The 144179-nt window shown below is 42.8% G+C and overlaps 1 protein-coding gene across 1 annotated transcript; it reads left to right on the top strand.

The window, feature by feature from the left end:
- The first annotated feature begins 36288 nt into the window (after positions 1-36288).
- otop2 (otopetrin 2) lies at positions 36289-132701 on the top strand. Its single transcript, XM_059949033.1, has 6 exons — positions 36289-36640; positions 72317-72453; positions 86456-86514; positions 113480-113610; positions 126786-127708; positions 132531-132701. The coding sequence occupies exons 1-6, from the start codon at positions 36289-36291 to the stop codon at positions 132699-132701; spliced, it is 1773 nt and encodes a 590-aa protein (XP_059805016.1).
- The last annotated feature ends 11478 nt before the right edge of the window (positions 132702-144179 follow it).

Raw genomic sequence — 144179 nt, 5'->3', positions numbered from 1 at the left:
TGCTTCTCATCATCTTACATCTTACACAAGAGGTCACCTCTCATCCTCCGTCGCTGCAGAGATACTTCCCAATCCAGGCAACACTCTTGTAAATTTCCTCTGCACCCTTTCTATAGTTTCCACATTCCTCCTGTAGTGAGGCCATCAGAACTGAACACAGTACTCCAAATGGGGCCTGACCAGGGCCCTATATAGCTGCAGCATTACCTCTCGGCTCCTAAATTCAATTCCACAATTGATGAAGGCCAATGAAGGACAATGCACCAAATGCCTTCTTAACCAGAGAGTCAACCTGTGTAGCTGCTTTGAGCATCCTATGGATGTGGACCCCAAGATCCCTCTGATCCTCTACACTGCCAAGAGTCTCATCATTAATACTATGTTCTGGAATCATATTTGACCTACCAAGATGAACCACCTCACACTTATCTGAGTTGTACTCCATCTGCCACTTCTCACCCCAGTTTTGCATCCTATCAATATCCCTCTGTAACCTCTGACAGCCTCCACACTATCCACAACACCTCCAACCTTTGTGTCATCAGCAAACTTACTAACCTGTCCCTCCACTTCCTTATCTAGGTCATTTATAAAAATCATGAAGAGTAAGGGTCCCAGATCAGATCCCTGAGGCACACCACTGGTCACTGGCCTCCATGCAGAATATGACCTGTCTACAACCTGATGCACCATCAATAACTCTCGGAGACGTGAGGCGAGAGATAGGCTTTTATTAGCTGGAAGAGAGCAGTCAGCAGCAAGAGACCACCATACAACATCCTGGAGACTGAGGGAGGAGCAGTGCCTCCAATCGCCTTTATACAGGGGTCTGTGGGAGGAGCCACAGGAGCAGTCAGCGGGAGGGGGGGTGCGTGTCCAGACAGGTATATGTAGTTCACCACACAACCACACTTTGCTTTCTGTGGGCAAGCCAGTTCGGGATCATCAAAGCAATGTCCCCTTGGATCCCATGCCTCCTTACTTTATCAATAAGCCTTGCATGGGGTACCTTATCAAATGCCTTGCTGAAATCCATATACACTACATCTACTGCTCTTTCTTCATCAATGTGTTTAGTCACATCCTCAAAAAATTCAATCAGGCTTCTAAGGCACGATTTGACCTTGACAAAGCCGTGCTGACTTTTCCTAATCATATTATACTTCTCCAAATGTTCATAAATCCTGCCTCTCAGGATATTCTCCATCAACTTACCAACCACTGAAGTAAGACTCACTGGTCTATAATTTCCTGGGCTATCTCTACTCCCTTTCTTGATTAAAGGAACAACATCTGAACCCAGCAATCCTCCAGAACCTCTGCCGTCCCCATTGTTGATGCAAAGATCATCACCAGAGGCTCAGCAATCTCCTCCCTCACCTCCCACAGTATCCTGGGGTACATCTCAACCAGTCCCAGTGACTTATCCAACTTTGCAAAAGCTCCAGCACATCCTCTTCCTTAATATCTCCATGCTCAAGCTTTTCAGCCTGTTGCAAGACATCACTACAATGATCAAGATCATTTTCCATAGTGTATACTGAAGTAAAGTATTCATTAAGTACCTATGCTATCTCCTCCAGTTCCATACATACTTTCCCACTGTTACACTTGATTGGTCCTATTCTCTCATGTCTTATCCTCTTGCTTTTCACATACTTGTAGAATGCCTTGGGGTTTTCCTTAATGCTGCCCGCCAAGGCCTTCTCATGGCCCCTTCTGGCTCTCCTAATTTCCTTCTTAAGCTCCTTCCTGTTAGCCTTATAATCTTCTAGATCTCTAACATTACCTAGCTCTCTGAACCTTTTGTAAGCTTTTCTTTTCTTCTTGACTAAATTTATTACAGCCTTTGTACACCAGGGTGTATAACTTCCCTGTCTCATTGGAATGTATCTATGCAGAACCCCACACAAAGATCCCCTGAACATTTGCCACACTTCTTCCATACTTTTCCCTGAGAACATCAGTTCCCAATTTAAGCTTCCAATTTCCTGCCTGATAACCTCATAATTCCCTTTACTCCAATTAAATGCTTTTCTAACATATCTGTTCCTATCCCTCTCCAATGCTATTGTAAAGGAGATAGAATTATGATCACTCTCTCCAAAATGCACTCCCACTGAGAGATCTGACACCTGACCAGGTTCATTTCCCAATAGCAAATCAAATACAGTCTCTCCTCTTGTAGGCTTATCTACATATTGTGTCAAGAAACCTTCCTGAACACACCTAACAAACTCCACCCCATCTAAACCCCTTGTCTAGGGAGATGCCAATCGATATTTGGGAAATTAAAATCTCACATCACGACAACTCTGTTATTATTACACCTTTCCAGGATCTGTTTCCCTATCTGCTCCTCAATATCCCTGTTGCTATTGGGCAGCCTATAAAAAACACCTATTTAAGTTATTGACCCTTTCCTGTTCCTAACCTCCACTTACAGAGACTTTGTAGACAACCCCTCCATGAAGTCCGTCTTTTCTGCACCCATGACATTATCTCCGATCTACAGTGCCATGCCCCCACCTCTTTTGCCCCCTTCCCTGTCCTTTCTGAAACATCTACAGCCTGGCACTAGAAGTAATCATTCCTGCCCCTGAGCCATCCAAATCTCTGTAATGGCCACAACATCATAGCTCCAAGTACTGATCCACACTCAGTTCATCCGCTTTGTTCCTGATACTCCTTGCATTAAAATAGATGCATCTCAAACCGTCAGTCTGAGCGCATACCTTGTCTATTACCTGCCTATCCTTCCTCACACACTGTCTCCAAGCTTTCTCTATTTGTGAGCCAACCGCCTCTTCCCCAGTCTCTTCAGTTTGGGTCCCACCCCCCAACAATCCTAGTTTAAACTCTCCCCAGTGGCCTTAGCAAACCTCCCCACCACATTATTGGTCTCGCTGGGATTCAAGTGCAACCCGTCCTTTCTGTACAGGTCACACCTGCCCCAAAAGAGGTCCCAATGATCCAGAATTCTGAATCCCTGCTCCAATCACTCAGCCATGAATTTATCCTCCACCTCATTCTATTCCTATACTCACTGTCATGTGGCAGAGGCAGTAATCCCGATATCAATACCTTTGTGGTCCTGCTTCTCAACTTCCTTCCTAACTCCCTGGAGTCTGTTTTCAGGACCTCTTCCCTTTTCCTACCTATGTCATTGGTATCAATATGTACCACGACCTCTGGCTGTTCACCCTTCCACTGCAGGATATTGTGGACATGATCTGAAACATCCCGGACCCTGGCACCTGGGAGCCAAACTACCATCCGTGTTTCTTTCCTGTGTCCAGAGAATTGCCTGTTTGACCCCCTAACTATAGAGTCCCCTATCACTACATCCTTCTTCTTCCTTACCCTACCCTTCTAAGTCACAGGGCCGGACTCGGTGCCGGAGGCACAGCCACTGTTATTTCCCCCAGGTAGGCTGTCCCCCCCAACAGGACTCAAACAGGAGTACTTATTGTCAAGGGGGACAGCCACAGGGGTACTCTCTGGTACCTAACTCTTCTCCTTCCCTCTCCTTTTTTTTTTGAAAACTTTTTTTATTGCATTTTTAAGTAATTACAAAATGAAGTATGAAAAAAAATGTATATAACCCTTCCCCCTCCCCTTAACCCCTCCCCCCTAACTGTCCTATAAAAAAAAGAGAAAGAGAAAAAAAAAGAAAGAAAGAAAGAATGTCTGGTTGTTGGAAGATCTCCACATGCTCCATGGAATTCGTAAAAACTTTAATATGTATATTTATTTCTTTCCCCAAATGACCAATTGTTTCATCTTCAGAGCATCTATAGATTTAATCCTGTCTTTTGTAAATAAGGGCTCCAAATTTTCAGAAATGTTTCATATTTGTCTCTTAAATTATAAGTAATTTTTTCTAATGGAATACAACCATAGATTTCTTTCTTCCAAGAGTCTATACTTAAATATGTATCCGATTTCCAAGTAACTGCAACAGCTTTTTTGGCTACTGCCAGTGCAATTTTTATAAATTCTTTCTGGTATTTATTTAGTTTGAGTTTTGGTTTTATCCCTTCAATATCACCTAATAAGAGTAATATTGGATTATGAGGAAATTGTGTTCCTGTAATTTGTTCCAGTAAAAGTCTTAAATTTGTCCAAAAAGGTTGAATTTTAGAACAAGACCATGTAGAATGTAAAAAAGTACCAGTTTCCTGGTTACATCGGAAACACTGATCCGATAAGTTTGGATTTAATTTATTTATTTTTTGTGGTGTAATATATAATTGATGTAGAAAATTATACTGCACTAATCTTAACCGAACATTTATTGTATTTGTCATACTATCAAGACATAGTCTTGACCAATTTGTTTCTTCAATTTTAATATTCAAATCACTTTCCCATTTTTGTCTTGACTTATGGATTCCTTGTTTAATTGCCTGTTTTTGAATCAAATTATACATACAAGATATAAATTTTTTAATATTTCCTTTTTGAATTAAAATTTCTATTTCATTAGGTTTCGGCAATAACATTGTTTGACCTAATTTTTCTCTTAAATAAGCCCTTAATTGAAAGTAACAAAATAAAGTGTTATTTGATACTTTATATTTATTCTTTAATTGATCAAATGACATTAATATACCTCCTTCAAAACAATTCCCTATATATCTAATCCCTTTTTGAATCCAATTATATAAAAGTTGATTGTCCATTGTGAAAAGAATAAGTCTATTTTGAATTAAAGATCTCTTTGCTAATAAAGATTTTTTTGTCTCATCATCAACATTTATCTTATTCCATAAGTCAATCAAATGTTTTAATATAGGAGATTCTTTCTTTCCCCGTATCCATTTAGATTCCCATTTATATATAAAATCTTCTGGTACGTTTTCTCCTATTTTATCTAGTTCTATTCTAACCCATGCCGGTTTATCTTTCTCGAAAAAAGATGCAATAAATCTAAGTTGATTTGCTTTATAATAATTCTTAAAATTTGGAAGTTGTAATCCTCCTAGATCAAATTTCCATGTCAATTTTTCCAACGATATTCTTGATATCTTACCTTTCCAGAGAAATTTCCTCACATACTTGTTTAACTCTTGAAAAAACTTCTGGGGTAATTGTATTGGTAATGATTGAAATAAATATTGTAGTCTAGGGAATATATTCATTTTTATAGTATTTACTCTACCTACTAATGTTATTGGTAATGCCATCCATTTATCAAGATCTTCCTGAATTTTTTTCAAAAGTGGTAAATAATTTAAGTAAGTTTTTTATGTCATTATCAACTCTTATACCTAAATATTTTATACCATTTGCTGGCCATCTAAATTGAGTTATTAATCAACATTGATTATAATCTCCTTTAGTAAGAGGTAAAATTTCACTTTTATCCCAATTTATTTTATAACCCAATATTTTCCCATATTCTTCCAATCTATAAGATAATTTGCGTAGTGAATGTAATGGATCTGTTAAATAAAGTAGAACATCATCAGCAAATAAGTTAATCTTGTATTCTTCCTGATTAACTCTGAAACCCTTAATATCTGGGTCCATTCTAATTAATTCAGCTAGTGGTTCTATTGCCAACACAAACAAAGCAGGTGATAATGGGCAACCTTGTCTAGTTGATCTTGTTAACTGAAATGATGTTGAAATTTGACCATTTGTCACTACTTTAGCTTTGGGATTAGTATTTAAGGTTTTAATCCATTTTATAAATGATGTTCCTAATCCATATTTTTCCAATACCTTAAATAAAAAATCCCATTCCAATCTATCAAATGCTTTTTCTGCATCTAAAGCAACTGCCACACTCATTTCCTCCTTCTTTTGCACAAAATGGATTATACTAAATAACCGGGTTACATTATCTGCTGATAGTCTATTTTTGATAAATCCTGTTTGATCCATATGCACTAATTTTGGTAAGCATTTAGATAATCTATTAGATAAGATTTTTGCTATTATTTTATAATCGGTGTTTAATAAAGAAATAGGTCTATATGATGCTGGTTTTAAAAGGTCTCTATCTTTTTTTGGCAATACTATTAAAATAGCTGTTGAAAAAGATTCTGGAAGTTTATGCGTTCTTTCCGCTTGATATATTAACTCCATAAAAGGAGGAATTAATAAATCTTTAAACTTTTTATAAAATTCAGGTGGAAAACCATCTTCTCCTGGAGATTTATTACTTTGAAGTGATCCCAAAGCCTCTTCAACTTCCTTCAATGTAAAAGGCGTATCTAATCCCTTCTGTTCTTCTGTATTTAATTTTGGAAGAGTTATTTGTGATAAAAATTCTTCTATCTTAACATCATCATTCTTTGATTCTGATTTATACAACTCAGAATAAAAATTCTTAAAAGCCTCATTAATTTCTAGAGGCTTATAAGTAATTTCATTCACTTTTGTTCGAATTGCATTTATTGTTTTGGAAATCTGATCTGTTTTTAACTGCCATGCAAGAACTTTATGTGATCTTTCACCTAGTTCATAATATCTCTGTTTAGTTCTCATAATTGCTTTTTCTGTTCGATATGTCTGGAGTGTATTATATTTTAACTTCTTATTAATAAGTTGTCTTTGTTTTTCTTCTGTCATATTTCTTTGAGATTATTTTTCTAATTTTATAATCTCTTTTTCCAATTGATCTATTTCTATCATATATTCCTTCTTAATTTTAGAAGTATAACTTATTATCTGGCCTCTCAAATATGCTTTCATTGCTTCCCACAATATAAATTTATCATCAATTGAATGTAAATTTGTATCTAAAAAGAACTGAATCTGCTTTTTCATAAAATCACAAAAATCTTGATGTTTTAGTAGAATTGAATTAAATCTCCATCTATAAATTGATTCCTCTTTATCTATCATTATCATTGTCATTATTAAAGGAGAGTGATCAGACAATATTCTTGCTTTATATTCCACATTTTTCACTCTATCTTATTTGTTGATAATAGGAAAAAATCTATCCTTGAATATGTTTTATGTCTATTTGAATAGAATGAATAATCCCTTTCTTTTGAATTGATTCTTCTCCATATATCAATCAAATTTAAATCTTTCATCAATGATAGAGTTAATTTTGCTACTTTTGATTTTGTAATAGCCTTTGTTGATCTATCTAAAACTGGATCTAAACAAAAATTAAAATCTCCACCTATTAATATTTTATCATGTGCGTTAGCCAAATTCAAAAAGACCTCCTGTATAAATTTTACATCATTTTCATTTGGTGCATAAATATTCATAAGAGTCCATAGTTCTGAAAAAATTTGACAATGTATAATTAAATATCTTCCTGCCGAATCAGTTAATACATTTTGTATTTTAATTGGTAAATTTTTATTAACCAAAATTGCAACTCCTCTCGCCTTTGAGTTAAATGAAGCTGCAATAACATTTCCAACCCAGTCTCTTTTTAATTTCTGATGTTCTGTATCCGTTAAATGAGTTTCTTGTAAGAAAGCTATATCTATTTTCATTCTTTAATATATGTTAAAATTCTTTATCTTTTTATTGGTCCATTAAGCCCATTAACATTAAAACTTAAAAAATTCAATAGATTAGTCATTATTTTTAATTATGTTACTCCAATCTATAATAATACCTAATCTTTCAACTTTCATTGTATCCTGGGAAATCTTTTTAGAAGTCTCCATGTTGCTATGTGTGTCCCCACCAATCATCCAGACAAAAGAATAGAAGAAAAATAGAAAATAAAGAAAAAAACAAAATATCCCCCTACTAATGTTGTGAAAGAAAAAAAACACAACATTACCCCTCTCTATTGTATGGGTCATGGCAGTCGCCGTGATTACACACGTGAATCCCGTAGTAACCGATTCAAAGCTCCCCAGCCTCCCCACAACATAAAAAGTATATATATAAAAAAACATACTATTCTCAGTTATTATTTCTAAAATTTTACTTTTCTCCCTTATATCATCCTTAAATGTCCATCAGTTCCATTCGCTATCTCTGTCTTCATCTTTAACCATTACATTTAGAAGTCTCTACGTTTAACTAGCGAAGAGATAGGAGTTTTTGTGCGAACACCTCCGCTTCTCGATAATCAGGAAAAAATCTTTTTCCCTCCTCCAAAAAAATTATCAGTGTTGCTGGGTGACGCATTAAAAACTTATAACCTTTTTTCCATAAAACATTTTTAGCTGGATTGAATTCTTTCTTTTTCTTCAAAAGGTTATAACTTATATCAGGATAAAAAAGAACTGGTTTCTCTGCTATCATCAATGGACCTTTTCTTCTTTTAGCACCTTGGGCAGCCGCCTTCAAAATCTTTTCTTTATCCTGGTATCTTAAACATCTTATCAAAATTGATCGCGGATTTTGATCATCTTGAGATCTAGGTCTTAAGGCTCTGTGCACCCTTTCAATCTCAATTGAAGTTTCTTCTCCCATTTCCAATTTTTCAGGAATCCATTTTTGAAAAAAATTTATTGGGTCTTCTCCTTCGGTACCTTCTTTAAGTCCAACAATTTTAATATTGTTGCGTCTACTAAAATTTTCGAGCTTATCAATTTTTCCCACGAGTTGTTTTCTTTCTGATGTCCAGGCATCATTATCATCTTCCATCTTCTTCATTCTTCCATCCATTTCTTCCACTTTGACTTCAAATCTGTAATTTTCTTTTCCATTTTTTCCTGTTTCTTTGTCATTTTATCAAACATAGCCTCCATTTTTGTTATTTTTTCTTTAATTACTTTTAATGCATTTAATTTTTCTAATTTATGCATTATTTGCCTCAAAGTCTTTTTTGTATTTTCAGAGGAACTTTCATCTCCATCTTCGTCTGATTTTTCCAGAGAGTCCGACTCTCTCTCAGACTCACTTTCACTGTCGGTTTCAGTCGTTGCTGGGTTTTGTAGTTCTGGTTGCACTCTTTTGCGCATGCTCGTTCCTTTGCGCATGCGCAGTTCTCGTTGATCCTTTCCTTTAGAAACGGCCGATGCTGCCGCGGTCTCCTGTTCTGTTTCACCAGTGGTGTGTTGTACCTGAGTCCGCGGTTCTTCGGTAGAAGTAGGCCTTGATTCTGTTCCAACTTGAGCGGTCTTTGCGGATATAGTTTTCTTCATCCTCTGTTTATGAGGCATAGCTTAAAACAATCCAGAGTAGTTTATGAGTAACCTTAAAAAAGTATTGATTGACTTTTCTTCACTTAAACATTAATTTATTAACTTTTTTACGGGAGGGCTGAGTTCCAGCGTCTCGATCCTACGTCATCACGTGACGTCCCCCCTCCTTCCCTCTCCTTACTGTTACCCACTTGTCTGTCTCCCGTGGCCCCGGTGTGACCACATGTCACAATCTCTGCTTAGAGTATTGTAGGTAGCCATGAGAGATGATAGCATAGATGTAGATGCACATTGGTCAATAGAGGGAGTGGTTCTGAAGAAAAGGTTTGGAAGAGAGAAAGGGAGGGAGAGAGAGAGAGAGGGGGGATAGAGGGGGAGTGAGAGAAAGAGAGGGGAAAGGAGAGAAAGGGACGGAGAGAGAGAGGGAGGGTGAGGGAGAGGGACAGGGAGTAGACCATAGGAGCACATAGGCCTAGCTGTTATCCACGATGAACCACACAGTGAAAGGCTCACAGGCTCTTTCCCAGCAGCGATCAAAAGGAAGGCAGTTGGCGCTGAACTCTCGCTCATCTTCTGCATTTGCCACGATGTCTCAATCTTTCATGATGTTTTAACTGGTGATTAATGGATGCGTTCATAGGTGAAATGGAGTTGAACATGCCTCGTGCTCCTTTTCGAAGTGCTTCCACCTCAAGGCCATCCGAGCTCGAACTTGCTTCCCAGAATCTTCATGAAGACAGCTAAGCGTTGGATCACTTAATTGATCTCCATTCTATAAATCGCAAGCTTTAACAGTTCCAGAAAACATTTAAGATGAAAAACAGACATAAAAGAAAGTAAAGTAGATATTTTTTCAGGCTGTCTGTAAGATGTCAACTAAGGAAGCATTGTTAGATGGTGCCATCTTGACCGGAATTCAGAGAAAGCATTGTAGATATATTGTAACAATAGAATTGTCTTGATGTTCCCTTTGATCTTCAGCATATAAAATGTCATGTCATATTGGGGCACACAGGCTTCTTCCTCCAAGTGCTTTATTTGTTGAATAAAACACTTCTGTGTCCACGAGCTTCAATATCCCTCCAGTGACTTTGTTCATATTACAATGCATAGCATCTATTAAAGCACTCATAATTGCAAGTGGTGTCAATCCTGTGACCGTTCGGGGTTTTCAGTTCTGCTCCACTCATCTCCAAGTTATTCCTATATGTATACGCTGAACCCCATTCACTGGAATTAAAGGGAATGGTCCATAGCGGGATTCCTCCTTCATTGTGGAATGGAATATGAGTACAAATCCAATATGATGAAACGTTCAATCGTTAGTTGTATTCATAACTAAGTGAAAGGAAAGAGTTATGAGCAGGGGTATCCATTCCAGCATCACCAGTATGAGCAGCATGATCAGTGTGGAGTTAAAGGATCTCATGTTTACATTGGCTTGGAAGTCTTTTTACAGTGCAAGGTGTGTATCCATGGTGGCTTTTCTCTTACCCTAGCTGTATTAGACACTAATAGTACCAGGAATGGTTCTTCAAACCTAGTTAGCAAACAATGTGTGGACAACGATGTTATCCTCAGGCTCAATGTTGTGACACTTAGTGTTACTCATCAATTATTGTGCTTCCTTCACTTGTTGATGATGCTTGGTGATGCTTTTGTCAAGAACCAAAGGTAATTCTTGTTTCTATCTCAATCCAATTTCCTCCGGCTGAGGATGGTATACTTCCTTCATTACCTTCCTAATAAATTAGGTATCATTATTGCAAGGAAGTTTCCAGGGGATCCTGAACATTGGGATGATTTCTTTCAATAAACATTTAGCTACTGTAAACTACATCATTTTTTTCTACAAGAAAATGCTTCAACACATTGTGAAAAAAAACCCAATAATGACCAATAGATACTTATATTCTTCACACAAAGGTAATTCTATAAAATCTATGTGCAAATGCATGAGTGCTCCATCAGAGTGTCCTTAAACTTGTGTATGAAGAAGTGACTATACTGTCTGTGCTCTTTTTTTCAAAGCTGTCACCGGTTTTTGTGTGGTGCTAGTCTTCCCTTGCTGTAAGTAAAATAAACACACTTATGATTGATCCACTTAACTATGATTGATTGTTGCTTGCTATGAGCCATAGTGAAAAGCTGCTCAACAGAACTTGGGACTTCCACCGAGATTGCATGCTTAGGTGTTGGAGTGGACCTTGGAGGGTTTTGGTGACCGTCTGCTACTGGGGAAACTCTGCTGCAGAAATTTCACTTTCACTAGTTTTATTGGATTTTGTAAAGTACATCACAAGTTTGATTTACAGCTTGTGATAAACCAGGAGCGTGGCATGTTTGAATCATACAATCTATCAATCCCTTCTTTAGTCTCCAGGGAAAGAGGGTACTGCACCCTGGATACTACTGTGACTATCTACTCAATGGTCAATCTGTGCGGTTCAGCACTGAGTAGCTTACCCATGACATTTGGCAGGAGGTTGTAAAGGTTTCACGTCAACCCTCCTACAGCTTCCTGTTCAAAAGTTTCCTCTGCTCCTAATGTGCTAAGGTTACCTCTTTCCAATTCCTACAGACTCTGTCCAGTCACTTCCAGGCCCTTCTGTTGTGGCAGTCCTTACAGCCCCTTGATCATTGGTCTAAAGTCTGTACTTGATCTGCTGTTGGGAAATGAACCTGGTCAGGTGTCAGGTCTCCTAGTGGGAGATTATTTTGGAGACAGTGATCACAATTCTATCTCCTTTGCCATAGAATTGGAGAAGGATGGCGTTACAAAGGATGAACAACTCTGATGGGCAGAAGGGTGCAGGGTTGCCCATGCCCCCCCCCTTTTTGGAGAATCGCCAATCGCTACTATTTCAATGCTGTTATCAAGGAAGTAAGAGAGACAAAGGAAATCTGCCAGGGCAGTTGTTATTGATAACAACTCATGAAAGTTAATGAGAGAGACACACAACTGACAAAAGAGGAGTGGATCCATTGATTACTGCTTTTGTCTTTTGGAGAAGGATTGTTTACTTGGTACTGTTCTATTCATTGAAACCCCTCAGGGGGCAACCAGAGTGGGCTGGTTGGATGGGTTACATCATCCCAACCTGATTGACACCTGACACCCTGTGAGTGGGGATAAAAGTGAGGTCTGGGGTAACACCCCCCAGACGCACCAAGAGAAATGCTAGTGAGCATCAGAACCCCCACGAGACAGGGTGGGAGACCAGAGACTGAACAAAGGTTCGGTAAATTTTAACTCACAGTGTTTTGTAGCGAGACCGGTGGGGGCTTGTGTGTGTGTCCACCCTTGCCTGGGTGACGAGTCCACCACAGAAGAATGGTCTAGCTAAAGGACGGAAGGGTCATACGTGAATGGCCACAACAACAACGCATTGACGGATCAAAATCGTAAAGGAAGGTTGGCAAGATAATAGCTGTTATTGTTCACACGTTTTCTCTCTTTCTCTTTCTCTCTCTCTCTCTCTCCAACAATTGCAACACATCGACAAACAACTACCATAGCCTGCATGAACTGAACTGAACTTTATATTTCCATCTGACAATTCATTATCCCCTAGACAACGATAGAGCTTGTTTCATTAGTGATTATTATTATACCCACACTTTTAGGTCTAGTATTGCTAACGTATATTCTCTGTATATTCGCATTGATATTATTTTGTATATTTTTGCTAATAAATATTGTTGAAAATAGCATCACCAGACTCCAAAGGACACTTCTATCTTTGCTGGTAAGACACTCAGTTATGGGGTACGTAACAATGGGAAAAGACAATTTAGGGAATAGTTAATTGGAATAAGGGGAAATATGAGGTTATCAGGCAGGAACTTGGAAGCATAGGGAAGTATATGGAAGAAATGTGGTAAATGTTCAGGGGATATTTGTGTAGGGCCTGCGTAGATGCATTCCAATAAGACAGGGAAAGGATGGTAGGGTACAGGAACCATGGTGTACAAGGCTGTTGTAAATCTAGTCTAGAAAAAAAGAAAACTTACGAAAGGTTCAAAAAACTAAGTAATGATAAAGATCTGGAAGATTATAAGGCTAGCAGGAAGGAGCTTAAGAATGAAAATAGGAGAGCCAGAAGGGTCCATGAGAAGGCCTTGGCAGGCAGGATTCAGGAAAACCCTAAGTCATTCTACAAGTATGTGAAGAGCAAGAGGATAAGATATGAGAGAATAGGAGCAATCAAGTATGACAGTGGAGAAGTGTATATCGAACTGTAGGAGATGGCAGATGTACTTAATGAATACTTTGCTTCTGTATTCACTGTGGAAAAGGATCTTGATGATTGTAGGGATGACTTGCAGTGGACTGAAAAGCTTGAGCATGTAGATATTAAGGAAGAGGATGTGCTGGAGCTTTTGCAAAGTTGGATAAGTCACTGGGACTGGATGAGATGTACCCCAGGCTACTGTGGGAGGTTAGGGAGGATATTATTGACAATGATCTTTGCATCATCAGTGGGGACGGAAGAGATTCTAGAGGATTGGAGGGTTGTGGATGTTGTTCCCTTATTCAAGAAAGGGAGTAAAGATAGCCCAGGAAATTATAGACCAGTGAGTCTTACTTCAGTGGTTGGTAAGTTGATGGAGAATATCCTGAAAGGCAGGATTTATGAACATTTGAAGAGGCATAATATGATTAGGTATAGCCAGCATGGCTTTGTCAAAGGCAGGTCATGTCTTACAAGCCTGATTGAATTTTTTGAGGATGTGACTAAACACACCAATGAAGGTGGAGCAGAAAATGTAGTGTATATGGATTTCAGCAAGGCATTTGATAAGGTACCCCATGCAGGGCTTATTGAGAAAGTAAGGAGGCATGGGATCCAAGGGCACATTGCTTTGCGGATCCAGAACTGGCTTGCCCACAGAAGGCAAAGAGTGGTTGTAGATGGGTCATAACCTCCATGGAGGCTGGTGATCAGTGGTGTGCCTCAGGGATCTGTTCTGGGACCCCCACTCATTGTGATTTTTATAAATGAGCTGGATGAGGAAGTGGAGAGATAGATTAGTAAATTTGCTGATGACACAAAGGTTAGAGGTGTTGTGGATAGTGTGGAGGGCTATCAGAAGTTACAGTGGGACGTTGATAGGATGCAAAACTGGGCTGAGAAGTGGCATATTGAATTCAACCAAATAAGTGTGAAGTGATTCATTTTGGTAGGTCAAATATGATGGCAGCATGTGATAGCATTAATGGCAAGACTGTTGGCAGTGTGGAGGAACAGAGGGATCTTGGGGTCTGAGTCCACAAGACACTCAAAGCTACTACGCAGTTAATTCTGTGGTTAAGAAGGCATACGGTGCATTGGCCTTCATCAATTGTGGGTTTGAGTTTAAGAGCTGAGAGGTAATATTGCAGCTATATTGGACCCTGGTCAGACCCCACTTGGAGTACTGTGCTCAGTTCTGGTTGCCTCACTACAGGAAGGATGTGGAAACCATAGGAAAGGTGCAGAGGAGATTTACAAAGATGTTGCCTGGATTGGGGAGCATGCCTTATGAGAATAGGTTGAGTGAACTCAGCCTTTTCTCCTTGGAGTGACAGAGGATGAGAGGTGACCTGATAGAGGTGTACAAGATAATGAGAAGCACTGATCATGTGGATAGTCAGAGGCTTTTCCCCAGGGCTGAAATGGCTAGCACAAGTGGGCATAGTTTTAAGGTGCTTGGAAGTAAGTACAGAGGAGATATCAGGGGTAAGTTTTTTACGCAGAGAGTGGTGAGTGCGTGGAATTGCCTGCCAGTGGCGGCAGTGGAGGTGGAAATGATAGGGTCTTTTAAGAGACTTCTGGATGGATATATGGAGCTTAGAAATATAGAGGGCTATGGGTAAGCCTAGGTAGTTCTAAGGTAAGGACATCTTTGTGGGCCGAAGAGCCTGTATTGTGCTGTAGATTTTTGATGTTTCTAAAGTCCTTTGCCAACTTACCTCTGGAAACTGTGACAGTTTAGTGGGGTTCCCTGCTTTCCTGATTTTGTATCATTCATTGAACCTTGACCTCGTGGGACAGTCATGCTGCTGCTGCAATACCGGAATCACCCACGTATATTTCAGAAGTGGTAGAACAAATTCCTTATCGATATAGAGGTCTAATTTCTGATAAAATAATCATTTCCTGCCTAGTCATAATAAGCTGTACAGTGAAGATAACAAAGCCACTTACTGAGTTCAACGTTTCAAAGTGCATTTATTATCAAAGAATATATAAATGTGGTTGGTAAGTTGATGAAAAAGATCCCGAGAGGCAGGATTTATGAAAATATAGTCAGCAAGGCTTTGTTAAAAGCAGGTTGTCCCTTACGATCCTGATTGAATTTTTTGAGGATGTGACTAAACACACCAATGAAGGTGGAGCAGAAAATGTAGTGTATATGGATTTTAGCAAGGCATTTGAGAAGTTGCCCCAGGCAAGGCTTATTGAGAAAGTAAGGAAGCACGGGATCCAAGGGGACATTGCTTTGTGGATCCAGAACCGGCTTGCCCACAGAAGGCAAATAGTGGTTGTAGATGGGTCATATTCTGCATGGAGATTGGTGACCAGTGGTGTGAAATATGGTAGGTTAAATATGGTGGCAGAATATAGTATTAATGGTAAGACTCTTTGCAGTGTGGAGGATCAGAGGGATCTTGGGGTCCGAGTCCAAAGGACACTCAAAACAGCTGCACAGGTTGACTCTGTGGTTAAGAAGGCATACGGTGTATTGGCCTTCATCGATTGTGGGATTGAGTTTAGGGTTAGGGAGATAATGTTGCAGCTATATAGGACCCTGGTCAGACTCCACTTGGAGTACTGTGCTCAGTTCTGTTCGCCTTACTATAGGAAGAATGTGGAAACCATAGAAAGGGTACAGAGGAGATTTACAAGGATGTTGCCTGGATTGGGGAGCATGCCTTATGAAAACAGGTTGAGTGAACTCAGCCTTTTCTCCTTGGAGAGACGGAAGATGAGAGGTGACCTGATAGAGGTGTATAAAATGATGAGAGGCATTGATTGTGTGGATAATCAGAGGCTTTTTCCCAGGGCTGAAATGGTTAGCCCAATAGAGCACAGTTTTAAGGTGCTTGGAAGTAGGTACAGAGGAGATGTCAGGGATAAGTTTTTTATGCAAGGAGTGGTGAGTGTGTGGAATGGGATGCCGGCAATGGTGGGAGTAGGGACTCTTGGATAGGTACATGGAGCTTCGAAAAATAGAGAGTTATATGTAACCCTAGGTAATTTCTAAGGTAAAGATGTGTTCAGCATAGCTTTGTGGGCCAAAGGGCCTGTATTGTGCTGTAGGTTTTCTCAGTTTCTATTTTTCTAAATTATACAACCTTGAGAATTGTTTGTTTACAGGCAGCCACAAGCAATGAACCCAAAGAACCCAATTTAAAAAGTCCCCAGTACCCACAGAGAAAAAAAACAAACAAATCATATAAGCAATGAAAGAGAGCAACAACAGCCCTCCTAACAAAATTGAGTCTTTAGAGCCAAATCACCGGAGCAGCCCGGAGTAGGTCCAAAATCTCAGTATTCAGTTCAGCATATAAATGGGGCAAATTGCCACAAAGTCCGAGGACATATAGTACAGCTGCCGGGGTAGTCTCACAGCCTTAGCGCCACGGAGACAGAAACCCCCAGATAGTCTGGGCTGGTGTTTAAATTGTCCGAACATCACACTAGGACCCAGGTCCTGTTGCCGGAAAATTGCTCTGGGCCTAGATTTTGCTTTCTCTCCAAGTCGGCTCGGCATTAAGAGCAATCCACCCTTGTGTCTGGGTTAGTTTGAGTTCATTGGAACTCCTCGGTCCAGTCTTCCCCCCTTCGAAATGTTCACTCCAACCACACAGCTCTAACTCGTAAGTGTGTCGACTTTGCAGTGCCCCAGCAGAGCGCATGCCGCAAATTTGCTTTGCTTTCACTTGCTCCTTCATTGCTTGCAGTGATAGCTTACCACAATTTGCTGCAAAAGAGGTTATTAATAATGGTTTTAACTGAATTCCTTTGCTTTTGAACTACTAATAAGTCTGATGCTGGTCTAAACAGAATCTAGAGGTATCTCTAGGGACTCTTGTAAAAATGTTCCAAACTACCTGATAAATAGGTAGAGAGTAACTGCCACTTAAACAAAATAGGTTGACTATTACTGAAATAGTATAGTCCACAATGGCTCTCTGGTATATTCACGATTCAAGATTCAAAAACTTTATTTTCATCCTAACCGTACATCAGCTCTGCAGGGCAGAATGAGGCAGCGTTTCCCAGGAGCAATGCAATCATAACATAACAAACGCAACACTAAATAATAAACATAACAATAAATAGTAAAACACAACAGCCACCTGTCAGTTAAAAACAAGTTATAAGTGTCCAGTGCAAGTTAAAAGTGTCCAAAGGAGAGTCAGTTAGAGCAGCTATTTAGCAATTGTGGTGAACTACATATACCTGTCTGGACACGCTCCCTGCTGACTGCTCCTGTGGCTCCTCCCACAGACCCCTGTATAAAAGCAATTGGAGGCACTGCTCCTCCCTCAGTCTCCAGGATGTTGTATGGTGGTCTCTTGCTGCTGACTGCTCTCTTCCAGCAAATAAAAGCCTATATCTCGCCTCACGTCTCCAAGAGTTATTGATGGTGCATCAACAGTCTGACTGCCTGTGGGAGGAAGCTGTTTAGTAGCCTTGTGGTTTTAGTTTTGATGCTCCTGTAACATTTACCTGATGGCAGAAGAACAAACAGTTCATGGAGAGGGTGTGAGGGGTCTTTAATGATGTACCGTGTCTTCTGGAGGCATTGACTCTGAAAGAGGTCTTGGACAGAAGGTAGGGAGACCCCAATAACCTTCTCTGCTCCCCTAACCACCCTCTGCAAGGCTTTTTTGTCGGCAGCACTGCAGCTGGAGTACCAGGTTGTGATGCAAAAGGTCAGCACACTCTCAACCACTCCTCTGTAGAATGTAGTTAAGATGTTAGTGGGGAGTGGTGCTTGTTTATGTACATTAAGTCCCTCAGGAATGCAGGTAGCTCGATTTTGCACAATAAATCTCTTCCACATACACTTACAGGCACATCTGGAGAAAGAAGAAAGATATGATATAAATTCTAGTCCTCAATGCCAACCTCCATCAGATCTGAATTTGAGACATTAACAGGTGGCCTCCCCTATTGTGGTTACACACATATTATCCGGTCCCTGGTCCTCTGTGTATGGAGTAAGTGAAGAGCTGATACACAGGAGTTACAGAGAGGTAGTCACCCCAAGGTCACAGGAGACAGAAGTTCTTAAATGGCAGGGGTAGGCAATTGTGGTTGGCAAGGTAGGTTAAGGCCTACATAAAAACCAAGGAAATGGCATATAAAGTAGCAAAAATGAGTGGCAAGGTGGATGGTTGGGGAGCTTTTAAAATCCAGTAAAAGGCACCTAAAAGGCTATAAGAAGGGAAAAAAATGAAATATGAGGGCAAACTAGCCAATAATATAAGGCTAGGATACTACAAGATTTTCTTTGTATAAAATGGGAGGTGGGAGTTGAAATTGGACCACTGGAAAATGATGCTGGTGAGGTAGTAATGGGGGACAAATAAATGGCAGATGAACTTAATGAGTACTTTGCATCTGTCATCACTGTGGAAGACACTAGCAGTGTGCAGGAGGTCCATGAGTGTCAGGGAGCAGGAAAGAGTGTCACTCCTATTACAAAGGAAAAAGTGTTAGGCAAACTCAAAGGTGTTCAGGTGGATAAGTCACCTGGGCCAGATGGACTATGTGGCAGAGTCCTGAGAGAGGGTGCTGAAGAAACTATGGATGCATCGGTCATTATCTTTCAAGAATCATTTGATTCTAGCATGGTCCTAGAGGACTTTAAGATTGCAAATGTCACACTTTGAGAAGGGAGGAAGGCAAAAGGAGGGTAACTATAGGCAGTTAGCCTCACCTCAGTGGCTGGCAAAGTGTTGGAGTCTATTATTAAGGGTGAGGTTTTGCTTGAAAATCTGTAAGAGCTCTTCGAGGGAGTAACAAGCAGGGTGGACAAAGGGGAGGCCATAAGTGTCATTTACTTGGCGTTTCAGAAAGTGTTTGATTAGATACCACACTTGAAGCCACTTAACAAGATAAAATTCTGTGGCATTATAGGAAAGATACTGGCAGGTGAGAGGCAGCGAGTGGGAATAAGAGGGGCCTTTTCTGGTTGGCTGCCAGTGACTAGGGGTATTCCTCAGGGGCCATTATTGGGACTGCTACTTTTCACATTGTTTGTCTATGATTTGTATAATGGAATTAATGGCTTTGTGGCAAAGTTTGTGGATGATACAAAGATAGGTGGAGGGGTAGGTAGCACTGTGGTGAACTGCATATACCTGTCTGGACCCCCCCCCCCCACCGCTGACTGCTCCTGTGGCTCCTCCCACGGACCCCGGTATAAAGGCGATTGGAGGCACAGCCCCGGGCTCAGTCTCCAGGATGTTGTGTGGTGGTCACTTGTTGCTTGTTCTTTCTTCCAGCCAATAAAAGCCTATATCTCGCCTCACGTCTCCGAGAGTTATTGATGGTGCACCAAGCACTGAGGAAGCAATGTGATTGGAGCAGGATGGAAAAGTGACAGACGGAATACAATGCTGGGAAATATATGATAATACATTTTGTAAAAGGAACAATAATGCAGACTTTTATCTAAATGGGGAGAAAACTCAAACATCAGAGGTGCAGAGGAGCTTTGGAATCCTCGTGCAAGACTCCCAGAAGGTCTACGGTAAAGAAGTCAAATGCAATGTTGGCACTTATTTCTAGAGAAATAGAATATAAAAACAAGGAAATAATCCTGAGACTTTATAAGACACTAGTTGGGCTACACTTAGAGTATTGTCAACAGTTTTGGGCCCCATTTCTCAGAAAGGATGTGTTGTCATTGGAGAGAGTCCAGAGGAGGTTCATGAAGATGATTCTGGGAATGAAGGGGTTAACATATGAGGAACATCTGGCAGCTTTGGGACTGTACTCACTGGAATTTAGAAGAATACTGAATTAGTAGACTGTTTCTAATCGAAACCTACTGAATGTTGAGAAAACTAGATAGGGTGGATGTGGAGAGGTTGTTTCCTATAGTGGGGGTATCCAGAAACAGAGGGCTCAGCCTCAAAACTGAGTGATGACCTTTAGAACAGAGGTAAGGAGGAATTCTTTTAGCCAGAGAGTAGTGAATCTGTGGAATCTCTGCCACAGACTGTGGTGGAGGCCAGCTTTGTGGGTGTATTTAAGGTGGAAGTTGATCATTTTCTGATTGGTCAGGGCATCAAAGCATATGGCGAGAAGGTATGTGTATGGAATTGAGTGGGATCCGGGATTACCCATGATGGAATGCTGGAGCAGACTTGAAAGACTGAATGGCCTTATTTTGCTCCTATATCTTATGATCTTGTATGTGACTAAAAAGGAGATGCTAGGTTCCAATGGAGAGAAGCTGCTGGCAAGAGAGCATCCTCTCAAAGTTCATCAAGAAATTGAGGCGAGAGCCTAAAAATCCCCTCAATGGATAACCTAAGTCCTCATGCACCTTTGGAGTTACCAGCAACCTAAGTGATAATTTCAACAGTGACTCAATATATAGTTAGTTGCAAGCAGAGCCAGAAGTGCGGAGGAAACATTTAAAGCATCTATCTTTCTACACTTAATTGGCAAAGATGCTTTGGACACATATTGATGAGACAGCCTTGACATTGGACACTTTGATGACAAAATTTGAGTAGTATTTTGTCCCAAGCAAAAACAGTACTTTTGAAAGATATAATTTTTCCCTGTGAACAGAAACAAAGTGTTAGCTTTGACTGATACTTACCTGAGCAGGTCTTGGGAATCTGGAGATTTGAGAGACTCACTAGTGGAAATCAGATAATGTTCTTGGAGAAAGATTGATCTGAGAAAAAGATTTGATAGTAGAAAAAGCTTTGAATATGTGTAGGACAGTGGAAACCGCACGAGCGGAAATAAAGGACTGCACAGACCAGAAGCAACAGTGAATTGTGTGAAAACAGAGAGGAAGAGCACTGTGGTGAACTACATATACCTGTCTGGACACGCCCCCCCCCCCCCCCCCACCGCTGACTGCTCCTGTGGCTCCTCCCACAGACCCCGGTATAAAGGCGATTGAGGTGAACTACATATACCTGTCTGGTCACGCCCCCCCCCCCCCCCCCCGCTGACTGCTCCTGTGGCTCCTCCCATAGACCCCTGTATAAAGGCGATTGAGGTGAACTACATATACCTGTCTGGTCACGCCCCCCTGCTGACTGCTCCTGTGGCTCCTCCCACAGACCCCGGTATAAAGGCGATTGGAGGCACAACCCCTTCCTCAGTCTCCAGGATGTGTGGTGGTCAATTGTTGCTTGTGCTTTCTTCCAGCCAATAAAAGCCTACCTTAACCCATGTCTCAGAGTTATTGATGGTGCATCAAGCACAAAGGTGTTTCGCAAAGCAACAGTGTAGCAAAGAGGAAGGCTCAAACAATAAATGCAGCAAATATGGAGGTAAGCACATTCCATGGAAAGGGAGTCCTTGATGATGAATCCTGATTTCATCTGGCAACACTACTTATAGATATACTCACTCATAGGGAGGGCTCTTGCTATGATGAATAGGGCTGTATCCACTAATTTTTGTGGGGTTTTCCATTCTTCCACACTAATCTTTTTTTATCAGATAATGAAACCAATCAGGATACTCTCCACTGTGTGTCTATAGAAGCTCGCCAAAGTTTTAGATGACATGCTGATTCTGTGCAGACGTCTCGGAAGGTAGAGGCACTACCGTGCATTCTTTGTTGGCATTTATGAGCTGGTCCCAGGACAGATACCCCAAACTGATAATGCCAAAGAATTTAAAGTTACCGACCTTCTCCACTTCTGATCCCCTAATTGGCTTATTGTATTCTGGTTTGTTTCTCCCATAAATAATTAGCTCTTTTGCTTTGCTGATGTTGAGAGTTTGTTGTTGTGGCAGCTTTCAACCAGATTTTAAATCTCCCTCCTATATGCCAATTTGACACCATCTTTGATTCAGCCAACAACGGTGGTAGCATCAGTAAACTTGAAAACTTAAATATGGCATAAGGGCTGTATTGAGCCTCACAATCATGAGTACAAAGTGAGCAGAGCAAGAGGTGTAAGCACACAACCTGGTGGTGTACCTACGCTGATGGTGATTGTGGAGGAGATGTTGTTGCCAGTCTGAACTGACAGGAAATTGATGAACCAGGAGGTATAGATACTGATTGTTTTGACAGGATGATGGTGGTGGAACTTAGGAGGAATGATGGCGTCTAATGGCGACTCCTTTGCTTGCATCTTCAGAACCAGCTCTATTTCTATCTTTAATATCTTTATTTTTTCCTTTCAGGGTTCTTTTGAAGACCCTGACCTGGAGTTACATGCAGGCTTCGGTTCTTTGTGGGAATGGGACCCGTTCTCGAGGTTCCATGACTGGCCGCTATTCAACATGCCAAGGGCTTGGCCTGAGAATCTCGATCGTGTTCAGAAGTCTAAGATCTCGGGGCTCTGGAGATGGGCAGAGTGAGGGTTGGTTTCACAGCCAGAGACTCGTGTGTCATCAGGGAGGCCGGAAAATCTTTCGCCGTGGGCCCGAAGACCCGAGGTCTTTGTGATCTTCGGACACAGAGTTACAAAAAAGCGATGAAACAGACTTTTAAGTTCATAAACCAGTGGGTTGTTGTTATGTCTCCTGCTTGTTGTGAAAATGGGAGATACCTCCCTCTCCCTTGCCAGGGAGAGAGAGAACCTGTGGGTTGTCGAATTCGGAAGAAATGCGAAGCTTTTGGGGTAGCTTTAGTCTGTGTCTTTGCAATTGCTTAGCACATGCTTGGGCTCGGTGATAATACCAATGTGCTGGTGGGGGGAGGGGGGATCGTTGCTCGCTGCCACTTATGTGTGGGGAGGGGGAGCTGGGGGGAACTTTGGGGTGCTCACGTTTAACTGTTGTTCATTTTTTGGGGCACCTCTGTTTTCGTGGATGTTTTGCAAAGAAAAAGCATTTCAGGATGTATATTGTATACATTTCTCTGACATTAAACTTGACCTTTGAACCTTTGATGAGCTGTAGTCAAGGGAGAGCATCGCAATGTTTGCATCTTCACTGTCCAGATGTTCCAGGGCTGAGTGAAGAGCCAATAAGTTGGCATGTGTTGTTGACTAGCTGTGATGGTAGGCAAATTAAAGCAGATCCAAGTTACTCATCTAGCAGGGGTTATTATGTTTTATGACCAACCTCTCAAAGGACTTCACTACAGACGCTGGCAGGGATGACAGCAGAGTAGCAATGGCGTGAGTTTCTGGGGAAACTGAGGAAGGTACAGGATAGTTGTATTCCAAAACCAAAAAAATACTCAAATGGCAAAATAGTACAACTGTGCTGACAAAGGTAGTCAAGGCTAATGTAAAAGCAAAAGAGAGGATATACAGCAAAGCAAAAATTAGCAGGAAGACAGGATTAGGAAGCTTTTAAAAACCTACAGAGAGCAACTAACAGAATCATTTGGAGGGAAATGATGAAATATGAAAGCAAGCTAGCGAACAATATCAAAGTGGATAGTAAAAGCTTTTTCAAGTACGTAAAAAATAAGAGAGATGAGGGTGGATATAGAACCACTAGAAACTGAAGCCAGAGGATTACTAACAGAGGATAAGGAGATAGCAGATGAATTAAAATGTATTTTGCATCAGTCTTCACTGTGGAAGAACTAGCAGTGTGCCAAATGTTGAAGGGTGTGAGGGAAGAGAAGTGAGTGCAGCTGCTATTACAAGGAAGAAGGTGCTCAAAAAGCTGAAAGACCCAAGGGTACATAAGTCATCCAGGCCAGATGAACTGCATCCTAGGGTTCTGAAAGAGATAGCAATAGGGATTGTGGAGGCATTAGTAATGAACCTCCAAAAATCATTGGAATCTGGCATGGTGCCCGGGGACTGGAAAATTGCAAATGTTACTCCATCTTTTAAGAAAGGAGGAAGGCAGCAGAAAGGAAATTATAGGCTAGTTAGCCTGACCTCAGTGGTTGGGAAGATGTTGGAGTCAATTGTTAAGGATGAGGCTATAGAGTACTTGGTGACACAGGACAAGATAGGACAAAGATAGGGAAAATTTTGCCTTATGAACCTGTTGGAATTCTTTGAGGAGATTGCAAGTAGTATGGATAAGGGGGAAGCAGCAAGCAGGAATAAAATAATCCTTTTCTGCTTGTCTGCCAGTGACTAGTGGTGTTCTGCAGAGGTTGCTGTTGGGGCCACTCTTTTTATGCTGTATATAAATGAGTTAGATGATGGAATAGATGGCTTTGTTGCCAAGTTTGCAGATGATACAAAGATTAGTGGAGGGGCAGGTGGTGTTGAGGAAACAGGTAGGCTGCAGAAGGACAAAGAGAATGGGCAAAAAAGTGGCAAATGAAATGTTGGAAAATGTATGGTCATGCACTTTGGTAGTAGAAATAAACGTGCAAGATATTTTCTAAATGTGGAATAAACCCAGAAATCTGAGATGCCAAGGGACTTAGAAGTCTGTGTGGGACACCCTAAAGGTTAACTTACAGGTAGAGTTGATGGTGAGGGAGCCAATGTTAGCATTAATTTCAAGAGGTCTAGAATATAAGACCAAGGATGTTGAAAAATGCCTTTACAAGGCACTGATAAGGCTTCACCTTGAATATTGTGAATGATTTCAGGCTCTCATCTAAGAAAAGGTGCGTTGGCTTTAGAGAGTTTCACAGTGATGATTCCAGAAATGAAAGGGTTATCATATAAAGAACATTTGATAGCTCTGGGTCTGTACTCACTGGAATTTAGAAGAATGAGGGGGGAATATCATTGAAACCTTCCAAATGTTAAAAAGGCCTAGACAGAATAGATGTAGAAAGGATGTTTCCCATGGTGAGTAAGTCTAGGACAAGAGGGAACAGCCTCAGGATAGAGGGACGTCCATTGAAACAGAGTTGAGAAGAAATTTCTTTAGCCAGAGGGTGGTGAATTTGTGAAATTTGTTACCACAGGTAGCTGTGGAGACCAGGTTGGTGGAAGTATATTTACGGGAGAGATTGGTAGGTTCTTGATTGGACACGGCATCAAAGTTATGTGGAGAAGGCTAGGGAGTGGGGCTGAGGATGGGAAAAAGGATCAACCATGATTGAATGGCAAAGTAGACTCATTGGACTAAATGGTCTAATTCTAATCCTATGTCTTGTGGTCTTATGTAGGTGTTACTGGATGATAGTCATTGAGTAAGGTTACCACATTCTCCATTATGTCCAACTCTACCATTTGTCCACTTGCCTTGTTATTTACCCAAAGTCTAAATCTATGGACAGGCTTTTTCATGAAAGAACTTCCCTCTCTGATGGGAGTTTCTCTCATTGATTGAAAGGCATTGTCCTAGATAAAATGGACATAAGGAAGGTATTACCTATAGTGTGAGAGTGGGAGGACATAGCTTCAGAATAGAAGGATGTCCCTTTAGAATAGAGATAAGATGGAATTTCTTTAGCCAGAGTGTGGCAAATCTGTGCAATTTTTTTACATAAGCACCTGTGAGACCAAGTCATTGGGCAGAGGTCAAGGTGCTTTATTAGTAAGCATGTCAAAGGCTTTAAGGCGACAACAAGAAAATAGGATTGAGAGGGAAAACAAGATCAGCCATGATCAAATGAATTGATGGACTGCATGGTCTAATTCTGCTCCCATGTCTTATGGTCTTATGATGGAAGAGTTACCCTCTCTGATGTTAAATAGTCCTTCATTGATGGAAAAATCCCCCCACTTTGATTTAATGGTTTATTTCACTGATGGAAGAACTTCCCTCTCTCTATTCCAACCCTATCACAATCTCATCCAACACATGTAGATCACAAAAACGAGAAAATTGCAGATGCTGGAAATCTGAAGCAGCACACACAAAATGCCAGAGGAACTCAGCAGGTCAGTCAGTATCTATGGAAGATTAAGATAATGACTGTTCCATTCAACAACCTTCACTGTTAGCCCATCAGCAAAATGACTAAACTCCAAGCAAGGTTCATCAACAGCTTATTAACCCTCCTGTTCACTATAATCAGAGCCTTTTGATGTAACTCATAAGTAAATTTGGGACTTAGCAAATCCAGACTGCCTATGGTTGATTTAATTTTGTTTTTATTTTGTCCAATAATAACTGTGAGAAGGATCAGTTAGAGGATTGCTTTAGTCTTGGTTCTTTTTTTTTGAATAAAAAGAAAGCCTGAGGGAGGTTTGATAGAACAATGCAACGTGATTATGGCTTTTAACATTCGGAATGTTTCCATGAGATCCCCCGTCATTCTCCTGAACTCCAGGGAATACAGCCCAAGAGCTGCCAGATTTTCCTCATACAGTAACCCTTTCATTCCTGGAATCATTCTCATGAATCTTCTCTGAACCCCCTCTAATGTCAGTAAATCCTTTCTAAAATAAGGCGCCCAAAACTGCACACAATGCTCCAAGTGTGGTCTCACGAGTGCCTTATAGGGCATCAACATTACAGTATTCTATACCTCTAGAAATGAATGCCAACATTGCATTTGCCTTCTTCATAACTGACCCAACCTGGAAGTTAGCCTTTATGGTATCTTGCACAAAACTCCCAAGCCCCTTTGCATTTCTGCATTTTGAATTCTCTCTCCATCCAAATAATAATCTGCCTATTCATTTCTTCCACCAAAGTGCACAGCCATACACTTTCCAACATTGTATTTCATTTGTCACTTCTTAGCCCATTCCCCTAAACTATCTAAGTCTCTCTGTTTCCTCAACACTACACGCTCCTCCACCTATCTTTGTATCGTTGGCAAATTTAGCCACAGATCCATTAATACCACTGTCCAAATCATTAATATGCATCGTAAAAAGCAGCGGTTCCAACACCATCCCCTGTGGAACTCCACTGGTAACCGGCAGCAGCCAGAATAGGATCCTTTTAGTCCCACTCTCTGTTTTCTGCTGACCAGCCAATGCTCCATCCATCCAAATAACTTCCCTGTAATTCCATTGGTTGTTATCTTGCTAAGCAGCCTCGTATGTGGCACCTTGTCAAAGGCCTTCTGAAAATCCAAGTACACCATGTCTACAGCATCTCCTTTGTCTACCCTGCTTGTAATTTCCTCAAAAAATTGCTGTTTGTTGGTCAGACAAGATTTTTCTTTCAGGAAACCATGCTGGCTTTGACCTATCTTGTCATGTGCCTCCAGGTACGTCGTAATCTCATCCCTAACAATCGATTCCAACAACTTCCCAACCACTGATGTCAGGCTAACAGGTCTGTAGTTTCCTTTCTGCTGCCTCCCACCCTTCTTTCCAGTCATCCGGTACAATGCCAGGATCTATCGATTCTTGAAAGATCACTGTTAATGCCTTCGCAATCTTTCCAGCTACTTCCTCCAGAGGGTGCATTCTATTAGGTCCAGGGGATTTATCCACTCTTAGACCATTAAGCTTCCTGAGCACCTTCTCAGACATAATTTTCACTGCACATACTTCACTTCCCTGACACTCTTGAATGTCCGGTATACTGCAGATGTCTTCCATTGTGAAGACTGATGCAAAATAAGCATTCAGTTCCTCTGCCATCTCTGCATCTCTCAATACAATATCTCCAGCAACATTTTGTATTGGTCCTATATCAACCCTCGACTCTCTTTTACCCTTAAAAAAGCTTTTAGTATCTTCTTTGATATTAGTCACCAGCGTCTTTTCATAATTCATCTTTTTCTTCCTAATGACCTTCTTAGATTCCTTCTGCAAGTTTTTAAAAGCTTCCCAATCCTCTATCTTCCCACTAGCTCTGGCTTCCTTGTATGCCCTCTCTTTTGCTTTTACTTTGGCTCTGACTTCACCTGTCAACCACGGTAGTGTCCTTCTTCCATCTGAAAATTTCTTCTTATTTGGAATATATCTATCTTGCACTTCCTCATTTTTCACAGAAACTCCAGCCACTGCTGCTCTGCTGTCCTTCCTGCAAATGTCCCTTTCCAGTCAACTTCGGCCAGTTCTCTTCTCATGCCATTGTAACTTCCTTTATTCCACTGAAATACTGACACATTGGATTTTATTTTCTCCCCCTCAAATTTCAATGTGAACTCGATCATATTGTGATCACTGTTCCCTAAGGGTTCCTTAACCTTAAGCTCTCTTATCACCTCCGGATCATTGTACAACCTTCAATCCAGCACAGCCAATCCCCGAGTGAGCTCAACAAGAAGCTGTTCTGAAAAGCCATCCCTTAGACATTCTACAAATTCTCTCTTTTGAGGTCCAGTACTGGCCTGGTTTTCCCAATCCACTTTCATGCTAAAATCCCCAATGATTATCATGACTTTGCCTTTCTGACAAGCCTTCTTTATCTCCTGCTGTAATTTGTAATCCATATCCCGGCTGCTGTTTGAAGGCCTGTACACAACTGCCATTAGGGTCCTATGGGATTAGTTCTCATTTCTGCTAAACAACAACACAAAGCAGAAAAACTGCACAGTCAATGGATCAAAGGTTGCAGATTATATTATGATGATAAGATTTGCTTTATTACTCATACACCTGTAATTAAAGGATTTATGAATTTAAGTGTCAAACTAGTTGATTAATTTGAGAAGAGATCAGAAGGGCAGTGCAGTGTTTGTAGCTTGCCAGCGTGCAAACTCACTTTGATGCATACTCAGTCTTTTCACACTATAATTATTAACTGGATTCTTCACCATTTGGTTCTCCTTTATCTGGTCAGAGTGGAGTGCAGTGCAATCCCCTACAAAACACCTCTGCACAGGCACCATTACCATCTGCTGAAAGCATCTCAGAAGCTGCTATTGGATTTGATCAGGTGTTCCAGTCCACTAAACAGTTAAACACCAGCCTCTTCATAATCACAGCCGCTCAGTCTTGTTAATGCTCCATGCTATAAATCTTTGTCGATATTAACCTGGGGTGTGTTAGCAGAGGAGTGGTATCAGTGGTGTTCACCTGCTTCTTCTGGAATCCAGTCCACACGCGTATTCTTCTGCTGCAGCACACAGAAGTGCTGAAGTGAAGCACTTGTTATAAGTTGAGTTGCCTCCTCTCCCAGTGAAGAGTCCCAAGGTAAGTGTAAGGTGTATGTGGAAGAGGGTGCGAGGGATACAGAAAGTGAGAGCAGAGTCCGGGTGTTGGGATTTACCTTTGTTTGACTGGCTGAAATAGCACAGGGTCAGCAATGACATAGACTTCACACCTGATTAGCCCCATCTGCAAATGATAACCATTATACACGGAACTATGATGTTGTGGACATTTACAGACGCTGGGTTGAGACAGGGGTAGGAATAGGTGATTAATGTGTCAGGGTTTTGATGTTTGAGAAAAGATAAGAGGGAGGTAAAAGGGGAGTAATTACACAACTAATAAGAGAGGATATCACAACTGCACTCAGAGGAGACATAATGGAGTGCTTGTCCATATGGGTAGAACTCATAACCAGGAAGAGTTCAATCACTCTGATGGCATTGTACCATAGACTCTTCAATAGCTGCCAAGACATTGAGGAACAAATATGCAGGCAAATTAAAGAAACAGCTAACAACAATTGGGTTGTTGTCATGGGGGATCGACCTCCCTAATATAAATTGAGACTACCTGAGTGTAAAAGGTTCAGATGGGTCAGAATTTGTTAAATGAATCTGAAAGGGTTTCTTAATTCAATATGAAGGCTGTACTGGATCAGATGTTGAGTAATGAGCCTGGCCAGGCGATGGACCTTTCAGTGGCAAAGCAGTTAATGAACAGTGATCATACCTTTTGAGCACAAGGTTTAAGATAGACATAAGTATGGATTTAGGAGATTATTAAATTGGAGCAGGGCAAATTACAAGAGTATTTTTTTAGTAGTCAGGATGGAATGCCCCTTCTGTCAGATGTAGGAATGCAGGGTACCTGAAGGTTTCCCTGGTGAGTACATCTCCGGAAAGTGCACCCAACTTCAGCTCCTGACTGGCCGAGTCAAGGAGTTGAGCTGAAGTTGGATATACTTAGGATCATCTGGGAGGCTGAAGTCATTATAGATGAGGCTTTTGAAGAGGTGGTCACACCCATAACACAGGCTTTGGACAATAGATGGGTGACCATCGGGGAGATAAGGGGATTAGGAAGTCAGTGCAGGGTTACCCTGTGGCCATCCCCTCTGCAACAAGTATATTCTTTTAGACAGTTCTGCGGGGGGAGAGTTGGGAATGACCCATCAGGGCACAATAGCAGCAGCTACACTGGTGGCTCTGAGGCTTGAGAGGGAAGGGTAAAGTCAGGTAGTGATAGGGGACTCGGTAGTTAGGGGGACATACAGGAGATTCTGTGGCCACAAAAGAGGATGATCTGCTGTCACCCGGGTGCTAGGGTCCAAGAACACCCCATGCAGGTTGGGGTGCAGAGGCTGAAGAGAACTAGCAATCCAAGGTAGTAATCTTTGGATTACCATGGGCTAGTGCAGGTAGGAATGGGATGATGTAGGGGACAGATGATGGCACAAATGATGCTTAGGGGATGGTGTTAGGGTACAGAGTTTTAAGCTCTTGGATCATTGGAATCTTTTCTAGGGAAGGAATGACCTGTACAAAAAGCATAGGTTGCACCCAAACCAAGAGGGGATGTATGCTAATTCTGCTCAGGAAGGTTTAAACTAGGTTTACAGATGTCTGGGAAACAGAGCACCCAGTCAGTAAGTGAAGGATCAGACAGGAAGTTGGATGTTATGGAAAGCATTGAAAGGCAAAATCGAAATAACAGGTACAATGGGTTGGATTATGTGAAGTGTGTGTATTTTAATGCTAGGAGTATTATGGGTAAAGGTGATGAATTTAGAACATGGATCAGTATGTGGAACTGTGGTGTTGTGGCCATTAGACTTGGCTGAGAGAAGGGCAGGAATGGATGATTAATGTACTAAGTTTTTGAAGACTTAGAAAAGATGGAGAAGAGGGTAAACAGGGGAATCACACTATTAATTGGACAACATCACAGCTGCACTCAGGGGAGACGTAATGGAAGGTTCAGATACCGAGTCCATCTGGGTAGAGCTCAGTTATAGGATGGGTCCTATCACACTGATGGATTTGTACTACAGGCTTTTTCCCAGGGTTGAAATGGCTATCACGAGAGGGCACAGTTTTAAGGTGCTTCGAAGTAGGTACAGAGGAAATATCAGGGGTAAGATTTTTTATGCAGATAGTGGTGAGTACATGGAATGGGCTGCCGGTGATGGTGGTGGAGGAGGATACGATAAGGTCTTTTAAGAGACTCCTGGACAGGTATATGGAGCTCAGAAAAATAGAGGGCTATGGGTTACCCTAGGTAACTTCTCAGGTAAGGACATGTTCGGCACAGCTTTGTGGGCCGAAGGGCCTGCATTGTTCTGTAGGTTTTCTATGTTTCTAGATCCCTAAATAGCCACTGGGACAGAGGAACAGATAAGTAAACACATTAAGTAAATATGTAATAATAATAATTAGGTTGTCATGGTGAATTTCAACTTCCCCATTATAAACTGGGACCACCTTGGTGCAAGAAGTTTAGATGGGGCAGTAAGTGTACCCAGGAGGGTTTATTAAATAAATATGTGGACGGTCCAATGAGAGGAGGAGCTATTGGGTTGAGTCATGAGCCTGGCCAGGTGACTGACATTTCAGTGGATGAGCATTTACTCATAATACCAACCACAACTCCTTAATTCTCTAGGTATGGTCCTTGATGGAGATTTTTAAATTGGAGTAGGGCAAATGATGAGAGCATTAGGCAGGAACCAAGAAAAGTTAAATTATGAACACCTTTTTTCCTGCAAGTTCACATCAATCATGTGGAGGATGTTCAGTGATCAATTGTACAGTGTACAGGAAAAGTGTGTTCCTGTTAGAAGGAAGGATGGGGATGGAAAGATAAGAGAACATTGGATGTTCAATTTAATCAAGAAAAAATGGGGAAGTATGTAAAACTTCAAAAGTTGGGATCAAATGGAGTACATGAGGATTAAAAAGAAGCCAAAAAAGAACTGAAGAATGCAATTAGGCAAACCAGGAGGGGCCATGGAAAGTCCTTGGTGAGTAGGATTAAGATGAATCCCAAGGCATTCTATACATACATCAAGAGCAAGAGGATAACTAGAGAGAGGGTGGGACCACTCAAGGATAAAGAGGGAAACACTTCCTTGGATGTGAAGAATTTGAGTGAGGTATTTAATGAGTATTTTGCTTCTATAATTACCAAGGAAAAGGACATGGAGGACCAAGCAATCATAGATGAGTGTATAAATGCATTAGGGCATTTCAAGATCAGGGAAGAGGAAGTGCCAGGCTTCCTAATGAATATTAAGGTAGATAATTTCCCAGGGCCTGATGCGATTTACCCCAGGTTATTGAAGGAGGCAAGAGATGAGATTACTGGGACCCTTCCAGTAGTTTTGTGTCTTTTCTAGGCACAGGCAAGGTCCAGGAGGACTAGTGAGTGGCTAACGTTGTACCTCTATTTAAGAAGGAAACAAGGGAAAATCCTGTGAATCTCAGGTCAGATGTAAGGAAATTGCTGGAGAAAATTCTTCGGGATAGGATATATGAACATTTGGAAACTCATGGCCTGATTAGGGAGAGCCAATTAGGCTTTATGTGGGAGAGGTCATGTCTTACCAACATGATTAAGGTTTTGACAAGGTGACAAGAGAGATTGACAGTAGGATTGACTGTAAGACAGTGGATGTTGCCTACATGGAATTTAGTAAAGTGTCTGACAAAGTCCCTCATGAGAGGCTAATCCAGAAGATTAAAATGCATGAGGTCTGCAGTAGATTAGCTGTTTGGAATCAGAACTGGCCTGTGCATACAAGACAGGGAGGTGGTTGAAGAGACTTAATCGAGCTGCCGGTCTGTAATTAGAGGTGTTCTGCTGAGATCTGTGCTGGGACCACTGTTGTTTGTAATGTATATAAAACACCTGGTTGAAATATAGATGGGGGTGAGGGGGCGGTTAGTATATTTTTGGATGATACCAAAATTGTGGAGCTGTGGATAGTGTAGAAGATTGGCAAAAGTACAATGCAATATAGATCAGTTGCTAATATAGGAAGCAAAATGGCAGATGGAGCTTAACCCAGATAAATGTGAGGTGTTGCACCTTGGTAGGGCAAATACAAGGAGACAGTACACTGTTAAGGGCAAGATCCTTACCAGTGTTGCAGCGCAGAGAGATTATAGGGTCCAAGTTCATAGCACCTACATAGGTCAATAATGTGGTTAAGAAGTTTTATGGAATATTTGCTTTTATTAGTCTGGGCCTTGAGTTCAAAAGTCAAAAGGTTATGTTGCAACTTCATGAAGCTCTAATTAGGCCATACCCAGAGTATTGTATACAGTTCTAGTTGCCCCACTATTGGAAGGATGTTGAGGCTTTGGAGAGAGTGCAGAATTGGTTGACCAGGATACTGCCTGGTTTACAGGGCATTTGCGATCATGAGAAGCTGGACAAACATCAGTTGTTTTCTTTGGAGCAGCAGAGGTTGAGTTGGAGATCTGATAGAGGTTTATAAGATTATGAGAGGCATGGATAGAGTAGACAGGGAGTATCTTTTTCCTAGGGTAGAAATGTCTAACACCAGAAGGCATGCATTGAAGATGAGAGGCGTTAGGTTCAAGGGAGATGTGAGGGGTAAGTTTTTTTACACAGAGTTATGGACGCCTGGAATGCACTGCCTGGTATGATGGTAGTGGCAAATACATTAGAGGCTTCTAAGAGACATTTAGATAGAGACATGGATGTGAGGGATATAGGCATTGTGTAGGTAAGAGGGATTAGTTTGGGGGGGGGTTGATTTACTCTTTAAGTGATTCAAAAACAACATTGTGGGCTGAAGGCCTGTTCCTGTGCTGTATTGTACTGTTCTATGTTCTATGCTCTATGAGGCAGGAACTGGGGAGAGTTAATTGGGAACAGCTATTTTTGGGTAAGTCCGCCCATGCAGACGGAGCTTGAGGCCAACTGCACAGAATACAGGACAAATAAAACATGTCTGAAGGAAGGACAAGAATGACAAAGTAAGAGAACGTTGGATGTTGAGAGAGGTGATGAATTAAGTCAAGAAGAGAAAGAAAAGGTATGTAAAGCTTAGGAAGCTAGCATCAAACAGAGCTCTTGAGACTGATAAATAAAGCCAGAAAAGAACTCATGAAGTGAAGTAAGAAAGCCAGGAGAGGCCAGGAGAGGCCACGTAAAGTCCTTTATAAATAGGATTAAAGAGAATCCTGAGGCATTCATAAATACATAAAGAGCAAGAGGATAACTAGTAAGCGGTTGGGACCACTTAAAAAAAAGGAGAACATTTGCTTGGATTCAGAGGATGTGGATGAAGCCCTTAGTGAGTACTTTACATCAATATTTACCAAGGAGAAAGATACTGGGATGGGGTGTTGGCAAGATGAGTGCCAAGTATATTAATATACTCTATTAATAGGGTATTTTAAAGTAAATGAGGAGGTAGTTAGGTGGATGTCCTCATGGCCTGATGGGAGATTTCCCAGGTTCTTGAAGGAGGCAAGAAACTGCTGGGACCTTGACCAAAGTCTTCGTGTTCTTGCTAAGGGAACCAGAGCCAAGGTTCCAGAGGACTGGCAAATAGCTAATGTTGTTCCATTGTTCATGAAGGGAACCAGGGATAATCCTGGAAGCCACAGACCAGTGAGTCTCGTGTCAATGGCAGGGAAGTTCCTGGAAAGAATTATTAGGGAGAGGATTCATGTACATTTGGAAAACTAATTAGGGAGAGCCAGCATGGCCTTGTGCAGGGCAAGTTGTGTTTCATAAACCTGATTGAGTTTTTTGAATGATTGATGTAGGTAGAGTTGTAGTTGATGTTTACAAGGATTTTAGTAAGGCATTTGACAGGGTCCCTCTTGGGAGGCTCATTCAGAAGATTAAGATGCAAAGTGTCCATGGTGAATAGGCCATTTGGATTCAGAACTGCCTTGCCCATAGAAGACAGTATTGTGATTGAAGGAATTTATTCTAGCTGGAGTTCTGTCGTTAGTGGTGTTTCGCAAGGATCTGTGCTGGGACCTCTGTTGTTTTTGATGAAAATGTAGATGGGTAGGTTAGTAAGTTTGAAGATGATATGGAGATTGGTGGTGTTATATATAGTGTGGAAGACTGGCAAAGAATATAGTGAATTATAGATCAGTTGCAAATATGGGAGGAGAAATGGCAAATAGTGTTTAACCCAGAGAAATGTGAAATGGTGTACCTTGCAAGGTCAAATGTAAAGAGACAGTACCAGTTAAGAACATGTGCTGTAATGAGAGGTTGAACAAACTTGGGTGATTTTCTCTGGAATGGTGGAGGCTGAGATCTCTTCATGGGTTATAATATTGCGAGAAGTATACATAGAGTAGACAGACAGTTAAAATGTCTAAGAAGAGAAGGCATGCATTTAAGGTAAGGGGGTAATTTCAAAGGAGATGTGAGGGGCAAGCTTTTTATACAGAAAGTAATGGATGCATGGAATGTGCTGCCTAGAGTGTTGGTAGAGGCAGATACATTAGAGAGTTTAAGAGACATTTAGACATTATATAGACAGAGGGGACCAGACAGGTTATTCATTTAATTACTGATTTAATTGGGTTGGGCCAACATTGTGGACCAAATAGCCTGTTCCTTTGCTGCACTGTTCTATGTATAATAATCAAACAGCAGGCTTCGAGTGGTGTTGAACAAAGGGGCCAGATGAGAAGGGCTCAGATTGAGGGTAAATGCCCTCCCTCCTGTAACATTCTCATATACATGGTGTGTCCACCACAGCTTACCTCACCCCACCTCCACTGTTCTCCTTTATTCCATTGGTCCTGTCTCCCTTCTACTCGACCTGTTCCAAGAAGGAGCCAGACAATGACTCTCCTACTGTCGAGTCAGTTACCTCTGAACTCATTGTGTTTCCCCAGCAGACCAGCTGCAGGGGCAGGGTAGTGTGCTGAGACAGTGTGGCCTCACTACAGGTGTTTACAAAAGGATGGGGGGGGGAGGTAGGCTGATCAGGAATGGGAGAACACAGAAGATAATGGGAAGCTGGTATTCTTTCCTTCAGAAGACTGTGGAGTCTGAGGTCAGGAAGAACTCTGGAGATTGAGCTGGTATCAGACATCGATCTGGGAGATGGTGAAAACAGATGGAGTGGAAGCTGATGTTATGGACACTAACACCAGCAAGCCCAAGGAGCAAGGAAGTACTTCAAAGGATGGGAGTGCCATAAGAAACAGCCAGAGTATGGAAGCAGCAGAGAAACGCAGCCAGCAGCTGTCGGGGCTGCTGGCGATGAATATCCTCTTCCTTGGAGCAGCTTTTGTCCTGAGCTCCATCTTCAACCGCTCATTGGTGCCAGGGGACACAGTACTGATCCTGCTGATGGTACTGGCGTCTCTGGCTGTGGGCTGGATGATGTATCACCAGTCCATCACACATGGTCTTATTCACCGGGATCTCCATGCTGGAGCCATCTGGCTCAGAGGTCAGTCAATGGATTTTATCCCAAACTTCTCATGGACTCAGAGTAATACAGCATGGAAATAGGCCTTTCAGCCCATCTATTCCATGCTGTTCTATCTTACCCATCTACAATAATCCTATTAGGATAGTATCCCTCTTTTTCACTGTTTCTCTAAATGTCTCTTAAATACAGTGACTGTATCTGAATCCACCATCTCCTGTGGCAGCACAACCCAGAGATCAGCCACCCTCTGTGTAAAATGCTTATCCCTCAGATCCATTTAAAACTGCTTCCTCTCACCTTAAATCTGTGTCAGTTTGTTTCTGATCTCATTACAATGGGAAAAACATGCTGACTGTCAATCCTTTAAGTGCCTCCCATAATCTTATACACTTATAATTGGCTGTCTCCAGGCTGAAATGTGATTGTAGCCACCCTGATAATTGTGGCTGGTGTAGCAGGCATGTTGTTCAGGAGCAGTGTGCTTCTTCCTCCTGTTGTCAGATTCAAATAATGGGCCCTATTCTGGAGCTGTGATTAGCTTGCAAGGTGTAATTGGTTGTTTATTGGTTGGCAATCTGCCTGGAGATTTCAACTCTCAGCCAGAGGTCACAGTTTCCAGTTCCACCTCAGAGGCACTGATATGTGCCCAGTGCTGATATCTCTGAGCTCACTAGGGTACAGGTACCAGCTCTTCAATAATCTGGAAAATGGTGTTGTTTATTAAACATGAAACTGGTGCTGTGCAGTGAATGTAAAGAAGGAGAATGGTGCTCTGGACAACACTAAAATGTACTGTTTGTTTGACAACACGAGTGAATCTGCAAATGCTGGAAATAAATAAAAAACACAAAATGCTGGCAGAACTCAGCAGGCCAGACAGCATCTATGGGAGGAGGTGATAACGTTTCGGGCCGAAACCCTTCATCAGGAGGGTTATTACCTCCTCCCATAGATGCTGTCTGGCCTGCTGAGTTCTGGCAGCATTTTGTGTTTGTTTGACGGTACTATGTGCTGTGCCTAACATTGCTTTTGCATTTCCTGCAGGACAACATTTCAAATATATTTTGTTGTGGTTATGATGGGTGGAAGATAAACAAATCCATCCTGTCCATCTCATGATTTATCCCAACACATACCAACTGGTCTACCCCACAGATCTATAAAATCACACGCCAAGCTGTCCAACCAACAGCCTATCCCCTTATATACCGACCTCACTAATCAGACACTGACCTCTCCAACCGAAGAACTAAACTATTACACACCAGACTCTCCACCCACCAATCACACCAACCTGTTCATCCCTCTAATCTATCCCCTCACACACTCAGCTGTTGATCCCACCAATCTCTTCAATCACACATCAACCTTCCCATTTCACAACCTATTGCTTCTCACACCAACCTGACCAACCCACTGGTCCTTTCAATCACATGCCGACTTATCTATCAAATGATCTCCCTAATCATCCAGCCATCTCTTCATTACATGATGACCTTTCAATCCAAATGATCTCTTCTATCACATACTGACATGTCCATCCCACGAATCTCGCCGATCACAAACCAATCTGTCTATCCCACCAATGTCTCTGATCACACACCACTCCATCAATCCCACTGAGCTCTTCAATCACACGATGACCATCATAGATCTATCAAACTGCAATTAGACTCTTCCATCTCACTATCAACCCTTCACATACCAAATTGTCCATCCATCCACTCGAATCACACGATGACCATCATAGATCTATCAAACTGCAATTAGACTCTTCCATCTCACTATCAACCCTTCACATACCAAATTGTCCATCCATCCACTCGAATCACACGATGACCAATGCGACTCATGACCTCTTCAATCACACAATTTCTCCATTCCACAATCTATCCACCAACCTGTCTATCCTGTGATTTATGCTGTTGCACACTGACCTGTCCATCCCATTGATCTCTGCAATCACACATTCCCACCACTCATACCATATGCTGATTTGTCCATCCCACAAACCTTAACAATCACAGTGACATATGTCCATTCATCAGTCTCCCCATTTACTCATCAACCTATCACAGACCTATCAAATGCCAACCTGTCCATCCTAAGGATTTTTCTAATCACCCACTGACATCTGAATTTCATGATCATTTCCATCATACACCAACCTGTCCATCCTATGATCTGTTGAATCATATACTGACCTCTCCATCCCAACATCTCTCCCATCCTACTGACATACTGAACGGTCCATCCTACCAATCTCTCCAATCACACACTGATTAGTCTATTTCAACAATCTCTCTAATTACACACAGACCTGTCCAGTCTACCCAACTTATCAATTGCACAGGGACCTGTCTGTCACTCCAATCTCTCCAATTACACAGACCACTCCAATCACATTCCAGCCTGACTCTCCTGCTGATCTCTCCAGACACACTAGCCTGTCCATACCACTGATCTCTGCAATAACGTACTAACATGTCCATTCCTTGATCTATCACTTCACACACTGACGTGACCATCACAATTATCTCTTCACACACTGACCTATCCTTTCCACAATCCACTGCTTCACACACCAAACTTACAATTGCACCAATCTCTCCAATCACCTGCTCATACAGCCAAAGTCCCAAATTACACACCAGTCTGTTCACTCTAATCACACTCATGTATCCATTACACTAATTTCTCCAGTCACACACTGACCTGTCCATTCCTCTAATATCTCCAATCACAATTTCCTGTCCATCCACAAATATCTCCAAACACACACCAACCTGTCCATCCCACAAATCAATCAACTTGCACGCCCGTCGCACCACTAACAACCCTTCACATACGGATCTGTCCATCCTATGATCTCTCCAGTCACATGCTGACCTCTTCATTTCATCATCTATCCTATCACATAATGACCTGACCAGCCTACTTGTTCCTCCAGTTAAACACTGACTAGTCCATCCCAGCAATCATTCCAATCACATAGATGTGTGCATCCCAAGATCTATCCCATCACATACCAGACTTGCCAATCACCAACTGACATGAGCATTCCTCTGAATTGCCAATCACATACTGACCTCGCTATTCCACTGATTAATCCTTCATATACTCTGCCACTGATCAATCAAGCCTTCCAATAATACAGGGACCTCTCCACCCCACTGATCTCTCCAATTAAACACTGACCTCTCCACCCCACTGATCTCTCCAATTAAACACTGACCTCTCCACCCCACTGATCTCTCCAATTAAACACTGACCTCTCCACCCCACTGATCTCTCCAATTAAACACTGACCTCTCCACCCCACTGATCTCTCCAATTAAACACTGACCTCTCCACCCCACTGATCTCTCCAATTAAACACTGACCTCTCCACCCCACTGATCTCTCCAATTAAACACTGACCTCTCCACCCCACTGATCTCTCCAATTAAACACTGACCTCTCCATACCACTGATCTCTCCAATAATACAGGGATCTCTCCATACCACTGATCTCTCCAATTAAACACTGACATCTCCATACCACTGATCTCTCCAATAATACAGGGACCTCTCCATACCACTGATCTCTCCAATTAAACACTGACATCTCCATACCACTGATCTCTCCAATCACACACCAATGTATCCATCCTAACAATCTCTTCAATAACACACTGACATATCTATCCCACCGATTACTCCAACAAAAATGAAATGTCCATCCCATTAATATCTCCAATCACACAGTAACCTATTCATTTTACCGATTTCTCTAACCACACACTGACCTGTCCATCCCTTCAATTCTCTAATCACATACCATCTACTTAGCCACCCATACCTCCAATCACAACAAGCTCCAATTCCATTTAACTATTCCTTCAGTGGAATGAACAAGGTCATGCTTAATTGAACAGCATGGTAGTTGAACCTACCATTCCATCCAATCATACATCATCCTATTCATTTTGCCGATTTCTCAAATCAAACACAGACCTAAAGCAACACACACAAAATGCTGGTGGAACACAGCAGGCCAGGTAGAATCTATAGGGAGAAGCATTGACAACGTTTCGGGCTGAGACCCTTTGTCAGGACTAACTGAAAGGAAAGATACTAAGAGATTTGTAAGTGGGGGGGGTGGGGGGGAAATGTGAAATGATAGGAGAAGACTGGAGGGGGTGGGATGAAGCTAAGAGCTGGAAAGGTGATTGGCGAAAGTGATACAGAGCAGGAGAAGGGTTAAAGATCATGGGATGGGAGGCCTCAGGAGAAAGGAATGGGGAGGGAAGCACCAGAGGGAGATGGAGAACAGGCAGAGTGATGGGCAGAGAGAGAGAAAAAAAACAACTAAATATGTCAGGGATGGAGTAAGAAGGGGAGGAGGGGCATTAACAGAAGTTAGAGAACTCAATGTTCATGCCATCAGGTTGGAGGCTACCCAGCCGGTATATAAGGTGTCGTTCCTCCAACCTGAGTTTGGATTCATTTTGACAATAGAGGAGGCCATGGATAGACATATCAGAATGGGAATGGGACATGGAATTAAAATGTGTGGCCACTGGGAGATCCTGCTTTCTCTGGCAGACCGAGCGTAGGTGTTCAGTGAAACGGTCTCCCAGTCTGCATCGGGTCTCACCAATATATAAAAGGCCACACCGGGAGCGCCGGACGCAGTATACCACACCAGCCGACTCACAGGTGAAGTGTCGCCTCACCTGGAAGGACTGTCTGGGGCCCTGAATGGTGGTGAAGGAGGAAGTGTAAGGGCAGGTGTAGCACTTGTTCCATTTACAAGGATAAGTGCCAGGAGGGAGATCAGTGGGAAGGGATGGGGGGGGGTAACGAGTGGATAAGGGAGTCACGTAGCGAGCGATCCCTGCGAAAAGCAGAAGGGGGGGAGGGAAAGATGTGTTTGGTGGTGGGATCCTGTTGGAGGTGGCGGAAGTTATGGAGAATTATACGTTGGACCTGGAGGCTGTTGGGGTGGTTGGTGAGGACAAGGGGAACCCTATCCTGAGTGGGGTGGTGGGCAGATGGGATGAGGGCAGATGTGCAGGAAATGGGAGAGATGCATTTGAAAGCAGAGTTGATGGTGGAAGCCCCTTTGTTTAAAAAAGAAAGACATCTCCTTCGTCCTGGAATGAAAAGCCTCATCCTGAGAGCAGGTGCGGCGGAGACGGAGGAATTGAGAGAAGGGGATAGCATTTTTGCAAGAGACAGAGTGGGAAGAGGAATAGTCCAGTAGCTGTGAGTGTCTGTAGGCTTATAGTAGATATCAGTAGATAAGCCGACTCCAGAGATGGAGTCAGAAAGATCTAGAAAGGGGAGGGAGGTGTTGGAAATGGACCAGGTAAATTTGAGGGCAGGGTGAAAGTTGGAGGCAAAGTTGATGAAATCAACAAGCTCAGCACGTGTGCAGGAGGCAGCGCCAATGAAGTCGCTGATGTAGCGAAGGAAAAGAGGGGGACGGATACCCGTATAGACTTGGAACATGGACTATTCCACAAAGCCAACAAAAAGGCAGGCATAGCTGGGAGCCATGCGGGTGCCCATGGCTACACTTTTTGTTTGGAGGAAGTGGGAGGAGCCAAAGGAGAAATTATTGAGTAAGAACTAATTCTGCTAGATGGAGGAAAGTGATGGTAGAGGGGAATTGGTTAGGTCTGGAATCCAAAAAGAAGCAAAGAGCTTTGAGACCATCCCAGTGGGGGATGGAGGTATATAGGGACTGGACGTACATGGTGAAAATAAGCCGGTGGGGGTCAGGGAACTTAAAATCATTTAAAAAATTCAAAGCATGAGAAGTGTCATGAACATAGGTGGGAAAAGATTGAACAAGGGGGGATAAAACAGTGTCAAGGTATGCAGAAATGAGTTTGGTGGGGCAGGAGCAAGCTGAGACAATGACCTCAGAGCGCGGAAGATTTAAAAAGGGAAACAAGCTTCAACGGTTCTTCTGAATCACAGCAAGCAGGCAGAGGAGTAAGTCGCAGGTTTATCGGGAAAAGGTTCAGATTTTTTTTCAAACTACTTGGGATAAAAGAGGCACGACTGCGCAGGTGCGTGACCTCAGAGCACGGAAGATTTAAAAAGAATACCGCCTTATCCAGCGGGCAGCGGAGTGAATGGGTACAGAGTGATAGGGCTTTGGCTCAACGGGCTTAGGCAGAAACGGGAAGAGGCTTCCTGCGACAGTTGAGTCTTACAGTTAAGTGGTAGGTTACAGGTTTATTTATTTACCTGTTGGATTAGAGGTATACATTTTGGATTAGTGTTGTGCTTGGAATGCCAGATGTGGGGACCTTGGGAGACTCCCAGCCTCCCCCAGGAATACATCTGCTCGGATACAATGAGATGAAGCTCCTTAGGGATTGTGTGAGGGATCTGGAGCAACAACTTGATGACCTTCAGCTAATTAGAGAAAGTGAGGAGGTGATCGATAGTAGCTATAGAGAAATAGTTGAAGGACATCAGTGACAGTCCCCCTCAGGAATCAATATATAGTTTTAGATACTGTTGGAGAGGTTGACCAGACAGAGGAAGACCACAACGAACGGGACTCTGGCACTCTTCCCAGTGCCGTGATCAAGAGAGCAAGGAGAAATGCAGTTGTTATAGGGGATTCCATCGTGAGGGGAGCAGACAAGAGATTCTGCGAGCCGCACAAGGATACCCGAATGGCGGGTTGCCTCCCTGGTGCCAGGGTATGAGATATCTCGGATCGGGTCCAGAGTATTCTCAGCAGAGAGGGCAAGCAACCAGAAGTATTGGTACATGTTGGTACCAATGACATAGACAGAAAAAGAGAGGAGGTCCTGAAGGAAGAAAATTGAAAATCCGGACCTCCAGAGTAATAATTTCAGAATTACTGTCTGAGCCACGCGCTAATGATGTAAGAATAGCAGAATTAAGTAGATGAATGTGTGGCTAAGTAACTGGTGCAGGGGGCAGGGCTTCAAATTCTTAAATCACTGGGATCCATTTTGGGGAAGGTATAACTTGTACAGAAACGATGGGTTACACTTGAACTCAAAGGGTACTAATATCCTGGTGGGATTGTTTAATATAGCTGTTAGGGAGGGTTTAAACTAATGTGGCGGGGGTTGGGAACAAGTGCAGAGAGACAGAGGGGTGTAAAATGAGGGTAGAAGCAAAAAGTAGTAAGGTGAAAAGTAAAAGTGGCAGGCAGGCAAATCCAGGGCAAAAATCAAAAAGGACCACATTTCAACATAATTGTATAAGGGCTAAGAGTGTTGTAAAAACAAGCCTGAAGGCTTTGTGTGTCAATGCGAGGAGCATTCATAACAAGGTGGATGAATTGAATGTGCAGATAGTTATTAATGAATATGATATAGTTGGGATCACAGAGACATGGCTCCAGGGTGACCAAGGATGGGAGCTCAACATCCAGGGATATTCAATATTCAGGAGGGATAGACAGGAAAGAAAAGGAGGTGGGGTAGCGTTGCTGGTTAGAGAGGAGATTAACGCATTAGAAAGGAAGGACATTAGCCTGGAGGATGTGGAATCGATATGAGTAGAGCTGCATAACACTAAGGGGCAGAAAATGCTGGTGGGGGTTGTGTACAGGCCACCTAACAGTAGTAGTGAGGTTGAGGATGGCATTAAACAGGAAATTAGAAATGCGTGCAATAAAGGAACAGCAGTTATAATGGGTGACTTTAATGTACACATAGATTGGATGAACCAAATTGGTAAGGGTGCCAAGGAAGAGGATTTCTTGAAATGAATGCAGGATGGTTTTCTGAACCAATGTCTCGAGGAACCAACTAGAGAGCAGGCCATTCTAGTCTGGGTATTGAGCAATGAGGAAGGGTTAGTTAGCAATCTTGTCGTGTGAGGCCCCTTGGGTAAGAGTGACCATAATGTGGTGGAAGTCTTCATTTAGATGGAGAGTGACATAGTTAATTCAGAAACAAAGGTTCTGAACTTAAAGAAGGGTAACTTTGAAGGTATGAGACGTGAATTAGCTAAGATAGATTGGCAAATGATACTTAAGGGTTGACGGTGGATATGCAATGGCAAGCATTTAAAGATTGCATGGATGAACTACAACAATTGTCCATCCCAGTTTAGCAAAAGAAACATACAAATTAGCCAGAAAAAGCAGCACACCTGAGGACTGGGAGAAATTCAGAGACCAGCAGAGGAGGACAAAGGGCTTAATTAGGAAAGGGAAAAAAGATTCTGAGAGAAAGCTGGCAGGGAACATAAAAACTGACTGTAAAAGCTTTTATAAATATGTGAAAAGAAAAAGATTGGTTAGGACAAATGAAGGTCCCTTACAGTCAGAAACAGGTGAATTGATCATAGGAAACAAAGACATGGCAGACCAATTGAATAACTACTTTGGTTCTGTCTTCACTAAGGAGGACATAAATAATCTTCCAGAAATAGTAAGGGACCAAGGGTCTAGTGAGATGGAGGAACTGAGGGAAATACATGTTAGTAGGGAAGTGGTGTTAGGTAAATTGAAGGGATTAAAGGCAGATAAATCCCCAGGGCCAGATGGTCTGCATCCCAGAGTGCTTAAGGAAGTAGCCCAAGAAATAGTGGATGCTTTAGTGATAGTTTTTCAAAACTCCTTAGATTCTGGATTAGTTCCTGAGGATTGGAGGGTGGCTAATGTAACCCCACTTTTTAAAAAAGGAGGGAGAGAGAAACCGGGGAATTATAGACCAGTTAGCCTGACATCGCTGGTGGGGAAAATGCTAGAGTCGGTTATCAAAGATGTGATAACAGCACATTTGGAAAGCAGTGAAATCATCGGACAAAGTCAGCATGGATTTGTGAAAGGAAAATCATGTCTGACTAATCTTATAGAATGTTTTGAGGATGTAACTAGTAGAGTGGATGGGGAGAACCATGAGAGCCAACTTCAGGTGACGGTGGAAATGCTCCACCAGGCCGTTTGACTGTGGGTGGTAGGCAGTGGTGTGGTGCAGCTGAGTCCCCAAAAGGCTGGCCATAGCTGACCACAGGCTGGAGGTGAACTGGGTGCCTCTGTCGGAGGTAATGTGGGCCGGTACACCAAAGCGAGATACCCAGGTGGTGATCAGTGCCCAGGCGCAAGATTCGGAGGTGGTGTCAGTGAGCGGGATCGCCTCTGGCTATCTTGTGAACCGGTCCACGATAGTGAGGAGGTGCCGTGCTCCTTGCGACACTGGCAGGGGGCCCATGATATCCACATGAATGTGGTTGAAACGCCGGTGGGTGGGATGGAACTGCTGCGGCAGAGCTTTGGTGTGCCGCTGAACCTTGGCTGTCTGGCAGTGCATGCACGTTCTGGCCCATTCACTGACCTGCTTGTGGAGACCGTGCCAAACGAACCTGCTGGAGACCATCCGGATGGTTGTCCTGATGGAGGGGTGTGCTAAGTTATGAATGGAGTCGAAAACACGTCGCTGCCAAGGTGCCGGGACGACGGGACAGGGCTGGCCGGTGGCAACGTCACAGAGTAGGGTCCTCTCACCTGGGCCTATGGGGAAGTCCTGGAGCTGTAAACCGGAGACTGCAGTTCTGTAACTCGGGATCTCCTCGTCTGCCTGCTGTGCCTCTGCCAGCGCCTCAAAGTCTACCCCTTGGGAAAGGGCATGAATGTTAGGGCGAAAGAGTGCGTCCGCCACGACATTGTCTTTACCCGAGACGTGCCGGACATCCGTTGTGTATTCAGAGATGTAGGACAGATGGCGCTGCTGGTGGGATGACCAAGGATCGGACATCTTCGTGAACGTAAAGGTAAGTGGCTTGTGGTCCGTGAACGCGGTGAAGGGCCGACCTTCTAAGAGGTACCTGAAATGCCGGATTGCCAGGTATAGCGCCAACAGTTCCCGGTTGAAAGCACTGTATGTGAACTCAGGTGGCCGCAGGTGTTTGCTGAAAAACACCAGGGGTTGCCAGCGACCCATGATGAGTTGCTCCAGTACCCCACCGACTGCCGTGTTTGATGCGTCCACTGTGAGGGCGGGAGGGACGTCCATTCTGGGATGCACTAGCATTGCGGCGTTTGCCAAGGCTTCCTTCGTTTTAATGAAAGCGGCGGCGGACTCCTCGTCCCAGGTAATGTCCTTGCCCGGACCCGACATCAGGGCGAACAGGGGGCGCATGATTCGGGCAGCTGAAGGGAGGAAGCGGTGGTAGAAATTGACCATACCTACGAATTCCTGAAGGCCTTTGATTGTGGTGGGTCAGGGGAAATGGCAGACCGCATCTACCTTAGCGGGCAGAGGGGTCTTTAGTAATCCTGTGGTCCAGGAAGTCAATTGTGTCGAACCTGAAATGACATTTGGCCGGGTTGATTGATAGACTGTACTCACTCAGTCGGGTGTAGAGTTGACGGAGGTGGGACAGATGCTCCTGACGACTGTTGCTGGCTATGAGGATGTCGTCCAAATAGATGAAAGTGAAGTCCAAGTCGCGTCCCACCACTTCCATTAACCGCTGGAACGTCTGTGCGGCATTCTTCAGGCCGAACGGCATGCGGAGGAACTCGAAAAGGCCGAACGGGGTGATGAGAGCCGTTTTGGGGACGTTGTCCAGATGCATCGGGATTTGATGGTATCCCCGGACAAGGTCTGCCTTGGAGAAGATCCGTGCGCCATGCTGGTTTGCTGCAAAGTCCTGAACATGCGGCACAGGGTAGCGGTCTGGTGTGGTAGCCTCATTCAGCCTGCGGTAGTCCCCGCATGGTCTCCAGCCCCCTGTCACTTTGGGCACCATGTGCAGGGGGGAGGCCCATGGGCTGTCGGACCGTCGGATGATCCCCAATTCCTCCATCCTCTGGAACTCCTCCTTCACCAGTCGGAGCTTGTCCGGGGGAAGCCGCCGTGCACGGGCATGGAGGGGTGGTCCCTGGGTCGGGATGTGGTGCTGTACGCCGTGTCGGGGCATGGCTACCGTGAACTGTGGTGCCAGAACCGATGGGAAATCCGCCAGGACTGGTGAAGTTGTTGTCGGACAGCGTGATGGAGCCGAGGTGAGGGGCTGGCAACTGGGCTTCTCCCAGGGAGAACGTCTGAAAGGTCTCGGTGTGGACCAGTCTCTGCTTCGGCAGGTCGACCAGCAGGCTGTGAGCCCGCAAAAAATCCACACCCAGAAGCAGTTGGGCTACGGCGGCCAGTGTGAAGTCCCACGTGAACTGGCTGGAGCCGAACTGTAGCTGCACCGTATGGGTGCCGTAGGTCCTTACCGTGCTGCCGTTCACGGCCCTCAGGGGGGGACCCGGTGCCCTGTTGCAGGTGTCAGAACTCGTTGGAGGTAAGACGCTGATCTCGGCACTGGTGTCGACCAATAAACGGCGTCCCGACCTCTTGTCCCACTCATACAGGAGGCTATCCCGATGGCCAGCCGCCGTAGCCATCAGCGGAGGCTGGCCCTGGTGTTTCCTGGGAACTTGCAGGGCGGGCTACAGCGGCGGGCTTCTGTATCCCACCGCTGGTGCTAGAAGCACCATTGTTCATTGGTCTCCTCACCCCTGCCTCTGGGGTTGCCGGGCCTAGTCTATTTTGCTGCTGGGAGCGTGGCCTGGTGATCTGTGCGACGGACACCCCACTCTCCTTCTTGGCATTCCACAGCAAGTCCGCCCGGGCTGCCACCTTCCGGGGGTTGCTGAAATCCGCGTCGGACAACAGCAGGCGTATGTCCTCGGGCAGCTGCTCCAGGAATGCCTGCTCAAACATGAGGCAGGGTGTGTGTCCGCCGGCCAGAGACACCATCTCATTCATTAAAGCCGATGGAGGTCTGTCGCCCAAGCCGTCCAGGTGCAGCAAAACGGGCAGCCCGCTCGCGCCGTGAGAGTCCGAAAGTCCTGAGGAGCAGGGCTTTGAATTCCATGTACTTGCCGTCTGCTGGGGGAGACTGTACAAACTCCTCAACCTGGGCCGCTGTGTCCTGGTCGAGGGAGCTCACCACGTAGTAGTAACGTGTGTCCTCTGAGGTTATCTGCCGAATCTGCTGGAACCACAGGTGAGGTTGCAGCGTCCAGAAGCTTGGCAGTTTCAACGAAACCGCATGAACAGATGCGGCGTCGTCCATCTCCAGTCCAAAAATCGTTTGGACCGTCGGGTTCACTAATTGTAGTGGTGTGCTACATGCAGCACTAAAATAACGACACGAAGTTGGTAAACTGCAGTTAAAGAAAGATTTTATTCGAACTTCACAGCCTTGCTTTAAAGCCTCCCTGATCCTGTCCTCCCTGGGCGCGGATGCTGTAGGGGCATGTACTCACAATCCCCCGCAGGCTTTTCCCTTTGATGGTGAAGCAGACCTGGCGCCCTTTTGGGACTGGCCTTTGTGCCGGCGCGCTGGCTATTTGTGAGCCGGTTCGAGTGCGCTAGGAAGTGGGTCACCACAATATATTAATTATTTAGACGAGGGAATTAAATGCAGCATCTCCAAGTTTGCGGATGACACGAAGCTGGGTGGCGGTGTTAGCTGTGAGGAGGATGCAGGGTGACTTGGATAGGTTAGGTGAGTGGGCAAATTCATGGCAGATGCAATTTAATGTGGATAAATGTGAAGTTATCCACTTTGGTGGCAAGAACAGGAAAACAGATTATTATCTGAACGGTGGCCGATTTGGAAAAGGGGAGATGCAACGAGACCTGGGTGTCATTGTACACCAGTCATTGAAGGTGGGCAGGCAGGTACAGCAGGTGGTGAAAAAGGCAACTGTTATGTTGGCATTCATAGCGAGAGGATTTGAGTACAGGAGCAGGGAGGTTCTACTGCAGTTGTACAAGGCCTTGGTGAGACCACACCTAGAGTATTGTGCGCAGTTTTGGTCCCCTAACCTGAGGAAAGACATTCTTGCCATAGAGGGAGTACAGAGAAGGTTCACTAGACTGATTCCTGGGATGGCAGGACTTTCATATGAAGAAAGACTGGATCGACTGGGCTTATACTTACTGGAATTTAGACTGAGGGAGGGATCTTATTGAAACGTAAAAAAATTCTAAAGGGATTGGACAGGCTAGATGCAGGAAGATTGTTCCCGATGTTGAGGAAGTCCAGAATGAGGGGTCACAGTTTAAGGATAAAGGGGAAGCCTTTTAGGACCGAGATGAGAAGAAACTCCTTCACACAGAGAGTGGTGAATCTCTGCCACAGGAAACAGTTCAGGGCAGTTCATTGGCTATATTTAAGAGGGAGCTAAATATGGCCCTTGTGGCTAAAGGGATCGGGGGTATGGAGAGAAAGCAGGTACAGGGCTCTGAGCTGGATGATCAGCCATGATCATACTGAATGGCGGTGCAGGTTCGAAGGGCCGAATGGCCTACTCCTGCATCTATTTTCTATGTTTCTATGTCTACCTGGACAGGCAGGTTTGTGGATCTTGGGTAGGAGGTAGAAACGGGAAGTGCGGGATGTGGGAACTATGAGGTTGGTGGCAGTGGATGGGAGATCCCCAGAGTTGATAAGGTTGGTGATGGTATAGGAGACCGTGGCCTGGTGCTCCTTAGTGGGGTCATGATCAAGGGGTAAATAAGAGGTGTTATCAGAGAGTTGCTGCTGTGCCTCGGCCAGGTAGAGGTCAGTACGCCAGACAACAACAGCTTCCTCTTTATCAGCAGGTTTTATAGTGAGGTTGGGATTGGTGTGGAGGGAGCAGAGAGCAGAGCGTTCGGAAGGCGTGAGGTTGGAATTGGAACAGGGTGTGGTGAAGTCAAGATGGTTGATGTCCCATTGGTGATTAGTAATAAAGAGATCCAGAGCAGGCAGAAGACAGAGCGGGGTGTCCATGAGGAGGAGGGTTGAAGACGGGAGAAGGGGTCATCGGTCAGGGTGGGAGAGTCCTTGCCGAAGAAGTAGGCTCGGAGACGGAGCCGGCGGAAGAGGAGTTCAGCGTCATGGCACACGCGGAACTCACTGAGGTGTGGGCGAAGGGGAACAAAGGTGAGGCCCTTACTGAGGACAGAGCGCTCTGCCTCAGAGAGTTGAAGGTCGGAGGGAATGGTAAAGACCCGGCACGGATGAGAGATGGGATCAGAGGTGGGAGGGAGGCTGGTAGTGTCGGTAGAGAGGGAAGGGTTGGGGTGAGAGGAAGATGGAGCCTCTGAGGGCCCAGGAGCTGACGATGGGATCTGAGGGAGAAGGGATTGCAGAATGCTGGTGGGAGAAGGGGAGACAGGAGTCACAATCCCAGCATGTGAAGACCCGGCCTGGAGTTCAAGGCTGGAGTCACAGTTGGAGGTTGCGCAATCACTTTGAAGGTGTCTATGGTCGTTGGAACACGCGGTGATGGTGCTGGAGTCCGGGTTTTCAAAATGCCCTGGGTTGTCAGGGCAGCTGAGATCAACGACCGGGGCCAATCCATAGCCGTTGGAACACGCGGTGATAATGCTGGAGTCTGGGTTTTGAATATGCCCTGGGTTGTTGGGGCAGCCGAGATTGATGGCTGGGCTCGGGGCCATGATACGAAGACCATGCTCTGGAGTCTGCAGATGGAAGAGCTTGTGATCCTTGCAGGACGTGATAAAGTCAAAGAAACGGCCATTGCACGCATGGATCCGATGGAGGATGAAATAATGGACAGGTTCATTGCAAATGGAGAGAAAGGTGTCCCAGAGGCATGGAGGGGATTGTGATAGGAATGCCAGGTACCTTCTCATGGCAGAGAACGTTGCCCTCAGAGCTCGATGGGAGAAACAACGGGAGGCAGAGTCAATTAAATGTGAGTACCTGGGATCCTCAGAAGGTCCAAATTGAGTAGCTTGAAAACAGATCCTGAAGCCAACTGGAGTCATGTTGGCGTTGGAGACACTTTCCAAGGAAGGAGATATGGCTGTAATAGTGGGTCTGGGTCAAAATATGATCGAAAAGTTGAAGGGCCGAAGGAATTATAAATGGGGAGCAGAGAGAGAGGGTTTCACTGAACTCCCGTCGAAGAGAAGATTTAAACTTCTTCAGTGTAGGCATCACTGGCAGAGGCTTCGCAGTAGTGAATTTAAAGAGCAAACATGAGGAAATCTGCAGATGCTGGAAATTCAAGCAACACACACAAAATGCTGGTGAAACATAGCAGACCAGGCAGCATCTATAGGGAGAAGCACTGTCAACGTTTCGGGCCGAGACGCTTCGTCAGGACCAACTGAAAGGAAAGATAGTAAGAGATTTGAAAGTAGGAGTGGGGGGAGGGGGAAATGCGAAATGATAGGAGAAGACTGGAGGGGGTGGGATGAAGCTAAGAGCTGGAAAGGTGATTGGCAAAAGTGATACAGAGCTGGAGAAGGGAAAGGATCATGGGACAGGAGGCCTCAGGAGAAAGAAGGGGGGGGAGGGGAGCACCAGAGGGAGATGGAGAACAGGCAGAGTGATGGGCAGAGAGAGAGAAAAAAAACAACTAAATATGTCAGGGATGGAGTAAGAAGGGGAGGAGGGTCATTAACGGAAGTTAAAGAAGTCAATGTTCATGCCATCAGGTTGGAGGCTACCCAGCCGGTATATAAGGTGTTGTTCCACCAACCTGAGTGTGGCTTCACCTTGACAGTAGAGGAGGCCATAAATAAACACATCAGAGTGGGAATGGGACGTGGAATTAAAATGTGTGGCCACTGGGAGATCCTGCTTTCTCTGGCGGACCAAGCGTAGGTGTTCAGTGAAACGGTCTCCTAGTCTGCGTCGGGTCTCACCAATATATAAAAGGCCACACCGGGAGCACCGGACGCAGAATACCACACCAGCCGACTCACAGGTGAAGTGTCGCCTCACCTGGAAGGACTCTCTGGGGCCCTGAATGGTGGTGAGGGAGGAAGTGTAAGGGCAGGTGTAGCACTTGTTCCGCTTGCAAGGTTCAGTGCCAGGAAGGAGATCGGTGGGAAGGGATGGGGGGGACGAATGGATGAGGGAGTCACACAGGGAGCGATCCCTGTGGAAAGCAGAAAGAGGGGAGGAGGGAAAGATTTGCTTAAAAATGCTATCCCCTTCTCACAATTCCTCCGTCTCTGCCGCATCTGCTCTCAGGATGAGGCCTTTCATTCCAGGACGAAGGAGATGTCTTCCTTTTTTAAACAAAGGAGTTCCCTTCTTCCACCATCAACTCTGCTCTCAAATGCATCTCTCCCATTTCCCGTACATCTGCCCTCACCCCATCCGCCCGCCACCCCACTCAGGATAGGGTTCACCTTGTCCTCACCTACCACCCCACCAGCCTCCAGGTCCAACGTATAATTCTCTGTAACTTCTGCCACTTCCAACGGGATCCCACTACAAGCACATCTTTCCCTCCCCCCCTTTCTGCTTTCCACAGGGATCACTCCCTGTGTGACTCCCTTGTCCACTTGTCCCCCCCATCCCTTCCCACCGATCTCCCTCCTGGCACTTATCCTTGTAAACAGAACAAGTGCTACACCTGCCCTTACACTTCCTCCTTCACCACAATTCAGGGCCCCAGATAGTCCCAGATGCCTCCAACCTGATGGCATGAACATTGACTTCTCTAACTTCCATTAATGACCCTCTGGTGCTCCCCTCCCCCGTTCTTTCTCCCTAGGCCTCCCGTCCCATGATCCTTTCCCTTCTCCAGCTCTGTATCACTTTCGCCAATCACCTTTCCAGCTCTCAGCTTCATACCACCCCCTCTGGTCTTCTCCTATCATTTCACATTTCCCCCTCCTCCTCCTACTTTCAAATCTCTTAGTATCTCTCCTTTCAGTTAGTCCTGACGAAGGGTCTTGGCCCGAAACGTCGACAGCGCTTCTCCCTATAGATGCTGCCTGGCCTGCTGTGTTCCACCAGTATTTTGTGTGTGTTGCTTGAATTTCCAGCATCTGCAGATTTCCTCGTGTTTGCTCAAACACAGACCTGTCTAGGCCCCAACCTATCCCATCGTGCACTGACATATCCATTGCAGCAGTCTCCCCAGAATGATCTATCAATGCCTCTCTTCTCTCCAATATCACCAACCTGTCCATTCTAACAATGTTCACACACACACACACACACGCACACATGCACACATGCACACACACACACACACACACACACACACACACACACACACACACACACACACACACACACACACACACACACACACACACACACACACACAAATAGGTGAATTCAAGCACCAACCTATCCATTCCTCCAATATCTCTAATCACACATTGAACTGTCAGTCCCACCATTCTCCACAATAGCACATCGGCATATCCATCCCATCGATTTCTCCAAGTACCCACTTACCTGTCTGTACCAGTGACCTCTAAAATAACACACTGACCTGTCCATTCCATGATCTGTTGCTTGGCACACTGACCTAACCATCTCAATGATCTCTTCAATCACAAACACACCTGTCAATCCACAATCTATTGCTTCAGACACCAAACTTGCAATCCCACCAATCTCTTGAATCACACACTGACCTGTCCATCGAGCCAAAATTTCCAGACACATATTGGTCTGCCTAACCCACTGATCTCTCCAATCACACACTGAGCTGTCCATCTCACCAACCTCTCCAATCACCATGACCTGTCAATCAGCAATCCCTGCAAATACACACTGATCCGTCCATCACACCGATATCCCCAATCATACAGTAGCCTATCTATGGCATTACAGGAAAGATATTGGCATGGAAAGAGGAATGGCTGACAGGTATGACACAATGAGTGGGAATAAAGGGGGCTTTTTCTGGTTGGCTGCTAGTGACTAGTGGTGTTCCTCAAGGATCAGTAGTGGGACCACTACTTGTCACATTGTTTGTTATTGATTTAGATAGTGGAATTGATGGCTTTGTGGCAAAGTTTGTGGATGATACAAAGAGGTGGAGGGGTAGGTAGTGCTGAGGAAGCAATGCGATTACAGCAGGACTTAAACATATTGGAAGAATGGGCAAAAAGGTAGCAGGTGGAATGCAGAGTTGGGAAATGTACAATAATCCATTTTTGTAAAAGGAACAATAGTATGGACTAGTATTTAAATAGAGAGGTGGTACAAACATCAGTGGTGCAGAGGGACTTAAAGGTCCTCGTGCAAGATTTACAGAAGGTTAATTTACAGGTTGAGTCGGTGGTAAAGAAGGCAAATGGAATGTTGACATTTATTTCAAGGGAAATAGAATATAAAAGCAAAGAGACAATGCTGAGGCTTTATAAGACACTAGTCAGGTCACACTTGGAGTATTGTTAACAGTTTTGGGTCTCATAGTTTCCTTAATCTGATTAAGGAAACTATGGTGCAGGATCAATGCATTCCAAAAACAAAGAAATATTCAAATAGAGAAAATAGTACAACCATGGCTAACAATGGAAGTCAAAGCTAATGTAAAATCAAAAGAGAGGGCATACAACAAAGCAAAAATTAGTAGGAAGACAGAGGGTTAGGAAGCTTTTAAAAACCTACAGAAAACAACTAAAAGAGTTATTAGGAGGGAAAAGAGATATGAAAGCAAGCGAGCAAAAAATACCAAAATGGATAGTAAAAGCTTTTTCAAGTATGTAAAAAATAAGAGATGAGAGTGGTTATAGAACCGCTTGAAAATGAGGCCAGAAAAATAGTTAATGGGGGACAAGGAGATGGCAGATGAACTAAATGAGTATTTTGCATCAGTTTCCACTGTAGAAGACAATTTGCCACAAAGCCAGATGTTCAAGAGTGTGAAGGAAGAGAAGTGAGTGTAGTTACTATTACAAGGGAGAAGGTGTTCAAAAAGCTGAAAGACCTAAGGGTACATAAGTCACCCAGGCCAGATGAGCTGTGCCCTAGGGTTCTGAAAGAGAGAGCGGTAGAGATGGTGAAGGCATTATTAATGATCTTTCAAAAATTATTGGACTTTCAAAAATCATGGTGCCGGAGATCTGGAAAATTGCAAATGTCACTCCACTCTTTAAGAAAGAAGAAAGGCAGCAGAAAGGAAATTATAGGCCAGTTAGCCTGATCTCAGTGGTTGGGAAGATGTTGGAGTCGATTGTTAAGGATGAGGTTATGGTGACATAGGACAAGATAGGGCAAAGTCAATATGATTTCTTTAAGAAAAAATCTTGCCTTATGAACCTGTTGGAACCCTTTGAGGAGATTACAACTGGGATAGATAAAGGGAATGCAGTAGATGTTGTATATTTGGACTTTCAGAAGGCCTTTGACAAGGTTCCATATGTTAGGCTGCTTACCAAGTTAAGAGCCCATGGTATTACAGCAAAGTTACTGACATATGGTTAGAGCATTGGCTGATTGGTAGGAGGCAGCAAGTAAGAATAAAAGGATCCTTTTCTGGTTGGCTGCCAGTGGCTAGTGGTGTTCCACAAGTACTGTCAACGTTTCGGACTTAGACCACAGTCCTGACGAAGGGTCTCAGCCCGAAATGTCGACTGTGCTTCTCCCTATAGATGCTGCCTGGCCTGCTGCGCTCCACCAGCATTTTGTGTGTGTTGTTTGAATTTCCAGCATCTGCAGATTTCCTCGTGTTCCACAAGTGTTGGGTTTGGGACTGCTTCTTTTTATCCTTTACATCAATGATTTAGATGATGGAATATTGTTGCCAAGTTTGCAAATTATACAAAGATTAGTGGAGGGGCAGGTAGTGTTGAGGAAACAAATAGGCTGCAGAAGGACTTAGACAGATTAGAGGAAATGGCAAAAAAGTGGCAAATAAAATACAATGTCAGAAAATGCATGGTTATGCACATTGATAGAAGAAATAAACATGCAGACTATTTTCTAAATGTGGAGAAAATCCAAAAATCTGAGAAGCAAAGGGACTTGGGAGTTGTTGTGAAGTATACCCTAAAGGTTAACTTGCAGGTTGAGTCATTGCAATGTTAGCATTCATTGCAAGAGGTCTAGAACGCATGACCAGAGATGTGATGCTGAGGCTTTAAAAGGCACTGGTGAGGCCTCACCTCATATTGTGAACAGTTTTGAGAGAGGGTTCAGAGGAGGTTCACAAGGATGATTCCAGAAATGAAAGGGTTATCATATGAGGAACATTTGATAGTTCTGGGCCTGTGCTTGCTGGAATTTAATAGAATGGGGAGGGGATCTCATTGAAACCTTTTGATTGTTGAAAGGCCTAGATGGAGTAGATGTGGAAAGGATGTTTCCCACGGTGGGGGAGTCTAGGACAAGAGGGAACAGCTTCAGGATAGAGAGGTGTCCATTTAAACAGAGATGCAGAGAAATTGCTTTAGCGAGAGGGTGGTGAACTTGTGGAATTTATTACCACCGGCAGCTGTGGAGGCCTGGCCGTTGGGTATCTTTAAGGCAGGGCTTTGTAGGTTCTTGATTGGACCCAGCATCAAAGGTTGAGGGGAGAAGGCCCAGGGGAGGGGGTGAGGCTGAAGAGGTTAAAAAAAAAGGTTCAGCCATGATTGAATGGTGGAGCAGGCTCGATGGGCCAAATGGTCTAATTCTGCTCCTATGTCTTATGGACTTACATGCAACTGAGTGGGAGGGATTAATGGAGGACAGGTGGCATTATTAGTCAGAGAAAATGTCACAGTAATGCTCAGTTAGAAAAAACCAGAGAGCTCATGTAGAGAGGTGTTATGGGTGGAACTGAATGATAAAAAAGGTATGACCACATTAATGGACCTATATTACGACCACCCAACAGTTAGAAGAATAAATTTGCAGAGAGATCACAGATCATTGTAAGAAACATAAGGTGGTTAAAATGGGTAATTTTAGCTTTCCATATATTGACTGGGATCCCCATACAGTAAAAGGACTACATGGGATAGAATTTATCAGTTATGTTCAGGAAAGTTTCCTTAATCGGTACATACAAGTCCCAATAAGAGAGTGTGTGATAGGTGAGCTGCTATTAGGGAATAGTCAGGGCAGATGACAGAAGTTTATGTAGGGAAAACTTCGCATCTGGAGATGACAATGCCATTAGTTTCAAAGTAAGTATGGAAAAAGATAGATCTAGTCCATGGCAAACACGAGGAAATCTGCAGATGCTGGAAATTCAAACAACAACACACACAAAATGCTGGTGGAACACAGCAGGTCAGGCAGCATCGTTAAGGAGAAGCACTGTCGACGTTTCGGGCTGAGACCCTTCATTAGGACTAACTGAAAGGAAAGATAGTAAGAGATTTGAAAGTAGTGGGGGGAGGGGGAAATGGGATATGATAGGAGAAGACCGGAGGGGGTGGGATGAAGCTAAGAGCTGGAAAGGTGATTGGTGAAAGTGATACAGAGCTGGAGAAGGGAAAGGATCATGGGACGGGAGGCCTCGGGAGAAAGAAAGGGGGAGGGGGAGCACCTGAGGGAGATGGAGAACAGGCAGGATGATGGGCAGAGAGAGAGAAAAAAAACAAACAACTAAATATGTCAGAGATGGGGTAAGAAGGGGAGGAGGGGCATTAACGGAAGTTAGAGAAGTCAATGTTCATGCCTTCAGGTTGGAGGCTACCCAGCCGGTATATAAGGTGTTATTCCTCCAACCTGAGTTTGGATTCATTTTGACAGTAGAGGAGGCCATGGATAGACATTTCAGAGTCTAGTCCATGGATTGAGATTCTAAACTGGAGAAAAGCCAGTGTTGATGGTATCAGAAAGGATCTGGCAAAGGTGGATTGGGACAGAGTGTTTCTGGGAAAGATGTACTTGGTAAGTGGGAGGCCTTCAAAAACCAAATTTTATGAGTACAAAGCTTGCATGTGCCTGTCAGAATAAAAGGTAAAGATAACCAACATATTGAGTTATGGGAAAAAAAGAAAGGTGCATAGCAGGTATAAGCAAGTCGGAACAAATGAGGAGCTTATGGACTATAAGTAATGAAAGAGAACACTTAAGAAAGAAATCGTGGGGCTATAGAAGGCCCTAGAAAGCAAGGTGGAGGAGAATTCTGAGGGATTCTACAGATATGTTAAGAAAAAAAGGATCATAGAGGACAAAACTGGTCCCAAGGAAGAACAGAATGATAATCCACGTATGAGAGAGACCTTAAATGAATTTTTTGCACATGTATTTTCTCAGGAGATAGACACAGAGTCTATATCAGTGAGGCAAAGTGGATTCAACCATGGACCCTATACAGACTACAGTGGAGAGGTGTTTGCTGTTCCCTTGGACCCTGTGTGAGGCAGGTGCAGAAACTGCCAAGACCTTACCAGAGAAATTTACAGTCATGGAGTCACAGAAAAGTACAGCACAGAAACAGGCCCTTCAGCCCATCTCACCCATGCTGAACCATTTTAACTTCCTAATCCCTAATGAGGATTTAAATTATTCTTAACGACAGGTGAGGTACTAGTAGAGTGGAGGATACCAATGTGGTTTCACTGTTTAAGAAAGGCTCTTAAAAATAAACCAGTAAATTATTGGTAGTGGAAAAGTTATTGGACAGTATTCTAAGTGACCGGATATAGATGTATTTGAATAGACATGAGGATAGTCAGCATGGCTCCATGTGTGGTAGGTCATGTCTAACCAATATTATAGAGCTTTTTGAGGAAGTTACCAGGAAAGTTGAGGAAGGCAAGACAGTTAATGACATCTTCATGGACCTTAGAAAGGCATTTGACAAGTTCGCACATGAGAAAGATAGAAACATAGGAAGCCTACAGCACAATATAGACCCTTTGCCCCACAAAGCTGTGCCGAACATGTCCTTACCTGAGAAGTTACCTAGGGTTACCCATAGCTCTCTATTTTTCTGAGCTCTGTATACCTGTCCAGGAGTCTCTTAAAAGACCCTATTGTATCCGCCTCCACCACCGTCGCTGGCAGCCCATTCTACGCACTCACTACTATCTTACCCCTGGCATCTCCTCTGTACCTACTTCCAAGCACCTTAAAACTGTGCCCTCTCATGCTAGCCATTTCAGCCCTGGGAAAAAACCTCTTACTATCTACATGATCAATGCCTCTCATCATCTAATACACCTCTATCAGGTCACCTCTCATCCTTCGTCACTCCAAGTAAAAAAGGCCGAGTTCACTCAACCTGTTTTCATAAGGCATGTTTCCCAATCCAGGCAACATCCTTGTAAATCTCCTCTGCACCCTTCCTATGGTTTCCACATCCTTCCTGTAGTGAGGAGACCAGGACTGAGCACAGTACTCCAAGTGGGGTCTGACCAGGGTCCAATATAGAACATAGAATAGTACAGCACAGTACAGGACCTTCAGCCCACAATGTTGTGCTGACCCTTAAACCCTGTCTCCCATATAACCACCCACCTTAAATTCCTCCATATACCTGTCTAGTAGTCTCTTAAATTTCACTAATGTATCTGCCTCCACCACTGACTCAGGCAGTGCATTCCACGCATCAACCACTCTCTGAGTGAAAAACCTTTCTCTAATATCCCCCTTGAACTTCCCACCCCTTACCTTAGCCATGTCCTCTTGTATTGAGCAATGGTGCCGTGGGGAAGGGGCAATGGCTGTCCACTCTATCTAAAGCTGCCACATTACCTCTTGGCTCCTGAACTCAATCCCATGATTGATGAAGGCCAATGCACCATATGCTTTCTTAATCACAGAGTCAACCTACGTGGCAGCTTTAGGTGTCCAATGGACTTGGACCCCAAGATCCCTCTGATCCTCCCCACTGTCAAGAGTCTTACCATTAATACTATATTCTGCCATCATATTTGACCTACCAAAATGAACCACTTCACACTTAACCTGGGTTGAACTCCATCAGCCACTTCTCAGCCCAGTTTTGCATCTATCAATGTCCTGCTGTAACCTCTGACAGCCCTCCACACTATCCACAATACCTCCAACCTTTGTGTCATCAGCAAATTTACTAACCCATCCTTCCACTTCTTCATCCAGGTCATTTATAAAAATCACAAAGAGTAAGGGTTCCAGAAAAGATCCACTGGTCACCGACCTCCATACAGAATACAACCCATCTACAACCACACTTTGCCTTCTGTGGGCAAGCCAGTTTTGGATCCACAAAGCAATGTCCACTTGGATCCCATGCCTCCTTACTTTCTCAATAAGCCTCGCATGGAGTACCTTCTCAAATGTTTTGCTGAAATCCATGTACACAACATCTACAGCTCTACCTTCATCAATGTGTTTAGTCACATCCTCAATAAATTCAATTAGGTTCGTAAAGCACGACCTGCCTTTGACAAAATCATGCTGACTATTCCTAATCATATTATGCCTCTCCAAATGTTCATAAATTTTGCCTCTCAAGATCTTCTCCATCAACATACCAACCAATGAAGTAAGACTCACTGGTCTATAATTTCCTAAGCTATCTCTACACCCTTTCTTGAATAATGGAACAACAGCTGCAGCCTCTGGAACCTCTCCTGTCTCCATTGGTGATGCAAAGATCATCGCTAGAGGCTCAGCAATCTCCTCCCTCGCCTCCCACAGAAGCCTTTGGTATATTTTGTCCGGTCCCAGTGACTTATCCAACTTGATGTTTTCCAAAAGCTCCTTCACATCCTCTTTCTTAATATCTACATGCTCAAGCTTTTCAGTTTGCTGTAAGTTATCCTTATAATTGGCAGGATCCTTTTCCGTAGTGAATACTGAAGCAAAGTACTCGTTAAGTACCTCTGCTATCTCCTCTGGTTCCATACACACTTTTTCACTGTCCTATTCTCTCACATCTTATCCTCTTGTTCTTCACATACATAGAAACATAGAAAACCTACAGCACAATACAAGCCCTTTGGTCCACAAAGTTGTGCCGGACATGTCCCTACCTCAGAAATTACTAGGCTTACCCATAGCCCTCTATTTTCTAAGCTCCATGCACCTATCTAAAAGTCTCTTAAAAGACCCTATTGTATCCGCCTCCACGACCGTTGCCGTCAGCCCATTCCATGCACTCACCACTCTCTATGTGAAAAACTTACCCGCCATCTCCTCTGTATCTACTCCCCGGCACCTGTGTCTTCTTGTGGAAACCATTTCAGCCCTGGGAAAAAAAGCCTCTGACTATCCACATGATCAATGCCTCTCATCATCCTATACACCTCTATCAGGTCTCCTCTCATCCTCCGTTGCTCCAAGGAGAAAAGGCCAAGCTCACTCAACCTGTTTTCATAAGGCATGCTCCCCAATCCAGGCAACATCCTTGTAAATCTCCTCTGCATCCTTTCTGTGGTTTCCACATCCTTCCTGTAGTGAGGCGAACAGAACTGAGCACAGTACTCCAAGTGGGGTCTGATCAGGGTCCTATAGAGCTGCAACATTACCTCTTGGCCCCAATACTTGTAGAATGCCTTGGGGTTTTCCTGCCCACCAAGGCCTTCTCATGGCCCCTTCTAGTTCTCCTAATTTCTTTCTTAAGCTCCTTCCTACCAGCCTTATAATCTTCAAGATCTCTATCACTATCTAGTTTTTTATTAACCTTTTGTAAGTTCTTCTTTTCTTCTTGACTAGACTTACAACAGTCTTTGTACACCACAGTTCCTGTACCCTATCACCCTTTCCCTGTCTCATTGGAACGTACCTATGCAGATCACCACGCAAATATCTTCTGAACTTTTGCCACATTTCTGCTGTACATTTCCCTGAAGAACATCTGTTCACAATTTATGCTTCCAAGTTCCTGCCTGATAGCCTCATATTTCCCATTTCTCCAATTAAACACTTTCCTAACTTGTCTGTTCCTATCCCTCTCCAATGCTATTGTAAAGGAGATAGAATTGTGATCACTATCTCCAAAATGCTCTCCCACTGAGAGATCTGACTCTTGACCAGGTTAATTTCCCAATACCAAATCAAGTACAGTCTCTCCTCTTATAGGCTTATCTACATACTGTGTCAAGAAACCTTCTTTGACAAACCTAACAAACTCCACCCCATCTAAACCCCTTGCTCTAGGGAGATGCCAATCGATATTTGGGAAATTAAAACATCTCACCATGACAACCCTGTTATTATTACACCTTTCCAGAATCTGCCTCTCTACCTGCTTCTTGATGTCCCTGTTACTATTGAGGTGGTATATAAAAACACCCAGCAGAATTATTGACCCCTTCCTGTTCCTAACTTCCACCCACAGAGACTCCATAGACAATCCCTCCATGTCTTCCTCCTTTTTTGCAGCCTTGACACCATCTCTGATCTACAGTGCCATGCCCCCACCTCTTTTGCCTCCCTCCCTGTACTTTCTGAAACATCTAAAGCCTGGCACTCAAAGTAACCATTCCTGCCCCTGAGTCATCCAAGTCTCTGTAATTGCCACAACATCACAGCTCCAAGTACTGATCCACGCTTGAAGCTCATCCGCTTTGTTCATAATACTCCTTGCATTAAAATAAACACATCTCAAACCATCGGCCTGAGCTTGTCCCTTCTCTTTCACCTCCCTCTTGCATTATCTCCAAGCTTTTTCTATTTGTGAGCCAACCACCTCTTCCTCCATCTCTTCAGTTTGGTCCCCACCCCCCAGCAATCCTAGTTTAAATTCTCCCCAATAGCCTTAGCAAATTGCCCTGCCAGGATATTGGTTTCCCCTGGGATTCAAGTGCAACCCGTCCTTTTTGTACAGTCACTCCTGTCCCTAAGGAGGTCCCAATGATCCAGAAATCTGAATCCCTGACCCTGCTCCAATCCCTCAGCCACGCATTTATCCTCCATTTCACTCTATTCCTATACTCACTGTCGCGTGGCACAGGCAGTAATCCTGAGATGACTACCCTTGCGGTCCTGTTTCTCAACTTCCTTCCTAACTTCCTGTAGTCTGCTTTCAGGACCTCCTCCCTTTTCCTGCCTATGTCGTTGGAACCAATATGTACCACAACCTCTAGCAGTTCTCCTTCCCACTTCAGGATATCTTGGACGTGATCCGAAACATCCCAGACCCTGGCACCTGGGAGGCAAACTACCATCCGTGCTTCTTTCCTGTGTCCATAGAATCGCCTGTCTGACCCACTAACTACAGTGTCCCCTATCACTGCTGCCATCCTCTTCCTTTCCCTACCCTTCTGAGCCACAGGGCCAGACTCTGTGCCGGAGGCACAGCTGCCGTTGCATACCCCAGGTGGGCCGTTCCCCAGTGGTACTCAGGCAGGAGTACTTATTGTCAAGGAGTACAGCCACAAGTGTGCTCTCTAGTGTGGTGAACTACGTGTGCCTGTCTGGACACACCCCCTGCTGACTGCTTCTGTGGCTCCTCCCACAGGCCCTGTATAAAGGCGATTCAGGTCTAATACTCTGCCTCATTCTCCAGGATGTAATATGATGGTCACTCACTGCTGGTTCCTTCTTCAGTCAATAAAAGCCAATATCTCGCCTTACGTCTCAGAGTGAGTTATTGATGGTGCATCATCTAGCCTTTGAGTCCTGCCCTTCCCTCTCCTGACTGTTACCCACTTATCTGTTTCTCCAGGCCCCAGTGCGACTACCTGCCTAGAGCTCCTCTCTATTACCTTCTCACTTTCCCTGACCAGGCGAAGGCCATTGAGCTGCATCTCCAGTTTCCTCACCTCATCCCTAAAAAGCTGCAGCTCAATGCATCTGGTGCAGATGTGGCCATCCAGGAGGCTGGGAGTCTCCCGGACTTCCCACATCTGACACCAAGCACAGAACACTGGCCTCACATACATTCTTCCTGTCTGTGCTCTACACAGTTAACCTACCTCGCCTCGACCCATTATTGCCAAAGCCCTGTTGAGTCAAAGCCTTCCTACTTAGTCTCCCTCTACTCTGTCGTCCGCTCCTTCAATACCCGCTCTATAAATGTGTCTCCTTTTAAACTGTTTTGGCTGTTCTCACTGGCTGACATCCACACGCCTGTGCAGTCATGCCCTGATTAAACCACTGAAGAAATAACCATCTCCCTTTAAACTCTTCTCGCTGTCCTCACTGGCTGACGTCCACGCACTTACGCCCCGATCAAACTGCTGAAGAAATAACCCTGGTATGCAGAAGAAGGTTCAGTTGCTTGGCATTCAAGATGACGTAGTGAACTGGATTAGACATTGTGTGAGAAGTCTGAGTGATAGTAGATGGTTAACTCTCTGACTAGAAGCTTGTGACTAGTCAAGTGTCACAATGGGTCCGTTGTTGTTTGACAACAATGACTTGTCCATCCTACTGACCTATCTCTTCACACAGTGACTTGTTGATCACACTATTCCACTGAATCCCACACCAACCTGTCCATCCTAATATCTCCGCATCGCACACTCAGCAATCTCACTAGTCACTCCAATCACTCACCGACTATGCAGCCCAAGATCTATACCATCACACATTGACCTATTCACTTCACCAAATTCTCCAATAACCTACTGACATGTCCATCACACAATCTATCCCATAGAATACAGACACATCCATTGCAGCAGTCTCCTCAGACTGTTCCATCAATCCTGTCAACCTCTCCAAATACACCAAAATGTCCAACCCACCAATATATCCCATCATGCACTCAACTGGTTGATCCAAATGATCTCTCCAATCACACATTGGGCTCCCCATCCAAACACCTATCCTGTCACATGCTGAAATGTCCATCCTACCGATGTCCCTAATCTGATAGTGAGCAGTTCATCTCACTGATCACTCCAATCACAACACTGACTTGTCCAATCCAAGATCTATACCATTACACATCGGCATATCCAACCCATTGATCTATCCCATCAAGCACTCAGCTGTTGATTTCACCAAAGTCTCCAATTACACATATCCCTACCACGGATCACTTCAATCACATACCAGCCTGTCCATCCTGCCAATCTTTCCAAACACATATTCTTATCTGCCCACACTACTGATGTCACTGATGTCTGCAATAACACACTCTCTTTTCCATTTCATAATCTATTGCTTCACACACTGTACTGACCAACCCAACAATCAATTTAATCACAGATTTACTGTCAGCCCCATGAACTATTGCATCCAACACTGACCTATCCATCCAGCCAAAGGCACCAATGATGTACCAATCTGTCCATCCTTTTGATCTCTCCAGTCACCCATTGACATGTCCATCTCATCAAAGATTCAAAGTCCATACAGTATAAATTATACAACCTTGAGATTTGCTAACAGGCAGTCACAAAGCAAGGAACCCAAAAGAACCCAATGTAAAAAAAAGGACTAACTCCCAGTGCCCCAAAGAAAGAGAGAGAAAAACAAATCATGCATGCAATAAAAGTGAGCAACAACAACAGCATTCCAAACCAAATTGAATCCCTAGACCCAAATCCCTGGGGGAGCTCAGAGTAAGACCAAAGCCTTGATATTTTGATCATCAGGGTAAATTGCTGCAAAGTTTGCAGACACGAAGTACAGCAGCTTGGGGCAGTCTCAAAGCCTTAGCATCATGGAGAGAAGAGCCCCAGGTTATCTGGGCTGGCATTTATATTGACTGAACCTCGCACTAGGACCCGGGCTCTGCCATGATAAATCATTCTGGGTCTAGATTTCACTGCTGGAGAAGCCATTCTCAACTTCTCCAAATCAGCTTGGTGCCGAGCAATCCAACCTCATCCAACTATCAATACCCTACCTTTCCAGTCTACCTAGGCTGGCATTTAGATTGTTGGAACACCGTATTATACCTCACATTGGGACCCAGGCCCCAACGTGGTGAATCACTCCTGGCCTAGAGTTCACCACCCAGTGATTCACTTCAGACCTGGGTTTCACTGCCGAAGAAGTTGTTCTCAGCCTCTCTAAATTGGTTTGATATTTAAAGCGATCTATCCTTGCACCCAGGTTAGTTGGACTGGGCATCAGAACTCCTCTGTCCCTTCTCCTCCCCTCCAAAACAACCATTCCAATTAGTACGGCTCAAACTCCAAGTGTGTTGATTTTACAGCACATCTCTCAAGTTCACTTTGCCCTCACTTACTTCTTTGTTGTTTGTGGTGGTATTTTACCACAATTTACTTCAAAAAAAATGTTGTTAATAATTTTTAAATCAATTCCATTGCTTTTGAACCACCAATAAGCTGTAGTGCCATCTAAAACTTCTCCAATTGCAATAACTGATCTGTCCAACAATCACTTCAAATCCACTCTGATATGCCCATCCCACAAATCTCACAAATCTCACAAATCCCACAGATTTTTCCAGTCACGTGCTGACCTGTCTATCTCTCTGATCTCTCCGATCACAATTTCCTGTCCAGACACAAAGTCATCCCATGATTAATTAAGGTTAATCAGGTTTGTCTGGTGTTGCTAGAGCAGCAAGCTTGAAGGCTGGAAGGGGTTACTCCGTGCCATATCAAGAAATATATAAATCAGTGCATAAATCAATCCAAACATAACAGCAATCTGTCCATTCCACAGATTTACCAAATGTCAAGCTTACCAATCAATACCACTATCAGCCCTTCACATGCTGAACTGTGTAACCTACCACCTATGGCATCACACAGCCATTTCTCCACCCTACAATCTCTCCAGTCACATGCTGATCTCTCCATCCCAGAATATATCCCATCACATAATTACCTGTCCATTGCATTGATCTTTCTAATCACATACCTAATTGCCCAAGCAGCCTTGCCTTCAATCATAAAGACCTGTCCATCCCGCTGATCTCTCCAATCACACATTTCCCCATCTGTTCCACTGACTCATCCAATCACACAAACTTGTCCATCACACTGACCTCTCCAATCAAAATGACCTGTCTGTCCATTAATCTTTCCATCACAGATCTCTCAAACCACATGCCAGCCTGTCCATCCAATGATCACAAACTGACCTCCCCATCCAAATATGTATCCCATCACACAGTGAACTGTCTATGCTACCAATCTCTTCAATCACATACTGAACAGTTCATCTCACAGGTAACTCCAATCACACACCAGTGTCGCCATCCCAATTACACACTGATCTGTCCATCACAGATCTATAATATCATCTGCCAACCTATCCATCCCATGATCAATCCCTCTACATGCTGGTCTGTCCAACCCTATGATCTCTTCAATCAAACACTGATGAGTCAATCCCACCAATCACACGCTGACTTGTGCAACCCAAGACCAAAATCTATCCTATCACATACTGAACTCACAGTCACCCACTGACCTGACCATTCCTCCAAATTTCCCAATCACATACTGATCTCTCCATTCCACTGAACTATCCCTTCACATACTCAGCTGTTGAATCTCCAAACTCTCTAATCACATAGGGAGCTGCCAATTACACCAATCTCTCTAACCTTTAGCTTGCCGACTGACCTTGTAGGGTATTGTTTACCTCATGGTTTGATGACAGTCCTAGGGTGCCCAGTTCCCTATCAAATAGGATCACTTCACCACCCACCCACTGTCCCATATCTTTAACAATCATGCCGCTAATGGTTTCCCCCAGTTCTGTCTGTACTGATCCCCCAGTTCCACCAATTCCTTGGAGTAGTTGTCCTCAGTCATCACCAAGGTAGTCACTGTTTCATGTCCCCAATCCTGTTCTTCTTATAGCTGGATGACACATTGTCCAGCGTCTGAGATTGTCCTGAAATGCCAGAAGACACCACAGGCTGATGGGCACTTGGAGAGGGCTATTTGTCAGACTATTTTTCTGTCGCCATAGTAACTCTAACTGGCAGTGCTTTCATGAGCTGGGGGGGGGCATAGGGAGGAGGGAGACTTTCCACACTTTCCTTCAGATCCTCACCATCAAACTAAATATCCCAATCCCAAATATGTGCGTCACCACCCCTTAAATTAAGAGCCGAGACCTTAATTGGGTCCAGTGCCAGTTAGTCCTTTGGGTTGTTTCCTGCTGCTGGACCTTGGCCAGGCAGCAAGCGATGCCAACACTTCTGTTCCTCCATTTTCTCAGCCCAAGTTTGAGCTGACCAGGCAGCCTCTGCTATGGTCATAGAGTGCTGATTCAACATCTCCACCTCGTGTTAAGATTCCCTATTTCCTCCTCTTTAGAGAAACATAGAAACTCTAAGCACAATACAGGCCCTACAGCCCACAAAGCTGTGCCGAACATGTCCTTACCTTAGAAATTACCTAGGGTTACCCATAGCCCTCTATTTTTCTGAGCTTCATGTACCTGTCCAGGAGTCTCTTAAAAAACCCTATTGTATCCGCCTCCACCACTGTCGCTGGCAACCCATTCTACGCACTCACCACTCTCTGCGTAAAAAAGCTTACCCCTAACACCTCCTCTGTACCTACTCCCCAGCACCTTAAAACTGTGCCCTCTCATGCTAGCCATTCCAGCCCTGGGAAAAAGCCTCTGACTATCCACATGATCAGTGCCTCTCATCATCTTATACCCCTCTATCAGGTCACCTCTCATTCTCCATCGCTCCAAGGAGAAAAGGCTGAGCTCACTCAACCTATTCTCATAAGGCATGCTCCCCAATCCAGGAAACATCCTTGTAAATCTCCTCTGCACCCTTTCTATGGGTTCACCATCCTTTCTATAGTGTGGCGACCAGAACTGAGCACAGTACTCCAAATGGGGTCTGACTAGGGTCCTATAGCTGCAACATTACCTCTCAGCTCCTAAACTCAATTCCACAATTGATGAAGGCCAATGCACCATATACTTTCTTAACCACAGAGTCAACCTGCGCAGCAGCTTTGAGTGACCAATGGACTCGGACCCGAAGATCCCTCTGATCCTCCACACTGCCAAGAGTCTTACCATTAATACTATATCCTGCCATCATATTTGACCTACAAAATGAACCACCTCACACTTTTCTGGGTTGAACTCCATCTGCCACTTCTCAGCCCAGTTTTGACCCCTTATCAAAGTCCTGCTGTAACCTCTGTCAGCCCTCCAGACTATCTACAACACCCCCAACCTTGTCTCATCAGCAAATTTACTAACCCATCTCTCCACTTCTTCATCCAGGTCATTTATAAAAATCACAAAGAGTGGGGGTCCCAGAACAGATCCCTGAGGCACACCACTGGTGACCAACCTCCATGCAGAACACGACCCGTCTATAACCACACTTTGCCTTCTGTGGGCAAGCCAGTTCTAGATCTACAAAGCAATGTGCCCTTGGATCCCATGCCTCCTTACTTTCTCAATAAGCCTTGCATGGGGTAATTTGTCAAATGCCTTGCTGAAATCCATATACACTACATCTACTGCTCCACCTGCATCAATGCGTTTAGTCACATCCTCAAAAAATTCAATCAGGCTCTTAAGGCACGACCTGCTTTTGACAAAGCCATGCTGACTATTCCTAATCATATTATGTCTCTCCAAATGTTCATAAATCCTGCCTCTCATGATCTTCTACATGAACTTACCAACCACTGAAGTAAGACTCACTGGTCTATAATTTCCTAGGCTATCTCTACACCCTTTCTTGACTAATGGAACAACATCTGCAACCCTCCAATTCTCCGTAACCTCTCCTGTACACTTCGGTGATGCAAAGATCATCGCCAGAGGCTCAACAATCTCCTCCCCCACCTCCGACAGTAGCCCAGGGTACATCTCGTCCAGTCCCAGTGACTTATCAGACTTGATGCTTTCCAAAAGATCTAGCACATCCTCTTCCTTAATATCTACATGCTCCAGCTTCAGTCCACTGTAAGTCATCCCTACAATTGCCAAGATCTTTTTCTATAGTGAATACTGAATCAAAGTACTCTTTAGGAACCTCTGCCGTCTCCGCTGGTTCTATACACACTTTTGCACTGTCACACTTGACACACTGTCACACTATTCTCTCAATTCTTATCCTCTTGCTCTTCACATACTTGCAGAATGCCTTGGGGTTTTCCTTAATCCTGTCCGCCAAGGCCTTCTCATGTCCCCCTTCTGGCTCTCCTAGATTCATAAGCTCCTTCCTGCTAGCCTTATAATCTTCAAGATCTCTATCATTACCTAGTTTTTTGAACCTTTCGTAAGCTCTTCTTTTCTTTTTGACTAGATTTACAACAGCCTTTGTACACCACGGTTCCTGTAACCTACCATCCTTTTCCTGTCTTATTGGAATGTACCTATGCAGAACTCCATGCAAATATCCCCTGAACATTTGCCATATTTCTTCCATACATTTCCTTGAGAACATATGCTCCCAATTTATGCTTCCAAATTCCTGCCTGATAGCCTCATATTTCCCCTTACTCCTATTAAACGCTTTCCTAACTTGTCTGTTCCTATCCATCTCCAATGCTACGGTAAAGGAGATAGAATTATGATCATTATCTCCAAAATGCTCTCCCACTGAGAGATCGGACACCTGACCAGGTTCATTTCCAAAATGAGATCTTACTGAGAGATTGTCTTGTGTTGTTGTTTTATGATGGCTGCCAGCAGCCAAGAAGCCCCTCTCTGGCTATCCCTCCTGTCCAGGAACCCTAACAGACATGAGATGGTATCCCATCTTTACTCCTAAGGGGTTCAGCTTGTTTGTTCAACCCATGGTCTGCTAGCAAATTGGCCAGCTTGCCAAACCCTGCAATTATCAGTCCATCCCGGTACTCTTTGCATGGGGGGTGGGGGGGGGTCTTCCTTCTTGTTCTTTCTTCTAAACATGTTTGCAAACATTTTTATTTCTACCACACCTGCCAGATTCTTTTCCTACTATGCCAAATTGTTATATTACATCAAAAGGTTCATGAATCACGCTTGGTAAGGCAGAAATACATGAACGCCAATGACAAAACCTCATTTATTCAACAGAATAGCAAACATTAAAACACTTATTCAGCTACACGTGGACCCCTCTCTCTGCAGCACACACACAACTCTACCCAATCTGCAGTACCGTTAACTACCACATTTTGGTGAACCCCAATAAACTACTCTCAAGCAACCAACTGCTCTACTTTTATGTCCATTCAACTGATGGAATGCTGCAGTTAGTGGACCAATACATTCGTGCCAATTCAAACCACCTAACTAGAACCAATCATCACTTGTGTTTACCAGACTTTCATTTTCCCACAGCTGTATGCTCACGCCTGCCACTTGGATTCTAATGGTATGCACAAGGCTACGGTGGTGTAGACTTCTGATAAGCTCAAGATTAATCCTTTACAATACACCTACTTATCTATCCAATCACACACCAACACTGTCCATCCCACCAATATCTCCAATCGTACACCGACTTGCCCATCCCACCAATTTCTCCAGTCACACATTGAAAAAAAAATAGAGGGTTTTGGGGTGGTGTGGGTTTAGTACTTCTTTTTTAAGGAATATATGGGTGAAGGGCCTGTACTGTGCTGTAGTATTCTAGTGTCTAGTGACCTGTTTTTCATGATCTCTCCAATCACACACCAGCATGTCCTTCCCACTGATCTCTCCAATTACACAACGGCCTCTCCATCCCATAATCTATTCCTTCATGTCTCAACCTGTCCATACTACTGATCTCTCTAATCACACCCACCTGCTCATTCTCTAATCTGTCCAATCACACACTGACTTGTCCATTCAGCATTCTCTCCAAACACACCAATCTGTCCATCCCATCGATCTTTCCAATCATTCACCAATCTGTGCATCCATTATCTATTCCTTCACACACTTACCTGCCATCACACTAATCTCCAATCTTACATGGACCTGCCCTTCCAGCGATCTTGCCAAACAACCTGTCCATTCTGTGGTGTATTCCTTCACATACCAACCCCTCCATCCAAGCACCATTTTTGTCATTGGACTGATCTGTCCACTGAGGTATCAGTTGTATCTTTCAAACACTAATTTATCCAATGAAATGCCTTCCCAAAGGGCCAGATTCATCTTTGCTAACTTGCATGCCCGTGATGACACTATCCATTATGTTACCTCATGTTCTCTGTTTGATCTCAGGAGCAGTGCTTCTCTTTGGAGTGTGTACTATTCTGCTTGATGCTTTCAAGTTTGGCTACTACTACCAATTCCGGAATAGTGGCCTTACCGTGAAGATAGTCTATCCTGTTGTGGAAGCCATCTTTGTTAGCACCCAGGTGAGACTCCTTTCACTCCAGTCACTTCATCACGCTCTTTTTTAACTCCGAGACTGTGAAGACCAGCACATTACCCATACCATTTGGTTTCCATATGAGAGGCTCGCTGGCGAGGTGCAGGGTCAGTTGATAGTCAACTACACTGGAGGGTTTGGCCATATGTGGTTATGATTACCAGTCTGGTTAATAACAATTGCTCCAGAGGCTTCAGGAACTAAATGGAATTTTAATATATCTCTGATGCCTTTTACTGTCACTTTATTTTCAATTAATTTAATTATTTATAATTAAATAATTAATTTGATTTTTATTAATTTAATAGCCAATGAGAGCAAGTTTAGTCAACAGGATAGACAGGATGCAGGATAAAGGGAGGGTGAGAACATTGCTGTAAACTGCAATGCAGAAAGTTCAACAGATAAAACAGCTGAAACCAGGGATTGGCTCCAGGGATTGGGATGTCAGAAGCAGAACAGAAATATGGCTGACGAAAGCACAAGACCAGCAGCACAGTGTTCCAGGATACAGATACTACAGGCCTGTCAGAGGTGTAGGGAAGAGTAGAGGAAGATTCATGATGAAAGAGGACATAACAATGTCCTGAGAAAGAATATTTTGTCGGGATCATCCAGTGACCCCATATTGATAGAATGTAGAAACATGAAGGTGATGGTCACTTTGATGGGATTTAATGTAAGTCCTCCCCCTGCCCCCCCAAATATTCAGAGGAACTGTAGGAGCAAATATGTAGAGAGATGTCTGGATGGATTGGAATTTGTGAAGTGAGTCCAAGAAAACATTTGTGATCAATAAGTATAGGGACCTACTAGATAGGGTCAGCACCTGACCTCCTCCTGGGGAATGAGGCACGGCGAGTGGCAGAAGTGACTTCTTTGTGTCCAGTGCCTATAATTTAATTAGTTTTAAAATAGTTAAGTTGAGGGATGCAACCGATTTACGTTGATGTTCTGAACTAGGGCAGAGCAAACCTTGGAGCCATTGGGTGGGATGCCAGTCACCTGTCCTTTGCCCTTGCTGAAATGAAGTACAAGGAGCCCTGCCACATATAGATTGAAGGAAGCCCCCAGCAGCAATGTATATTCAATGGGAATGTTGTAATTCACCACCCCTCCACTCATGTTCCCAGTTCCTGTTGAATTTTAGCAACCTCAGGATCTGATTGATGTCAACTGCCCAGTCTTTAGCATGAATCCAACTCATCATCTCAACAATGCTGGAGAAGACACACTCCAGCAGGGAATGGCCACCAGACAAGTGTAACATTCACTAGACAAGCAGGCATACTTTTCCTCTAAAGGAGCAGTGCCCTTGGTACAGAGGATTTGAGAAATAAATGTAAGGTGCCTGATTTTTCAAGACAATTAACCTGGATTCCATCTTTTCTCATAGAGTCAGAGCAGTACAGCACAGATATAGGCCTTTTGAGCCAAAGAGTCCATGCTGATCATGGTGCCCAACCAGATAGTCCCAATTTTCTGCGTTCAAGCTTCGAAGTACAGTCTATTATCAAAGTATGTATAAGTTATACAACCTTGAAATTCATCTGCTTACAGACAGCCACAAAACAAGAAACCTGAAAGAACCCAACTTAAAAAGACCAATGGGGAGAGGGGGAGAGAGAGAGAGGGGGGGGAGGGGAGAGAGAGAGAGAGAGAGAGAGAGAGAGGGAAAGAGAAAAATCAATTTATGCAAACAATAAAGCAGGCATCAGCATTCAGAATGAAATTGGGCCCATAAACACAAATCTGGGAGCAGCTGGAGTAGGCCACACAGAGGCAAATCACCAAGAACCTCACAGACACTAAGTTCAGAGCAGATGGGGCATGACACAGCCTCAGCACCGAGGAGAGCAGAGTAAAACTTCTTGGAGCAGAACCAGCTCAACTTTTGCCTCCGGTCCCAATACCTTGCCTTTTCAGTTCTTCTGGCCTGGCATTTAACTTGCCGAGCTGCAGCAATATGCTCTGGGCCACTTACAGCCCAAACTCAACCTTTCCAAATCAGCGTGGCACTTAGATGGACCAAACCTCTATCCTGGGTTAGGTGGATGGGCTCAAAAACAGCTCCACTTCAGTTTTTCTCAACTCATCTCGCTCTAACTGTGTCTCTGATTCTGATTCCGACTCCAACTCCATCTGCTGGAACACACCCCAACCTCGCTCCAGCTCTATATTACACCTGCATGCCTCAACCCTTGGATCAGCCTCACCTTCACTCTCCTCTTCATTGTTTCTGATGATTGTTTACCACAATTTTCCATATAAAAAGTGTTATTAATAAAGTCCCATTTCCCTTGATGTTGATAAATTGATAATTGCAGCCTCAACTCCCTGACCAACAGACAGCAATCAATATGAGTAGGCAGTATCAACATTGGCACCCCATGAGGTTCCATCCTCAACTCCCTACTCTGCTTCCTGTACACTTATGAATGCATGGCCAGATTCTGCTCAAATTCAATATACAAAATGGCCACAGTGGGCCATATTACAAATAATGATAAGTAGGAGTACAAGAAGGAATTAGAGAGCTTAGTAACATGGTGTCACAGCAGCAACATTTCCCTCAATCTCAGCAAAACTAAAGGCTGATCATTGATTTCAGGAAAAGGGCAATGTATATAGGCCTGTCTATATCAACAGTGCTGAGCTTGATAGCTTCAAGGATCCTAGGAGTGAACATTACCAATAGCTTTTCCTAGTCCAATCATGGCTAAGAAAAAAAGTTCACAAGTGCCTCTACGTCCTCAGAAGGCTAAAGAAATTTGGCATGATTCTGTTGAAACTTACCAATTTTTAATCGATGCACCCTAGAAAGCAGCCTACCTGGATGCAGAATGACTTGATAGGGCAAGTATTTGCACAGTGCCGCAAGAAAGTACAGAAAGTTGTGGACACAGCTCAGCATGTCAAAGACGCCCACTTCCCCTCCATGGACTCTTAGTTTTTCTTCTTGCTGTCTCTGTAAAGCAGCCAGCGTAATCAAAGACTCCACCCATCCCAGACATTGTCTTCTCCCCAGATTTTCTCAGGCAAAAGATACAAAAGCCTGAAATCACATATCAAGAATAGCTTCTACTTTGCTGTTGTAAGACTACTAAATAGTTTCCTGGTTTGATAAAATAAACTTTGGACCTCACAATCTACCTTGCTATGATCTTGAAACTTATTATTTATCTGCAATGCATTTTGTCTGAGCTGTTACACTTTATTCTGCATTATTATTGTTTTATCTTGTTCTAACTTAATGCACTGCGTTATGACTTGATCTGTATGAACAGTATGCAAGACTGGCTTTTCACTGTACCTCAGTACATGACACAATAATAAATTAATTCCATTTCCTATTTCCAATATAATTGTACCTGCCTTATCTACTTCTGGCAGCTTATTCCACTTGCTCAATGCCCTCTGTGTGAGCAAAATACCCCTCAACTTCCTTTTAAATCTTTTCCCTTTCACCCAAAATCTTTGCACCTTAGTTTTGGATTCCCCTGAGTTGTATACCTCTATGAAATCTCCTCTCAATCTTCTGCATTCCATGGAATAAAGTCTTAACCTATTCAATCTTTCCATATAACTCAAGTACTCCAAACCCAGCAATATCCTTGTAAATTTTCTCTGTATACTTCCAATAATATTTATATCTTTCTTGTAGGTAGGTGACCAAAACTGCACACAATACTCCAAATTAGGCCTCACCAATGTCTTATACAACATTGACATAACATCCATTCCTTGTACTCAATACTTTGATTTATGAAGGCCAATGAACCAAAAGCTTTCTTTACAACCCTATCAATCAGTGATGCCACTTCCAATGAATAATGAACCTATATTAGCTGGAGGACAAGCTTGGGCAGAATAGCAAATGGGAGGTGTGGAGAGGCATGAAGAACATCATGAGCTTCAATCAGCCTAGCTGTAGAGCCTCAGAATGCAGCGGTGAGTAGGCTAATGAGTTAAATCTATACTTCAATAGGTTTGACAATTGCCCTCCTGGTCACACCCCACTCAGCACACCAGTCCAGGTGCTGAGGCACCCCACGTTCCCTCAGCACCAATGACTCTCTTCCGTCCTCCTTCCCACTCCAGTTCAAAGCAAGAATGAACAGCCCAGGCTACCACTGTCTACATCTGCTCCTTGTCCTGCATCTATCATCCATACCTCCACATATCAACTACTATCATCCCAATCTTCACCTCTCCTCCCAGCACCCACCTTCGACCAACTCATCCAGTTATCATGCACTCACCTTCATTTCTAAGCAGGTGAGAAGGGCTCTGGGGAAACACAGATGTGACAAAGCATTGGGGCTGATAGCGTGAATCCTAAGGTCCTGAAGGAGTGTGCTGAGCAGCTGTGTGGAGCTCTCCAACACAATTTCTTATTTTTTTGTAATTTTTTTAATTGAAGTTCATCATCAAACAAACATTTCCATAAGATATATTTCAGATATTGTACATGTATATCATATAATCATATACATCACAAATCTCCACAAAGTATTTATCTGAGGTAAACACTTATAGAAAAGAGTGGAAAGAAAAAACAAGCAAAAAGAAAGAACTATGTACAAGTAGGGAGTGATCTTTTTTTTAACAACAGATTCATTGATTTGTGAGAATAAAATCAGTCCTATGAGGCATTATGTAGTTAAATCATTTTCCCCAGTATGAATCAAGTTGTTCCAGCTTATGATTAGCAGATACTGTTATCTTCTCCATTTTGTAATTTTCTCCATTGCCCATTGTAATTTCCATCCATGCATTTAAAGTTGGGCTCTCCTGTGATAACCATTTCCTAGTAAGAGTCTTTTTACCAGCCACCAACGGTATATTCATTAAATATTTATCTCTTTTCAACCGTTCTTGAAGTATATATCCAAAATATATGGTCTTAATCTCAAAGGGTATTTCGCATTTAAAGATGTCTTGTAGGGCATTGTGTATCCCTCTCCAATAGTTTTTGATAACAGGGCAGTCACAAAAGATATGATAATAATTTGCATTTAGATTTCCACAATTTTTCCAGCAAACGGGGGGGGGGGGGGTTACTGTCATCATAGGATTTCTGAGAGGGTGTAATAAAATATCTTATCAAGTTTTTTCCATCCAAACTCCCTCCGTTTCTGTGAACTGCTACACATCCATTTATATCTCCATATTGTCCATTCTTCCTCAGATATAATTATCTCTCCTTCCTTCTCCCATTTTGTTTGAATGTATGAAGTCGAATGTGTTTTAGGATTTGACAACCCCTTATACATGATTGAAATGATTCTACTACCATTATCTGAATTATATGCTTTTCTAAAGAATTCTATCAAGCATGTATTTGCCTTGGTTACATTTTTAAGCGTCTTATTAACATATTGTCCCATCTGTAAATACCGATAAAAGTCTTGTTTTTCTAATAAGTGTTTCCCTTTGCATGCTGAGGATGTTCTACGAGTCTGTGGTGGCCAGTGCTATCATGTTTGCTGTTGTGTGCTGGGGCAGCAGGCTGAGGGTAGCAGACACCAACAGAATCAACAAACTCATTCGTAAGGCCAGTGACGTTGTGGGGGTGGAACTGGACTCTCTGACGGTGGTGTCTGAAAAGAGGATGCTGTCCAAGTTTCATGCCATCTTGGACAATGACTCCCATCCACTCCATAATGTACTGGTTAGGCACAGGAGTACATTCAGCCAGAGACTCATTCCACCGAGATGCAACACTGAGTGTCATCGGAAGTCATTCCTGCCTGTGGCCATCAAACTTTACAACTCCTCCCTCAGAGTGTCAGACACCCTAAGCCAATAGGCTGGTCCTGGACTTATTTCCACTTGGCATGATTAACTTATTTATTTATTTATTTATTTATGGTTTTATATTGCTATATTTCTTCACTACTCTTGGTTGGTGCAGCTGTAACGAAACCTAATTTCCCTCAGGATCAATAAAGTATGTCTGTCAGTCTTTAAGCTATTCAAAACTGAACAGTGTTCCTTCTTTCATTATGTTGCAAAGAACTGTTATTCCTTTAACTTTCCAGTCAATAAATCAAGCATCCAATTTATTTGGTGTTAAATCTAAGTCACATGCACACCATTTAAGAATTGCAATATCTCCCTCTAGATTATATTCTTTTATAGTAGTTTTCCATATTTTAAGAGTCAATTTCACCCATGGGGTATCAATAGTATTTATGTACCTTTGCAGGTTGTTATCAGCCAAAATTGCTTGTATGGGGATGGGAAGTACCCACTCCTCAATGTTTTTCCATTGAGCGTCATATGATGGGTTGCACCAACATATCACAGTTCTCAACTATGCTGCAAAAATAATAATCTCTAAGAGAAAGTAGGCCTCATCCTCCCTTTTCCTTTGCTAATTGCAAAGTTTTGAGATGAATTTTAGGCCTTTTACCCTGCCAAATATACCTTGATATCATCTTGTTCCATTCATTGAATTGATTTTGATTAATCTCTATTGGTAGGGTCTGAAAGAGATATAACAGTCTGGGCAGTATATTCATTTTAATAGACTCAAACCTTGAACTGAGACTGAAAAAAGGAATCAGGTTCCATCTTGCCACATCTTCCTTAATTTTTTTATATAAAGGCTGATAATTACATTTTGATAATTTTGCCAAATCTCCTGGCATAATGATGCCCAAATATTTGAAAGACTCTGTGTGCCATGCCCAGGGATATTGACTTTCAATTTCTCTTGGTGGGCTATAGTAATGTGAAAGTAATTGGGTTTTATCTACGTTGATCTTGTATTCTGATAGTTGACCATATTGTTCAAATGATTGCTTCAATTTAGGTAAAGAGTATGTTGGTTGCCCTAGATAATCAAAATGTCATCCGCATAACAAGCCAATTTATGCTCTGTCCCTTTAATAGTAATTCCCCTGGTATCTTCATTTTGTCTGATGTGTTGAGCTAATGGTTCCAGATATAACACGAAGTGTAGTGGTGACCATGCACAACCTTGTCTTGTGCCCCTTTCTAGGGTAAGACTATTTGATAAATATCCATTGATTTTAATCCTAGCAGTAGGATTGTCATACGGTGTCTGTATAGTTTTAATAATTGTGTCTTGGAAACCAAATCTATCTAAAACTCTATAAAGAAAATTCCAATTTACTGAATCAAATGCTTTTTCAGTGTCCACGCTTATCACTATTGCTTCAATTTTATTTTTTTGCATATGATCCATAATGTGAAGTGTCCTTCGTATATTGTCTTGTGTCTGGCATTGTTGTATAAAACCTGTCTGATCATTACGTATCAGTATGGGTAGAAACTCCTCTAATCGTTTGGCCATGATGGAGGTAAATAACCTATAATCTACATTAAGAATGGATATTGGTCTAAATAGCCTGCATTCCATTTTATCCTTGCCTTCTTTCGGTATAGCTGAGATTATCGCTTCCTTCCAACTGGGTGGCATTTGTGCCTTTTTTAGAGCCCAGTTCAGTGTGGGGAGTAAAACAGGAATCAACTCATTTTTAAATTCTTTGTACCACTCTGCCGTATACCCATCTGATCCTGGTGACTTGCTTAATTTAAGCCTACTAATTGCAGCTTTTAATTCAACTTCAGTTATGTCAGCAGTCATCGTTCTATTTTGTTCTTCACTTAAAGTGGGTAACTCTAGAGAATTCAAGAAGGTGTCAATTTGGGTTATGCTTCCCCCTGGAACTTTGGAATATAGAGTTTTGTAAAACACTTCAAAAGCTTCTTGAATTTCACTTAGCTTATTTTTTATCATTTTCGTTCTTGGGTCCCTAATTCTATGAATTATATTTTCTGCTATTTTTTTTTCAGTTTCCACACCATTATTTTCATAGATTTTGATCCACTTTCATGTCTCTGTTTCAGAAACATTAAGTTTTTCCTGATTTCTTGAGTAGCCAAATTATTTATTTCATTCCTAATTATTTTAATTTCCCCAAATTCAATTTGTGTTTTTTCTATAGTTCCTTCAGTCTATTTTGTAATTCCTCTAATGTTTTATATTTTTCTTATATGAAGATATCACTATAATTTTCCCTCTTAAGACCGCCTTCAGAGTATCCCATAAAATGGGAGTTAAAACCTCTCCATTATCGTTAAATTCTAAGTAGAGACCAATTTCTTTTTTAATTTGTTCCTTAAAGTGTGGATCATTGAGTAGACTTGAATTTAGTTTCCAAGTAGTATTCTTTGGTTGTAGGTCAAAATCAACAGATAAATATATAGGTGCATGGTCACTTACATCTATTGTCCCAATTCCACAGGTGTTTATTTTGTCTTTGTCTTTTCCAAATGTTATGAAATAGTCTATTCTTGTATATACAGAATGGGGAGCAGAATATAATGAGTGTAATCCCTTCTGTCGGGGGAAAGGTCCCTCCATATATCAATTAAACCAACATCCTCAAAATGTGTATTAACTTTCTTATGTAAAGATTTTGTTTCATAGGTTTTTCTATCGGAAGAGCCTAAGTTTGGTTGTAATTGTAAATTTAAGTCTCCCCCGCATATCAGGAGACCTTCTGTTTCCGTTACCATAATATCAGTAATTTTCTGAAAGAAACCAATATCACTTCCCGGGGGTGCATATATATTCAATAGAGTAACTGAATTGCCATCTATATTCCCCCTTACCAGAATATATCTGCCCTCTTTATCTCCCATTTTGAATACTTTTTCAAAATTTATCTTACTTGAGATAAGAATAGCAACTTTTCTCCTATGTCCTATTTATATGAGGAGAAAAACAGATTAGTGAAGCCCATTCACTAGTTTTTTATGCGCATTATCACTTAAATGAGTTTCCTTTAAATATACTACATGGGCTTGTTCTTTTTTCATTTTGGATAAAATTCTCTTACGTTTGATTGGGTTTAATGCCCATTGACATTAAAAGAAATGAATTTTACCTTCTCCTTAGCCATCTGTATTTATCTGTCAATGTATCATTGAAATTAGAATAAAACTTAATCGATCTACTTCCTGAACAAATAAGAACCAAGAAATGCAAATAATAACAAAAATGGCAACGAACGTGTGATTCCAAGGCTAAGGTCTCTAGTAGATGACCCTGCGTTGAGCTAGAGGAAATGTCTAGCTGTGGGGGATAACCCCTCCTACTTGTGAGTTGAGGGCCCCCATTGCAGTATTCATAAAAGTCAGTGAACAAATCCATTACACAGAAAAGATTTCCCTGAGTACTCCTATTTATATATACATACACATACATATATATGCACACACACAAATATATATATATATATATATACACACACACATACATTACACATATATATATTCTCATTTTGGTGGGGAAAAAGGAGTAAGTGAGTGAATAAAGAATAACAACTAAGTAATATAAAATCCACATTATAATAATTATTTCTCGAGATAGGTATATCACCATGTACTTTTGCTTCTGTTTAGCTTCTCAACATTTTTAAAGTTAGCCAAACCTTATGGCTCTTCTGAAGGGGGTGAGGACTGTCTTTGGGAAACTCCCGGTCTCTTCCTGATATATTTCTCTCGGCCTCCTCCCGTCTCCTGCCTTCTCAATTCTCGCACTATTTCCCAAGCAGAGCGGGATAATTCTTCAGCCAGGCTTTCTCTTGTTTTGTTCATGCTGACGGGCAACCCTCTGGCCTTCATTTCTGTAGTCGCCTCTTCCACTGTCTGGTACAACCGCGTCCCGTCTTCATATAACTCTCGACGTTTAGCAGGGTATGGAGTTTGAAATCTAATCTTGTTTTGCTTTAGTACTTGCTTTACTTCAGAGTATTTTTTGCATTTCTGGAGGACCGTGGGGGGGGGTGGTAATCTTGGTTGCCACTATTTTTTGATTAATGCTCGTGAGCTTTGACTTAATATCACAGAGCTGCTCCTCTATTTCTTTCTGGTACTCCCTTATCTCTTTCAGGATTTCGAACATATTCGCCGCTTCGCCTGAACGAAGCCCAGCGCCCGCCTCGCTAGCACGCGGTTGGGTCTGAGAGCCGCTCGCTGCACTCCTCTCGGACGTAGGATCCGCAGTGTTGCTTTTTTTATTTCCATTCCTTTTCCCCATTCTTGTCCCTCTTTTCAGTTCAAATATTTTTTGAAAAATACTATATTTGATGGGTTAACGGAGCTTAATATGCGTTTTTCCGGAGGAGCTAGTGACTTCAGCTGCCATTCTCAACGATGACATCACCAGAAACCCTCAAACACATTTTCAATCAGAGTCAGCCTGGAAAGGGTCCCAACTGTGTGGGAAAACATTAAGTATGGTCCCAATACCCAAGAAGAGCCAACTGAAAGTCTTGAATGACTACCATCCAGTGGCTCTAGCTTCACACATTAGCCTTAGAGAGGCTGGTTCTGCCTCACCCCCAACCCCTGGTCAGATCAGCCCTCGATTCCCTACAGTTTCTCTACCAGGAGCACATTGGAATTGACGATGCTGTCATCTACCAGCTGAACGGAACCCGCTTTTGGATAAGCAGGGCAGACCTGTGATTTTTTATTTCTCAGGTTCCTTCAATACCATTGCTGAGCACTTGTAATGCTACTGTAACACTGTAATTTCCTTTGGGAGAAATGAAGTCTCTTCCCACCTGCTGACCTGCAAGGCTCCATTCAATGCAGTTTGGCAGGTTGGAGTAGATAGATACTTTATTTCTCCCAAAGGAAATTACAGTGCTACAGTAGCATTAAAAGTGCTCAAAAATACAAATTTACGAATATTAGAAGAGAAGTAAGAAAGAATACAAAATAAGTTACCTCAAACAGTCTAACGGGGGGGGGGGGGGGTCATCACCTCCCCAGTTATAGGTTAACTCATTATAAAGCCTAATGGCTGAAGGAAAGAATGACCTAATATAGCCCTTTTTGGAGCAGTATAGTTGCCTTAGTCTATCACTAAAAATGCTCCTTTGTTCAGTCAAGGTGGCATGCAAAGGGTGAGAAACGTTGTCCAGAACTGCCAGGATTTTCTGTAGGGTCCTTTGTTCTACCACAGCCTCCGGTGAGTCCAATTTGACAGAGCTAGCTTTTCTGATCAGTTTATTGAGCCTGTTGCCATCACCCACGTTGATGCCATTGCCCCAGCACACCACCACATAGAAGGTAGTACTGGCAACACAAAGTTGTAGAACACATGAAGGAGAAGGCCTACATACTCCAAAGGACCTCTCCAAAGTTAAGAAAACTTCCCTGAACATGTTTGATAATCTCTATCCCATCTAGTCCTTTTACAGTACGGGATTCTCAGTCAATATGTGGAAAATTAAAATTACCAACTATAACAATATTTTGTTGTTTGCAATAGTTTGTGATCTCTCTGCAACTTTTTTCCTCTAAATCCTTTGGACTGTTGGGTGGGCTTTAGTATGACTCCATTAACGTGGTCATACCTTTCTTATTTCTCAGTTTTACCCAGAATGCCTCACTAGTTGAATTCTTTAGTCTGTCCTGATGGAGAACTGCATGACATTTTCCCTGACTAGTAACACCACCCCTCCCCTTCTGTCACATCTAAAACAACAGAACCCCGGAATACTGAGCTGCCAGTTCTGGCCCTCCTGCAACCAAGTCTCACTAATAGCTATAACATCATAATTCCAGCTGTTGATTCATGCTCTCAGCTTATCCTCTGATACTTCTTGTACTAAATGCAACACTGAGCGTCATAGGAAGTCATTCCTGCCTGTGGCCATCAAACTTTACAACTCCTCCCTCGGAGTGTCAGACACCCTGAGCCAATAGGCTGGTCCTGGACTTATTTCCATTTGGCATGATTAACTTATTATTTATTTATTTATTTATGGATTTATATTGCTATTATTTCTTCACTATTCTTGGTTGGTGCGGCTGTAATGAAACCCAATTTCCCTCGGGATCAATAAAGTATGTCTGTCTGTCTGTCTGAACTGCTGTGAGTTGTTGTCTTTTCTAATCAATTGGTGAACCTGAGTGAACTATATCTTCTCAGGCTTCCAACATCTCCGACTGAGTGCTGTTCAGGCCCTCTAGTCCTGGCAATATCCTAGTAAATCTTCTCTGCATTCTTTCCAATTAAACTACATCATTCCTATAACAATGTGACCAAAACTCTACACTGTACTCCAAGTGCAGCCTCACCAACTTCCGCATCTGCAACATTATGTGCCAATGCCAGTACTCAGAGCATTGGCTGATGAAGTCAGTATGCTAACTGCCTTTTTCACCACCTTGTCTACCTGTAAAGCTGCTTTCAACTACCCATGCACTCATACTCCTCGGTCCCTCTGTTCCATTATGTCTTAGTGCCCTACCATTTGTAGTAGGTCCAACTCGTTTGACTTTCCAAAATGCATCAGCTCACACCTGTCTGTATCCATAAGATAAAAGATATAGATATAAGAGCAGAAGTAGGCCATTCATCTCATCCATTTTCCACTCCTCAGCCTTCCCTAATTGAATAGGATCCTCTGTGATCTACTTTATCACTATCAACAACGTCTCATAATTTTGCATCATTGCAAATTTACTGATCAAGCTTACACAGACAAAATGCTGAAGGAACTCAGCAGCTCAGACAGCATCTACGGAAATTAATAAACTGTCCGTGTTTTGGGCTGAGACCCTTTTTCAGGACTGAGAAAGAAGGAGGAAGATGCCTGAATTAACAACGTGGAAGGAGGGGAAAGAGGCAGTTTATAGGTGAAGCCAAGTAGATGGGAAAGGTCAAGGACTGAAGATGGAAGAATCTGATAGGAGAGGAGAGTGGACAATAAGAGAAAGGAAAGGAGGAGGGGACCCAGGGGGAAGTATTAGGCAGGTGAGAAGAAGTAAAAGGTCAGACTGGGGAATTGGGGGGGGGGGGGTTCAAATTTGTTCACTGGAAAGCGAAATCAATATTCTTGCCATGAGGTTGGAGGGTACCCAGATAGAATATAAAGTGTTGCTCCTCCACCTTGATGTTGGCCTCATCTTGGTACAAGAGGAGGCCATGGATCAAAATGTCAGAATGGGAATTAAAATATTTGGCTACCGAGGTCCTGCTTGTGACAGATGGTGCAGAAGTGCTCGATGTAGCAGTTCCCCCAATTTATGATGGGTCCTCACCAACATAGAGGAGGCTACATTGGGAGCACTGGACATAGTAAACGACACCAGCAGGTTACAGGTGAAGTGTTGCCTCACCTGAAAGGACTGTCTGGTTCCCTGAATGGAGGAGCTGTACAGGCAGGAGTAGGTAGTACTTAGGCCACTTGCATGGATAAGTGCCTGGAGGGATGAATGGACAGAGAATCACAGAAGGAGTGATCCCTGTGGAAAGTGAGGGTGGGGGTGTGTGGAGGTGAAGACATTTTTAGTGGTGGGATCCCTTTGGAAATACCAGAAGCTGTGGAGGATGTTTTGGATGCAGTTGCTGATGGTAGGTCAGGACAAGAGGTACTCTATTATTATTACAGTGGCAGGAAGGTGAGTGAGCGTGGACATATGGGAAATGAAGGAGATGCGGGTGAGGGCTGCATCAATAGTAGAGAGAGGAAAATCCTGTTCTATAAAGAAGGATGACATCTCTAATGTCCTGGAATGGAAAACAAAGTCCCAGAAGAGGCGAAGAAACTGAGTAAAGGGAATAGCATTTTTGATGAAAGCTGATCAAACTGCTAGATGAGTAGAAGGGTCTGTTTCTGTGTCGTACTTTTCAATAACTCCATGACTCTAGGTTTTGTGCATTTGCATTATCATATAAACAATGAATAAAATGAGTCGCAACACTGACCTCTGCATTCACTGGCCTCCCTTCAACATCCACCCTCTGCTTACGATTGCCAAAACAGGTTTGTCATCCGGATCTGCACTTTACTGTAAAAAAAAGTTTTCCAAAGCCACAGAAAGACAAGGGTCAACCATGACAACTTCTGGCAAAATGTAGCAAGTTGCTCTTTGTGACTCTTGAGATTGACAGGTAGCACGACAGCTCTAATCATTCTTGTTGTTTTCAGACATACTTACTATGGTTTCATGCAAGAGACTGCATCCACATGTACCAAGATGCCACCAGGTAGGTTGAAATGAGCCTTGGATTTAAAGCGTACAAAATATAAACATAATTAGGTCATTTAGCTTGTTCTGTCATTCCATCATGGTTGATTTATTATCACTCTTACAACCCCATTCTCCTGCTTTTCCCCAAAACAATTGACAGCCTTACTAATCAAGAACCTATCAACCTCCTCTTTAAATATACTCAAAGGCTTCAACTCAGCAGCCAATTGTGGCAAGAAATTCCGCTGATTTAGCACCTTCAAGTTAAATAAGTTCTCCCTGATGTCTGTTCTAAAGGGACATCCTTGCATTCTGAGGCTGTGCACTCTGGCTGAGACTCTCTCACTGTAGGAAGCATCCTCTCAGAATACTCTAGGTGTATTCTCACCAATGCCTTATAAAGCCTCAACATTACATCCTTGATTTTATATTCTAGTCCTTTCAAAATGAATGCTAACATTGCATTTGCCCATAAGACGTAGGAGGACAATTAGGGCATTTGGCCCATTGAGTCTGCACCACCATTCATCATGGCTGATTCAATTTTCCTCTCAGCCCCAATCTCCTGTCTTTTCCCTGTGTTCCTTCATGCCATGACCAATCAAGAATCTATCAATCTCTGCCTTAAATATATCGTTCATAAAAACTTGGCTTCTACAGCCACCTGTGGCAAAGAATTTCACAGAATTACCACTCTCTGGCTAAAGAAATTCTTCCACATCTCTAAAAGGATGCCCCTCAATCTGAGGCTGTGTCCTCTGGTCGTAGACTGTCCTACCACAGGAAACATACTCTCTACATCCACTCTATCAAGACCTTTCACCATTCGAAGGCTTTCAATTAGGTCACTCCCTCATCCTTCCATAAGATATAGGAGTGGAATTAGGCCACTTGGCTCATTAAGTCTGCTCCCGCATTTCATCATGCCTGGTCAAAGTTTCCTCTCAGCCCCAGGCTGTTGAGCGTGAACAGTTTAAAAAGGGCAAGGAATCTGCAGAAGTTTTCGATTCGGAACAAGAAGGAAGCGGGGGAGCACCTAAGGATTTCCAGCGGGAAGACATTTTGAGTTCTCAGGTGACGAGAGAGGCCAGACTGCGCAGGTGCGTGACGTCAGCCAGTTGAGTGTGAACGGTTTAAAAAGAAGGCAGCCATATCCAGCGGGCAGCGGAGTGAGAGGCAACAGAGTGAGGGGCAGCAGAGTGAGGGGCAGCGGAGTGAGGGGCAGCGGAGTGAGAGGCAACAGAGTGAGAGGCAACAGAGTGAGGGGCAGCGGAGTGAGGGGCAGCAGAGTGAGAGGCAGCGGAGTGAGAGGCAACAGAGTGAGGGGCAGCAGAGTGAGGGGCAGCGGAGTGAGAGGCAGTGGAGTGAGAGGCAACAGAGTGAGGGGCAGTGGAGTGAGAGGCAGTGGAGTGAGAGGCAGTGGAGTGAGAGGCAGCAGAGTGAGAGGCAGCGGAGTGAGAGGCAGCGGAGTGAGAGGGCTTTGGCTCCACAGGCTTCGGCAGTAACAGGACGAGGTGAGGCAGTTGTTGTTTGCTAAAGGAGGTAGTATGTGTGTGAGACCAGTTTTCTGTGGTCGATGTCAGTTGTGGGAGGTCCTGGAGTGTCCCAGCGTCTCGGACGACAACATCTGCACCCGGTGCATCGAGATGCAGCTCCTGAGGGACCGAGTTAGGGAACTGGAGCTGCATCTTGATGACCTTCATCTGGTCAGGGAAAGTGAGGAGGTGATAGAGAGGAGTTACAGGCAGGTGGTCACTCCGGGGCCGTGGGGGACAGAGAAATGGGTCACAGTCAGGAGAGGGAAGGGGAAGAGTCAGGTACTAGAGAGTACCCCTGTGGCTGTACTCCTTAACAATAAGTACTCCTGTTTGAGTACTGTTGGGGGGGAAGACAGCCTACCTGGGGGAAGCGACAGTGGCCGTGCCTCTGGCACAGAGTCTGGCCCTGTGGCTCTGAAGGGTAGGGAAAGGAAGAGCAAGGCTGTAGTGATAGGGGACTCTATAGATAAGGGTTCAGACAGGCGATTCTGTGGACACAGGAAAGAAACTCGGATGGTGGTTTGCCTCCCAGGTGCCAGGGTCCGGGATGTTTCAGATCGCGTCCAAGATATCCTGTGGTTGGAGGGAGAACAGCCAGAGGTGGTGGTACAGATTGGTACCAATGACATAGGTAGGAAAAGGGAAGAGGTCCTGAAAGAAGACTACAGGGAGTTAGGAAGGAAGTTGAAAAGCAGGACCTCAAAGGTAGTAATCTCGGGATTACTGCCTGTGCCACACAACTGTGAGATTAGGAATAGGATGAGGTGGAGGATAAATGCATGGCTGAGGGATTGGAGCAGGGGTCAAGGATTCAGATTTCTGGATCATTGGGACCTCTTTTGGGGGGAGGGGTGTGACCTGTACAAAAAGGACAGGTTGCACTTGAATCCCAGGGGGACCGATATCTTGGCGGGCAGGTTTGATAGAGCTGTTGGGGAGGGTTTAAACTAGTTTGGCAGTGGGGTGGGAAGCAAAATGTGAGTGCAGGGATTAAGGTAGAAGGACAAGGGCATGATGCTAAGAGTTCTGAGTTGATGAGGAAGGACAGGCAGGGGACAGAACATAATTGTAGCCAGTTAAAGGGGTTGAAATGTGTCTATTTCAATGCTAGGAGTATTAGGAACAAGGAGGATGAACTTAGAGCATGGATTAGTATGTGGAACTACAATGTTGTGGCCGTTACTGAAACTTGGTTGGAGGAAAGGCAGGATTGGATGATGCAGGTCCTGGGGTTCAGGTGTTTTAAAAGGAATAGGATGGGAGGTAGAAAGTTGGGGGAGTGCCATTGCTGGTCAGGGATAGTATCATGGCTATAGAAATGGAGGACACTGCAGAAGGAGTGTCCACAGAGTCAGTCTGGGTGGAAGTCAGAAATAGGAAGGGATCAATCACTGTGCTGGGAGTAGTCTATAGGCCCCCAAGTAGCCCTCGGGACACCGAGCAGATAGGCAGGTAGATTTTAGAATGGAGCAGGAAATACAGGGTAGTAGTTATGGGTGATTTCAACTTCCCTCGTATTGACTGGCACCTCCTGAGTGCAAGGGGGATAGATGGGGCTGAATTTGTCAGGTATGTTGAAGAAGGATTCCTGACACAGTATGTGGACTGGCTGACGAGAGGAGAGGCTATACTGGATCTAGTTCTGGGTAATGAACCTGATCAGGTGATAGACCTCTTGGTGGGGGGGAGCATTTTGGTGAGAGTGACCACAACTCCCTTAGCTTCAGCATAGCTATGGAAAGGGATAAAATCAGACAAAATGGTAAAATGCTTAACTGGGGAAGGGCTAACTTTGAAGGGATGAGGCAGGAACTAGCGAGAGTAAATTGGAAACAGATGTTCAAAGGGGAAAGCACAGAAGTAATGTGGGAGAAGTTTAGGGGCCACTTGAGCTGGGTTCAGAATAGGTTTGTCCCACTGAGGCAAGGAAAAAAGCTAGGAAAATGGAACCGTGGCTGACGAAACATGTGGGGCAACTCATCAAGAGGAAAAAGGAAGCATATGTTAGATATAAGAAGCAGGAAGTAGGAGGGGCTTATGAGAAATATAGGGTAGCCAGGAAGGAGCTAAAGAAAGGACTTAGGAGAGCTCGAAGGGGGCATGAGAAGGTCTTGGCATGTAGGATTAAGGAGAACCCCAAGGCGTTCTATGCGTATGTGAAGAATAGGAGGATGATGAGAACGAAGGTGGGATGGCTAAAGGATAAAGAGGGCAACATGTGCCTGGAGGTGGAGAAGGTTGGGGAGGTCCTAAATGAAACTTTGCTTCAGTATGCAGCAGTGAAAAGGATCTTGATCAGGATGAGGTCGAAGTAAAGCGGGCCTGTGTGCTGGACAATGTAGAGATTAAGGAAGAAAAAGTGCTGGATTTTCTTAAAAACATTAAGATATATAAATCCCCAGGGCCAGATTGATACACCCCAGGTTGTTGTGGGAATTGAGAGAAGAGATCGCAGGAGCATTAGCCATGATCTTTGAATCCTCTTTGGCTGCAGGAGAAGTGCAGGAGGACTGGAGAATGGCAAATGTAGTTCCCTTGTTTAAAAAAAGTAATAGGGAGAAACCTGGGAACTATAGACTGGTGAGTCTTACACCAGTGGTATTCAGACTACTGGAAAGGATTCTTAAGGATAGGATCTATGAGCATTTGGAGAAGTACTGTCTACTCATGGATAGTCAACATGGCTTTGTGAAGGGAAGATCGTGCCTCACGAGCCTGATTGAGTTTTTTTGAAGAGTTAGCTAAAGAACTTGATGAGGGTAGGGCAGTGGATGTGGTCTACATGGACCTAAGCAAAGCATTTTACAAGGTCCCTCATGAGAGACTCATCCAGAAAGTCATGAGGCATGGGATAAGTGGACCCTTGGCTGTTTGGATAAGAAAATTGGCTTAAAGGAAGAAAGCAGAGGGTAGTTGTGGAAGGAAAGTATTCTGCCTGGAGGTCGGTGACTAGTGGAGTGCCGCAGGGATCTGTCCTGGGACCTCTGCTATTTGTGATTTTTATAAATGACCTGGATGTAGAGGCAGAAGGATGGGTGAGTAAGTTTGTGGATGACACAAAGATTGGAGGAGTTGTGGATGGAGCTGTAGGTGGTCGAAGGTTACAAGAGGATATAGACAGGCTGCAGAGTTGGACAGAAAAATGGCAGATGGAGTTCAATCCGGACAAGTGTGAGGTGATGCATTTTGGAAGGACAAACCAGAAGACTGAGTACAGGATTACTGGTCAGTTACTTAAGAGTGTGGATGAACAAAGGGACCTTGGGGTTCAAATCCATACATCCCTCAAGGTCACTGCACAGGTTGATAGGGTAGTTAAGAAAGCCTAAGGGATGCTAGGCTTCATTAACAGGGGGATTGAGTTCAAGAGTAGAGAGGTCATGTTGCAACTCTACAAATCTCTGGTGAGATCGCACTCAGAATATTGTGTTCAATTCTGGTCACCTCATTATAGGAAGGATGTGGAAGCTATGGAGAGGGTGCAGAGGAGATTTACCAGGATGTTGCCTGGATTGGAGAACAAGTCATATGAAGCCAGGTTAGCAGAGCTGGGACTTTTCTCTTTGGAGCATAGAAGAATGAGAGGGGACTTGATAGAGGTCTACAAGATTATGAGAGGCAGAGATAGGGTGGATAGTCAGTACCTGTTTCCCAGGGCACCAATAGCAAACACCAGAGGGCATATGTACAGAATTAAGGGAGGGAAGTTTAGGGGAGACATCAGGGAAGTTTTTTTACACAGAGGGTTGTGAGTGCCTGGAATGACTTGCCAGGGATGGTGGTGGAGGCTAAAACCTTAGGGGTATTTAAGAGCCTCTTGGACAGGCATACGGATGAAAGAAAAATGGAGGGTTATGGGGTAGTGTGGGTTTAGTAATTTTTTTTAAGGATTATATGGGTCGGCACAACATGGAGAGCTGAAGGACCTGTACTATGCTGTAGTGTTCTATGGTCCTCTGGTTTCTGCCTTCTCCCCATCTCCTATCATGCCCTGACAAATCAAGAATTTATCAAACTCTGTTTGAAATATACATAAAGATGGCTTCCGCAAGTGTCTGTGGCAAAGGATACCATTGCTCTCTGGCTGAAGAAATTCCTATTCATCTCTATTCTAAAAGGACACCCCTCTATTCTGAAGCTGTAAGCTCTTGTTTTAGACTCTCACACCATAGGAAACATCCTCCCCCACATCCACTCTATTAAGGCCATTCACCATTTTCAAATAAGGTTATCCCTCATTCTTCTGAATTCCAGTGAATATAGAGTCAGAGCCATCAGAATCTCTTCATATGACAAGCCATTCAATCCTGGAATCATTTTCATGAACCTCCTTTGAACCCTCTCCACTTGCAGCACATCCTTTCTAAGATAAAGGGCACAAAACTGCTCATAATATTCCAAGTGAGGTGTCGCCAGTGCTTTATAAATTTTCAACATTACATCCTTGCTTTTATATTTTAGTGCTCTTGAAATGAACGCTAATGTTGCATTTGCGTTTCTCACCACAGACTCAATCTGCAAATTAACCTTTAGGGAATGCTGTGCAAGGACTCCCAAATCCCTTTGAGCTTTTTTTTTGTATTTTCTCTCCATTTAGAAAATAGTCAACCAGAAAAGGCTCCCTTTATTCCCCTCTTTGCCTCTGGCCTATCAGCCACTACTTTATCCATGCTAGAATCTTCCCTGTAATACCATCGGCTAATAGCTTGTTAAGCAGCCTCATGTGTGCACTTAGTGTGCTTACTGAAAATCCAAACGGCAACGTTAACCAATTGTCCTTTGTCTATCCTGCTTTTTATTTCTTCAAGGAATTCTAACAGATTTGTCGGGCAAGATTTTCCCTTGAGGAAATAGTGCTGACTATAGCCTATTTTATCCTATGTCTCCAAGAACCCTGAGATCTCATCCTTAATAATCAACTCCAATGTATTCCCAACCACTGAGGTCAGACCAAATAGCCTATAATTTCCTTTCTTCTGCCTCTCTCCCTTCTTGAAGAGCGGAGTGACATTTGCAATTTTCCATTCTTCCAGAATCATTCCAGAATTTAGTGGTTCTTGAAAAATCATTACTATCTCTTCAGCCAACTTTTTCAGAACCTTGTACACCATCTGGTCTAGGTGACTTATCTACCTTCAAACCTTTGTTTCCCAAGAACCTACTCAGTGGTAATGGTAATTTCACACACTTCATGGCCTCTGACACCTGGAACTTCCACCAAACTGTTGGTTTCTTCCACAATGAAGACTGATGCAAAATATTTATTCAGTTTGTCTGCTATTTCCTTGTCCCCTATCATTACCTCTACAGATAAATTTCCAGTAGTCGGATATTCAATCTCACCTCTCTTTTACACGTTATGTATCTGAGGAAACTTTTGATAGCCTCTTTAATATCATTGGCTAGCTTACTTTCATATTCCATCTTTACCTTCTTAATGAATTTTTCTTAGTTACTTTCTGTTGGTTTTTAAAAACTTCCCAATCCTCTAACTTCCCGATAATTTTTCTCTCTTTCATTTTTATGCTGGCTTTAGCTTCTCTTGTTAGCCACTGTGGTGTAATTTTTCCTTTAGAATACTTCTGCCTCTTTGGCATGTATATATCCTGTGCCTTTCGAGTTGCTTCCAGAAATTACAGAATTTTGTCATCATCCCTGCCAGTGTTCTTTTCCAATCCTCTCTCAATTCTCTTCAGTCCACTGTAATACTAAACATCTGGCTTTAGCTTCTCCTTCTCAAATTTCAGGATAAATTTGATTATATTATGATCACTTTCCCCTTAGGGTTCTTTTACCTTAAGCTCTCTAATCAATAGGTTTCAATAGGTACATTTAATGTCAGAGAAATGTATACTATATACATCCTGAAATTATTTTTTAAAATCAATTACAGAATCAGAATCAGGTTTATTATCAAAGGCATGTGACATGAAATTTTTTACTTAGCATCAGCAGTTCAATGCAATACATAATCTAGCAGAGAAAAAAATAATAGATAAAATTTTAAAAGTAATAATAATAAATAAACAAGTAAATCAAATACATATATTGAATAGATTCTAAAAAACTTGCAAAAACAGAAATACTATATATTAAAAAACAGAATGGTAGTGTCCAAAGATTCAATGTCCATTCAGGAATCGGATGGCAAAGGGGAAGAAGCTGTTCCTGAGTCACTGCAGGTATGCTTTCAGGCTTCTGTACCTCTCAACTGATGGTAACAGTGAGAAAACGGCATGCCCTGGGTGCTGGAGGTCCTTAATAATGGATGCTGCCTTTCTGAGCCACCACTACCTAAAGATGTCCTGGGAACTTTGTAGGCTAGTACCCAAGATGGAGCTGACTAGATTTACAACCTTCTGCAGCTTCTTTCAGTCCTGCGCAGTAGCCCCATGACAGTGATGCAGCCTGTCAGAATGCTCTCCACAGTTCAACTATAGAAGTTTTTGAGTATATTTGTTGATATGCCAAATCTCTTCATGCTCCTAATAAAGTATAGCTGCTGTCTTGCCTTCTTTATAACTACATTGAAATGTTGGGACAAGGTTAGATCCTCAGAGATCTTGACACCCAGGAACTTGAAGCTGCTCACTCTCTCCACTTCTGATCCTTCTGTGAGGATTGTTATGAGTTCCTTCGTCTTACCCTTCCTGAAGTCCATAATCAACTCTTCCATCTTTTTAACGTCGAGTACCAGGTTGTTGCTATGGCACCACTCCACTAATTGGCAAATCTCACTTGGTAATCCCTCTCATCACCACCTGAGATTCTACCAACAAATTTATAGATGGTATTTGTGTTATACCTAGCCCCACAGTCATGTGTATATAGAAAGTAAAGCAGTGAACTAAACACACATCCCTGAGGTGCAAACAGTGCTGATCATCAGCGAGGAGGAGATGTTATCACCAGCCCACACAGATTGTGATCTTCTGGTTAGGAATTCAAGGATCCAATTGCAGCAGGAGGTACAGAGGCCCAGGTTCTGCAACTTCTCAAACAGGATTGTGGGAATGATGGTATTAAATGCTGAGCTATAATCAATGAACACCATCCTGACGTAGGTGTTTGTGTTGTCCAGATGGTCTAAAGGCATGTGGAGAGCCTGGTTCATTGCACAACACTCAATTCAGAATACCTGATCCCCTTGTCATCTCAAACACAAAGCTGCTCTAAAAACCCATCTTGTAGGCATTTTAGAATTTACCCCTCTTGGAGTCAAGCACCAATCTGATTTTCTAAGACGACCTGTATATTGAAATCCCCCATGGCTATTGTAGCTTTTGGTGTGTGTTTTCTGTGTCTCACTGTGACTTGTAGACCACATCCTTACCACTGTTTGGATGCCTGTATACATCTCTCATCAGTGTCTTTTTACCCTTGTATTTCCTTAGCTCTGTCCACAATGATTCATCACCTTCAGACCCTATATCACCTCCTTTTTTTGTAATTTATTTTTTATTGAAGTTCATCATCAAACATTTCCATAAGATGTATTTCAGACATTGTACATATATATCATACAATCATACATATCACAAATCTCTACAAAGTATTTATCTGAGGTATACACTTAGAGAAAAGAGTGGAAAGAAAAAACAAGCAAAAGGAAAGAACTATGTACAAGTCGGGAGTGATCTTTTTTTAACAACAGATTCATTGATTTGTGAGAATAAAATCAGGCCTATGAGGCATTATGTAGTTAAACCATTTTTCCCAGTATAAATCAAATTGTTCCAGCTTATGATTAACAGATGCTGTTATCTTCTCCATTTTGTAAATGTCCATTGTAATTTTCATCCATGTATTTAAATTTGGGCTCTCCTGTGTTAACCATTTCCCAGTAAGAGTCTTTTTACCAGCCACCAACAGTATATTCATTAAATATCTATCTTTTTTTCAACTATTCTTGAGGTATATATTCAAAATATATGGTCTTACTCTCTAAGGGTATTTCACATTTAAAGATGTCTTGTAGGGCATTGTGTATCCCCCTCCAATAGTTTTTGATAACAGGGCAGTCCAAAAAAAATGATGATGATTTGCATTTAGATTTCCACAATTTCTCCAGCAAACGGGGGGGTTACTATCATCATGGGATTTCTGAGGGGGTGTAATAAAATATCTTATCAAGTTTTTCCATCCAAACTCCCTCCATTTCGGCGAACTGGTACATGCCCATTGATACCTCCATATTATTGTCCATTCTTCCTCAGATATAATTATCCCCCCTTCCTTCTCCCATTTTGTTTTAATGTATGAAGTCGAATGTGTTTTAGGATTTGACAACCCCTTATACATGTTTGAAATGATTCTACTACCATTATCTGAATTAAAGAGCTCTATCAAGCATGTATTTGCCTTGGTTACATTTTTAAGCATCTTATTAACATATTGTCCCATCTGTAAATACCGATAAAAGTCTTGTTTTTCTAATAAGTGTTTCTCCTTAAGCATTTCAAAACTGAACAGTGTTCCTTCTTTCATTATGTTGCAAAGAACTGTTATTCCTTTAGCTGTCCAGTCCTTAAATCTAGCATCTAATTTATTTGGTGTAAAATCCGAGTCATATGCACACCATTTAAGAATTGCAATATCTCCCTCTAGATCATATTCTTTTATAGTAGTTTTCCATATTTTAAGAGTCAATTTCACCCATGTGTTATCAATAGTATTTATGTACCTTTGCAGGTTGTTATCAGCCAAAATTGCTTGTATGGGGATGGGAAGTACCCGCTCCTCAATGTTTTCCCATTGAGCGTCATATGATGGGCTGCACCAACATATCACAGCTCTCAACTGTGCTGCAAAATAATAATCTCTAAGAGAAGATAGGCCCCATTCCCCCCTTTTCCTTTGTTAATTGCAAAGTTTTGAGATGAACTCTAGGCCTTTTACCCTGCCAAATATACCTTGATAGCATCTTGTTCCATTCATTGAATTGATTTTGATTAATCTCTATTGGTAGGGTCTGAAAGAGATAACAGTCTGGGCAGTATATTCATTTTAATAGACTCAATCCTTGAACAGAGACTGAAAAAAGGAATCAGGTTCCATCTTGCCACATCTTCCTTAATTTTTTTATATAAAGGCTGATAATTACATTTTGATAATTTTGCCAAATCTTCTTCTCTTGATGGGCTATAGTAATATGAAAGTAATTGGGTTTTATCTATGTTGATCTTGTATCCTGATAGTTGACCATATTGTTCAAATGATTGCATCAATTTAGGTAAAGAGTATGTTGGTTTCCCTAGATAGATCAAAATGTCATCCCCCTGGAACTTTGGAATATACAGTTTTGTAAAACACTTCAAAAGCTTCTTGAATTTCACTTAGCTTATTTTTTTTTTATCATTTTCGTTCTTGGGTCCCTAATTCTCTGAATTGTATTTTCTGCCATCTTTTTTTGTCAGTTTCCATGCCAGTATTTTCATAGATTTTGATCCACTTTCATAATGTCTCTGTTTCAGGAACATTAAGTTTTTCCTGATTTCTTGCGTAGCCAAATTATTTATTTCATTCCTAATTCTTCTAATTTCCCTTAATGTATCCTGTGTCAAATTCAATTTGTGTTTTTTCTATTGTTCCTTCAACCTAATTTGTAATTCCTCTAATGTTTTATTCCTTATTTTTTTCTTATATGAAGATATCGCTATAATTTTCCCTCGTAAGACCGCCTTCAGAGTATCCCATAAAAAAGGGAGATGAATACTCTCCATTATCATTAAATTCTAAGTAGAGACCAATTTCTTTTTTAATTTGTTCCTTAAAGTAGGGATCATTGAGTAGACTTGAATTTAGTTTCCAAATAGTATTCTTTGGTTGTAGGTTAAAATCAACAGATAAAAATATAGGTGCATGGTCACTTACATCTATTGTCCCAATTCCACAGGTGTTTATTTTGTCTTTGTCTTTTCCAAATGTTATGAAATAGTCTATTCTTGTATATACAGTGTGGGGAGCAGAATAATGTGTAATCCCTTCTGTCGGGGAAAAGATCCCTCCATATATCTATTAAACCAACATCCTCAAAAAGTGTATTAACTTCCTTACATAAAGATTTTGTTTCATAGGTTTTTCTATTGGAAGAGCCCAAGTTTGGTTGTGATTGTAAATTTAAGTCTCCCCCACATATCAGGAGACCTTCTGTTTCTGTTACCATAATATCAGTAATTTTCTGAAAGAAACCAATATCACTTCCCGGGGGTGCATATATATTCAATAGAGTAATTGAATTTCCGTCTATATTCCCCCATACCAGAATATATCGGCCTTCTTTATCTCCCATTTCAAATACTTTTTCAAAGAATTTAGCTTACTTGAGATAAGAATAGCAACTCCTCTCCTGTGTCCTAATTTATGTGAGGAGAAAATCAGATTAGTGAAGCCCATTCACTAGTTTTTTATCCTCATTATCACTTAAATGAGTTTCCTGTAAATATACTACATGGGCATGTTCTTTTTTTCATTTTGGATAAAATTCTCTTACGCTTGATTGGATTTAATAGCCCATTGACATTAAAAGAAATGAATTTTACCTTCTCCTTAGCCATCTGTATTTATCTGTCAATGTATCATTGAAATTAGAATAAAACTTAATCAATCTACTCCCTGAACAAATAAGAACCAAGAAACGCAAATAATAACAAAAATGGCAACGAACGTGTGATTCCAAGGCTGAGGTCTCTAGCAAATGACCCTGCGTTGAGCTAGAGGAAATGTCTAGCTGTGGGGGATAACCCCTCCTACTTGTGAGTTATGGGCCCCCATTGCAGTATTCATAAAAGTCAGTGAACAAATCCGTTATACAGAAAAGATTTCCCTGTGTACTATATATATATACACACACATATATATTACATACATACACATATATGCACACATATATATATTCTCATTTTGGTGGGGAAAAAGGAGTAAGTGAGTGAATAAAGAATAACAACTAAGTAATATAAAATCCACATTATAATAAGTATTTCTCGAGGTAGGTATATCATTGTCACTTTTACTTCTGTTTAGCTTCTCAACATTTTTAAAGTTAGCCAAACCTTCTGAAGGGGGTGAGGACTGTCTTTGGGAAACTCCCGGTCTCTTCCTGATATATTTCTTTCGGCCTCCTCCCATCTCCTGTCTTCTCGATTCTCGCACTATTTCCCAAGCGGAGTGGGATAATTCATCAGCCAGGCTTTCCCTGATTTTGGTCACGCCACTTTGCCTGAACGAGGCCCAACATCCACCTCGCTAGCACGCGGTCGAGTAGGAGAGACGCTCGCTGCATTCCTCTTGGCCGCAGGCTCCGCAGTGTCACTTTTTAAAATTTCCATTCCTTTTCCCCATTCTTGCCCCTCTTTTCAGTTCAAATATTTTTCAAAAAATATTATATTTGATGGGTTAACGGGGCTTAACATGCGTTTTTCCAGAGGAGCTAGTGACTTAAGCTGTATTCTCACTGATGACATCACTGGAAACCATATCACCTCTTTCTAATGAGTTAATTTCATTTTTTTCCCATCAGAGCCACACCATCCCCTCTGCCTTCCTGCCTATCCTTTCAATACAATGTGTTTCCTTGGACATTAAGCTCCAAGGTGTAATTTTCTGTCAGCCATGATTCAGTGATGCCTACAGCATCATACCTGCCAATCTGTAACAGTGCTAGTTACTGCTAGTAACAGTGTAGTTCATCTACATTTTTCCATATGCAGCACACATTCAAATATAATACCTTCAGTCCTGTATTCATCCTTTTCGATTTTAGACCAAAACTCCATAAGACATAGGAGCAGAATTAGGCCATTGAGTCTACTCCACCATTCAATTATGTCTGATCCTTTATTTTTCTCCTCCTCAACCACACTTCCCGGCCTTCTCCCCATAACCTTTGATGCCATGTCCAATCAAGAACCTATCAATCTCTGCCTTAAATACACCCAACGACCAGGCTTACACAGCTGCACATGGCAACAAATTCCACAAATTCACCACCCTTTGGCTAAAGAAATTTCTCTGCATCTCTGTTTTGAAAGGGCACCCCTCTATCCTGAGGCTGTGCCCTCTTGTCCTAGACTCTTCCACCATGGGAAACATCCTTTCCCCACATCTACTCCATCTATGCCTTTCAATATTCGAAAGGTTTCAATGAGATTCCCCCCCATGCTTCTGAATTTTAGTGAGTACAGACCCAGAGCCATCAAATGTTCCTCGTATGATAACCCCTTCATTCCTGGAATCATCCTTGTGAACCTCCTCTGGACCCTCTCCAATGCCAGCACATCTTTTCTAAGATGAGGTGTTCAAAACTGTTTACAATACTCAAGGTGAGGCCTCACCAGTGCCTTATAAGGCCTTAGCATCACATCCCTACTCTTGTATTCTAGACCCCTTGAAACGGATGCTAACATGGCATTTGCCTTCCTCACCACCAACTCGACCTGCAAGTTAACTGTTAGGGTGTTCTGCACAAGGATTCCCAAATCCCTTTGCATCTCTGATCTTTTTCCTCATTTAGAAATAGTCTGTACATTTATTTCTACTACCGAAGTCAATTACCATGCATTTTCCCCATTCTCCGAATATGTCTAAGTTCATCTGCATGCTACCTCTTTCAGACCCCTAGGGTGCAGTTCATCTGGTCCGGTGACTTATGTACCTTTAGGTCTTTTAGCCTTTTGAGCACCTTCTCCCTTGTAATAGTAACTTCTCTTCCTTCACACACTCAACATCAGGCACACTGCTAGTGGCTTCCACAGTGAAGACTGATGCAAAATACTCATTTAATTCATCTGCCATCTCCTTGTCCCTGTTAGTATTTCTCCTGCCTTATTTTCTAGTGGTCCTATGTCTACTCTCATTTTTCTTTTATTTTTAACTTTCTTGAAAAAACTTTTACTATCCACTTTGATATTATTTGCTAGGTTGCTTTCATATTTCATCTTTTCCTTTCTAATGATTTTTTTTGTTGCTCTCTGTAGGTTTTTAAAAACTTCCCAATTGCTTTGTTATATGCCCTTTCTTTTGCTTTTATAATAGTTTTGACTTCCCTTGTCAGCCATGGTTGTATTATTTTACCATTTGAGTATTTCTTCATTTTTGGAATACACATGTCCTGCACCTACCTCATTTTTCCCAGAAACGCACACCATTGCTGCTCTGCTGACATCCCTGCCAACAGTGCTTTACAATTTACTTTGGCCATCTCTTCTCACATACCACTGTAATTTCCCTCACTCCACTGAAATACTGCTGCGTCAGACTTTACTTTCTCCCCATCAAGTTGAGCTCAAATGTTTCAAAGGTACAATTTAATGTCAGAGAAATGTATACAATATACATCCTGAAATGCTTTTTCTTTTAACCATCCACAAAACCAGAGAACTGCCCCAAAGAATGAATGACAGTGAAATATTAGAACCCCAAATTCCCCCCATCAGCTCCCCTCCTGCCCTTCCCCCCACCGGCAAAAAAGCATCAGCACCCACCACCAAGCGCTCAAGCTGAGTAAAGCAACAGTGAAGACACAGACTTGCCATTACCCCAAAGACTACATTGTTTACCCAGCATTCAACATACCACAGGTTCTCGCTCTCCCTAATAAGGGAGAAAGAGGTGTCTTCATTTTCACAGTGAACGGGCAGACATAACAAACAACTCACCGGTTTATGATGTTAAAAGTCTGCCACATTGCTTTTTTCAAGCTCTGTGCCCAAAGATCACAATCACGAGTCTCTGGGCACACAGCCGCAGATAATCCGACTCCCCCGACAACACATGGGTCTCCTGTCGTGACACTGACCCTCAACCCTCCTGTCTCCAGAGCCCCGAGATCCTAGGCTTACAAAGCCGAGCCCTTGGCGCGCCAAACAACAATGGCTAGTAATGAAACTCAGAGTGGGTCGCATTCCCGCAAAGAACTGTAGTCAGCATGTAACTCCAGGTCAGCATCTTCAAAGAACCCTGAAAGGGAAAAGTAAAGATTTTAAAGATGGAAATAGAACTGTTTCCGAAGATGCAAACAAAGGAGTCGCCGTTTAGCGCCATCAACACCTCTCTCTGCCTTCTTCAAATTGTGATCACTGGTACCCAAGGGTTCTTTTACCTTAAGCTCCCTAATCGTCATTACATAACACCCAATCCAGTATAGTTGATCCTCTAGTCGGCTCAGCAACAAACTGCTCTAAAAAGCCATTTATTAGGCATTCAACAAACTCACTCTCTCGAGATCCATTACCAATCTAATTTTCCCAATCAACCTGCATGTTAAAATCTCCCATGACTACCATACATTGCCCTTTTGACCAGCCTTTTCCATTTCCTGTTGTAATCTGAGGTCCACCTCCCAGCCACTGTTGGGAGCCCTGTGTATAACTGCCATCAGCATCCTTTTACCCTTGCACTTGACTCAACCCACAAGGATTCAACATCTTCTGATCCTATGTCACATCTTTTTATTGACTTGATGCCATTCCTTACCAGTAGAGCCACACCACCCCCTCTGCCTACCTTCCTGTCCCTCTGATATAACGTGTAACCTTGGACATTCAGCTCCCAACTACAACCATCCTTCAGCCACGATTCAGTGATGGTCACAACATCATAGCTGGCAATCCATAATAGTGCAACAAGATCATTCACCTTATTTCTTATACTACATGCATTTAGATACAACACCTTGACTACTGTATTCGCTATCCTTCCTGATTCTGCATCCCCAATGATTTGATACTCAGCCTGTCGGCTGCAACTAAGACCCATCACCCGCCTGCCCTTCCTGACAGTCTGACTGCACGCTATCTTTACATTTTTACCATCCATCCTATCCTGAGTCGCTTCAATCCGGTTCTCACCCACCTGCCAAATTAGTTTAAACCCTCCCCAAGAGCTCTAAGAGACCTGCCCGCGAGAATATTGGTCCCCCTCGGGTTCAGGTGCAACCGGTTAGTTTTGAAGGTCAGACTTCCCCCAGAAGAGATCCCAGTGATCCAAGAACCTGAAGCCCTGTGCCCTGCACCAGCTTCTCAGCCACGCATTTAACTGCCAAATCATCCTGTTTCTACCCTCACTGGCACACGACACAGGCAGCAATCCTGAAATTACTACCCAGGAGACCCTTGCTTCTGAGCTTTCTATCTAGCTCTCTAAATTCTCTTTTCAGGACCTCATTATTTTTATTCCTATATCATTGGTACCAAAATGAACCAAGACACCTGGCTGCTCCCCCTCATTCTCTAATGTGTTGTAGATACCATCTGAGAAATCCCTGACCCTGGCACCTGGTTGGCAACATACCATCCGGGTGTCCTGTTCATGTCCACAGAATCTCCTGTCTGTTCCCCCCACTATTGAGTCCTCTCTCACTACCCCTCCCTTCTTCTCACTCTTTCCCTTCTGCATCACAGATCCATGCTCAGTGCCTGTAACCCGGTCACTGTGGCATTCTCCCAGGAGGTCATCCCCACAAAATTATCCAAAGCAGTATACTTGTTTTTGAGGGGAATGGCCACGGGGTGCTCTGCTCTAACTACCTATTTCCACTTCTCCTGACAGTGACCCAGCTACTCGTCTCCTGCAACTTCAGGGTAACTACTTCACTGTAACTTTGATCAATTATCTCCTCACTCTCCTGTACAAGCCGAAGGTCGTCTAGCTGCTGCTCCAGATCCCTAACCCAGTCTTCAAGGGACTGCAGCCAGACGCACTTCCCCAGGAAGGTCTGCCTTTGTCTGCCTTTTCACATTGCAACTCATCCTGTCGACTGCAATTTGGCCCTATCAACATCCTTTTCTCACTACATATTGCCTCTGATTGTAAACTAGCTACCTCATCTTCAGCACTATCACTCTGGTACCCATCCCTCTGCCAAATTAGTTTAAACCCTCCTGAACAACTCTGGTCAGCCTGCTTGTAAAGAATTTGGACCCCCTCTGCTTCAGGTGTAACCTGTCCCTTTTGTACAGGTAGTACCTATCCCAAAAAAGATACCAATGATCCATATAGCTGAAGCTCTGCCCCCAGCACCAGTTCCTCAGCCACACATTCACCTGCCAAATCATCCAATTCTTACCCTCCTGGCACAGGCTGCAATCCTGAGATTGCTACCCCAGAGCTCTTTTTTCTCAGCTTTCTATCTAGCTGAGAAAATTTTTCTTCAGGACCTCCTCCCCTTCGCTACCTATATCATTGTTGCCAATATGCACCAAGACTTCTGGCTGCTCACCCTCTCCCTTGAGAATGCTATGGACCTGATCAGAGACATCCCTGATCCTAGCACACCATCCATGTGTCTCTATTGTGCCCACAGAACCTCTTCTCTGTTCCTCTGACTAGAGAATCTCCCATCAACACTGCAGTTCTCTTCATCTCTCAGCTTTTCTGAGCCACGGCACCAGCCTCAGTACCAGAGACCCAATCACTGTGGCTCCCTTTTGGTAGGTTGCCCTCTCAACAGTATCTAAAGTTGTATACTTATCATTGAGGGTAATTGCCACAGGCTGTGCATTTCTATTCCTCCTCCTGACAGTGACCCAGTTACCTGTCTCCTGCAATCTAGATATACCACCTCCTCAGTCTCCCATACGAGTCAAAGGTCATCAAGCTACAGGTTTAGTTCCTCAATACATTCTCTCAGGAATTGCAACTCAGTGACCCAACCCAGACTTCCCAAATCCTACACTCAGTACCAAATATTGCCCCAGAGGGATTCTCACTAAACTACTATGCCCTAACAAATGAGGAATGAACAAATAAGAACAGCGACAGAAACTTACCAAATACTCAAGCTTGATCTCATCTAAGTCTGATAAGCCAAAGCCACTCTAAACGTTGGCCACTCTGCTTGCACTTTTGCTATTTTTATTGGCTCTTTCTAATGAATCGCTGTGCTGATTGATCACTCATCAACTCAGAGAAATTGATGTGAAGCTCTGCCTTTAAAATCTGGATCACCTTCCTGATTGAATGTGAGCTCTCTCTGTGCACTCCCTGATGTTGATTGTCCAAGTTACCTTCTTTACTACCAACACAACCTATAGGGAATCCTGCCTAAGGACTACCAAGTCATTTTGCATCTCTGATTTCTAAATGTTCTCCCCATTTTGAAAATAGTCTATGTCTTTATTCCTTCTCCCAAAATTTATGAACATATACTTTTCTACACTGAACTCCAGTGCCACTTCTTTGCCTATTCTCCTAACCTTGTCTCCCTCAATTCCACCTGCCCCTTTTCCTATCTTTCTATCATCCACAAACTTGACCATAAAGCCATCATCTATCATCCAAATCATTGATATATAATGTGAAAAGAAGCAGTCCCAGCACTAAGCACTAGTAGCCAACCAGAAAAGGCCCCCTTTATTCCCACTCTTTGCCCACTGCTCATCAGCCAATCTTCTATCCATGCTTGGAAAAGGACATTGACAGCAGAGCAGCAATGGTTGGAAGGCATAGGATATATACATCTCAAAGAGGAAGAAGTATTCTCAAGGCAGGATTACACAAGCTTGTGGATGATATGTAGATAGATGGAGGGGTAGGCAGTTTTGAGGATGTAGAGAGTCTACAGAAGGTCCTAGAAAGATTTAGGAGAAAGGGGAAGTAAGTGGCAGATGGAACACAGTGTCAGGAAGTGCATAGTCGTACACCTTGGTCGAAGAAATAAAAGTATAGACTGTTTTCTAAATGGAGAGAAAATTCAAAAATCTTAGGTACAAAGCATCTTGGGACTCCCTAAAGGTTAATATGCAGGTGAGTGGGTGTTCAGGAAAGCAAATACAATGTTAGCATTTATTTCAAAAGGAGTAGAATATAAAAGCAAGGATGCAATGTTGAGGCAATTTTATGCACTGGTGAGGTCTCACTTGGAGTTCTCTGAGCAGTTTTGACCCGTTATCTGAGAAAGGATGTATTGACATGGGAGAGGGTTCAAAGGAGGTTCATGAAAATGATTCCGGGTTTGACAGGCTTGTTTTTGAGGAGCATTTTATGGCTCTGTGCCTTCACCCACTGGAAGTCAGAAGCATGAAGGGACACCTCATTGAAACCTATCAAATGCTGAAAGGTCTTGATAGAATGGCTGTAGAGAGGATGTTTCCTTGGTGGTGGAGTCTAAGACTAAAGGACACAGCCTCAGAATAGAGGGGTGGACTTTCAGAACGGAGATGAAGAGGGATTTTTTTAGCCAGAGAGTAGTGAATCCATGGAATTCATTGCCACAGGCAGCTGTGGAGGCCAAGTCACTGAGTATATTTAAAGCAGAGGTTAAGAGATTCTTGATTAGTCAGGGCATAAAGGAATATGGGAGAAGGCTGGAGAATGGGGCTGAGAGGGAAAATAGACCAGGCATGATGAAATGGCAGAGTATATTCAATGAGCCAATTGGCCTAATCCTGCTCCTATATCTTCTGATCTTATGGTCTAGTATCTTTCCCGTGAAATCATGGGCTCTTATCTTGTTTAGCAGTTTCATGTGTGGCACCTCGTTAAAGGCCTTCTAAAAATCCAAGTAAACATCATCCACCAATTCCTTTGTCTATCTTATCTGTCATTTCCTCAAAGAATTACAACAGATTTGTCAGGTAACATTTCCTTTTGTGGAAATCATGCTAACTCCAGCCTATTTTATTATGTGCCTCCAAATATTCTGAAACCTCATTATTAATGATGGACTCCAACATCTTCCCAGCACTGTTTAAGCTTACTGGCATTTAAATGCCTGTCTCTGCCTCCCTCCCTTCTCAAAGAATGGAGTGACATTTGCAGTTTTCCAGTCCTCCAGAACCATTTCAGAATCTAGTTATTCCTGAAAGATCACTATTAAGTGACAACTGATGCAAAATACTAGAGGAAGTATTACTACCTCTTTCTCATTACTACCTCTCCAGCATCACTTCCCAGTGTGTCAGTACCTCCAGATGAACTCTTATCTTTTTGTGTGCTTCCCACGAGCTATAATCTGTGGTTTTGTATTACCATGTGCTCCCATCCCTGTCCCTGCTCTACTCTGGCCCCTGTATTACTGAGGACTCTGCCTCTCACCTGTTTCTCGTTATTACCTGTATTGTTGCCACTTCTGTCTCATTGTGCTCCACCTATCACCTGCCTCTCTGTTTATTGCTCAGTGTATTTCAGTCCTGTGTTTTCACCTATTTGTTGCCGGATTGTACCAGTGAATTTTCCTGAGCCTTTCCAGCATTTGTATCTGTACTCTGCCTGTTTCCTGATTCTGGATTTTGGATTTCTCTGGATGTTTTGATCTCTGCCTGAACTTTGACACTGAATTTGTTTGCAACTTGGGATTTGTTACTCAATTAATATCACTGTGTGCACAGTACTGGGTCTGTGATTGGATCCCTGCTCCAGTGCACTGACACTGTGGCCCAATATTCACTTGCATTTCTTTTACTCATTATACATCTGAAAAGTCTTTTATCACCTTTTAAATTATTGAGTTTGTCATTAACCTTTTCTCTTCTTATTACATTTTAGTTGCCTTTGCTTTCTTAAAAGCATCCCAATCCTCTAGCTTCCCATTAATTCTTGCTATTTTGTATGCCCTGTCTTTGACTTCCCTTGTCAACCATAGTTGCCTCATCCTATATTAGAATACTTCTTCATTTTTGGGATGAATCTATCCTGTGCCTTCCAAAGTGCTCATGGAAACTCCAACCATTGCTGTTCTGCGGTCATCCCTGCTAGTGTCCCCTTCAATTAACCTTGCCCAGTTCCTTCCTTATGTCTCTATAGTTCCCTTTACTCCAATTTAATAGAAACAGCATTATGAAGGACCCCATGCACCCCTCATACAATCTCTTCTTCCTCCTGCCGTCTGGGAAAAGGCTCTGAAGCATTTGGGCTCTCACGACCAGACTATGTAACAGTTTCTTCCCCCAAGCTATCAGACTCCTCAATACCCAGAGACTGGACTGACACCTTACCCTACTGTCCTGTTTATTATTTATTGTAATGCCTGCACTGTTTTTGTGCACTTTATGCAGTCCAGTGTAGGTCTGTAGTCTAGTGTAGCTTTCTCTGTTTTTTTTTTTAATTACGTAGTTCAATCTAGTTTTTTGTACTGTGTCATGTCATGCCATGGTCCTGAAAAACTTTGTCTCATTTTTACTGTGTACTGTACCAGCAGTTATGGTCAAAATGACAATAAAAGTTGACTTGACTTGACTTAATATATCTGAGTTCAGCATCTCTCTCTCAAACTGCAAGGTGAATTCTATCTTATTATGGACACTGTCTCATGAGGGTTCCTTTACCTTAAGCTCCCTAATTAAACCTGGTTCATTACACTTCATACAATCTAGAATTTTCATTTCCCTAGTGAATTCAACCAAATGCTCTAAAAAACCATCTTGTAGGTATTCTGCAAATTCCTTTTCTTGGAATCCAACATCAACCTACCTGTATATTGAAATCCCCCATGACTATCATAATATTGCCTTTTTAACATGCCTATCTCCCATTGTAACTTGTACCCCTAATCCTGGCCACTGATCAGAAGCCTGTATATTACTCCTTTCAATGTCCTTTACCCTTGCCATTTTGGAGCAATACCGATAAGGATTCTACATCCTCCAATCCCAAGTTGTCTCCAAGCAGGATTACACAGACCTAGGCCTGGAGCTCTGCAGTGCTCCCTTGGAGTTTGTGCAAGCTCAGCTACTGATGTTAATAATGGGCACTTAATGGGTAACCCCTTTCAGGAAAAAAAACTTGTGTGTTTAGCATAATGCATCACCACACTCCCAAAAGTAGCACTCCCTTTCTGCTTAAGGCATTGTCCCTTCAAAATCATCTAGTTTGAAGGTATCAAAATTATAATTATCAGCAGGATACTAATGTCCTTAGATGGAATTTTGGGAGCTCATACATAGTTTTTGTACATTTCTCAATGCTGGAGGAGCTCAGCAGGCCAGGCAGCATCTATGGAAAAGAGTACAGTCGATGTTTTGGGCTGAAACCCCTCAGCAGGACTGGAGAAAAAAGATGAAAAGTCAGATCCAGAAGGTTGGGCGGGGGGGGGGGGGGGGTTCACGAAGAAACGCTAGGGGACAGGTGAAACCAGAAGGAGGAAGGGGTGAAGTGAAGAGTTGGGAAGCTGATTGGAGAAAGAGATGCAGGGCTGGAGAAGGGAGAATCTAAGAGGAGAGGACAGAAGGCCATGGAAGGAGCACCAGAGGGAGGTGATAGGCAAGCAAAGTGTGCCATTACCAGAAGTTTGAGAAATCAATGTTCATGCCACCAAGGTGGAGGCTACCCAGATGGAATATGAGGTGTTGCTCCTCCACCCTGAATGTGACCTCATCACAATAGTAGGGGAGGGTTAGATGGGCATGCTGGAATGGGAAGTGGAATTAAAATGGATGGCCATTGGGAGATCCTACTTTTTTCTGGTGGATGGAGCATAGATGCTTGGCAAAGTGGCCTTCCAATCTATGTTGGGTCTCATCAATATACAAGAGGCCACACTGGGAGCACTGCTTACAACAGGCTCTTAGGTGAAGTGTCACCTTGCTTGGAAGGACTGTTTGGAGTCCTGATTGGTTATAGGAAGAGGTGTAGGGACAGGTGTAGCACTTGTTCCATTTGCCAGGAGGGAGATCAGTGGGAAGGTAATACAACAAAGTCAAGTAGGGGGCCATGGGTGGAGGGAAAGATGAGCTCGGTGGGGCTATCTTGCTGGTGATGGCAGAAGTTACAGAATTATGTGCTGGAGGGGTGGTAGGTGAGAACAAGAGGAACCCTACCCCTGATGGGGTGAGAGCAGATGTGCACGAAATAGAAGAGGTGCAGTTGAGGGCATCGTTGATGGTGGAGGAAAGTGAGTCCCTTTCTTTAAGGAAGGAGGACATCTTCATTCTGGGATGAAAAGCCTCATCCTGCGGCAGAGACGGAGGAATTGAAAGATTGGGGTGGCATTTTTACAAGGCACAGGGTGGGAAGAGAGATAGTCCAGGTTGCTGTGAGAGTCGGTGAGTTTGTAATAGACAGATAGGCACCAGTGGATAAGCTTTCTCCAGAGATAGAGACAGAGAGATTGTAAAAGGGGGGGGGGGAGGTGTCAGAAATAGACCAGGTAAATTTGAGGGCAAAGTGGAGGCAAAGTTGATGAAGTCGACAAGCTCAGCATGGGTGCAGGAAGCAGCATCAATACAGTCGCCGATGTAGTGAAAGAAAATTGGGGAGTGACACCAGTGAAGTTTTGGAACATAGATTGTTCCACGAAGCCGACAAAAAGGCAGGCTTAGCTGATACCATGTGGGTGCCCATGGCTACACCTTTTCTTTGAAGGAAGAGGGAGGAGTTGCAGGAGAAATTATTGAGAGTGAGGACAAGTTCTGCTAGGTGGAGGAGAGTGGTGGTGGAGCGGAACTGGTTGGGTCTAGAGTCCAGAGAGAAGCAGAGAGTTTTGAGGCCTTCCTAGTAGGGATTGGAAGTGTAAAGGGACTGGACATCCATGGTGAAACTGAGATGCTCAGGGCCAGGGAACTCAGGCCTGCTGAGTTTCTCCAGTACTTTGTGTGTGTTGCTTGGATTTCCAGCATCTGCAGATTTCTGTTGTTTGTTACTGTACATTTCTACCTTTTTACATGCTCAAGTGATTTTTCTCTTATGGGCTGCAAAATTTAGATGGTTCATTAACTTAAGATGACATGAACAATTCAGCACCTAGAAATTAAAAATAACATTGTTTGCATCAAATCAAGGATCAAATCAAGTGTTGCCACACTTCTGGTGCTGACATACCATGTCCACCACTCACTAACCCACACCCATATGTCATATATAACCATATAACAGTTACAGCACGGAAACAGGTAATCTCGGCCCTTCTAGTCCATGCTGAACTCTTACTCTCACCTAGTCCCACTGACCCGCACTCAGCCCATAACCCTCCATTCCTTTCTTGTCCATAGACCTATCCAATTTTACTTTAAATGATAATACCAAACCTGCCTCTACCACTTCTACTGGAAGCTCATTCCACACAGCTACCACTCTCTGAGTAAAGAAATTCCCCCTTGTGTTACCCTTAAACTTTTGCCCCCTGACTCTCAACTCATGTCCTCTTGTTTGAATCTCCCCTACTCTCAATTGAAAAAGTCTATCCATGTCAGCTCTATCTATCCCCCTCATAATTTTAAATACCTCTATCAATTCCCCCCTCAACCTTCTACGCTCCAAAGAATAAAGACCTAACTTGTTCAATCTTTCCCTGTAACTTAGATGCTGAAACCCAGGTGATATTCTAGTAAATCTTCTCTGTACTCTCTCTACTTTGTTGACATCTCTCCGATAATTCAATGACCAGAACTGTACACAATACTCCAAATTTGGCCTTACCAATGCCTTGTACAATTTCAACATTACATCCCAACTCCTATACTCAATGCTCTGATTTATAAAGGCCAACATTCCAAAAGCTTTCTTCACCACCCTATCCACATGAGATTCCACCTTCAGGGAACTATGCACCATTATTCCTAGATCACTCTGTTCTACTGCATTCTTCAATGCCCTACCATTTACCATGTATGTCCTATTTGGGTTATTCCTACCAAAATGTAGCACCTTACATTTATCAGCATTAAACTCCATCTGCCATCATTCAGTCCACTCTTCTAACTGGCCTAAATCTCTCTGCAATCTTTGAAAACCTACTTCATTATCCACAACGCCACCTACCTTAGTATCATCTGAATACTTACTAATCCAATTTACCAACCCATCATCCAGATCATTAATGTATATGATAAACAACATTGGACCCAGTACAGATCCCTGAGGCACACCACTAGTCACCGGCCTCCAACCTGAGAAACAGTTATCCACCACTATTTTCTGGCATCTCCCATCCGGCCACTGTTGAATCCATTTTACTACTTCAATATTAATACCTACTGATTGAACCTTCCTAACTAACCTTCCATGCGGAACCTTGTCAAAGGCCTTACTGAAGTCCATATAGACAACATCCACTGCTTTACCCTCGTCAACTTTACTCATAACTTCTTCAAAAAATTCAATAAGATTTGTCAAACATGACCTTCTATGCACAAATCCATGTTGACTGTTCCTAATCAAACCCTCTCTATCCAGATACTTTCCATTAATACTTTCCATTAATTTACCCACCACTGACGTCAAACTTACAGGCCTATAATTGCTAGGTTTACTCTTAGAACCCTTTTAAACAATGGAACTACATGAGCAATACGCCAGTCCTCCAGCACCATCCCTGTTTCTAATGACTTTTGAAATATTTCTGTCAGAGCCCCTGGTATTTCTGCACTAACCTCCCTCAAGGTCCTAGGGAACATCCTGTCAGGATCCAGAGATTTATCCACTTCTATATTCTTTAAAAGTGCCAGTACTTCCTCCTCTTTAATCGTCATAGTTTCCATAACTTCCCTACTTGTTTCCCTTACCTTACACAATTGAATATCCTTCTCCTTAGTGAATACCAAAGAAAATAAATTGTTAAACATCTCCCCCATCTCTTTTGGCTCCACACATAGCTGTCCACTCTGATTCTCTAAGGAACCAATTTTATCCCTCACTATCCTTTTGCTATTAATATAAATGTAGAAACCCTTCGGATTTATTTTCACCTTACTTGCCAAAGCAACCTCGTATCTTCTTTTAGCTTTTCTAATTTATTTCTTAAGATTCTTCTTACATTCTTTATATTCCTCAAGCACCTCATTTACTCCATGCTGCCTATATTTATTGTAGATATCTCTCTTTTTCCTAACCAAGTTTCCAATATCCCTTGAAAACCATGGCTCTCTCAAACTTTTAAATTTCCTTCCAACCTAACAGGAACGTAAAGATTCTGTACCCTCAAAATTTCACCTTTAAATGACTGCCATTTCTCTATTACATCCTTCCCATAAAACAAACTGTCCCAATCCACTCCTTCTAAATCCTTTTGCACCGCCTCCAAGTTAGCCTTTCTCCAATCAAAAATCTTAACCCTGGGTCCAGTCCTATCCTTCTCCATAATTATATTGAAACTAATGGCATTGTGATTACCGGAGCCGAAGTGCTCCCCAACACATACTTCTGTCACTTGACCTATTTCATTCCCTAACAGAAGATCCTGCCCCTTCTCTAGTTGGTACCTCTATGTATTGCTGCAAAAAACTATCCTGCACACATTTTGCAAACTCCAAACCACCCATCCCTTTTACAGTATGGGCTTCCCAGTCTATGTGTCTTTGGAATGTGGGTGGAATCTGGAGTAACAAGAGGTGGTAGGTAGAATGTACTAACTCCTTACAGTCAGCAGCAGGAATTGAACCCTGATCTTCCAGCTGGTGCTGTAAAGCAGTGTGCCAACCAGTATGTTATCATGCTGCAACCAATTAGCAATTATCTAATTTGTGAAAAGTTAGCTCAGTTTCCAATTGCTTGGTCTCCCTCTCCTGGCTTTAGGTGTGGACTTATGGTGACCTTGGCCACAGACCTGGTGGTGTGGATGACTGCAGTTACTGACGACTCTGTCCACATGGAATTAGAAGCTGAGCAGCTGGCATCACACAACAGGAATGGCTCGGAGATCACAGGTACAAGGTCTCACTGTACTGGCAATGCACTCCTCACATTCTGGGGCAGGTGGGACCTGTACAAGAGAGACGGGTTACACCTGAACTACAAGGGGACCAATATACTTGCAGGGAGGTTTGCTAGTGTTATTGGGGAGGGTTTAAACTAGATTTGCAGGGGGATGGGAACCAGAGTGCTAGAGTAGATTGTAGAATGGGGGTAAAAATAAATGTTAGTAGTTCATGCAAAGTCACAAATAGTAAGGTTGTGTGTGGTGGTAATAATCTTCTGAAGTGTGTATATTTCAATGCGAGGAGTATTGTGGGACAGGCAGAAGAGCTGAGGGCCTGGATTGACACGTGGAATTATGACATCATAGCCATTACTGAAACTTGGCGACAGGAGGGGCAGGACTGGCAGCTCAATGTTCCAGGGTTCCGATGTTTCAGGCATGATAGAGGCAGAGGGATAAAGGGTTGGGGGCGGGGGTGGGTTTGCTAGTCAGGGAAAATATTACAGCAGTGCTTGGGCAGGACAGATTAGAGGGCTTGTCTACTGAGGCCATATGGGTGGAGCTGAGAAGCAGGAAAGGTATGACCACATTAATAGGGTTGTTTTATAGACCACCCAATAGTCAGTGAGAATTGGAGGAGCAAATCTGCAGAGAGATAATGGACAACTGCAGGAGACAGAAAGTTATATTGTAGGGGATTTTAATTTTCTACACATTGATTGGGACTGCCATACTGTTAAAGGTCTAGATGGGTTAGAGTTTGTGAAATGTGCTCAGGAAAGTTTTCTAAATCAATACATAGATGTACAAATGGGGAGGATGCAATATTAGATCTCCTATTAGGAAACGAGTTAGGACAGGTGACAGAAGTGTGTGTAGGGGACACTTTGATTCCAGTGATCATAACACCATTAGTTTCAACTTGATCATGGATAAAGATAAATCTGGTCCTCGGGTTGAAGTTCTAAACTGGGAAAAGGCCAGATTTGAAGAAATGAAAAAGGATCTGAAAAGCGTGGATTGGGATGGGTTGTTCTCTGGCAAGGATGTGATTGGTAAGTGGGAGGCCTTCAAAGGAGAAATTTTCAGAGTGCAGAGTTTGTATGTTCTGGTCAGGGTTAAAGGCAAAATGAAAAAGAATAAGGACCCTTGGAACTCTGATGAAGAAGAAGAGAGAGATATATAACACGTATAGGCAACAGGGAGGAAATAAGATGCTTGAGGAGTATAAAAAGAGTAAGAAAATACTTAAAGAAATCAGGAGGGCTAAAAGAAGACATGAGGCTGCTTTGGCAGTCAGGGTGAAGGATAATCCTAAGAGCTTCTACAGGTATGTTAACAGCAAAAGGATAGTAAGGGATAAAATTGGTCCTCTTGAAGATCAGAGTGGTCGGCTATGTATGGAACCAAAAGAAATGGGAGAGATATTAAATGGGTTTTTTGCATCTGTATTTACTGAGGAAACTGGCATGGAGTCAATGGAAATAAGGTAAACAAGTAGTGAGGTCATGGAACTTATACAGATGAAAGAGGAGGAGGTGCTTGCTGTCTTGAGGCAAGTCTGAGTAGATAAATCCCCAGGACCTGACAGGGTACTCCCTCGGACCTTGAAGGAGACTAGTGTTGAAATTGCAGGGGCCCTGGCAGAAATATTTGAAATGTCGATATCCACAGGTCAGGTGCTGGAGTTCATGTAGTTCCATTGTTTAAAAAAGGCTCAAAAAGTAAGCTGGGAAATTATAGGCCGGTAAGTTTGACATTGGTAGTAGGTAAATTATTGGAAGGAATACTAAGAGATAGGATCTACTAGTATTTGGATAGACAGGGACTTATTAGAAAAAGTCAGCATGGCTTTGAGCATGGTAGGTCATGTTTAACCAATCTATTAGAGTTTTTCGAGGAAGTTACCAGGAAAGTGGATGAAGGGAAGGCAGTGGATGTTGTATACATGAACTTCAGTAAGGCCTTTGACAAGGTCCCGCATGGGAGGTTAGTTAGGAAGATTCAGTCGCTAGGTATACATGGAGAGGTAGTAAATTGGATTAGACATTGGCTCAATGGGAGAAGCCAGAGAGTGGTAGTGGAGGATTGCTTCTCTGAGTGGAGGCCTGTGACTAGTGGTGTGCCACAGGGATCAGTGCTGGATCCATTGTTAATTGTCATCTATATCAATGATCTGTATGATAATGTGGTTAATTGGATCAGCAAATTTGCTGATGATACAAAGATTGGAGGTGTAGTGGACAGTGAGGAAGGTTTTCAAAGCTTGCAGAGGGATCTGGACCAGTTGGAGGAATGGGCTGAAAAAATGGCAGATGGAGTTTAATGCGGACAATTGTGAGGTATTGCACTTCAGAAGGTCAAACCAAGGTAGAACATACAAGGTAAATGGTAGGACACTGAGGAGTGCAGTAGAACAGAGGGATCTGGGAGTACAGGTACATAATTCCCTAAAAGTGGCATCACAGGTAGATAGGGTAGTAAAGAGAGCTTTTTGTACATTGGCCTTTATAAATCAATATAAGAGTTGGAATGTAATGGTGAGGTTGTATAAGACATTGGTGAGACTGAATTTGGAGTATTGTGTGCAATTTTGGTTACTGAATTACAGGAAGGATATTACTAAGGTTGAAAGAGTGCAGAGAAGGTTTACAAGGATGTTGCCAAGACTTGAGAAACTGAGTTAGAGAGAAAAGTTGACTAGGTCAGGACTTTATTCCCTGGAGCGTAGGAGAATGAGGGGTGATTTGATAGAGGTGTATAAAATTATGATGGGTATAGATAGAGTGAATGCAAGCAGGCTTTTTCCACTGAGGACAGGGAAGAAAAAAACCAGAGGACATGGGTTAAGGGTGAAGGGGGAAAAGTTTAAAGGGAACATTGGGGGGGCTTCTTCACGCAGAGAATGGTGGGAGTGTGGAATGAGCTGCCAGATGAAGTGGTGAATGCAGGCTCACTTTTGACATTTAAGGAAAACATGGACAGGTATTTGGATGAGAGGGGTTTGGAGGGATATGGCCCAGGTGCTGGTCAGTGGTTCGGCACAGCCAAGAAGGGCCAGAAGGCCTGTTTCTGTGCTGTAATGTTCTATGGTTCTATGGTAAATTGGTATTATTGCAAGACAGTAGGAATGATCTTCCACTTCACTCACTCAGAAAAGGGGTAAAGTAAACATCCCAAAGCCCATGACTTCAGAGAGATGCTTCAATTAATTACTTCAGAAGTCACAGTGACTCAGAAGCTGGAACTTGCATTCCAGCTGGAACTTGCTGGAACTCAGAAAGTTACATTTATAAAAGGCATTCAGCCCTCGGAAATGTTAAACACTGCTCTTTACATCTGAAATAAAGCTCTGCAGATCTGAGAAATGAAATCAGAATCAGACTCAGGTTTAATATCATTGGCATGAGTTGTGAAATTTGTTAAATTAGCAGCAGCAATACAACGCAATACATAATATAGAAAAAAAAGTAAAAGTAAATAGGTAAATCAATTACAGTATGTACAAAGTATATATTGAATTAGATTTAAAATTGTGCAAAAACAGAAATGATATACATAATCAAGTGAGATAGTGTTCAAGGGTTCAACCTCCATTTAGGAATTGGATGGCAGAGGGGAAGAAGCTGTTCCTGAATCACTGAGTGTGTGCCTTCAGGCTTCTGTACCTCCTACCTGATGGTAACAGTGAGAAAAGGGCATGCCCTGGGTGCTGGAGGTCCTTAATAATGGACACTGCCTTTCTGAGACACCGCTCCCTGAAGATGTCCTGAATACTTCGTAGGCTAGTGCCCAAGATGGAGCTGACTAGATTTACGACTCCCTGCAGCTTCTGTGCAACTTCGGTCCTGTGCAGTAGCAACCAACTCCCCCCCCCCCCCAACCCCCAACCATACCAGACAGTGATGCAGCCTGTCAGAATGCTCGCCATGGTACATCTATAGAAGTTTTTGAGTGTTTTTGTTGACGTGCCAAATCTCTTAAACTCCTAATGAAGTATAGGCACTGTGTTGCTTCTTTATAGCTGCATCGATATGTTGGGACCAGGTTAGATTCTCAGGATCTTGACACCCAAGAACTTGAAAGTGTGCACTCTCTCCACTTCTGATCCCTCTGTGATGATTGGTATGTGTTACTTCATTTTACCCCTTCTGAAGTTCACAATCAACTCTTGTTTTACTGACATTGAGTGCAAGGTTGTTGCTGTGGCACCACTCCACTAGTTAGTATATCTTGCTCCTGTACACCCTCTCATCTCCATCTGAGATTCTGCCAACAATGGTTGTATCGTCAGCAAATTTATAGATGGTACTTGAGCTATGCCTAGCTACACAGTCATGGGTACAGAGAGAGTAGAGCATTGGACTATGCACACACCCCTGAGGTGCACCAGTATTGATCGTCAGCAAAGAAGAGTTATTATCGCTAATCCGCACAGGTTGTGGTTTTCCGTTTAGGAATTCGAGGATCAATTGCAGAGGGAAGTACAGAGGCTTATCAATCAGGATTGTGGGAATGATTGTATTATGCTGAGCTATAATTGATGAACAGCATCCTGACTCAGGAGTTTGAATTGTCCAGGTGATCTAAGGCCTTATGAAGAGCCACTGAGACTGCATCCGTCATTGACCTACTGTGGCGATAGGCAAATTGCAGTGGGTCCAGGTCCTTGATGAGGCAGGAGTTCAGTCTAGTCATGACCAACCTCTCAAAGCATTTCATCACTGTAGATGTGAGTGCTACTGGGCAATAGTCAGTAAGGTAGCTCACATTATTCTTCTTGGGATAATTGTTGCCTTTTTGAAGTAAGTTGGAACTTCTGCCCATAGCAGTGAGAGGTTGGAAATGTACTTGAATACTCCCCAGTTTTCAGAGCCTTGGTCAGTACTCCGCTGGGGCTTGCTGCTCTGCATAGGTTCAGCCTAACTCTGAGACAGAGATCACAGGGTCACCGAGTGCAGCGGTGTTCTTCACAGCAGCAGTTATATTCTCCCTTTTGAAGTGGGTATAGAAGTCGTTGAGCTCATCTGGTAGTGAAGCATTGGTGCCATTCATGCTATTGGGTTTCACTTTGTAGGAAAGTAACGTCTTGCAAACCCTGCCAGAGTTGTTGTGCATCCAATGTCACCTCCAACCTCATTCAAAATTGTCTCTCAGACCTCAAAATAGCCTTCTGCAAGTCATAGCTGGTTTTCTGGTACAGACCTGGGTCGCCAGATTTGAATGCCACAGATCTAGCCTTCAGTAGGTGACATGCCTCCTGGTTTTGGAATGTACAGTAAGTCTTTGTAGGCACATTCATCCACAGAGCTTTTAATGAAGTTAGTAACTACTGCAGCATACTCATCCAGTTTCTAAGATGAATCCCTGATTACAGTCCAGATCACTGATTCAAAGCATTCCTGTAAAAGCTTCTGTGCTTCCCTTGTCCGTACTTTCTTGGTCCTCAGTTAATGGTGCTGCAGTATTCAGCATAATGAAATATTGTGTTCAGTAGGTTGATGAGCATCTGCAGAGAGAGAAAATCAATGGTAATGTTTCTGCATCTGCTTCAAAAAGGCATCAGTCATACCAGAGCCCAAGAAGAGCAGGATGAGCTGCCTCAATGACTATCATCAGATAGTATTCACATCTGATGATGAAGTTCTTTGAGAGCTCATGGCTAGAACTAACTCTGGCCTGAACCACTGTAATTTGCCTACTGCCACAACGGGGCTACAGCAGATGCAATTTTGCTGGCTTTCCACTCAGCCTTAGATCACCTGGACAACTGCAATAACTATTGTTGCTTTTATTGATTACAGCTCAATATTCAACTCCTTGATACTAATCAACAAGCTTCAAAATCTGAGCTTCCCTCTGCAACTGGATTCCTGAATTCTTTATTGAGAGACAATAGTCAGTGTAGATCAGTAATTATATCTCTTCACTGGCAATCACATAGGCACACCTCAAAGATGCATGCTTAGTGCACTGCTCTAATTTCTCAACAGTCTTGACTGTGTGGCTACGCATAGACATAGATTCACAGAAACATAGAAAACCTACAGCACAAATCTGGCCTTTCGGCCCACAATGCTGTGCCAAACATGTGCTTACTTTAGAAATTACCTAGGGTTACCTATAACCTTCTATTTTTCTAAGTTCCATGTACCTATCCAGAAGCCTTTTAAAAGACCCTATTGTATCAGCCTCCACCACAGTTGCTAGCAGCCCATTCCATGCGCTCACCACTCTCTGCATAAAAAACTTACCCCTGACATCCCCTCTGTATCTGCTTCCAAGCATCTTAAAACTGTGCCCTCTCATGTTAGCCACTTCAGCCCTGGTAGAAAGCCTCTGACTATCCACATGATCGATGCTTCTCATCATTATATACACCTCAATCAGGTCACCTCTCATCCTCCACCACTCCAAGGAGAATAGCCCAAGTTCACTCAATCTACTCTTGTAAGGCATGCTCCCCAATACAGGCAACATCCTTGTAAATCTCCTCTGCACCTTTTCAATGGTTTCCACATCCCTCCTGTAGTGAGGTGACCAGAACTGAGCACAGTACTCCAAGTGGGGTCTGACCAGGGTCCAATAGAGCTGTAACATTACCTCTCGACTCTTGAACTCAATCCATGGTTGATGAAGGACAATGCACCGCATGCCCTCTTAACCACACAGTCAACCCACAGCAGCTTTGAGTGTCCTCTGGACAGGGACCCCAAGATCCCTCGGATCCTCAACACTGCCAAGAGTCTTACCATTAATATTATATTCTGCCATCATATTTGACCTACCAAAATGAACCACCTCACACTTACCTACTTCTCAGCCCAATTTTGCATCCTATTGATGTCCCGCTGTAACTTCTGACAGCCCCACAACACTATCCACAACACCCCCAACATTTGTGTCATCAGTAAATTTACTAACCTATCCCTCCACTTCCTCATTCAAGTCCTTTATTAAAATCATGAAGAGAAGAGGTCCCAGAACAGATCCCCAAGGCACACCACTGGTCACCAACCTCCATGCAGAATATGACCCATCTACGACCACTCTTTGCCTTCTGTGGGCAAGCCAGTTCTTGATCCACAAAGCAAGGTCCCCTTGGATCCCATGCCTCCTTACTTTCTGAATAAGCCTTGCATGGAGTACCTTATCAAATGCCTTGCTGAAATCCATATATACTACATCTACTGGTCTACCTTCATCAATGTGTTTAGTCATACCCTCAAAGAATTCAATCAGGTTCGTAAGGCACAAACTGCCTTTGACAAAGCCATGCTGACTATTCCTAATCATATTATGCCTCTCCAGATGTTCATAAATCCTGCCTCTCAGGATCTTCTCCATCAATTTACAAACCACTGAAGTAAGACTCATTTGTCTATAATTTCCTGGTCTATCTCTACTCCCTTTCTTGAATTAGGGAACAACATCACAAACCCTCCAATCTTCCGGAACCTCTCCCATCCATATTGTTGATGCAAAGATCATCATCAGAGGCTCAGCAATCTCCTCCCTCACCTCCCACAGTATCCTGGGGTACATCTTGTCCGGTCCCAGTGACTTATCCAACTTGATGCTTTCCAAAAGCTCTGACACATCCTCTTTATTAATGTCTATATGTTCAAGCCTTTTAGTCAGCTGTAAGTCATCCCTACATTTGCCAAGGTCCTTTTCCGTAGTGAATACTGAAGCAAAGAATCCAGTAAGTGCCTCCGCGATCTCCTCCGGTTCCATACACACTTTTCCACAGTCACACTTGATAGGTCCTATTCTCTCACATCTTCCCTCTTGCTCTTCACATACTTGTAGAATGCCTTGGGGTTTTCCTTAATCCTGCTCACCAAGACCTTCTCATGGCCCTTTCTGGCTCTCCTAATTTCATTCTTAAGCTCCTGATGCACCATCAATAACTCACTCTGAGACGTAAGGCGAGATATCGGCTTTTATTGACTAGAAGAAGGAACAAACAGTGAGTGACCACCATACTACATCCTGGAGACTGAGAGGCCGGGCTCAGGCCTTGATCGCCTTTATACTGGGGTCTGTGGGAGGAGCCACAGGAGCAGTCAGCAGGGGGGGCGTGACCAGTCAGGTATATGTAGTTCACCACAATCGCCTTTATACCGGGGTCTGTGGGAGGAGCCACAGGAGCATTCAGCGGGGGGGCGTGTCCAGTCAGGTATATGTAGTTCACCACAATCGCCTTTATACCGGGGTCTGTGGGAGGAGCCACAGGAGCAGTCAGCGGGGGGGCATGTCCAGTCAGGTATATGTAGTTCACCTCAATCGCCTTTATACAGGGGTCTGTGGGAGGAGCCACAGGAGCAGTCAGCAGGGGGTGTGTCCAGATAGGTATATGTAGTTCACCACCCTTCCTGCTGGCCTTATATTTTACTAGATCTCTATCATTACCTAGTTTTTTGAACCTTTCGTAATCTTTTCTTCTTGACTAAATTTTCAACAGCCTTTGTATACCACAGTTCCTGTACCCTATCATCCTTTCCCTGTCTCATTGGAACATACCTATGCAGAATGCTACACAAATATCCCCTGAACAGTTGCCACACCTCTGCCATACATTTCCCTGAGAACATCTGCTCCCAATTTATGCTTCCAAGTTTCTGCCTGATAGCCTCATATTTCCCCTTTTTCAAATTAAACACTTTCCTATCTTGTCTGTTCCTATCCATCTCCTATGCTACGGTAAAGGAGATAGAAATGTGATCATTATCTCCAAAATGTTCTCCCACTGAGAGACTTGATACCTGACCAGGTTCATTTCCCAATACCAGATCAAGTACAGTCTCTCCTCTTGTAGGCTTGTCTACATATTGTGTCAGGATACCTTCTGGGACACACCTAACAAACTCCACTCCATTTACACCCCAGCCCTAACCCTATTGCATGGAGTCAGCTCCATCTTGGGTACTAGCCTACAAAGTACCCAGGACATCTTCAGGGAGCGGTGTATCAGAAAGGCAGTGTCCATTATTAAGGACCTCCAGCACCCAGGGCATGCCCTTTTCTCACTGTTACCATCAGGTAGGAGGTACAGAAGCCTGAAGGCACAAACTCAGTGATTCAGGAGCAGCTTCTTCCCCTCTGCCATCCGATTCCTAAATGGACATTGAACCCTTGGACGTTACCTCACTTTTTTAAACATACAGTATTTCTGTTTTGAGCATGTTTTTAAAAAATCTATTCAATATGTTATATACTGAATTGATTTACTTGTTTATTTATTTATTATTATTTTATTTATTATTATTATTACTATTTTCTCTTCTACATTATGTATTGCAATGCTGCTCAGTTAGCAAGTTTCATATCTCATGCTGCTGATAATAAACCTGATTCTGCTCCAGGGAGATGCAAATCAGTATTGGGGAAATTAAAATCTCCCACCATGACAACCCTGTTATTATTGCATCTTTCCGGAACCTGTCTGACTATCTGCTGCTCGATGTCCCCGTTACTATTGGGTGGTCTATAAAAAACATGCAGTAGAGTTATTGATCCCTTGTTGTTCCTAGCTTCCACCCACAGAGAGTCAATAGACAATCCCTCATGACTTTTCTGCAGCTGTGACACTATTTCTGATCAGCAGTGCCATGCCCCACTTCTTTTGCCTCCATCCCTGTTCTTTAGAAACATCTAAAACCTAGCACTCTAAATAACCATTCCTGCCCCTGAGCCGTCCAAGTCTCTGTAATGGCCACAACATCAAAGCTCCAAGTACTGATCCATGCTCTAAGCTCATCCGCTTTGTTCATGATACTCCTTGCATTAAAATAGACACATCTCAAGCCTTCAGTCTGAGCAACTCCATTCTCTATCACCTGCCTATCCTCCTTCTCACACTGTCTACAAGCTTTCTCGATTTGTGAGCCAACCACTCCTTCCCCTGTCTCTTCAGTTCCCACCCCCCAGCGATTCTGTTTTAAAGTCTCCCCAATAACCTTAGCGAACCTCCGTGCCAGGATATTGGTCCCCTTTGGATTCAAGTGCAACCCATCCTTTTTGTACAGGTCTCTCCTGCTCCAAAAGAGGTTCCAATGATCCAGAAATCTGAACCCCTGCCCCCTGCTCCAATCCCTCAACCATGCATTTATCCTCCACCTCACTCTATTCCTATACTGTTGCGTGGCACAGGCGATAATCCCGAGATCACTACCTTTGAGGCCCTGCTTCTCAACGTCCTTCTTAACTCCCTGTAGTCTGTTTTCAAGACCTTCTCCCTTTTCCTACACATGTCGTTGTTACCAATATGTACCACGACCTCTGGCTGTTCACCTTCCACCTTCAGGATGTCATGGCCACGATCAGAAACATCCCAGACCCTGGCACCTGGGAGGCAAACTACCATCCGTGTTTCTTTCCTGAGTCCACAGAATTGCCTGTATGATTCCCTATAGAGACCTCTATTACTGCTGTCATCCTTTTCCTTTCCCTACCTTTCTGAGCCACAGGGCAAGACTCTGTCCCACTGTTCCTTCTCCCAGGTAGGTCGTCTCTCCAACTGTACTCAAACAGGAGTATTTATTGTCAAGGGGGCAGCCACAGGGGTATTCTCTAGTATCTGACTCTTGCCCTTCCCTCTCCTGACTGTTACCTACTTATCTGTCTCTCGAGGCCCTGGTGTGACTACTTGCCTATAGCTCCTCTCTATCACCTCCTCACTTTCCCTGACCAGGCGAAGGTCATCGAGCTGCAGCTCCAGTTCCCTAACCCGGTTCCTAAGGACCTGCAGCTCAACGCACCTGGAGCAGACGTGGCCGTCCAGGAAGCTGGGAGTCTCCCGGAATCCCACATCTGACACCCAGTACAGAACACCAGCCACACAGACATATTTCCTATTCCAGTCCTTCACAAGTAACTTACCTCGCCTTGACCCATTATCACCAAAGCCCGCTGAGCCAAAGCTCCCTGTCTCCCACTACTCTGTCGCCTGCTCCTCCAATGCCCACTCTATAAATCTGTCTTTTCATACTCTTCCCGCCAGTCTAACTAGCTGGCATCCATGTGCCTGCGCAGTTTTTTCTCAATCCTTCTCTATAAATTTGTTGATCATATAGGAGTGAGATAGATCAGCTGGTTGAGTGGTGTCACAACCAACATGTTAATGTGAAGGATTGGACAATGGGTCGGTCAGTGTGGAGGATGGGGGAAAATGGGTGGTGGGGTCCTGAGTCATACGGCAAAGGGCAGCCAGTCCTCGGTATGCCCTCCACCTCAGATACCTGTACTGAGACCACCCTCTGAGGTGGCACACGCTGGGGACGCTACCAGTAGGAGGGTACGCAAAGTCCAGTGGATGGTGTCAGCTATGCCCCTCTGAAGGATCTACAGCTGCTTCTACTGTGAACTGTGGAGGGTATAGGGTCTGGCTTCATCTGGGCAGGGTGCTCCTGTGTCATTGGGGAACGGTGCTCTGGGAGCTGGGGGTGGGCTGGGTACTGGTCCCGATCCTATTACGGTGGGTGTCAGATAGTGGAGGGTTTCTGTCTGCACCACCACCCGATATGCTTGTTGGACCCAAGCCACGGGAGAGGGTGCCGCACAACGTGAGCCGTCTCGTGGGAATGCCCACTGTGCCATTCCGGGCTGGTCTTGTTCACCTTTCACTGTCTTGCCTTCATCTGCCAACCAGACTTGCTTTGGTGGCCATGTTACCATCTGGCAGTGGTGGAGGTCCCCACCGGAACTCTTTTTACACAGGGGTGCTTTCAGTGTACATTGGGAACCTGGACTGGAAGGCGTTGCACCAAGCAGTACCATACAACAGATTCTTGAGCAGCTTCACTGAGACCTTTGTGGGTGGGAGGAGTCAGTGTATCGCGTGTTTACAGACTGTCAGAGGTTGTTCAAGGTGCTGCTGCTGGGGTTCTGACTACAGTTTAATCCCTCACTCCTCATATACGGGCACCCAGTTTGGAAGGGGCGGGGCATGAGAAGGATCTCCTGGTGGGCTTGGTCCTGGGCCTAGCCAAGATGGCCATGCAAGGGTCTAGGTGGCGGAAGGTGGAGGGCACTGTCCGGGCCTACTGCCTGCCCCTTTCCTGAGGATACGTTCGTGTCCGACTGTCCTTGGAGGGGAGTATGTGGTCCTGGCAGGCACTTTGAGGGACTTCTGTGAGCAGTGGTTCCCTGTAGTATTGACTGTTTTATAGACAGTAGCAACCATATTTTAATTTGAGTATACTTACTGTCTTGTAAATATTGTCTGAACCTTTGTGTACATAAAGTTTTATAGCTTTGTAAATAAGAAAGTGGGAAGACGAGAATGGCCAGTGTGGAGGATGAGGGATCGCAGGGTGAGGTGAGGGTCAAGGACCGAGGTCCTGAGTCCGCCGATTGCAGAGGGAGGCCAGCAACATGTGCTCTCCACCTCAGGATCCTGCAGTTACATGTACTGTGTCTACCCTCCCAGAGGATGCACTTTTATAGTTTTGTAAAATTAAAATTAAATTGAGGAAATGGTCTGTGTGGAGGATGGACAATGGGGTGACTGTCAGTGAGGTGGACACTGTTGATAGGGTGACATTCAATGTGTGGTCAAATGAGGATGGTCAGTGTGCTGGACAGTGGGTGTGGGGAATGTGGAAACTGAAAAAAAGGGTCGGTTGACGGTTGGTGTGAAGCATGGGCATGGGAGGGGGGATGGGGGCAGTGGGTGTGCAGGACAAGGGCATTGGTCACTGTTCACCATGAAGGATGGGTAGGGTCAGTTGGAGGATGGGAGGAATGGGGTATGGTCAGTGTGAAGGTCTGGGGCCAGGGTGATGGTCTGTGTGGAAGAGAGGGGGAATGGTCAGTATCATGGGTTTGACAGGGAAATGTTCAATATGTGGGATGGGGGTGAGTAACTGGTGTCCTGGATGGGGAGGGGGAATGGGGGGGAGGGTACAGTCCTTGTGAAAGTTGAGGAGATGATCAGTGTGGGGAACAGGTATGGGACGGTGGATGGTTGTGTGAAGATGATCTGTGTGGGGAACATTGGGGGTGTGAGTTGTGGAGGACAAGGGGTGGCAGTCAATATGGTGGACAAGGAGGTGCAGTCGGTGTGGTTGAAGATTGAAGGTCTATGTGAGGGATAGTGTTTCTACGCTGTTAATTGTCTGGTGTATGTGAGAGTGACACAAACTGTTCTAATGTTTGACATGCATCCTATCTTTGCAGGTGTTTGGAACCTGTCAGACTTGAGTTGCCAGAGTGAGCTCTGCACCATTTTCCAGAAGGGTATTGTTATCTTGTACCCCTTCAGCATTGAATTCTGCCTCATCTCCTCTACCATGCTATATATTATGTGGGGCAATGTGGGGCGCACCATTGACCACCATGAGACTCACACCAGCTACAGTTTCCAAGGTCACGGCTTAGTTGCAGGACCACTGCTAGGGGTGACGGTGATCATTACTGGTTTGGTTATCTTCATCCTGTACCAAATGGGGGTGTCCGCTGACTTCAGGCAACCCACACCCTTCATCCAGTTCTACATCTTCAACATCGTCCTCCTCTCTGCTATGTCTCTCTGCTCACTGGCTGCACTGGTGGTGCACAGATGGGAGATGAGGGAAATGGACAGCAGAGAGAACCCTACCCGCAGTCTGGATGTGGTGTTGCTGCAGGTTGCAGCCCTGGGACAGTTATGCATCTCATACTTCTCCATCGTAGCTATCGTCTCCACCCATCCCAAGCGCACCATCGATACTCTGAACCTCACCTACTCCTTGCTCATCATCATTGAACATATGCTGCAGAACCTCTTCATTATTGAGGGCTTGCACAGACAGTGTCTTCTGGAGGATGCTTGTCAGAACTTTGTTGATGTTTGCAATAAAGAATTCATTAACTTGCAGAATTTGAAGAAGCAGGAATCTCCACCCTCAGGAATGGTCCAGGAACCCACAGCTGCAACAATAAGTGTACAGACCAACGTGCCAACCAAACTAAGTAGTGCAGCTAACTCAGCAGATGGAGCACTGGATTGTTCATCCATCCTAGACCAAAGGAACCGAGCTCTAGAAATGACCAGCACACTGAATTGGAAACGGAAGTTATTGAAGGAAATCTCCATGTTTATGATCATGTCCAACCTTATTGTAAGTTAGTCTGATTTCTTTTCCCAGTGAGCTTGTTTCTATCTTCCTCATTTCCAGTACACTCCCAACAGTTCCATGGACTTTGCAACCGGGCATACTACCTTGAGCACATGTGGCAGGTCAGAACACCCAGTGGTAAACCAGCTTTGCCCTCTCCACCTGGACTCAAGCACTCTGCTTTGGCAGAACTCAGGAAATGATCAATTAGGAATTGTACTTAGTAATCCCCAACTGGTAGATCCACATGGAATTTAAAACTTTGCCCATGTTCTGCTGTTCATGACTTTCTAGTTCACTCAGTATGCAATCTCTCTGCTTTTCATTAACAAAAGAAATTTCACAGATGCTGGAAATCCTGGGCTGGAGGAACAAAGCTGATTAAGCAACATGCCTGGAGGGGAACAGCTGAGATCCTTCATCAGGACGGGAAGGGAAGTGGGAAGAAGCCAGAATAAACAAAGTGGGTGAAGTACAAGCTGCCAAGTGTTAGGTGAGACTAGGTGCGAAAGGTGGGTGGGGTGAAGAGGCGAAGGGCTGAAGAAGGGAGCATCTAATAGGAGAGGGCAGTAGACCATGGAAGAAAGGGACAGAGTAGGGGAACTTGAGGGAGTGATGGGCAGGACAGGAGAAGAGAAGGGGCGAGAAGGTAACCAGAATAGAGAATGGGAAAAGAGAAAGTGGGAAGGAGAGTAATTACTGGAAGTTAGAGATATCAATGTTCATGCCATCAGATTGAAGGCTACCTAGATAGAATATGAAGTGTTACTCATCCATCCTGACAGTGGCCTCATTGTGGCAGTAGGGGACGCTGTAGTCAGACACATCAGTGTGACAATGGGACATAAAATTAAAATGGTTGGCCATCAGGATATACTGACTGTTGTGGCAGACAGAGCAATTATGAAGTAGTCCCAGTGAGACCTGTTGCAGATAGGGGGTCTGCCTCATTGAGTACTTTCACTCTGTTTATAATCATGGGTATTTCTAAGAACTGAAAGAGCACTCGTGGAAATTTACAACAGGCCTTTGGGCTACCTTGTCCATGCTGACGATGATGCACATCCAAACTAATTCCATTTGCAGCATTCGGCCCATGTCCCTCTACACCTTTCCTACCCAAATACTCGTCCAACTTCCTTTTAAACGCTAACTGGACCTGTCACCATCACCTCCACATACCCATCCCCTTCTGTGTGGAAAAACTTACCATTCCGAACCCTTAAAAATTTTTTGCAAGCCTGTGCCTGCTAGTTCTGGACGCCACTGCTCTGGGAAATGGATTCTGACCAACTATCCTATCTCTGTGCCCCATAATCCTATAAACCTCTTAAGATTACTAGTCAGTTTCCCAAGTCCCAGTAAGAACAACCCAGCCTGTCAAATCTCTCTTCATAACTACAGTCCTCCATTCCAGGCAACATCTTGAGCTCTAACCAGTGACGAATCCGCACAGCAGAAGTTTGCGAGCAAGGGATTTCACTCAGGTCCAAGTAGAGAAGGGCAGCGCCAGATTGCAGCAGTTTATGCGTTCTCACCAGCAACAAATTGGCATTTGGGGTTGATTAGGAGGCAAATTAAGGAAGGCAGGAGCAAGCACATTGGTCATTGGCTGAATGAACAGAGTTAGAGTGGTGTGGTTTTAGCTGTCCGAGGCTTCAGTCAAAAAAGTTAAAAAAAAGAAAAGCTCTAGGTAGTTTTTTTCCCCTTCTCTACATCTGCTCCGTTAGGACAGTTGAGATGCTAGACAGGGTAGTTGAATGGTCATCTTGCAGGATATAGGAATGAAGGACACCTCAATGTCCCTGATGACTACAATCGCAAGAAGTGCATCCAACTGCAGCTTCTAACAATCTTCATAAAGGAGTTGGAATTAGATGAACTCCAGATCATTTGGGAGGGTGAAGGGGTGATAGGTAGGATTTATAGAGAGGTAGTTACACCCAAGGTGTAGAACACAGGAAACTGGGTGACAGGAAGGGGAACGGGTTTAAGGAGCCAGTGCAGAGTACCCCTGCGGTCATCCCCCTCAACAACAGAACCACTTTGGATTCTGTTGAGGAGGAATAACCTACTCGAGGAAAGTCATAGCAGTTAGGTCTCTGGCACTAAGTCTGCCTCTGTTACTTAGAAGGGAAGAGGAGAGATGTGGTGTGGTGATAGGAGTTTCATTATTAGGGGAATGGATAGGAGGTTTTGTGGGCAAGAAAAAGATTCCTGGATGTTATGTTGCTTCCCAGATGCTGGGGTTTGGAATATCTCAGACTGAGTCCTCAACATTCTAAAATGGGAGGGTGAACAGCCAGAGATCGTGGTCCATGTAGGTCCAATGACATGCGTTGGATGAGCGCCAATGATCTGCATCAGGAGTTTGGGGAGTTAGGTGCTAAATTAAAGGGCTGAACCTCCAGGATTGTAATCTCTAGACTGCTTCCTGTGCCATGTGCTAGTGAGGCCAGAACTGGTAAAATTTTGCAGTTTAACACATGGCTGAAGAGTTGATGTAGGAGGAAGGGCATAGGATTTTTGGATTATTGGGCTCTCTTCCAGGGAAGGTGGGACTTATACAAAAGGGACGGTTTGCACCTGAACTGTAGAGGGACTAATATCCTAGCAGTTTGTTAATGCTGCATAGTGGGGCTAAAACTAGAGTTGCAGGGGGATGGGAACCAGAATGCCAGACCAGTTAGTGGAGATGTTGCGGAGACAGATGTTAAGGCCTCAGACAAAGTCAGGAATCAGAAGGTTGAACATTGTGCAATTAGTGTACTGAGCTGTGTATATTTCAATGCAAGAAATATTATAGGAAAGGCAGATGAGCTCAGAGCATGGATTAACACCTGGAATTAATACGTTATAATCAGTGAGCCTTGGTTGCAGCAGAGGCAAAGGACTGGCAGCTCAGTGATCCGGGGTTCTGTTGTTTTAGGTGTGACAGAGGGGAAGGGATTAAAGAAAGAGGGTGGTGTTATTAGTCAGGGAAAATGTCATGCAGTTCTCTATCAGGACAGACTAGAGAAGTCAACTAGTGACTAGTCAACTAGTCAACTAGTGAGGTATTGAAACGTACAACCACATTAATGGGGCTGTATTACAGACCACCCAACAGTCCTAGGGAGTTAGAGGAACAAATTTGTAAAGCAATCTCAGACTATTGCAAGAAAAGTAATGTTGTTGTAGTAAGTTATTTTAACTTTCCCCATATTGACTGGGAATCCCATATTGTGAAAGGACAAGATGGGATAAAGTTTGTCATATGGGTTCAGGAAAAGTCCCAATGACAGAGCATGCAATAATGGATCTGCTATTGGTGAATGGGACTGGGCTAGTGTCAGAAGTTTGTGTAGGGGAAGACTTTAGTTTAAAAGTAAATATGCAAAAAGATAGGTCTGATTTGCGGGTTGAGATTCTAAATTGGAGTAAGGCCAATTTTGGTGGTATCAGAAATGATTTGGCAGGTATGGATTGGGATAAGCTGTTTTCTGGCAAAGGTGTACTTGGTAAGTGGGAGGCCTTCAAAAACAAAATTTTTGGAGTATAAAGTTTGTATGTGCCTGTTACAATAAAAAGTAAAGATGACAAGTGAAGGAAACATTGATTTTCAAGAGATAATGAGGCCTTGGTTAAGAAAAAAATTAGGTGCGTAGCAGATATAGGCAAGCAAGAGCAAATGAGGTACTTATGGAATAAGAAATGCAAGACAGCACTTATGAAAGATACCAGGAAGGCTAAAAGAAGGCATAAAATTGCTGTAGCAGACAAGGTGAAGGAGATCCTACAGGATCCCTCGCGCTTCTTTGTTCGAGGGTATACAGTTGTAGGCTGTAGTGTAGCAACCAAAACTATGTAATACAATAAGTGCAGCCTAACCAATGTTTTGTGCAATTTATGATGCCCCAACTCTTACACAATGCTTCAACCTCTGAAGGCATTTATTAACAAAACCTTCTTCACTATCCTCATCTGCCTACCTCACAATTTTTGGTGAACTATGGATTCGCATCCTATGGTCTCTCTGTATATTAATTATCTTGAAGTCTCTACCATTTATTCTACATGTCCAACCAGAATTCAGCCTCACAAAGTCCATTATCTTACACCTGAAATTCCAACTGCCCAGCTTTCAACAGATCAATGTCTTTCTGTATCCTTAGACAATCTCCTTCACTATTTATAACTTAGCCAATATTTCTGTTGTCTGCAAATTCACTAGTCAGATCATTCATATTCTCATTCGACTCATTTATATTAAAAAAAGGTCTCAGCACTCATCTTGATCAGAATATCACTCCTCCACCAGTACCCCACTTCTATCACAAGCAATTTTGGATAATTTATCAATATACCACGGATGCCTTACTGTCCAAGGTCAGGTTTTATTATTGTCACTGAGCTCAAGTCAGTTTTGCACTTCTGTTCCATGTCTTTGGCTGAGTCTTTAATCATTTTTAAAGTTTTCTAATTAACTTGGGCTTAACCTGATATTCCAACCACCAGCACAAATCTTCCTCAATAGTGTTTTTTCCAGAAAAAGTCACAATTGACTTGGCTACAGAGCAAAGCCCTCTCTATAATCTCACCAAAAATGGGCAGGGCAGGTACACTACATAGTTCTTAAATACCCCCCCCCCCCACTGAGCTATCCTGATAACCACAACTTCCATTAAACAACAGGTGTTCCGTTAACACTGATTCATTACGTACTCACTGATCACAATATTGATTCCTCTGTCACATCCAGTGATTGTCAACAACAGAACTTTGCTCCTTTGCCCTGAGCAACCTCAGCCAATAGACAAGTAATGTTTCTTTATTTCCTTTTCAGCTCTGGATTATGCCAGCATTCGGAGTACAGCCCCAGTTTGAAAATGGACTGGAGAAACGATTCTATGGGTTTTCCATCTGGTTTGCCATTCTAAACTTTGGTTTACCACTGGGCGTCTTTTACCGGATGCATTCTGCAGGCAATCTGCTGGAAATCTATCTCTCTGCTTGATTCTGGTTCCTGAAGGTGAAATCACCGGCTGATTGCACATTCCCCATCGCTAAGAATAACATAATGCCTGATCTACCCTGATGGAAACTCCATGATCTCAAAGAGTAAATCTCCATCTAACCTATCATGTTATTTTACTGAGAAATTCCCTTTCATCATCTGAGACATGTGAAGTGCTGAGTATTACTCAATCTTTATCACCGGAGTAAACCACAGCCTGCTTTCTCATTTTTCAGACTAAATCTGTAGATAACTACCTGGCCCTTGCTGGAGTGTATCTCTGCCTGTGTAGTGTTCAGTGTAGGGCTGATCACATGCACTGTTCTTTTGATTCTCTTAAAGGTACTTTTGGGTGGAAAAGTCCAAAGGTTCACAGGTAATGAAGTTTCTCCTTCCTTGACCTGTGTGGTTGGACTCCCCTCCCACCCATTCACCCTCTGATCCCTGCTTCTGCAGACCTGAGCAAAGGAAACACTATGCCTGAATTTGCCTGTTGAGTCCAATAATATCAGCTCTTCTTCAAATAAGTTTTACAGGGCCCATCTGCTTAATCTCACATCACCTCTCTGGGGTATAGAGACTGGATCAGCATCTGTTACCCTGGGTGCAGCTTCACCAGCTTCAGTCAGATGCCTTTTCTCCTGCACCCATGTCCTCTTACAACAAAGTTTTTTTCTAGTTTAAGGTGGCATGCTGAAGGTCAGCAATTACTTACTGACGGTTACAAAAAGGACTACAACAAAACGATTTACTAATAACATCTGTAAAAAAAGAATTATGGTAAACATAGAAACATAGAAAATAGGTGCAGGAGTAGGCCATTCAGCCCTTCGAGCCTGCACCGCCATTCAGTGTGATCATGGCTGATCATCCAACTCTGAACCCTGTACCTGCTTTCTCTCCATACCCCCTGATCCCTTTAGCCACAAGGGCCATATCTAACTTCCTTTTAAATATAGCCAATGAACCGGCCTCAACTGTTTCCTGTGGCAGAGAATTCCACAGATTCACCACTCCGTGTGAAGAAGTTTTTCCTCATCTCGGTCCTAAAAGGCTTCCCCTTTATCCTTAAACTGTGACCCCTTGTTCTGGACTTCCCCAACATCGGAAACAATCTTCCTGCATCTAGCCTGTCCAATCCCTTTAGAATTTTATACGTTTCAATAAGATCCCCCCTCAATCTTCTAAATTCCAGTGAGTATAAGCCTAGTTGATCCAGTCTTTCTTCATATGAAAGTCCTGCCATCCCAGGAATCAATCTGGTGAACCTTCTCTGTACTCCCTCTATGGCAAGAATGTCTTTCCACAGATTAGAGGACCAAAACTGCACACAATATTCTAGGTGCGGTCTCACCAAGGCCTTGTACAACTGCAGTAGAACCTCCCTGCTCCTGTACTCAAATCCTTTTGCTATGAATGCCAACATACCATTTGCCTTTTTCACCACCTGCTGTACCTGCATGCCCACCTTCAATGACTGGTGTACAATGACACCCAGGTCTCGTTGCATCTCCCCTTTTCCTAATCGGCCACCATTCAGATAATAATCTGCTTCCCTGTTCTTGCAATCAAAGTGGATAACCTCACATTTATTCACATTAAATTGCATCTGCCATGAATTTGCCCACTCACCTAACCTATCCAAGTCACCCTGCATCCTCTTAGCATCCTCCTCACAGCTAACACTGCTGCCCAGCTTCGTATCATCCACAAACATGGAGATGCTGCATTTAATTCCCTCGTCTAAATCATTAATATATATTGTAAACAACTGGGGTCCCAGCACTGAGCCTTGCGGTACCCCACTAGTCACTGCCTGCCATTCTGAAAAGGTCCCGTTTACTCCCATTCGTTGCTTCCTGTCTGCCAACCAATTCTCTTTCCACATCAATACCATACCCCCAATACCGTGTGTTTTAAGTTTGCACGCTAATCTCCTGTATGGGACCTTGTCAAAAGCCTTTTGAAAATCTAAATATACCACATCCACTGGCTCTCCCCTATCCACTCTACTAGTTACATCTTCAAAAAATTCTATAAGATTCGTCAGACATGATTTTCCTTTCACAAATCCATGCTGACTTTGTCTGATGATTTCACCTCTTTCCAAATGTGCTGTTATCACATCTTTGATAACTGACTAGCATTTTCCCCACCACTGATGTCAGACTAACTGGTCTATAATTCCCCGGTTTCTCTCTCCCTCCTTTTTTAAAAAGTGGGGTTACATTAGCCACCCTCCAATCCTCAGGAATTAGTCCAGAATCTAAGGAGTTTTGAAAAATTATCACGAATGCATCCACTATTTCTTGGGCTACTTCCTTAAGCACTCTGGGATGCAGACCATCTGGTCCTGGGGATTTATATGCCTTTAATCCCTTCAATTTACCTAACACCACTTCCCTACTAACATGTATTTCCCTCAGTTCCTCCATCTCACTAGACCCTTGGTCCCTTACTATTTCTGGAAGATTATTTATGTCCTCCTTAGTGAAGACAGAACCAAAGTAGTTATTCAATTGGTCTGCCATGTCTTTGTTCCCTATGATCAATTCACCTGTTTCTGACTGTAAAGGACCTACATTTGTCTTGACCAATCTTTTTCTTTTCACATATCTATAAAAGCTTTTACAGTCAGTTTTTATGTTCCCTGCCAGCTTTCTCTCAGAATCTTTTTTCCCTTTCCTAATTAAGCCCTTTGTCCTCCTCTGCTGGTCTCTGAATTTCTCCCAGTCCTCAGGTGTGCCGCTTTTTTTTGCTAATTTATATGTTTCTTCTTTGGACTTGATACTATCCCTAATTTCCTTTGTCAGCCACAGATGCACTACCTTCCCTGGTTTATTCTTTTGGCAAACTGGGATGAACAATTGTTGTAGTTCATCCATGCAATCTTTAAATGCTTGCCATTGCATTTCCACCGTCAACCCTTTAAGTATCATTTGCCAGTCTATCTTAGCTAATTCACGTCTCATACCTTCAAAGTTACCCTTCTTTAAGTTCAGAACCTTTGTTTCTGAATTAACTAATTAAACGATCACCGCAAACAATGAAGAAGCAACTGAAGGTGAGGCTGAGTCGAGGTTTGAAGCGAGGCGAAGTCAGGCAAAGTCGAGGCATCTTCCAGATGAAGTCGAGGCGAACGGAGTGGAGGAGAGGCAGATTCGTAACCGGTCCTCCTAAACCAAAGTGAAGTTTGATTGATCTAAGTGCCGGGCTGATTTGAAAAGATCAGGTACAGGCTGAAATGTGACCATAGAAATCTACAGCACATTACAGGCTCTTTGGCCCACAATATTCTGCTGTAGACCACATGTAACCTACTCTAGAAACTGCCTAGAATTTCCCTACTGTATAGCCCTCTAATTTTCTAAGCTCCATGTACCTATCCAAGACCCTATTGTATCTACCTCTACCACCATTGCTGGCAGTGCATTCCACGCACCCACCACTCCCTGTGTGAAAAACTTACCTCTGACATCCCCCCGTACTTACTTCCAAGCACCTTAAAACTATGCCTTGTCGTGTTAGCCATTTCAGCCCTGGGAGAAAGCTTCTGGCTATCCAGACAATCACTGCTTCTCATCATCTTATACATCTCTCATTCTCCGTTGCTCCAAGCATATAAGGCCAAGTTCACTCAACCTGTTCTCATAAAGCACGGTCTCCAAACCAGGCAACATCTATGGCAGCAGGGTCTGGGCCCAGAGCATATCAAAGCGACAGGGCCTGGGTCTTGGGGCAAGGAATAACACAAGGTGTGGATGGTTTGAATGCTGGGCTATATGGATTTAAGAGGCAGATTGTCAGGACCAGAGGTGCGGAGGGTCAGGCCAGTTCCATTCACTGCTCCATGATGTTTACTCCCCTCTGCACTACACCGAGGTTAAGGCTATAGCCTGCTTTGGCTTCTCCAGGCTTCATGTCTGAGGATTCACTTTCATTCTAAATGCAATTTGCTTACTTTTATTGTTTGCATGATTTGTTTGCTATTTTTTCTCTCTCTGCCCATTGGGCATTTGTTGGGTTTTTTTATGGGTTCTTTTGTGTTTCTTTGTTTTGTGGGTTAGGGTAAAGGCCTTTAACAGGACAAATCTCAAGGTTGTATAATATATACGTACTTTGATAATAAATGTAGTTTGAACTTTGGTATCTGCATGCTAACTTTTAATAATTTATTTAAAAGACTAGTAGGTTGGTACCAGCTTTGTCTTTGTAGGGGGTATAGATTTTTTAATATTATAATTTACCATACTATTGTATTTCATCATTCAATTTGTTTTATCTGATTGATCATTATTATGGGATACTGTGATTGTATCAGTGTGATTTATATACAGTGCATTTTGTGCTATTTTATTTTGATTTACAATAAGTATCCTTCCGATTTCTGTATTTTGTGTATATGAAACTTAATAAAAATATTGGAAAAAGAAAAGAAAAAGATACCCAGAACCGTCAAACACCAAATCCATTTAAAGATTACTCTGCCATTGTATTTGTATTAGGAAAGTAGGTGACCTGCCATTTTCCAATCATACTCTGTGTTCTCACTCATTCACGCAGTTCATCAGTGTTTCCCTGGAAGCCCTTTTGCATATAACAACCTGATTTACAGCAGCAGTACAGTGACCCTCCAATGCCACAGAACTCCACTAGTGAAATCATGCCTGGACTCCGCCTCCTGCTTTTGGACATGTAAGACCAGTCGCTTCTTGTCTGCCTTTAATCTCTCCCTTTTCCGATTTAAACTTTATTCAGTCGGATCAGATATAGTTATGGCCACTCTCAGAAGCTCCAAAAGAAATCCGGACCCAAGCAATGGGAAGCCCAAGAAAACTGACGAATTTTCGGAGGAACCCTCCCCTGGGTAAAGAGACTAGAATCTCAAATCAGCAATATCAGCATTGAGGTAACTCAACAAAAAGAGAAATTCGAAGGAAAAGTCGGCTCTTTGAGCCTTGGTCTTAAAGAAGTTAGTCGAAATACTGCGGACCTTTTTTCATGTTTGGAAAAAGCCCAACAATGGATCGTTGATCTGGAAGCTGGATCACGTCGGAACAAGATTCCAATTGTTGGATAAAAGGAGAAATCAGAATGTGCCGACACACTGGATTATTTCACTAAAATGTTTCCGTCTTTATTTCCGGAGGTTTGTTTACAGCCTTCAGATATCGAAATGGCTCATAGAATCGGCACTTTAAAATGTTTGGATCAAGGTAAAAACAGACATTTTGTGGTGCGTTTTCTCCGTTTCAGAGATAAAGACCATATTATTAAGACTCTTTCAATATCAGAATTCAGACATTCGTTTCTGTGAAGATTTTCCACGTGCTGGATTTGCAATGCTATGAAATCAGCGTTTGAAAAACAGCTCTTTCCATTGCTCCAATATCCAGCGAAACAGAGGCTCTTCGTTAAAAAATCTGGTTTTCATTTCTTTGATGATCCACTTGATGCATTGAGTTTTATTAATTCTTTATCTGGCGCGTCCGATGACGAATTTGAAGCCTGAATGATTTATAATGGCTTGATTGTCTCGTGGTGTAGAGAGTGATGAGATTGAAAGATTTGATGGTTACAGAAATCTTTACTTTAAAATACATTTTTATCTCTGAAAAAGACTGGTTTGGATGGCTTCTCTTTCAGAAGACACAGAGGGAGAATTGTTGGTAGTCTGTAATAAGTTTGAACCATTTAGAATTTTTGTCTGCAGCATTTAAATGAATTAATTGTTTTTTTTCGTATTTAGATTTCTTTATGTTTTAAAGATAGACCGGACAATTTAAAGATGGCGATTGTTTTTCTTCTGTGCAAATATTTTGAGAATTGTTTTGGATTTCTTTTTCTTCCCTTATCTAATGTTGTGAAGGTTACTTTCCGTTGAAGGTCGTTTTGTTATACAAGTAAAACACTTTCCTTCCAAGTTAATTATATTGAAATATATGTCAACTGTAATGAGTTTTATGTTCGGTAGAGGGAGACAGAATATTTTTTTTGTTTTTTTTTACTTAGGTAGGCGGAGTTTGCATTCGCGTCTATGCTTTTCTTGGGGCTTGTGTCGATTGATATCTACTTGTTTCGGGGCTTTGTAGTTTGGGTGGGATTTTTTTTATTTTTTTTCCCCGTTATGGAATCCCGGAGCTTACGCTAATTATTTTTATTGTTGTTCATCTCCGCCATTTTCGACTATCCTATCCTGACATGTGTCTAACTATTGTTTTTAGACATGAAGTTCCATGATGATATTTAAACAGCTAAATGTTTTAACATGGAATGTTCACAGTTGGAATCATCCTATTAGGCATAAGAAAACATTTAGTTATTAACCGATCCTAGCCTGATATAATTTTTGCTCAACAGACGCATATCAGCTTATGTGATAAAAATCGATTTTTTTAATTTTGGAAGGGTCCTCAGTTTCATGCAAATTCCCAGAGTAAAACTAGAGGTGTTTCTATTTTTATTGATTCCAATATTCCTTTTAACCAGGAGGATATTATAGCTGATATCAATCGTAGATTTCTGATTGTTAAAGGAACAATTTGTAATAGAAAAGTTGTTTTGCTTAATATTTATGGACCAAATGTTGACGATCCCTCATTTTTTGAAATTGTTTTTGCATTATTACCTGATTTAAATGAATATATGTTATTAATGGGTGGTGATCTTAATACTTGTCTAAATTCTTTAATGGATAAATCATCATCCAAATATCAATTCCCTAATTGTTCTGCATCACTTATTAATTCCTTTTTAATTGATTACGGTTAAATTGAGGTCTGGAGGCATATGCACCCTAGTGATAGAAAATACTCTTTTTTTCTCAGATGTTCATAATAAATATTTGAGAATCGACTATTTTACAGTTGACCTCGACTTTTATTCAATGTTCAGAAATGTGAGTATGATGCGATCGCTATTTCTGATCATGCTCCTTTAAACTTAATATTTGAATTGAAAGATGTTGTTTTTACCAGACCATTTTGGCGTTTTCCAGAACATTTATTACAAAGTTCAGAATTTGTTGAGTTTATGGAAGCTCAGATAAAAGAGTTTTTTTCTCTTTAATAATATAGGAAACATCTCTAAGTTAGTAATTTGGGATACATTAAAAGCTTATTTACGTGGTCAAATTATTTCATATATAGTTAAACTGAAGAAACAAGAATGAAATTAGATAAAATCTCTAAATAAATTAAAGAATTAGATAACATTAATGCAATCTCTTCAAATGCTGTTTCATTTAAAAGAAGAGTAGCATTACAATCACAGTATAATTTATTACTAACATATCCTATTGAAGGATATTTGCTTACATTGAAAAGTCAATTTTATAACTTTGGGGATAAAAATAATAAGTTCTTAGCTCCTCAATTAAGAGCAGTTAGAGCTAAAAGATGAATCTTAAAGATTCGTAAAAATAATGGAGATATAATAAGTAACCATGAAGACATTAATAATACTTTTCAAGATTTTTACTCTGATCTTTATAGATCTCAATTTCCTGCAGATTCCTCCAAAATGAAGGATTTTTTACATAAGATTAAATTTCCACAAATTTCTTTTGAAGATCAACAGATGCTTGATGTTCCAGTTACCGAGCATGAAATTCAGAAAGCTATTTTATCAATGCAATCAGGTAAAGCTCCTGGACTTGATGGTTATTCAGTGGGATTTTACAAAAAATTTAAAAGATTACTTTCTCCATATCTTTTGGAAATATTTCATGAATCCTTTGAGAAGGATAATTTACCTTCTTTTTATGAACGTCTATTTCCTTAATTCTTAAAAAGATAAAGATCCTGTTGAATGTTCATCATATAGACCTATTTTGCTATTAAATGTGGATGCAAAAATTCTCTCTAAAATTTTGGCTAATCGCGTGGAAAATATTTTAATTAAAATTATTTCTATGGATCAAATAGACTTTATTAAAGGCCGCTATTCTTTCTCTAGCGTTCGGAGATTGATGAACATTATATATTCATCATTATCTAAGCAACCTCAATGTTTTATCTCTCTTGATGCAGAAAAGGCATTTGATAGAGTTGAGTGGCCATATTTGTTTAAAGTATTAGAAAAATTTGGTTTTGGTTATAATTTCAATAGACGGATTCAAATGATTTATAAGAATCCTGTTGCCACGGTCATTACTAATAACTGCCGGCCTTTTTTCTCACCTTCTCGTGGCACTAGACAGGGATGTTCATTAAGTCCTTTATTATTTAATCTTATATTGGAACCTTTAGCTATAACATTACGTGAAGCTAAAAATATCCATGATATCTCTATGAATGGAACCATACATAAGATTTCTCTTTATGCAGATGATCTTTTGGTTTTTATTTCCAATCTTGAGGAATCAATTCCTAATCTTTTGGAAACACTTAAAGATTTTGGTAAATTTTCAGGATATAAACTTAACTTGAATAAAAGTGAATTGTTTCCATTAAATGTTCCTGTTAGTATATACAATGACATTCCTTTTAGAATTGTTAATACATTTAGATATTTAGGTATTATAATTACTAAAAAATATAAAAATCTCTATAAAGCGAATATAGTTCGTTTAATGGACTCCATGAAACAACTATTTTCTAGATGGAATCCACTTACTTTTTCTTTAATAGGTCGTATTTATGCTGTGAAAATGATGATTTTACCTAGATTTTTATATGTTTTCCAAAATATACCTAACTTTTTAACTAAAAATGTTTTTGATCAAATTGACTTTCTTATTTCTTCTTTTATTTGGAACAATAAGAGACCTAGAATTAATGAGTATCATTTACAAAAATTTAAATAAGATGGTGGACTTGCACTTTCTAATTTAAGACTGTATTATTGGGCTGTGAATATTAGACAATTATGTTTTTGGTTATATTGGCTTGATAAGAGCCAAAAACCATTATGGGTTGATTTGGAATGAAAACCTGTTAAACAATTCCATTTAATTTAAATTTTAGGAGCTCCATTGCCTTTACAGCTCTCTAAAATTCCAAATTTAAATCTCTATCCAGTTATTAATCAATCTCTATGGATTTGGGTTCAGTTCCGTAATTCTTTTAATCTTAAACAATTTAAGTTATCTAGTTTTTTATATTGAAATTTTTTATTTAAACCTTCAACAACTGACGCCATTTTTCTTCTATGGAAAAATAAAGGAATTCATTCTTTTACAGATTTATTTAGTGATGGTTGATTAATGACTTTTGAGGAGTTAATTAATAAATTTTCTCTCACTCATACACATTTTTTGCAATATTTTCAGGTTAGACATTTTTTACAACAATATTTACCTAAGTTTCCATTTTACAAGAATCTGATTTGTTGGATACCATTTTGAAATTGAATCCCTTAGTGAAAGGTTCCATTAGCAGAATTTATAATTTATTTTTGTTACAAAAACAGAACCTATCTCTAAAGATTAAACAAGATTGGGAGAGAGAACTTAATATGAGCTTTGTTACTGAAGATTGGCTTTGAGTTTTGAAAGGTGTAAATTCTTCTTTTGTATGTGCCAACCATTGTTTAATTCAATTTAAAATTGTACACTGTTATTACTTAACAAAGGAGAGACTATCTAAAATATTTCCTAGTATAGATAACTATTCTGATAGATGTAAAACTGAAGTAGCTACTTTGTCACATATGTTCTGGTCATGTTCTTCATTAAAATTGTTTTGGAAATCTTTATTTTCTACAATTTCTAAAGCTTTGAAAATTAATTTGCAACCTAATAGATTGACTGTTCTATTTGGAATAGTTCTGCATCATATTCAGGGTATCTCATCTTCAGATCAACATGTAATTGCATTTGTTACACTGCTGGCAAGAAGAGATATTTTATTAAAATGGAAAGATATTTCTTCCCCTACATTAGTTGAATGGTTTTCTCAAGTGATGTTATGTCTTAGTTTGGAAAAAATCAGAATTAGAACTTTTGATCCTCGATTTGATTTTGAGAGAAGATGGGGTTCTTTTGAATATTGTCATTTAATGTGAATTAAGTTATACAGTTTTCTTCCAATTTTATTTTTATATAAATATGAAATAACAGTTGATGACTTTTTTAAATATATTTAGATGATGGTCAAATGTATTGCTCTGGGGGGTTGATTCCTAATCGGTTTTTTTTATAGTTAGTGGATTTTTTTTTAGTTAGATGGAGTTTTTTTTTCCTTTCTTTTTTCTACATATAATTATTTTTTTCCCATTTTTATATTTCAAGATCAGTTTTTTCTTTTCTTCAGCTTTATTAATTGTAAGCATATTAATCTGTTAAAGTTTTGTATCATTTTATAGCTGTTGATGATTACATATCAATAAAAAGATTCTGAAAAATGAAATAATGCCTGACTCTTCATACAGTCTATTTTCTATCCATTCCTCAGTGTACATTGTCATTAGAAATGGGGATGGTGCCGGAAGATTGGCGTATTGCTCATGTGGTTCCATTGTTTAAAAAGGGTTCTAAGAGTAAACCTAGCAATTATAGGCCAGTCAGTTTGATGTCAGTGGTGGGTAAATTAATGGAAAGTATTCTTAGAGATGGCATATATAATTATCTGGATAGACAGGGTTTGATTAGGAACAGTCAACATGGATTTGTGCGTGGAAGGTCATGTTTGACAAAGTGAATTTTTTGAAGAGGTTACGAGGAAAGTTGATGAGGGTAAAGCAGTGGATGTTGTCTATATGGTTCTTCAGTAAGGCCTTTGACAAGGTTCCACATGGAAGGTTAGTTAGGAAGGTTCAATCATTAGGTATTAATATTGAAGTAGTAAAATGGATTCAACAATGGCTGGATGGGAGATGCCAGAGAGTAGTGGTGGATAACTGTTTGTCAGGTTGGAAGCCAGTGACTAGTGGTGTGCCTCAGGGATCTGTACTGGGTCCAGTGTTGTTTGTCATAGAAACGTAGAAAACCTACAGCACAATAAAGCCCTTCAGCCCATAAAGCTGTGCCAAGCATGTCCTTACCTTAGAACTACTTAGGCTTACCCATTGCCCTGTATTTTTCTAAGCTCTTTAACTGTTCTCTTTAATTGCTGAACACCACCAGCTCTTTAACATGTTTACTCTTAGCTAATTCTTGCAGACACTACTTGCTGTAAGTTAGATTACTGTTGAAGGAGGAGGAACAAGCCAAGGATCATCTCCATGAAGAAGATTAGCTGTGATCATATTGAATGGCAGGCAGGCTAAAGATGGCCACCTTCTCTTCTCGTCTTGTGTGATCGGTTTTCCTCAGCTCCGGCATTCAGAGATCTCTGATTAGTAAACTGCTGCTTACTTTCAGACAATTGGATCTGGACTGACAGCAAGGGGACTGATTATTGCAAAACTGCACCATTCTAATTAGAGCAATCAGTAATCCACAATGCATTGCCAAGGTGAAAATCCACAAGGTCCTCAGAACAAAATGAAGTCACTTAGTTCATTGATTTGACGCTAGTCCAGATAACCGTACACTAG

Source organism: Hypanus sabinus, chromosome 23 (assembly GCF_030144855.1).
Source record: "Hypanus sabinus isolate sHypSab1 chromosome 23, sHypSab1.hap1, whole genome shotgun sequence".
Lineage (NCBI taxonomy): Eukaryota > Metazoa > Chordata > Chondrichthyes > Myliobatiformes > Dasyatidae > Hypanus > Hypanus sabinus.
This window is presented reverse-complemented; position numbering and strand designations above follow the sequence as displayed.

Excerpts from the sequence above, each read along its gene's own strand:
- otop2 (XM_059949033.1), top strand. The coding sequence starts at position 36,289 with ATGGTGAAAACAGATGGAGTGGAAGCTGATGTTATGGACACTAACACC. Across the intron at positions 36,641-72,316 it reads TGGAGCCATCTGGCTCAGAG|GAGCAGTGCTTCTCTTTGGA; the intron begins GTCAGTCAATGG and ends GTTTGATCTCAG. Across the intron at positions 127,709-132,530 it reads TGATCATGTCCAACCTTATT|CTCTGGATTATGCCAGCATT; the intron begins GTAAGTTAGTCT and ends TTTCCTTTTCAG.